This window comes from Condylostylus longicornis, unplaced genomic scaffold, assembly GCF_029603195.1.
Source record: "Condylostylus longicornis isolate FDR11 unplaced genomic scaffold, ASM2960319v2 ptg000001l, whole genome shotgun sequence".
NCBI lineage: Eukaryota > Metazoa > Arthropoda > Insecta > Diptera > Dolichopodidae > Condylostylus > Condylostylus longicornis.
In genome coordinates, this window is record NW_026577970.1 from 5,545,071 (window position 1) to 5,689,249 (window position 144,179).

The 144,179-nt window shown below is 24.6% G+C and overlaps 10 protein-coding genes across 22 annotated transcripts in view; 6 read left to right on the plus strand and 4 right to left on the minus strand.

Moving 5' to 3' along the window:
- Positions 1-4,533: 4,533 nt before the first annotated feature.
- LOC129609172 (basic-leucine zipper transcription factor A-like) lies at positions 4,534-86,403 on the minus strand. 4 transcript variants are annotated; one of them, XM_055521183.1, is made up of 6 exons: positions 86,199-86,403; positions 10,122-10,241; positions 6,643-7,470; positions 6,021-6,563; positions 5,235-5,807; positions 4,534-4,921 (listed from the first exon to the last, which is right to left on the minus strand). In XM_055521183.1, the coding sequence occupies exons 2-6, from the start codon at positions 10,230-10,232 to the stop codon at positions 4,766-4,768; spliced, it is 2,211 nt and encodes a 736-aa protein (XP_055377158.1). In that variant the 5' UTR covers positions 10,233-10,241; positions 86,199-86,403; the 3' UTR covers positions 4,534-4,765. The 4 variants fall into 4 exon arrangements, with proteins under 4 accessions (XP_055377158.1, XP_055377225.1, XP_055377101.1 ...); XM_055521250.1 differs by lacking the exon at positions 86,199-86,403 and adding an exon at positions 22,526-22,647; XM_055521126.1 differs by lacking the exon at positions 86,199-86,403 and adding an exon at positions 10,925-11,027.
- Positions 86,404-89,070: 2,667 nt separating this feature from the next.
- On the minus strand, positions 89,071-90,525 carry LOC129609664 (uncharacterized histidine-rich protein DDB_G0274557). The gene is made up of 2 exons (XM_055521783.1): positions 90,330-90,525; positions 89,071-89,957 (listed from the first exon to the last, which is right to left on the minus strand). The coding sequence occupies exons 1-2, from the start codon at positions 90,350-90,352 to the stop codon at positions 89,516-89,518; spliced, it is 465 nt and encodes a 154-aa protein (XP_055377758.1). The 5' UTR covers positions 90,353-90,525; the 3' UTR covers positions 89,071-89,515.
- Positions 90,526-91,468: 943 nt separating this feature from the next.
- On the minus strand, positions 91,469-96,655 carry LOC129609448 (mitochondrial 2-oxodicarboxylate carrier). Of its 4 annotated transcripts, none has more exons than XM_055521397.1 (5): positions 96,562-96,655; positions 92,720-92,896; positions 92,468-92,647; positions 92,307-92,408; positions 91,469-92,250 (listed from the first exon to the last, which is right to left on the minus strand). In XM_055521397.1, exons 1-5 carry the CDS (start codon positions 96,562-96,564, stop codon positions 91,783-91,785), a joined length of 930 nt encoding a protein of 309 aa, XP_055377372.1. In that variant the 5' UTR covers positions 96,565-96,655; the 3' UTR covers positions 91,469-91,782. The 4 variants fall into 4 exon arrangements, with proteins under 4 accessions (XP_055377372.1, XP_055377458.1, XP_055377543.1 ...); XM_055521483.1 differs by lacking the exon at positions 96,562-96,655 and adding an exon at positions 96,135-96,511; XM_055521568.1 differs by lacking the exon at positions 96,562-96,655 and adding an exon at positions 94,155-94,248.
- A 1,593-nt stretch (positions 96,656-98,248) lies between these two features.
- Positions 98,249-112,220, plus strand: LOC129609869 (probable ATP-dependent RNA helicase DHX35). The gene is made up of 6 exons (XM_055522070.1): positions 98,249-98,458; positions 99,569-99,786; positions 108,559-108,735; positions 109,446-110,046; positions 110,120-110,449; positions 111,402-112,220. Exons 1-6 carry the CDS (start codon positions 98,419-98,421, stop codon positions 112,091-112,093), a joined length of 2,058 nt encoding a protein of 685 aa, XP_055378045.1. The 5' UTR covers positions 98,249-98,418; the 3' UTR covers positions 112,094-112,220.
- LOC129609909 (ceramide phosphoethanolamine synthase) lies at positions 99,645-108,693 on the plus strand. Of its 6 annotated transcripts, none has more exons than XR_008697066.1 (3): positions 99,645-99,786; positions 104,873-106,760; positions 108,559-108,693. XR_008697066.1 is itself a non-coding variant. In XM_055522317.1 (3 exons), the coding sequence occupies exon 3, from the start codon at positions 105,220-105,222 to the stop codon at positions 106,705-106,707; it is 1,488 nt and encodes a 495-aa protein (XP_055378292.1). In that variant the 5' UTR covers positions 99,667-99,786; positions 100,905-100,942; positions 104,873-105,219; the 3' UTR covers positions 106,708-108,552. The 6 variants fall into 6 exon arrangements, 5 of the variants coding, with proteins under 5 accessions (XP_055378185.1, XP_055378292.1, XP_055378368.1 ...); XM_055522317.1 differs by lacking the exon at positions 108,559-108,693 and adding an exon at positions 100,905-100,942 and having other exon boundaries at positions 99,667-99,786; positions 104,873-108,552; XM_055522210.1 differs by lacking the exon at positions 108,559-108,693 and having other exon boundaries at positions 104,873-108,552.
- Positions 112,221-113,717: 1,497 nt separating the features above from the next.
- On the plus strand, positions 113,718-115,063 carry LOC129615474 (twinfilin-like). The gene has a single exon (XM_055530753.1). It carries the CDS (start codon positions 113,890-113,892, stop codon positions 114,904-114,906), a length of 1,017 nt encoding a protein of 338 aa, XP_055386728.1. The 5' UTR covers positions 113,718-113,889; the 3' UTR covers positions 114,907-115,063.
- Positions 115,064-118,263: 3,200 nt separating this feature from the next.
- On the plus strand, positions 118,264-124,454 carry LOC129606814 (uncharacterized protein CG3556). Of its 2 annotated transcripts, none has more exons than XM_055517506.1 (6): positions 118,264-118,375; positions 121,386-122,686; positions 123,194-123,389; positions 123,453-123,530; positions 123,595-123,677; positions 123,750-124,454. In XM_055517506.1, exons 2-6 carry the CDS (start codon positions 121,396-121,398, stop codon positions 123,809-123,811), a joined length of 1,710 nt encoding a protein of 569 aa, XP_055373481.1. In that variant the 5' UTR covers positions 118,264-118,375; positions 121,386-121,395; the 3' UTR covers positions 123,812-124,454. The 2 variants fall into 2 exon arrangements, with proteins under 2 accessions (XP_055373481.1, XP_055373396.1); XM_055517421.1 differs by lacking the exon at positions 118,264-118,375 and adding an exon at positions 118,630-119,217.
- A 3,046-nt stretch (positions 124,455-127,500) lies between these two features.
- Positions 127,501-135,185, plus strand: LOC129619068 (gustatory receptor for sugar taste 43a). The gene is made up of 13 exons (XM_055534151.1): positions 127,501-127,654; positions 128,249-128,303; positions 129,114-129,231; positions 129,949-130,048; positions 130,106-130,165; positions 131,080-131,226; positions 131,337-131,506; positions 131,995-132,092; positions 132,460-132,649; positions 133,904-133,972; positions 134,280-134,369; positions 134,594-134,739; positions 134,792-135,185. The coding sequence occupies exons 1-12, from the start codon at positions 127,501-127,503 to the stop codon at positions 134,654-134,656; spliced, it is 1,314 nt and encodes a 437-aa protein (XP_055390126.1). The 3' UTR covers positions 134,657-134,739; positions 134,792-135,185.
- A 92-nt stretch (positions 135,186-135,277) lies between these two features.
- Positions 135,278-140,613, minus strand: LOC129619371 (nuclear RNA export factor 1). The gene is made up of 8 exons (XM_055534617.1): positions 140,477-140,613; positions 139,582-140,408; positions 139,401-139,510; positions 138,263-138,299; positions 137,313-137,542; positions 137,082-137,250; positions 136,615-137,021; positions 135,278-136,546 (listed from the first exon to the last, which is right to left on the minus strand). The coding sequence occupies exons 1-8, from the start codon at positions 140,538-140,540 to the stop codon at positions 136,447-136,449; spliced, it is 1,944 nt and encodes a 647-aa protein (XP_055390592.1). The 5' UTR covers positions 140,541-140,613; the 3' UTR covers positions 135,278-136,446.
- A 2,887-nt stretch (positions 140,614-143,500) lies between these two features.
- LOC129615052 (zinc finger protein 813) overlaps positions 143,501-144,179 on the plus strand; it is a 3,674-nt gene continuing 2,995 nt past the window's right edge. The window contains exons 1-2 of the mRNA XM_055530142.1: positions 143,501-143,759; positions 143,808-144,179. The exon at positions 143,808-144,179 is cut by the window's right edge and continues 201 nt beyond it. Coding sequence (XP_055386117.1) covers positions 143,637-143,759; positions 143,808-144,179 — 495 coding nt within the window. The 5' untranslated portion in view covers positions 143,501-143,636. The remainder of the gene's footprint in view (positions 143,760-143,807) is intronic.

The following is a 144,179-nucleotide window of genomic DNA, read 5'->3' on the forward strand; positions in this document are numbered from 1 at the left end:
TTTATAAATTACAATGGGTTCATAAGTATGTGTGATACAAAAATAACTTAAATTTTCTTATTTTATTAAAAAACTTTTTTTTTTTTTAATTTTTCGTCATTTTTTATATAATATAAAGTATTTTGTATAATGTCGTAAAATTAAATGTTTATTTTAGTGTTTTTGTTTTTTCAATTATTTCATTTTATTAAATAGATTTTCATTATTAAATAATGGAGTAATTAATTTAATTAAACTTTATTTTCAAAGAGAATCAATCTAAAATGGAAGCATCAATAGATTTATGTGTAAACATGTACACCCACATATTTTCTAAGATGCATTAAATGGAAGTGATAGGATATTGAAGCTCATTATGAGCATCATAGGACTAAATGACAGTGATTGTAAATTGTAAAAAATTTGATGTTATTTTTGTGAACTCAAATCAATTGATATAAAATTGATTCGTGTCTATAATGAAGTACACTAAGTCCTCAAGATACGACATCTTCTAATACGACATTTCGAGTTACGACATGATATAAATTTGAACCATTTTTATTCGGCTTGCGACATTGTTCCTGATACGACATTAAAAATTTAAAAATTTTTTATGATAGATTTTACTATTTTTTGAATAAAAATCTATATAGAATTTAGTTATATGACAAGATTAAAGCACATATTTCAATAATGAACTTTTTCTAGTTAAAAATGCTAGTCAGTATTTAAAAATACGAATTGAAGTAATATACTAATATACAAGAATTGAAGTTAACTTAATCAGATTTTAGTTTATTTATTTTTGTCAAAAAATCGAATTTTTTGGTTCCGTTATTATATTTTATTGCTTGTTTTTTTTTAATTCTTTTATCTTTTTTTAAAAACAAGGTCAATTATATTATAAAATAGTTTGTCGAGTTCACTTTTTGTTTTCATATATGTTTTTTTCATCCTCAAACGACAGTTCGAATTACGACATAAATTTCTGGAACCGGAAAAATGTCGTATTTCGAGGACTTAGTGTATTTGAAACTTTAACGATATCACTTAGTGATATCAATATCACTCAGTGATTTAATACTCAGAATAAGTAAGATCTATTATTTTATTTTTTTTAGACCCAATTTGAGTATTTATAACCTCAAATTTTAATATTGATTTTACTTTGAAGATTTTAATGAGAATACATTTTAATTACATATGATGCGTCTTAGAAAATAAACAGGGTGAGAGAGAAAGATAGAGAGAGTGATATATTACTTTTATTTTTTACTGATAAAAGTTCTTAAAAAAATGTAATTAAATTAATTATGTTAAATATTCTAATTAAACAATTTGTTTCTATTATATAATTTATGTAAAAAAAAATAATAATAAATAAAAGCTCATTATATAATTTTCTTAATTACCTAAATAACATTTTTTGTTTAATTTTTTTCTTTGTTTTCATCATTTTTATAATTATAATTTTAATAGCATCAAAACGCTACATTTTCTTATTTATTTAATATATTAATTTTGGAATTTGAACAAAAAAAAAAAAATTAATATGTGATGTTTATTTTTCACTTAAATTTGAAATATTATGTACATTTGTAAAGTAAAAAGATTCTTGTTTCAATTAAGTTTTCTAAATTTAACATTTATTCTTTTATTAATTTAAAATTACATATATATATGTATATAACAGTCTCTATCAAATATTACAATCATAGATTCCTATGAATTACAAACTTGGTTATACGCATGTAAAATTGTAAGCTATAAATTTCATTCGTCACGATTATAAATCTACAATCTTCAAAAATTTTAAATTAAAATTGTGAACTGCTTAATTTTTACATTTTTAACTAGAAAAACTGCAGAAAAAAATGGTAAAATGAATTTTAAAAATTCAAACAAATATATATTTTAAAATAACATGAATATACGAAAAATAGAATTACTTCAATTTATTTATTTCTTTAAAACAAAAAAAAACGGGTTTCCTAAAAAAAAAAATCATGTTCACACTCACTAGTATGTTAGAATTAGGGAATCCAAATCCGGATTACCGAGTTCCGAAATTTTTAAATAAAAATTTATTTTTCTTTTTGATATTTTTTGTTTGGCAATAATCCCAGAATTACACTGGAATTCCGAATTTAATTTTATTTAATTCTGAAAATTGCGAAATTCATTTTTTTAGTAACGATTGGACTCTCTAGTTAGAATATTTTCATTCAAAAACTTTTGACATTTATTTGAAAACGAATATATTTGTAATAAAATACTTTTTATTACAAATTTCGAAACCTAATTTTTTAACAATAATATTATAATTGAGAATAATAAATTCGAAATTTCTAATGAATTTTGTGTTACGATAATAAGATTGAGAATAAGGATGAAAATTTGCAAAACTCGGATTTACAAAATTTTGGATTTTTTGGTGTTACGAGTAAGCATTTATGACAAGGACGATATTTTAAGCTAAGTTTTTTTTTACTTTAAAAGAAGAGTTTTTTGAAAAATATATATATATATTTTAAGATATATATTTACACATGTATATATATATATATTTTTTCAATATTATCACATTTTAGAAGACAGAAATATTATTTTCAAAATATGTATTCTATTCTATTATACATTGTATGTATATTATTTTTAGAAGCCTTTATTAAAATAAAACAGTTTTTCTTAAATTTATTGGTCAATTTTTTTTTTAAAGTATAAGTATAATTAAATAGAGAAATTAATAATTGTTTGATAGTTTGTTAACAACAATTTAATTTATTATTAACACTTTGATTGATTTAATAAGACCATATTATTTGTATAGTTTAAAAAAAGTGACCTAAGTCCATGGTTTATTTTAAAAAGTGGCCTAACCAAAAATTCAATTAACTGGTTATTTGCTTTATAAAATATTTATTTTTCTATCCCGTAACATCAACTTTAATTCTAATTATTGAAATTATCATTGCTTTGGAAATAAGAGTTCGGAAATTGCAAATGCACCTAGATCACTCTTAAAATAAACCATCCATTTTATTAATAAATTTAATAACAATTTGATTTTAATTTTCCAAAATATATAATAGGAAAAATTATATTAAATAATAAAGTAAAATTTTCTTAAATACATGCATTTTTAGAACAAATACTTCTTTTTTCTTTTAAATATCTATTTTAATTAACTTGTAATTTCTTTTTAATATTTTGACATATTTTATAAGAATAATGTTTTGACAAAAAAGACAAAATTAAATAACTACATATATGGAAATTACAATTCAAAAATTCGATAACTTTTCTATTTATGTCCAACATATGTATAATTTTTTTAATGTAAATAATATAGTGAAATGAAGACATTTATAATACAAACATTTTGTATATAATTAAATTCAACAAAGTACAGGAAAATAAACTTTTTCAATTAAGTTTTTTATATAGTTAATTTCGATATGTTTCGTGTTATTTTATTTATTATTTTATAATGTTCAAGGATTTAAAGTTTATAAAAAATAGTATTTAATATTTGGTTGTCAAATTTTATTTTTTTCTTTAAATAAATTGGTGGAAAAACATCGAATAGAAACTTAATTTAGGTAGAATTTTCGATAACTAAAAAATGCATAATTAAAAGAAAAGTTCTAACTTAAATCTTAAAAATCTCTTTTTGAATGTTTTCATTATCCCGTAATTTTCTACATTGATCATTCATTTTTTCCTAACTTAAAATATTTTTATAGCATTTATGACAAAATTTTTAAAGTCCTTTTAAGAAGAGCAATTCTCATGTACGTTTTCAATCGTGCTCTTTTTTATGAAAAATTTTTCTAATTATGCTACTTTTGCAGAATAAATTAGAACTGAATTGTCGAAAATCCCCAAAAGTGATATTTGTGGATTTCGATAATTCAGATATGAACTTATAAGTCTTAAAAATCTTTATAAAAATTTATTAATAAATTTTTATAAAGATTATTAGATAGAAATTATTAGATTTTTATAGAAATTATTAGATTTTTAATGTCTTACATTTTTGTATATAATTTTTTTTTAACTTAAAATATTTTTGTAGCATTTAAAAAAAATCTTTCAAAATCCTTAAAAATTTTAAGTACAATGCAATTTTTGAATGTACTTCTTTTTTATTAAAGATTAATCACATGCTACATTTAAAGATTTTGTAGTTTTAATTCTTAGAACTTGTTTTAAATTAAGATCTAAATTAGAACAGAATTTTCAAAAATAAGAATAATAAAACTATATCATAAGTTGACAATTTTGAATTCGAATTGTAAGCTCTGACTTAATTTGAATATAATACAAAAAAAATAAATAAAAATGTTAAAAATTATATGTTTAACAAAGATATAAAATGCTATTGATTTTATTAAGCTAAAACCTAGCAACTTAAAAAAAATTAGTAATTCTGAGTAATACGAAAAGCAAATTTAATAAATGATTTAAAACTTATTATTTAATAAGTAAATTAAATATTATTGAATTTATAATCTCAAAATAATTAAAAGACTTGAACACTTAGAAAAACAGGTAGATTTTCGTAATTACATATTGTGTTTGGATCAAAATTTAAAATTAAATAATTTTTTACAATGTACATACATAAATTTCTTATTTTTAATTTTTTCTTTTATTTGGTCTTCATAAGAAAGATTTTTCTCTAAAATGCTAATAAAAATACATTTTTTTTTTACTTTCTCTTCCAATCTTCAAAATTCATTTATTTGATATTAACTAAAAGAATTTTCTTTTATTGTTCTTATGATGTTGACATTATTGTCGTTGAATTTTGAGATTCTGTTGTTGTTGTGGGCATAACAATAGTACTTTCTGTAGTACCATCCGGTTTACTAGTTGTTATTATTTGAGGAATTTGTATTTGTACAGGCAATGTTGTATTATTACTTGTTGGAACCTAAAAAAAAAACAAAAATTTAATTATTATTTAAATAATTTTAAATAGAAAATAAAATAGATTTTATATTAAGTTTATTTTTAAGATTTTTATTATAACGTACGAAATTCGAGGATTGATTTGAAGATAAAGTACCAATTTAGAAATTTTTAGATGGTGTTTACACTCATATTCAAAAAAATTTCGCGGAAATGACCGTCATTGCAAATGGATTTTTTTTTGACATAAAGCAAATATTTAATTTTATTAGTGTAACAATACGAGTGTAAAAACCAACAGTGAACCCTTATGCATAGAAGAGAAGAAAACTTACGTATACTGTTGATAATGCTATAGCCGGTTGGGTTGTTTGAGTATTTCCACAATTTTGATTTATACTAATATTAATTGCATTATTATTATCTGTATTTAAATTATTATTATCACTATTATTATTATTATTATTACTACTTTTATTATTATTATTTAAATTATTTATATTTGATGTAATTTGTATTGGATCTAATTGCATTTGTTGAGGATTTATTGAATCACCAATTTGTATTGATGTTTGCATTAAAATATTATTATTGTCATTTCCAGCTAAAGGTGAATGAATTTCATTATTATTATTATTAATGTTATTATTATTACTATTAATATTATTATTGTTAATACTATTATTGTTATTATTATTATTGTTATTTGCACATCCAATCGATGATGATCCGTCTAATAGATTTACATTATTGTTAATATTATTTTTATTTTTTTTATTTTTTGGTGTAGTCGGTGTAATACCCTCTCTAGCATTCATTTCTTCTTTTAATCGTTTTGCTATATGAGAATTTGTGTGTTTACGTAAATGATCCTTTCGATAAAAACCTTTTCCACATTCACCACAAATCTAAAATTACAATAAAAGAAAATTAAAATTGAAAAAAAAAATTTATTTTTTAAATTTTACTAAAACAATTAAAAATTAAAGTTTCTCTCTTAAGTTTTTTGTATATGATTTAATTTAAATTTTATGAATTTATGTAATTACAAATAATACGGGAACGAAGTGAGAAACTCGGAGTTGTTTCTACAAAGATTTACTAAAAACAAAGAAACTCACCTCATTTTTTTCACCACTATGAATCACAAAATGTAAATTTAAATGTTCTTTTCGTTTAAAACCTTTCATACAAACACTACATATATAAGGTCGTTCCGGATTATGACCAGATTTATGCCTCTCTAAATGTTCTTTACGTTTAAGACCAGCACCACATATATCGCAAATATATCGCCTCTCAATTTTATGTTCAGTTAAATGTTGTTCTAAATTTTCTTTTTCCGGATATGCCATTTGACATTCTGGACAACAAAATAAAACTGTACCATCGGTTGTTGTTGCTATTAAAACTTGTCCAGGTTTTGGTGGTTTTGGTTTAACAACTTTTGGTTTTTTAACACGTCTTTTTCGTTTTTGTTTAATTGGTGTACCATTTGTTGTTGTTACATTACCACTACCGCTACCCTCATCAATTGAACTATTATTTTGTTCAGTTGGTGATAAAAGTGATGAAACATTTTGTATTGGTGATGGTGGTTCTAAACCTGAATTTAAAAGCTGCTCTGTATCAAATTTTTCTATTGTAAAATCAGGTGTTTCATACTGTATTGAATAAATTAAATTTAAAAAATTTAAAATGTTTTTTTTTTTTTAATAAAATTAAAATTCAGAAAAATTTTACCTTAATTGAATTTGGATTAAATTTAAGAAATGGAGTTAATGTCATTGGTAAACTAGGCGCTTGGGAATGTGTTGTAATAAATTCGGAAAGATCTGGTTGTGTTGTATTTGTTAAAGCTACAGTTGTATTATCCCAATCTGTTGGTTCTTGTTTAACAATTATTTCATCGTCATTTAAATCTCTACCTAAATCACCATTTAAATTAATAGCAGTCTCTTGATTTTGTTGTTGTTGATTTGAATTTTGTTGATTACCATTTGTTAATTGATGTTGTTGATTATTTAATAATTGAGCATTTGCTTGAGCTTGTGCTTGTGCTAAGATTTGTAAATCTTGTGGCTGAAGTGCCGCAACAACCGTCATACCTTCTGGAAAACCATGATTTGGCAAAAATTTACCATCTTGTGGACTATATGCAACTGTTAAAACAGTTGTACCACCAGGTTGAAAACTTTGTATTGGTATTTGCATTTGTCCCATATGTATTTTTGTTGTTGGTGCCGGTTGTGGTATTGGATTTGGATTAATTACTTGTATATGAACAGTTTGTGCTGCATCACCAGGTTTTGCACCTGGCATTGTTATTGGTAATGTTATTAAAGCTTGCTGTTGTACTTGAGATTGCGATTCTGATTGCTGTTGATGATGCTGCTGTTGATGTAATGGAGATTCATTCATTGACTGTTGCTGTTGTTGTTGGTGTGTTTGATGATTTTGGTGTGGTGATAAATGATGATTTGATGATGGTGAAAATGGACTACTATTATTAGTATCAATTGGTCTTAAATAACTAACACCACCATCACCACCAGAAACAACACCAACAATCTGGAATATAAAAAAAAAATTTTTTTAATATTTTCGTTATTGTTATAATAAAATTTTATTTATTAAAAAAATTATTAAAGAAAATATATTTAACCGGAATAATGCTTAGAATTTTAATTAGTTTTTATTTTTTTATTAAATGTAAGAAATGTCTGAATATTCAAGTAAAATCTGAAATGTTTTCAAGGATGTTGTGAAAAGGCTATAATCATAGATCTTCTTTTAGTGTTAAGTTTTTTTAACCTTAAAATATTCTATTCACATTTTGATTAACAATTTATTTATAACAATAATGCCAGCTGTATGTATAAAAAAAACTCTTAAAATTGAAGTTAAAATAAAAAATGAATTCGAGTGATTGTAATTTTTTTTTTGTAATTTAAGAACAATTCAAATATTGAGAAGAGCGCAATTCATTTATAAGAGAATCGTGTTATACAAAGTGGTTGACGAACAGTGCAATTTATTTAATGGGCAAAATATGACAAAAGATTCAAAGTGTAGATAAGTTTTTCATTGTTTTCTTGTTTTTGTTTTTCATGTCAAATTTGTTGTGTTTGCGGTTTTTTTAATGTTTCTACTAAATACGGCGGTTTACTAGTTTAGCCTACACTTTTCTATATGTATGTATTTTGATGAATTGTTATTGTCTCTATAAAATTTATGGAAAATAAAAACATAAACAAATAATTAAGGATTTTTTTTCATTTTTATTGTTAATTTTATTTTGCCTCTCTTTTTTTTTTTTTTTGCGTTTTTGAAGGTGAAAGGTTTGGCTCTTAATTTTTTGTATATTTATAATTAATTTATACTTTATAGCAATTTGTAAATTTATTACTAAAAATATTTTATTATTATTTTAAGTATTTTGAATTCAAATATTGCAATCGTGATCAAGACATAATGAAGAAATATTGTACACAAAGACAAATGCCTTATAGTGAGAACATTCTTCCTTCAGAAAAGAAAAATTTTGTACATTCTTCATCCTCGTTAAAGATTTCTCATTTTCTAAGTTTCCAGACCTAAAGCAGTTATTAAATTCGGTCAAAATACAAAATTTATCAAGAAAAACTTTTTTCCTCTATAAAAAATTATTAGCAAATTCCGGACAGTCAATTTTATCCTTTAAATCCACCGTCATCTTAATTACAGAATCATTTTTTCCTGCATGACAACTCGGATATGTTTGAAATTAAGAATTTATAAATATCGATAAACATTTCGTTTGGTTAGAACAAAATAACTCTGCCTCGAAAGACAGATTTCCCTTATTAACTTAAAGGAAATTTCTTCACACAAGTGTCTTCATCACAGATTTCCCAGGATAAATTAAATTATACAAAAAAATTATTACTCCAAAATTTTTCTAAATTTATGCAAAAATTATGATTATAAGAGAATTGTTTGTAAAATCGATCGTTTTCATTCTCTAGACTCAAAGTTTGGCTCTCACAAGCTCTGGATTTAAATTGTTAAAGAGAAGTGCTCCGTTTTACAAATTTATGGGTTTGATTCATTAAATTTTTTAATGTTGCCATTTTATTTTAGAGTTAAGTTACTTCCTTGTCTATAAATTTTATATGTTTTGTTTAAGATATGTCAAACAAGTTACATATTATGTCAAAACTGTTGACATTTTCTAAAATGAAGAAAAAGCAACATTCATGTAATTTCTTTTTAAATTTTCGCATTATATTCGTATGTTGTGATTGTGCGGTCGTTATATGATAAGTTTATGTGTGTCTGTATTTAAATACGCAATTGTATTATATGAAATGTTATAAGATCCTGAAATTAATTTTGATTTTGACACATTTAAACGTTTGTGTAATTCTTGTTATTTGTTTCAATAAATAATAAAATATTTAATGTAGACTGGATTCAGAAATCTAGGTTATTAAATTGCAAAGATATTCAAAAATGGTAAAAGTATATGGAATTACTTAATTCAGATGTAGTTCGTAAAATTAAATTTATTAATTTTGTATCCTTTTTAAATTGAATTACAATATTTTAATTATTATTAATTGAGTTATTTGGAAAGTATAAATAATTTATTGGATTTTAAATTAAAACTCTAATAGTAGACATAGAGTAAAAACTTTGTATATGTTATTTAAATATTATGTAACTTTTGTAACACAGTATTTTGTATTATAGTGACGCAAGAAATCGATTTTCCACGTATGATTGTACTAACTATATAGTACAATCTTATGTACTAACTATATAGTACACGATAACTTTTGGTACACGCCTGAAACATCTTTTTAATGTAGTGAAATTATTGAAGAGAGAATCGCCATTTTTTGAAAAATTCTGTATTTAAATTCGTACACTGGCAAAATTTCACAATTCAAAATTTTAAGTTTATTTAAAAGTGAAAGTATTCAAGACCTTAGAAATTTTTGAAACACTTTTTGAAACGAAAATTATGTTATTAGTTACGCATTTTAGGATTAATCAAGGAAATTTAAAGTACTTTTCATTTATAAATCGAAATTGTCGCATCGCTTTGCAGCTTTAAATTTGAAATATTACATATGTAGTATTAAAAAATTTTTATACTTTTTAAATTCAATTGAAATAATTAATAAAAATAAAAAAAAATATAATTAAAAGTACTTATGTTATAAAACAAAACTTACTTGTCCATTTGCACCTGTTAAATTATGAGCAAACTTTGATGTAGCAAATTGATTAACAGCATTTGCTGTTAAACCAGCAAATTGTGTTGCAGCAAAAGGAGAAAAATTCATTTTTTGGAACTAAAATTGAAAAAAAAAATAAAAATAAAATTTAAAATAAAACATAAAAAAAATCAAAACCAAAATTTTTTAAAAATTAAAAAAAGTAAAATTAAATAAAAAAAAAAAAATATGTTGAGGTGAATGCACAAAAAATTAATGAAAATCATGACATCAGCTTTCATGATTAATTCTTAGCTTGAGAGAGAAATCTTATCTCTCTAAGAGATAATACGATATACAGACGCGATAGTAAATTATGCTCTTATTCGATTTTACATAATATTTATTGTCAAATTATTATGCATAAATAATGTAGGTGTAGTTTTTACTTGTTGGGACAGTTTGAACACAAACACATTATTATTCTCACGTGCCACATTCACAACGCATTTGTCACCTTCACATTTCAACGATTGTCACCTTCTAGTAGAAAAGTTTTTTATATGTGAATAGTGATCATAATTATAAAATCAATTTTTCACTCTAATATACTTAAACATACAAAAATGTTTTCATTTTCACCCCCATTTTGGAAATAATCCAAGGATTATTGATTAAATTTTCATTTTGTAGAATTATTTTTATTGATTGCAAATTTATTGGAGAGTAAGTTTTATTGTGTTTTTCCCTAATTTTATTGGAGCATTTATTGGACAATAAAAAAGTTTTAGCTTTAAAGTTTTAAATCAAAATTTACTTACATCTAGAATATTGTCATTATCATCCATCATTTATAAACTTTTATACTTATTAAATAAAATTTTTTTGTATTTATCACAAATTAATTGTAGTGCTTAAATTCAAATAGTTGTATGAATAATTTAACAACACATTTAAATATTTATTTTATATTCACAACAAATAATTAAATTCATCATATTTATTAAAGAAAATTAATTAAATTAATTCTGTAAAATTAAATAAAAAATTATATTTTAGTTCATTGTTCGGTTTTCGGACAACAATGTTGAATTATTAATAGTTTGGTTGTAAAAATTATAGTTGTGTAGTTTTTAATTTCTTAGTAGTTTGTTATGTTAAATACTTTATAAATTAAAACCTATTCTTGAAAAACGTATGTATACAAAGGGTTAATAATACCTTTACTATACTCAAATAACTCAAAATGAGAGAATCTGTATTCGAAATTACTCTAATTTACCAAAACTCAAAAATATTTTTCTAACGATAATTAGCATTCAAATCAATTTAAAATAACAGAGGAAATCCTAAACTGAAAGTTTGTTATCGAAAAAATCGAATAATAAGAGAAATAGGGTTTCTTTATGTCAAACTTTATTTACAGCCTGATCGTGTATCTCACTTTTTTACTCACTTTTTCAATTCTCTTTCATATCAGAATTCTCAGTATTTTCTCATGGACGCTTTATTTTTATAATAAAATTGCTCATTTTTTCAATCAGATTTTTGAGTTTTTTCTAAAATTATCGACTGAACGTCTCACTTTCAAAAACAAAGTGAATAAATTTTGTATGCATTTTAGAAAAAAACGAGATACGCAATACCAATTAATTCTTCTCACTCGAAAATTACATTATACAAATATATGATAGTTACTCACTTTTTTCTCACTTAGTTACTCCGAGTAAAATAGTGAGATAAACGATCAGGCCCTTAGATATGAAAATTTTATCCGCAGTTCAATTATAAATATTTTCATCTGAAATCGATTTTTTATTAAAACTTTATTGGTAGGAGTAGGATGCAAAATTTTTTAGTCACATTGAAATTAAATTAAACCAGAAGAATTTGACAAATATTGAAGTACAAGATTAGCATAATTATAGGCGAACAATAAATTAATAAAATATTTATTTTTGACAGTTTCTTATTTAAAACTCAAAACTTTGACAAATTTGTTGTCTAAATTTATTTATTTTAGAGGTGAAAAATTATTTTCCATGTCATTTTTCCTTAAATTGAAAATGTCAAATTTAATATGACTCTCTTATAAAAAATATCAATTCATTTTATTGTATTTATGCGCAATACTCATAATTAAAAAAAAAATAACAATTTTAAGTTTAACTTTTTTTTCTTCTTTAGATTTTTCTAAATAAAATTAAATATAGGTTATACAACATACCATTTGAATACAATACTTATGACAGTTTGGTTGAAATTTTTAAAAAAAGTTTAACTTTAAGATTGCAATGAGAGATAATGACAGATTAAATATGAGAGATTTTTTCTTGTTTTTTTGTTTTGTGAAATGAAACAGAACAAAAGAATCAAGGACTTGAGAAATAGGCACTTTATTATATTAAGATCTATTGTTTGTTTTTTTTTGTTGTAATTTTCGAATTAAAAAATATAAAATGACCTCGATTAATTAAAGACAAACTATATGCAACTACACAAATGCTACACAAATTTATTTCTAACAAAAAAAATTCTTTTGTTATTGTTCAAATAATTATAGGCCTCAAGTTAAGACTTATTCGATTTGAGATTTTATAAATTTTTAAAAGATATAGATAATTTAATTAACATTCGATTCGAATAGATATGAAGGGGAAACCTTTAAGACAGGTGAAATGAGTGCTCAATAGGAGCAAAAATAAAGCTCTTTACTTTGATAAGTAATTAAAGGTTATACTTAAGCATAACTATTTGATTCAGACTTAAAAACAATATGCTAATAATGGTACTTTTTGAACAAATACCGTTAATTCACAAATTTTTTAATTCAGTATTTTCAAAAATTGTTGTATGACAAATAAATTTTAGCAAAAAACAATGTCATATATGGCGACTTACAGTCAATTCGTATAATATTTCAAATTTTCGACAAATGATTTTGTACGAGTATTTATCTCCTATACAAAATATTTAAGCTCAATTATAACATTTAAGAAGCATATTTGTCTATGACAATTAATTTGTGATTTTAAATCCAATTTGTACCTATTATTATGAACGGTCATGCTGTACCATTTGCAAACGAGGCAAAGTATCTTGGAATGACCTTAGATGCCAAACTACGAGCATGTGAAAAAAACCATGTGAAAAAGAAAAAAATTGAACTAAATATCACAATCAAAAGCTAAATTGGCTGATGGGCCGATATTCAGAAGTCAGTCTTCACAATAAATTGTTAATATACAAGCAGATCGTGAAGCCGACTTCTATGTATGAAATATAGCTGTGGTGTTGTACAAAGCCATCTAATAGGAAAATTATTTAAACCTTTCAAAACAGGGTGCTACGCAATATTGTGGGGGCACCTTGGTATGTCAGAAACACCACAATTCACAGAGATCTGAATATGAGCACATTGGATGAGGAAATCGTGAAATCCACCATCAAACATATTAACAGAATAGTACATCACCAAAATGCTGAAATGCGAGGGGTATAAAACAACGAAATCCTTCGTCGTCTGAAAAGATGAAAACCCATGGACCCAGTGTTAAAAGTTAGGTACTAAAAGTTAAAATCGAATCGGGGTTACAGTCAGTGAACAGTCCTCCCTCTCACACCTAATATTGCTATAAGAAAATTGTTTGTTAGGTTAAATTTAACTTAGTTGCAATAAAAAAGATTGGTTTTTATAAAAGAAAAAAAAATGCAATTTGTTTGATCCACCCTAATGCTTTCATTCACTTTCTTAGTGGTAATAGTAAAAATTTTCATTTCAAATCAATTTATTTCAATGTTTTCGTAAGAATTAAGAGTCTCTAAGTTAGCTTTGAAGAGTTTTCAGAAGAGTGATTTTTAGAAAAGTGAGAACTGCTCTTGCTCTGGAATTTGTCACTTATTACATATAGTAAAAGTTTATTCATTTTTTAATTCCATTCTTTATTTTTTTTAGAAAATCAAGTCCGAAAATCGATTGCCTATATAAGAAAATTACATATACGTCTAGAATAAAGTTTTAAATTACAAAATTTTGAACCATCAGTTTTGTTCAAAAATTGACTTAGGGTAGTTCAGACCTTAAAGTGACAAAATGTAGCTTTGCATACCTCTCAAAAAAAAAATTTAAATTATTTTCTTATTACATAAAAATAATTGTTTGTATATAAAAAAAATCATAAAACATAAAAACTTTTTCTATGCTAACAGAATCAAAGTAACCTTGTCCTTGAAATATTAAAAATAGAGAAAATCTAAAGCTTAAAAATGTAAAATACTTAGGCACACAGCTTAAATATAAAAAAATTAATTTACTTAGCACTCGCTACACCCAAATCTTGAAATATACAAATTTGCTACCTAATGTAATTAATTTGTTTATTTGTGATTATTACAATATTTTATAAAATTTTTTTTAGAACAGCGGAAATTATTAACAAATATTAAAAATATTTCCTGAAAATTGAATTACAGCTAGAATTTGTTTTTTAAATATTAAAAAATATTTCAAATTTTTACCGATTTTTAACACATAGACTGTCATTTTTTATAGCCATGATAATGACGTTTAAGATTAGGTTTCGATAATTAAAAATGTATGCTTTAGCTTACAAAAATTTCTTTATTGAATTACTAATATTTTTAATTAGTAATAAAATTAATTTGAAAAAATACTTGATCCTTTAAGCGGTACTTAAGTATTAAAGCATAAACGGCACAGTAATGACTGAACTTCGTACTTTTGTTCTTAAAACAAGACCGTATTAATATTCTCACGGAAAAAAGAAAAATTTGTAGTGAATTAGAATGTGGAACACCACAAAACTCTTTTCAAAAGTCAAATAATTCAAATCAGAACGTTCACTTTCATATTGTCTGCAATTGGAATCCTTTAGAATTCAAATTTAGTTTCAATTCTCCTCATTAAAAAATTTGCTCTTGATTCCGGATTTTAAAAAGTTTACTTTAAAATATTTTTATTCTGAGTGTGTTTTTGTCTTTTTACTTATTTGATAAACTAAATTTTAAATTTAAAAATTGTAATTGGGGAACCCAAATTTTAATTGTACATACTAATATGATTAAGTTTCTTATATAAATAAAAACTACTTAAACAACTCATATGCTATTTAGCACTAATTAAAAAAATTATATAAAAGTATATTTAATTACAGGTATAATTAAATATGTAAATAATTGGAACACAGGTCGAAAAAATTAAAAAAAAATCAAAATTATTCTGATTCCGTTTCCATTAATAGAATTTTTATTAAGAAGAATTTCTTATTAAGAATGTCTAGTATTTATTCGTGGAAATTAATTATACAAAATTTTGTGAAAGGTTTTTGATGTAAATAAAAATTTTTAGTTTATAAATTTGTTATAATGTAGTTTACGGATTTGTTGACGTCAAATTCATTACCGGTTTAAAAAATTACAAGTGTCCCTACTGTGTTGAAAATATTGAATTTGTGATTTGATGAAAAAAAATTTGTTTAAATATTCCGGGCAGAAAGATTCGATTGTAATAATATTTTGCAATGCTATGGAGGGGGCTCGCTACAGAGTACACGGTGGAAATGTTAAGGCGGTTCTTGTGCACATTTTCTTAACTTTTCTTGATCGTTTTTGCGTTTTGACAGCAAATTGAATTAAAACAATCAGAGCTGTTTCCTCTGTTAGAATAATTTTTCATGAAAAAAATAATAAATTTGTTTTGTATTCATTACGCCTTATTAGTTGAGATATTACGTCTGTTAAAAGAAGATCTAAAGTTAATTTAACTTTATTCAGGAATTGAAATTGTATTGTTGAATAAATCAAATTGACGTAAGATTTGTATGTTAATATAGATAACGTGACATTCTCCATAAATTTCATAATTCAATTTCAAATTTATCAAATTCATTTAATATTGAAAGTAAAGACATAAAATCGCTTCAAACAGACCCGACTGCCAGAAATTTAGCTTAAAACCATTTGTTTACGTCTTTCTAAAGATAAATGCAGTTTCGAATAAGAATTCAACATGCAGAATTCAGTGCGAACATAATATTTTCAATTATTTGACAATAATGAGTAGGCTTCATTATTACAAGTCTTATTTAAAAGTAAAAAATTAAAAAAAGGGGCCATTGTTCTTTTGTATTTCATAAAAAGAATGCTTTATATGTAAATACATTTTGCATATAATTATGCTAAAAGCAATTTTTTATTATTCTATTTGGCAATTTCATTGTTATGTAATGAAATTATTATGTAATGGTTCATTTTTCATTAATACAATAAAATAAATTTCAAAATTTTTATTCTCTTAATTTAAAATATCTTTAAGTTTCAATATTTTTTAAGTTGTACGTGCACACAAACCCGTTGTACTTTGTTAGACTTTATAATAAAATGCACTATTCATATTATATTTACACACATATTCCTATACATACACACATAGATTGTTATTACCTTTTAAATTTTAATCATCTTTCATTAATAAAATTTTAATTTTAAATACAATGTATAACAAGAATTGAGTAAAAATTATGAAAAAATACTATGATTACGTTAATTTACAAAATGCAACAAAAAACTTACAGAAACAACAGTTAAGTGCAGACAATGCCATTTTAATTGCAACAATTTTTTACCCATGCTATTTTACACAAACATACACAAATACTTACGAGTATTTTACTATTTATACATATACATATATATTGTTAGATTATTTGGGTATAAAATAATCATAGAAGTTATGAGAATGGTAAATTTAACCTAAATAAAATTCTATTAATAAAAACAATAAGTTAAAGAATAATGAATTACAAAAGACTAATGATAAGTAATTGTTTGCCTGACTGCCTGACTGACTGCCTGACTGACTGACTGACTTACTGAGTATAAGTATATGTAATTAAATATTAATAAAGAAAAAAAATCGTATCCGATATTACATAAAAAATGACCTAATTGCTAATTATTAGCTAATAGAATTTTAATTGTTATCGTTGACTTGATCTTTAAAAAAAAATAAAAAATTTTGATCTTAACAAATTATATAAATTTTCTATCAGACTTCTATTGAAATTATCAAAATTATTTGACATAAATTAAAGAACAATCTATAGAATTTGAAAATTTATTAAAAATCGGTCAGGTGATTTACTTTTTAACAAGATTTGTGCAATTATTATACATAACAACACAATTCGTGATCTGAAATACGAGCCCTATAAGTGTAACATTAGCTCGGCAAACAAAAAAATAATCAAGTAACAATAACAATGATAAGTAACTGTAGTAAAACAAAGCAAACCGACTGTAGCAAATAATAAAAAATTTCATGAGGCGAACGAATATGCTAAATTTTATATTGTGGCAGAACTATTATAACCTATCCTAAACCTAGCAGTTATTATTAATGAAACTAATATTATATAAGAATTTAAATTTGAAAATAACAAAAATTAATCGGAAATTTGACGGAGAACTGAAATTATTGACATTTAAATATACTGCAAAACAATTCTTGAAAGAAGCTTCTTAGCTGAACTTTTTTTTAAACAAATTGGAGAACAGCATTTAAATTTTGTAAGTATATTCGCTTTGATTTCATATTTTTTTTGTAAGTTGTACTTAAATTGCAGATTATTGTAGAAAGATTGGGGCAAGAGTCTTCTCATATCTTACATAAGCTGTACCGGTCTGAAGTATAGGTACCCGGAGATATTTGTCAAAAAGGTGCAGTTTCGACAAAGCTCCGCCCAAATCATCAACGTTTTCTGGCAGTCACAGAGAATATCTACACAAAAGTTTTAAATGATATTTCATAAGAAGCAAGAAATAGCAAAAGCCCGATTTCAAAATATCTCTTCAATTTCTTTTATTCAATTACTATAAATGTTGCCATACCCAATGTTTTTCTCAAAAATTCCTGTTGGTACTTTAAGCGCAATAATTTTCAGGAAGGAATCGTTTTCATTTCAATTGCTTTTATGAAACAAAACTTGCATTTTCTTGTTATAACTTTCTTTTCGACTGCGGTTACTAATCTAAATTACTAACTAAATAACATACTAACTGATTTCTCTAAGAAACTGATAAAAATCTATTATTATTCTTTTTAAAATTGCGAAAAACATAAATTGAACGCTATTAATTACTTTCATAAAATTTAATTTATAATCTAATAATGTGATTTTTTATTTTAATTTTAATTATCACTTAGTAAATGATGACGCAGTTGTGATCAAAATTTTTGATTAGTTCATTAATTAAAAAAAATTTAAAATCATAAACTTAGATTATTTATTATATATAGTTAGTTAGTATTTTATTTTAAATATTATTATGGGCTCGATATAAAAAATGTTCGCTATTAAATTAATTTGTTTATTCAGCATTTATAGTGCTAATTGCAAATGCTTGCTTTCTATAAAGCTATAAAGCTATAATATAACGAATTGTATGTATGTAAATTTGATGATTTGAGATTGTATCATTTGGTATAATGCGTATTTAAATTTTAAAATTTGTTTGCTACTTAATTAAGTTACATTTAAACATGGTTTAATTAATGTTAAAACAGTTTAATTGTTGCTAACACAAGAAGTTTTAAATAATTAGTCGCCAACGCAGTTGCTTATACCATTTATGGAATTATCTACTTCTAGGGGCTGTTAACATATTGTGTATTATGTCATTTTTCTCCTCAAAAACATACTGTATCTTCGTGCTGCCCAACACTATTCGAAAAAAATAATTAGTGTAATTAGAATGGTGAGATCGTAAACCATGGGCTTAAAAATTGAACTTGAATGGAATGTTATGTTTGAGTTGAAAATTTGTTAAATATTTTTATTATTGGCAATTTCTTCAAAATTTACAATTCATAAATTAAAACTAAAAACAAATGGAAGTAATGCATAGTTGCTCTTTAAAATTACTTTCCGCCTTAATGTATGTAAAAAACAGAAAAATTTATTATGGGAGACCCTTGGCTGCGGTTATTTTCATTTTTTCTACTATTTTTGCACATATTAAACGATTGTCTGCAAAATTGCAGTAGTACGTTGCTAATATGCAATTCAGCAAATAAAACCCATAAGCTGAATTACGTTTTATTACATTTTTATATCAAATTTCGAGTCAAGCTATATATACACATATATGTGCATATAAAGTGCACATGCAGTAATTATACAAATTAAAAATGTGGTAAGATTTGTAAATAAACTTTAACCTCTTAATGAAATACAGATACTCAAAACACAATATTTTACTCTACCACATAGAATAACAATGATGATCATATTGCAAATATTACGATCATATAACCGAATGGAACACCCAGTTGTATACATTTTGTATACAACCAATATGTATTTCATATGCATACATACATATGTAATATGTACGTGCAAATAAATACGTTTATATATATTATGTAGAAAACTTAAATTTCAAGTTTTTTTTTGTTTTTGTATATTTGTAATTGACTGACTTAAGAGATTTACCAACAAGGAACAAGAAAAAATAGAAATAGCAATACCTAAAGAGTAAAGAGGAGAAGATAAAAAAAATCATAATAAAAAGTTTGAAAACCTGAAAATGAACCTTCGTTTACTAAAATAACTGCACATATATTCATACAAATATCTACATATTATGTGCACATTTATATATGCCAGTTAGCTGTATAGATCATTTGGAATATCGTAATCGTCATTATGAAAAATAAGTGAAAGTTTTTTGTATTTTAGGTTATTGTATTACAAACCGTGCATGCCTTTGCGAGTGTGTGTGTGTGTCTATATTCAAAATTGATTTAAATCTCTTATACTTATTTATTTATATGTATATGTTAGCGAATATTAACTTAAATAAATAAGTATATAGGCTTAAATACCGTTATAATATAAATTTCGACTTTATTATTATAATTTCTACCTTTTTTTTAGGCAAATACGCATGCTAATTTCGGCATTTCTACAAATTTGTGTGTGTGTGAATTAAATTAGTGATGAAATGTGATTTGTTTTTGCTTTATCTTTTGTTATATTGGTGGTAATGCTATCAAATTATTTCGACTCACGTAGATATAAATGAAAACGGTTATGAATCATTGTTTAAAATTTTTTTTGGTAAATTTCCAGATTTTTTTGAATTTGAAGTCATTTTGAAAAATAATTGATATCAAAATGAAAATTCAATTCGAGTAAAATTTAAAAATAAAAAATTATATTTAAATTACAAAATATAAGGTTATACTTGAAATTTATTTCAAAAATTTTAAGAAAAATATAAGGACCTTCAAAGAAATTCTAATAATTTGGAAAAAATAGGGAAGTCACCAAATAATTATTTGCGGCTTTACCAGTATTTCGGAAAACCTAAGAATTTGGAGAATTCTCTTGTTCTCTAACGATACAACTCCTTATTCTCTTAATATATTTTAATATGCTATATTGTACCATATTATATAATATTGAAATACTTAAGTTAGTCTTAAGAAAGTTATCAAAGAATAAAATAAACACATTGCTTTTTATTCAATTTGACTGCTACTAGTCAAGCGTGCCTTTAAAACGTATAAGAAGTAAACTATTATCAGCATCTACAATGTGAATTAACGCTTCAACTTGTTCTTCTCAAAGGTTTTTGTAAGAAGCTAAACTAGAATGATTTTAAGATTTTTTCTTATTATATTGCATATTTATGGGGGCATGCGAGAATTAAATGAATCAAATTTATTATTTTGAATTGAACAAAAAAAAAATTTTTCAAGCAAATATTTTTTCTAATTATTTCTTTTGTGATAATGTCGAAATTTTAAACATTTTCAGATATATTAAATAAATTGAAATTAATTGATTATCAATCATAAGTAAATACTAAAATGTCGAATTGAACAACATCCGGAATACTTTTCCATTACAAATAATCCGACGTTTCAAATTTCTTTAAACATATTGATAATAATAAATAAAATATTAAAGCAAAAATAAAAATTTCTCAAAAATCCTTAAGCTCAACATGTAAATTGAATTTATAAATAGGTACAAGCATATAAATTAAGTACATACGACAGTGCATGCAGGCATGTACCTAAAAATAACATAGGTTATAGTCATTTCAAACCCAAACGCACTTAATATGTCTACTAACTATACCTAAGATTATTATATTGATAACTCACGTATGTTGTACATTTAATGTGTCTATATAGCGTCTATAGGTGAATTGATATTTGTTTACAGATTTAAAATACTCATTTAAGTAAAAATATCAACCATAAATTTATTATCTTCCATATTTATCGTATATTTTAGTGGTTAAATTTTTCGCAAAGCATTTTTTTTTGTAAATTTGGATAACGCATACACACAAACACATTCATTAAAATAAATGATATGCAAATGTGAATCTGTGGTAAATACGAAAAACTGCTTAAGTCGAGTTAGCATAAAATTTGTACTGTGAAATGTAATTTTGTTGTGTATTAAATATTGTATTTGTATTTTAACAAAATTTGGTTAAATTTGGCGAAATTATAAAATAGTAAAATTGAAAAGGGATTAAATGAATTCAAAAAATTTGACAACGGATTTAGTTAGAGAAGTGAATTGCAATAAAATCAATTTAAAAAAGTCCTACTATTTCGGTATTCCATATCTACCAACGAGTAATTTTTTTGCCAAGTTGTAGAAACGTTTTTTCAATGCAGTCGATTCCCTTAAACTTGAAAATATACATAAACGTAAATTTAATTGTAGTAGAAATTTTTGACAGCCATTAGCTGACTTAAGCCGATTTGATTTATAAAAATGACTTTGAATAGACTTCTATAATTGAGCACATTAGATTAGGTTTTAAAATCTCTAATTAAATTTAAAGAAATTTTAATAAAACCTCACAATAAATTTAATATTTCTAAACTCAACAAATAATAAAATTTTTAAATTAATATGTAATTATAATATTACTACTTGTTATCTTTAAGAAAGCTCTGCTTTAATGGAGTATTTATAATTTTTTTTTCAAAAATAACTTTAAAATAAAAAAATAATTTTTAAATTCTAACTTAAGTTGTTTTTTCTTATTCCCACAGAAATATTTATTATGCATATTTGTATTCATATTATCTACATATGCATGTATGTATGCATATACTTTTAAAACTTGTGAATATTTTGATGTGTGCGTGTGTGTGTTTAAATTTTCTTTTTCTTTCTTTCTTTCCATTTTTTCATGAAATTTTTACCATTTCCGATTTCCCTTTAAATACGAGATTTGACTTGAAAAAGTTGAATGAATCGAAATTGTTTGAAAAGAAAGAAAAGGAAAAATAAAAAATAAAATAAAAACAAAATAACGTTATAATAATAACTGTAATAAATAAGTAATAAGAGACGTCGTGCAAATACCTGTGAGTGAGGCTGTTGTTGTTGTTTTCATTTTTATTTTAATACTTTTGTTGTTGTTGTGTTTTCTACCTTTAGCTTTATTTTTTTTTTTGAAATATTTTCCTTTTATCTTAAACATATTAAATATCTTGGTCAAGAGAAAGTAAAAGTTGTTTTTTTTATTTTTAATAAAAAAATGAGAAGAAAAATAATAAATTTTATTTGAAAATTCAATGATAGTAAAAAAAAATAAATGTTAATAAAAGAAAACCATTTAGTTGCATAGTTATAGGTAAAGATACACTGTATTCATATACATGTGTGTGAATGTGTGCTTTTGTGTGTATATATGTGTAATGTCTGTATGTAATTTATGTGAGGTACATTGTTCTAGGACAATGAACCATTATGATATTATTAGATACTTTTTTATAATGTAAAAATAAAATTGTAAAATTGTAACTATGATTAATAATAATTGTAAAAATGGAAAACATGTTATTAAAAAATAAAAAACAACAATTCATTGTTTGAGAGAGAAAATTGGAAAATTTTCAATTTTTTTATTTTCTTCTTGCCTTTTCATATGTACAATGGTTTTGCACATTATGTACGAGCCTATGCATAATTCCAATGATGTTATCAAAAGTTCAATGTTTCTTTAGTATTTATTTATTTTTTTTCAAAAATGACTTTAAAATTGAAATCAAATTTAATTATATTATTAAAAATAAAAAAAAGAAATTTATTATTTACTTAAATTGTTGTTAAATATTCGTGAAAAATGGTATAGACAATAAAATTGATTTTCTTTAAAGCAATAAAGTTGTACTTAAATAAATTGAAAAAAAAATGCTAACAATTGGTATTGAATTTTTTGTCTTATAAAGAGGCAAATTTGATAAAATAATTTTTGTATATTTGAAATTGAAATTTTAAGACTTTAATTGTAACATAAATGCGAAAAACATGACATAGAGAGAAAGACAAAACAAATCGCATTTTTATCAATTTTATGAGTTAGAACTTAAAAATTAGGATTTTTCGAAATTTGTGGCACAATCCTTTTTCGAAATAAAGAGAAACAATACATAAACTCAAAGCCAATTAACACCTTTGAATTTTTTTTTATTTGTATGTTCTTAATCTTCTAGCAGAAAGGTTAGAATGGAAGATACAAGAAAAAACTTTGCAAACAAGTAAAAAAGCAAGGAAATTTTCTTAAAATTAATATACGCGAAAGTTTTCAAATGAAATACACAAATTTCGAACTGCCATATTAAAAGCGACACACTAACTATATAGCATTGATCATGAAAAGATTATAAGATTCAAGAAACATTTTAAAAATCATCAATTACACTCTATCAAAATAGTCGCAACACTAACCGTTCTGGAGGTATCAAGAAAACAAAATTGTCGTTATTGGAGTGAACTAAATCGAAAAATCGTTTACAAGTCTTTTCCGTATTCTGAGAAATGTGGACGTTTTGATGAAGCCTTTGACATGGCGAAACAATTGGACCGTGTAAAAATATTGAAACAAATTTGTGAAAAACAAGTGTCAAAAACTTTTTCCTAAATATTATAAATTTTACTTTTTCTTCACAAATCAATTAATATAAACATTTATTCTGAGGACACAGCTGAAATATATATGTATATACAAGTTTTGTTCAATTACAAAACAAAAAAATTTTCAATTGAATTAATTTCTTGAAAACAAAAATAATTTATTAAAAGAACAATATGCTACGGTGTCATGCAAAATAAAGTTTAATAAAACATTTAGTCAATTTGTTTTTTACAGTCGAACCCGGATAAGACGTATATGCATTAGGAAGAAAGTAAATTCTATTTAAGTAAAATTGCTTTCGGAATTTCTTGAATTGAAAAACAATTGTCATATGATAGATAGTTCTGCAAGTGAAATCTATAACTATGCAACTATATAACAAATAATTTCAATCCTTGGGAATTTCTTATTTCCGGATTCAACTGTTTATATTTTATATTTTTTTAAACTAAAAGTTACTTGTCAACTTGACTTTAACTTTAAAAATTCTAGAATAAAGAGTTGAATTCTTGAAAAAAAATTCAAACAATGTCTACAAAATCCCATATTTTAAATAATTACGTAATAATTTAATGTATGTGTACGTTCATTTAAATATGTCATTTCAATCATTCTATGAGATTCCAATATGCGATAACCTAATGTGCATATTGATTAGAAAATGTTGAATGTTTGGCTGACTATCTTATAATTTTGTTTCTTTATTGAATGCATAATACACATATGAATATAAATTAGATACAAATGTCTAACAAAATAATTTAAAAATTTAAAATAATAGTTATTATGTTTTTTATTTAAATAATAAACAAGATTTATTACAAAATTTGTACATGCAATTCATAAATCCGCGCACCAATTTATGAGTATATTTACAATTTTAAACGGCTTATTATGGAATTTCGAAATTCTCTCAGATTATTGTGATAAAATGTTGTAACAATTCATAATAATATCATTTGATTCACAATACTATTTTAACTATAAAATAATAATTAATGCAAAGAATACTTTAAGACTGGAAAGCAAGAACGAGTTCGACAATTTTCTATGGCAGGACTTTCAATGTTAATTTATGTAGAAATTTTCAAAAGGTTAACAGTTTCGAAAAATTAAATAGTCGAAAATTGAAATTTTTACTTAATTTTCAAATTAATTCCAATTTTGTTGGAAATACCCCAAAAATTATAATCAAAAACCTAAAAAATTTTTTATACAAAGGGCTAAATTTTCTGTATGTGCTTATTATCACGATAACAAAATTTTTAAATTGAATTTTCTGTTTTTAAAAAATTTAATATAATATTGTGGCGTTTACAATATGTATTGTCTAAATTTTAGTTCTACTTGAGTTTATAACATAAAAAATCTAACAAGTGCCATTTTTAAAAGCATACATTTTCGATTATTGTAACCTTATTTATGTAGTGATGTAAATCAGATTTTTTTTCCAATAAACAATTTTTTTAAAAAGTTATCATACATTTTCTAGTACAATATTCACACATACAAGAAGAATAAACTTTTACAGTATTTTGCCCTTTATTTTCTAAAAAAGAAAAAAATTGCTTAATATCCTTTTCCAGAATTTTGTTGCGCTAATATAGAATAAAGGGATTTAAAATTTTAATAAGCAAGTATATAAAGAATTTTTTTCTATTTTTAATTAAAAATACAAAATGATTTTGTACCGCTCATTTAATTAATTTTTGTTAAAAAATGACAAATAGGAGAAAAACAGGTCTTTGTCTGTCTACTGCGGTAATAATTTTCCTTTTCAAACAAAATTTAAGTTTTTAAAGCATAATATTTATTTTTTAAGTGCCCTTGAATTTATTATTTTATAATGGTACAAACAACTAAAAAAACACAATATTCGGACATCGGAAACTAACAATAAGTACCAACTGAGTAACTTAAATATTCAATTTTCTATGAATCAATTGATTCTTTATTATATTTTGTTAAAGAAAATTTCTGTTTTAACAAGCAACGCGTAATGTAATCTATAATAATTATCAAAGGTTTCGAAAAGTATTAATTTTATATTTGAGATTCCTCGCATTTAATTGTTTCAGCAAAACCATTTTTCGAAATTGCGATACGGAACTAAAAATAGTAAAAATAGTTTGTTACAAGTTTAAGCTCCTTAAGTTTTGTTAAATGATCTTTCCAATAATAATAAAAAAGCTGGTATGGAATTATTAAAAATAAAGCTAAATTTTTCAGGTTTTTTTTCTAGAATGTCGGTGCACAGTTTAACAACGTTTATCAAAGATTTTTTTAACTTTAAATGCAAATGTAATCGATTTTTATCTATGTAGAACAAAAATTATGAAAATTGCATATTTTTAGGTGCATCTTACAATAGATAGATTTAATATTAAAAAAAAAATTTAAATTAATTGTAATTGAATATATTTATTTATTTTTGAGTTGAGTAGTTTATTTTACGTTCACAATTTTTACGATACAGTGCCTTGCAAGAAAAAAACTACACCTTTCTTAAAGAAGTTAAAAAATTTTTACAACCATTAAAAAATTACAATTATGTTATTGCTATTGTTGTATAAATAACAAAAAACAATGTATAATAAAAATTGTTATATATGTATCATGATTTTATGAAAATATTCCAGTATACCAAAACATTTAGTATTTTACTAGTTTTTATATCTAGACTGAATTTGTATCATTAATTCTGTGAATGCTATAATTAGCAATGTCTTCTTCAAGAATATTACACTTATAAATTTAAAGAAATCGAATAAAATTTCTACAACAACTTGATTATTTAAAATTTGAATAACTTTCTAAAATTTTATTACAAAAAAAATTTACTATTTGTGAAAATTTAAACAAATTTCATAAAATTTTTTTTTTATCAACCAAACTATTAATATTACTTTGCTTTTTTTTTAATAAACTTAATGTATGCCTAAGAATTTTTAATTTTATTAAACTTTTCTCTTTAATAATTTATATTATAATTTATTTCAAATTTATTTAGTGAGAAAAAATCATAAAAATCAAGTTATTATTTATTCATTTCATGTTATTTTTTATTATTATATATTTTTCATATTTAATCTTTTAGTTTCTAAATTATTTAAATAAATTTTATGTGTATGTAAATATGAAATTTATGATTTTTATATTATATGATTAAATCACGTAAAAAAATAAAATTGAAAGGCCAAAATATTAAATCAATTAATTTTAAAAACATTTTTAAATTCATAAAAAAACTAAATTTACATTATGCAAAGTAGGGTTGAACAAAATTTTAATTAATCATCGATTATCGATTTTTTTAATTATTGCATAATAATTTGTTTACTCGTATTATGTTTGCTTGTATATATATATACATACATATTTGCAAATTACGGTTAAGTGGAACAATTTCATAAGAACATGTTAAGTTGTAACCTTCAATTAAATAACATTAACATTTTTAATTCATGCTCTTTTTATATTTTTTGACAATTTAATATCAAGTGCGTTTTGACAATTTCAACAAAATGATTCTGATTGTTTTGAGTGCTGCTATAATAGTAATAGAAAATTGCACTTAAGAAAGAATATAAATCACTTTCAATTGTGCATTTTTAAAATATCACTGTCAATCGACGCACTGTTGTAAAATATTTTTCAATTATTAGATTTAAGAAGTATTTGATTTTTACGTCTGCTTTCATTCATTTTTCATTTTTTGTTTTTATTTTTAATATTCAAATATTATTCTCACAAATTTTTTTTATGTTTACTTGTATGTGCAAGTGTTTGTATATAATTGCAAAATATATAAAGTAGTAAAACGCTTCTAGTCAAGCTAGACTTCTATTCAAAAATCAAAATAATTTATGCTTAATTTTTTAACATTCTTCACTCGTCTTTTTTTTTACTTTAGTTACTTTTTAATATTCGATTGAACACTTTTTTTAATTTATTTTTTTTTTAAATATTTTTAATAAAACGGAAATTTTTTTTACCACTCTTCTTTCTTCTTCTTTTTTTTTTTTCTATTAAAAACTTTTCAAAAAAAAAATTTCATTCAAAATTCCATTGCAAAAGATATTTTACATTCGAAAACAGAAGACCGTAAAAATATGAAATAACAAACAAGAAATTGGAAAAAACAAAACAAACAAAATAAAAACCGAAAATAAAAAAAAAAAGAAATCGAAAATGTTAACGTAATTTTTTTTTCTTATTTACAAAAAAAATTAAAACGCGCACTATAAAATAGTTTTAACTGTTAAGTGGTGGAATAATGTGCATACACTGATCAAATAAAATTTTTCAAAAATGTACCATGCCTGTTTTGCCTGTCTCTTTTACTCAAAAACTCAACACAAAAATAATTTTTTCTGTTTTTGTTTTTTTGAAAAACAAGAAAAAATTTTCGAATAATTAAAAATAAGAAAAAAATGAGAAATATTAAAAATGAGAGAGAAAATTCAAAAAAAAAAAAAAAACAACGTTAAAGAGAGAAAATAAAATATAAGATTAATGAAAAACTTAAGTTTACATGCATGCATTCTGCTTGCATGTAAGTGATCGAATTGAAATAATTAATGTGTGTACAAAAGTACCTAACCTATATGGAAAATGAGTATGAAATATACTGTAAATACTGTCATTCAAAATGTAATGCAACTATTATGAACATGATATACAGTCGGGTAAGGTAATGTTGAACAAAATAAAAGAGAACTGAAAAAGATCGTTATCTTTGTGTCACCAAATTAGAATAAAATATTTGGTTATTGAAATTTACAAGAAACATAAAAATAATCGATAATAGAAAATAGTAATTAACAAATGAATTTTAGTTTCAGCTCAATTATTTGTTAATTTATTATTGTAACATTTATCAATATTGAATTAAAATTTAATTACTACTGCAAAATAGTAAAGTTCTCGTAAGAGGTGTACAACATGCTATTTACAAAATACTTTATTATAAATTCCAAAATAATTCAATAATATTTAAAAAAATACATAACTAAAGAAGAAGGATAAAATTAAAGTATTTGGGGTACAAAATTTTCAACACATGAAAAGAAGAAAAGTTATTCAAAACGTGTAATTCTAATTAGATTTGACATTTTTTAGAATTTTTCTGCACCCTAATATTATACGACCAGTTCTTTAAACCAGAATATAATTATGTTTGGAAACAATTATATTAAATTTACTATCACATTCTCAGAGAACATTCAATTTACTATCACATTCTCAAGATCAACTCAAAATTTAAGTTCTAAACCAGAAACAAGTATTTATTCGCTAACAAACAATATTATTTGCAAATGTGCCTAAAATATATGAAAAGTAAAATAATTAAATTCAAAACATGTACTTGTAGTAAAGTTCTTTAATTTTTTAATTTAGGAAAAGTAATGTTTTTGAAATATTTTAAATGAATATGAATAAGCATTGAGAGGAAATAAATCTTAGAGAGTTTTAGCAACAACATTACATTTGCAATTATTTTTAGAAAATACGTTGATAATATGAACTCTATACGAATTTAATTCATTTCAAATTTATAAGGCCAAACCTAGAATAGAAACTGAATCTCAATTCTAAAAAAGATTTGCGTATAAAAAACATTCATTCAAAAAAATATACTCCAACATAGAGTTGCCAACACTACAAATTGGGATGTAGATAAAATTACTTAAAAAATGAAGGATTTTCAATGGCAATGCAATTTTTTAAGAAATTTCTTTCAACGAATTTCAAGACTATCTTTCTACAAATTTCAAAACTAGAACATATATGTAGAATAAATGATTTTTATGATATTTTCTAATTGTATAGTTAAAAGAACTAAATTAGGAATAAGTGACAGTACTCATCAATTAGGTGTAAGTAACAATAACTGAGAAAAGATTTTGTCTTATTTACTTTTATACAAAATATTTTAACGTAAAAAAAAGGGTCGAATTTTTACATAAATACGAAATATCGAAATTTATGATATTATGAAAAAATTTTTCTCAAACAAGATAAAAACTTCAGGATTTTTTCTTGACAGGCAGTTTATCTGGCAACGCTACTTGCTTATTTTTGTATTTTATTTCTCACAGATATATTTACTCAATTTAAAATAAATAAAACTTTAAATCTAATTTTTGTATGTATAGCAGATTTTAAAATTATTTTGGAATTGAGAGCAATAATTTGTTGATCGTATGTTCACTAATATATTTTTCATATTTTATAATTCAAGACAAGGTATGTATGTATGTCTTTTAGTTCTCTCAATAAAATATACTTAAATTTATGAGAAATACGACGAAGAGATTAGTAAAATTGAATAACTAATTAATTAAGTTGAGAGTTTTCTTATCTACTACTCGTACTACTTAAATTAGAATAGCTATTCAATTCAAATTTAAAATGAGAAATTATTTTTCACTTTTATTTAGAGCTATCTGATTGTCTGATCTATTGGTTTGGTCACTGGTCAGTTGTTTTGTTTGTATCGTAAAAAACTTATTCTCATTTTATTATAGCGTAAATTTCTATTGTTATTTTGTCGACAAATTTCTCTTGTGTCTTACATCACGTACATATATATTTGTATTTACATACATATGTACATGATATTTTTTTCAATGATATTTCATAAGTAAATCGTGCTCTTTACAGGTAAAAAATATAAAAAGCAAAATAAGACGTGAGAAAGAGAGTATATAGTGATTTCGGTAAAACTGTTTTAAATAACCGTTATTATTATTCATTTCGCATAATACGCGCCTAAATCGATTAATTCTTTAATGTTAAAATATAATTTGTGTGTTTATTGCTTTATTGCTTGTTGTTGTTTATTTTTTTAGCATTGTTATTTTATTTCTGAATTTTTACGAATAAAATAAGTGAATATTTTAGTTAATCATAGTCATTTATTTATAATATACTTACATACTTTAGTATATAATTTAAATTTCAAATGAATACAAAAACATATCTTAGTATACATATATAAATAATATTACAAAATTCTGGAAAATAATACCAATTATTGCTATAATTTTTATATTTCGAAATTTTTCAAGCTAATTGTATTAAATGTAGCTGACTGATTATTGAAAATGAAAAATATAACCAAAGGTGTATGAAATGTGTAAAATATCCATCTTAATTCGCTTATTCGTGGACATACATACATAAGTATTTAAATCAACCATTAGTAAAAAGAACTGTAATCAAACAAATTAATTTTTTGAAAGTAGCACATTTCGTTTTAATATTGCCTTAGTTTGTTAACCTTTATTTTGCAATTTTAGATCTATGTAATTAAAAACATTTTCTGATTCTCTTATTACCATAATTGATTATTCTCTTTTAATTCTCTTATTATTGAATAAATTTATATCTAAAATGAAGTTATAAATGTCATCTTAGAGTAATAATTGTTTTTGAAAAATTAGTACGAAAATTGACATTTTGTAATAATTTTTGTAGAGGTAATAATTTCTGAGGGAAGAAAGTTATAAATTTTTTTTTTCCACAAAAATAAATTTTTTATATCTATACTCTTAAAATTTGAGACAAATCCCAGTAGAAAAAAAATTGCTCTAAATATTAGTGAAAAATTAATTTGGTATAACGGTTAATTTGAAGGGCTAATTTGCCAGCCTGAAATTCGCTTATATTTTTTTGGTGTAGAAGAAATTAATTTCCGAAATCTTCCTGTATTTATACGGAATCAACAAATTGTGTTTGATTTCGGCTCTAGAGCACTGAGAAGCTCTAGAGAAATATTCAATTTGTATACAAAATCTAATTTTTTCATCGCAAACGGAATAAGTTTTGTAAATAGGCGGACAAAAAAAAATTAAACTGGTAGAAATATTTTTCCAAAACCAAATTTGTTTGGATTTCTTCCAATTTAATAATGATGCAATAATATGTAACTTGAGTATTCTAAGCAAAATTTCTCTTTCATAAATAACTATAATTTTATTCAATAAATTTTTTATGTTTAATAATTAAAGTTTGATTATTACAGTTTTATTCGATATTTTTATTAGATACACATGCCAAATACATACATATTTATAAAATGTAAATATCTATACCTGATTTAATTTCACATCTCCATACATATAGGTAAGTAAAGTAAATAGGAAGAGAAAACTTTTAAATAGCAGTTAAATTTGTGTGAATAGAAGAAAATCACTTAAAATATTTATTTAAAACTAATATTAATTTTATATATGGACAGAAAAGCTTTACATAAAATACTTTAAAATGTTAATTATTAATATAAATAAGATTTAATGTTGATTTCAACTTAAGTAAAAACTTATGATATAATTAATAAAAAAAATATAAAAAAAAATAATAGAATTTATTTAAATTTAATCACGTACAGCACAGCTAAGCACAAAGGCTTTAACAAATAACAGGATGCAAGAATTTCAATAATTTGTTTTTAGTATTCATAATAAAAGTAACTAACATTTACAGTATAAGTATGTGAGTAAGCACACTTTTGAAAAAAAAAAATCTGCAAAAAAAATGTGGTCAGCAAATAACCGACCGCAATGTGTATTGTCTAGTTAAGTGAAAGTATTACAGAATATTATAAAAATGCTTGTTAAATACTTCTTTCCAATTTTTAGGCTATTATAGTAAGCTTATAGTTAATATACCTAGAAAAAGGTAAATTTGGCTCATAGTAGCGTTTCGATTTATGCTACCCGAATATCCTGAAATGCTCGTCAGTTAGTTTCAGTAACAACCAGAACTCAAATATCAAATTTCAAGAAATTCCATCAACTCGTTCCGTAGATATGGCAAAAAATGTAAAATCGGCCCTCAGATCGGTTTCCGAGCCTTGATATTTCTAAAAAATTTATATGTTCTTTGTTTTAACACGAATTATTTAAATATTAAATTTCAATGAAATCGGTTGATTATTTCTCTTTATACACGCAAAAATGTATATTTGACCCGTAGTAAACGTCCAGTTGCTGACACCTGATTTTTTCCAAAAGTTAGGGGGTTTCACGGACGGTTGAGCGAACCTTATATATGAAATTTCAAGTAAATATGTCGAATATTTTCTTCATAATGACCAAAAAAGTAAAACAGGAACGCTAAAAAGTTCAGTTCCCGAGGCCTGATATATCTCAAAACTTGATCAATCCGTCGAAATAATAGTCGAAATCAACTTACATTTTTTGCTAAAAATAGTTTATTTACACTTCCCTACCATGGATTCCCACCGAAAACTTGATATGCAAAATTTGTTGCCATCACATAACCTACCTATTGTTTGCACATACGGTCGGTAAAAATAGTTAATATTAATATAGTTTTTTTCAATTAACGTAATTTTAGTTTTAAGTTTTCTCGCCAGTCGCCTAGCCTATATTTAAAAATAATTGGAATTGTCATATTTGTTGATTCTAAGAAAACACATAGACGTATAGCCTTGTAGGCAATAAAATTTTATAAACAAAAATTGTTCAAATTATTTTCTTGGAAATTTTCAAGCTTTACATATAGAGGGAGTTAAATAATTCAATATCATTTTTCAAATTAAAAAAGTTTTCTATACACAATGATTCTTTTTATACGCGCTTTTCACGAAGCAGTTGTTTTATGCTTCTAATAATCTCTCTCCAATAAGTTTACTATAAACCTCCCTCCAGAATATTTACAATAAATTATATGCCATCTATTGAATACAACAAATTTTAACCAGCAACCCTTAAATGCATTCTGTCAATTGAAACTTAAACTTGAATCATTATTATTAAGATGTTAAATATTAGGAATTTTTTCTCTCAGTTTTTTTTAGAGGAAAGTGAATTAGGAATGATTTTGGAATTTTCTTTTTTTTTTGTTGTTTTCAATTTCAAATGTAAATGTGTTATAATTGTTTCTCGTATTATTTTTTTTTTGCCTATTTATTTGTAGACCAACCTACATATTTAGAAAGGTTGTGAAGTCTAAATTTTAAATTATCGGTTATATTGAAAGAGGAATACATAGCAGTAAAGGTGTACAGTCTTCAAATGTGTTGAGTTCAAATGTCATTTCTTTCAATTTCTCCCTGGGTTAGTGATTTATCTCATTATATTATGTTGAAGACTGTCGGAGAAAACGGACACACCTACCGTACTTTATTTTTGATTTTACTTTAATGAAACATCTTGTACATAATTATATAATTCTATTTACTAACTACATAATCAATTCTTTAACTTATTTAATTATGTGTGTATTTAGTTTTACTTTCTAAAAACTTTTGAATAATTTCTCATGTATTTTGTTTTTCTTTCTGTTTCTCCGAACATAAAAATTATTCTAATTGTAAGCACATATGTACTTTTGTGTACACAAATTCATTTTTTGTAAACGTGCATATATACACATGGATGTACATTCATGTGGTAGAATTATCTTCGTATGTAAATACATTTACATATGTATAAAAAATTTACATAATGTTTAGATTTATGAAGACAATTTAAATATACAGAACGTGCTTTTTTTCTAATATTAATTTTCTTCAATGATCATATTGAAATTCTGATTTATCCTTATACATACATACTTATATTAAAAAGTCATAAAGTTGTATGTGGGCATGTCAAACGCGCAGGTATGCATTCAAAATGCTTTTAAAATAACAAATTTTATATGAGAGAAAATCATAATTCCAGTTGTTAATGTTTTTAGCACTTTTCCGAAAAAATTAAAAAAAAAGGCTTATTAATTTCGCTCTGTCCATTTATTCGTGTGTATGTTTAGAAAACTTCTACACCTACACCTTTGAAGATAAAAAGCTGAAATTTTATATACGAATTGGTCTTTATTGACAATTTATTTCCATAGAAGAAAATTTTTACCTATCTCCTAATAGTTATTAAGACTCTAATAGTTTACACTCTAATAGTTATGGTAAAAACAGGTTTAAAACTTTGAGGGGTCCCAGTAATTTCCCAATTTCTATAAAATATAACTCATTTGCTTAACTCATTTGCTTAAATGTACGCAATAGTTTTATATAAATTTTGTAATTCAATTAAACTAATTTAAATAATGTAGTAGATTGCTCTTATAAGGCCTATTTACACGTTTTGAAGGGAAAAGTGCTTCCTTACAAACCATTCGTTTGACTTAAATTTATTTGTTGTCTTCTTTTAATTGAAACATTTTGCTAATAAAATAATTTCGAAAAGCTTTATATTAAATTTGTTCTTCTGTTTGTAACCCTGAAATATGTACGTGAACTAATAAAATGTATATTAACTATAGTGAAATCGAAATTGTGTTACTGAACTAATTGGTACATGTTACAAATGATAGGCTATATGTTTTACCTATTTAATAATACGTAGCACTAATTATTTTATTACACAACAATTTCACACAAAATTTTACAACTCAATAATCATATGATTCCTGGAGTAGTCAAGTAAATCGTTGACATTCTTAATTCTTTTGTTATTATTATTCGAAAATAATTGAGAGGCGGTGTCTAAGAAATTAAAACAAAGTGATATCAAAACAAAAAAAAAATCTTGTATGCTAATCACCGTCCGTCAGATTACATGATTTAATGATCATATATTTTTTTAACATGTATGTGTATTATGAGATTATGACGTTTTTTTTCACCTTAATATAATACATAATTATAGAACAAGAAAATTTAGAACAAGAGATAAATATAAGTGAAGAGAGGAGAAGCAGAAAAGAAAAATGTACTCAAACTTTCTAAAAATACATATATATGTAAATGTTAAAATTTAATATTTCCAGAGAAATTTGTTTTTTAGAATAACTTCTATAATACTCGTACTCGTATAATTTGCGTATTTTATTTAAAACAAACTCATTGCTTTTACATTATTCAGCGTATGCATTTATGAAATTATTAGATGATTTTTGTCACATACTCTAATATTTACGTTGAATACTGTAATGTACTCAATATAAACATTGTCAGTTTAATTTATATTTTGACATTCTAAATTAATAAAGAATTTAACAAATATGTCTAGTTAAGCATGTCTAAATATCGTTTGACGTCTATTACTGTACTACAAATTTACGTCACTACAATAAATCATGCATGCTTTATAATAAATGTTAACTTTTTTTGTTAATATTGTTGTTATGCTTACTTAAGACAAGATTAGATATCGTAATGGCTATTATTGCATTAATTCAATCTACATATGTATGTAAACTTTCATTTTAGGAAATGACATAGTAAAGGTAGTCTCGTAGATTGGCATACCATTTGTATATATGTACATACATACATTTGAATTATACTTAATAAATTTACATTAACTTCAATTTTCTTTAAAAGAGAAATTTATATTAAAGCTTAAAGTATTATTGACCAACAACAATAGGTATACCAACATACATGCATATTTATATTAATAATTATAATAATAAATTCATTGATTAATAGATTTTAAAAATAGAATAAAAATAATAAAATAAAAAAAAAAGTATCAATCAAAATTATTTACACTTGAATAATTTACATGAAAAGCAAATCAAAATGGTGCGATTTCTACAAAGAACTATAGAAAAGGTGAGAATAATATAAAAAATGGCACCTATACACATATATACATATACGGAAATTATAGTGTTTAAATTAAATGATTTAATTATGGGGAAAAGGATAATTTTTTGTTTAATTGCTATGGTCAATTAAGCATAAATTTATAAATTTAAAATTTAATATGGTATATATAGAGTCATGCGGAGTAGATTTTATTTTTTTTTTAAATGTGAATTCGAATAAAATTCTAAAATTCCAATCCTTTCTTTAAGAACTTCTTTGAGAATTATTCAGATATCCGGCAAGAGGAAAAATCGCCTCATCTGATTTGTTCCTCTTGGTTTCTATACGCTAGTGGTGCAGATTTGTTTGATTAAATGATGCAGATCGTTTTGAAAAAAGGAAAAATAATAGTTTAAGTGCCAAAGTAAAGTCAAAAAATTTAATTTGGCAAATTATTAATTATTTATTTAACGTGGACTTGTATTCCAATATTCCATTTCCAATTTCCATACGGCTCTGTATATGTATCAAACAGGTGACAGACATTGTCAACTTTACGTCATATAATCTAATATTGAAATAAACACTGTCTAAGTATTTGCAATTTTATATTCTTTTAAATTGCAATAAAACAAGTAATTTTTTTAATTGCCCCAATCACATAAATTTATATATATATATAATTTTTTTTCCTTTTAATAATGAAAGTAACATTTTTATAAATTTTAATTAATAATAATTATTTAGAATAATATTTCAATAAATTATTCAAGTTTACTTGAAATCTAAATATGTAATTTTATGAACATACTTTCATAAAAACTCAATTTTAATCTATGAAAAAATTAGAGCATTTTAGATGCTTTAAAAGAATGTTGATTATATTGAGTAACAAAGTATTAAAAATAAAAAAATAAAAGTAATTTCATTTTAATTTGACAGTAAATTCTCTTTTAGCTTCGATGTCTTTCTCCTTTAGTTTCGAAGGATTAGAATTTAAATTCGGTTAGTGAATTTTGAACTTTACTAAAATATCGCAAATCGATTCGTGTTTGAAGATCAATCTATGTATCCCGAAAAAAATGTATCCGTTTTACAATTTAAGGTTAACTCTGCAAATTAGAAATTCAAAATTTCAGTTTTATTTATTATTACGAATCCTATAGTTTTATAATTGCTTTAGTTGTAAAATATATTAAAACAGCAAATCCATCAGTATACAATATATTTCTGAAAAAAATCCTGAAGACAATATTCGAAAATTTGACAATATAAATAGATTAACTTCGAACTTTATTCGGATATTCGAGATAATATTAATATCGATCGTCTATCGTCTAATTCTAATTCAAATCAATTTACATATAGCATTTAAATGTATATAATTGAAATTTACTGTAAATTCAAACTGTTATATTAAATATGTATATACCTGAATACGAATGTATACGAATTATAAATTTATTAAATAATCATTTTACTTTGCAAAAAATTACAAAACTGTATATGCTAATGCATACATACATATTTTATAATACATATATCTATATATGTATATATGAATAGAATTATTAAAAAGCTTACAACAAGAAGATTTATGCACATATTTGCACACATTAATAAATCCTCATATTATACATACTTAATTGCATGTATATGTGCATATATGCAAGTAATTATATGGGTTATTGCATATGACGATAGTTTACAATTTAAGCTCAAATTTTAAAACATAGCAGTAAAGAACCACACAAAAACAAACTAAAAGTGTATGTCGTCAATTATAAGTGAAAGTATTCATTTATTTTTACTCTTTTTAGGGTTTTTCAATCAGCAAAGTCGTCGGTGTCACTATAGACAAGTTAAGTTCATGAGCATAAATTTTGACCTCATCGAAAACATTTTGTAAACATTTAAGAAAATCAAATATTTAGCAAAAATACAATATTCTTCGAACATACGAGTATAAAAATTCGAATTTATTGCAGTGAAAGCAGAATTTTTAATATTTATTTTATTTTTGATTACTTAAAACTTGACATTTTTTTTATTTTTATTGCCTGTTTTTGATTTTTTTTTTAAATTTGAGAAATAATAAATTTGTATGTGCATGTACGGCAAGATAAATAAAAAAAAATATGTAATTTCACGTAAACTCAAAATATCTTTTAAGCTTATCTCCCCTGAAATATTTTTAACTTTATTCGTAATCTATTTTGATTGCGCCTAAAGCTATACTTTAAATTTTTAAAGTATGAATAAAAAAAAAATTAAAATTGGGTAGAATAAACATAAAAAAAAATATGTTTCGTTTACACTAACTTTTTAGAAAAGTCCGATTTTAATTAAGTTTTAGTTCCAAAAAAATGTATAATATAATACATTCCTGTATTATGTGTTGTCATGCAAATCGTTTGTAACAAATTTTTAATATTGTGTTGCGATACCGATTATCTCTACCACCTTTTGTATCTTTAATATTATGTCATAGTTACATATGCAGAATAATTTGATTTTATTTCAGAATCATGCAGAATCATACAACGTTTTCCAACTGATTTCAACTGGGAACCAAATATTTGGATATTGGGACAATATTCAAACTTTTCTAAAATATAAATTTCAAAAAAAAAAAAGGAATTTTTCAATATTTTTTTTTGTTTGAAGTTAATGAGATAAGAATCTATAAAAAAAAATCAATCGTCAATACCAAAACGACATTTAAAGTAACCGAATTTTAAAATAAAATCTCAAAATGTAAAAAATGTCAAATCGATTTTGATTAATCTTTAATGATTTGCTTTGTTTTTTTATTTTAAAATAGAGTAATACAGTTATATATTGCCACATACTCGTATGTATATTAATAATCTCATGCCGAAAATTTTTGTATGTATTTATATGTGTGTGTTTTAAGTCTAAGTATAATTATATTCCGTTATCAGATTTAAAAATATATTTGATCAATTTACAAAAAATAATCGCTTATTAGTATATTTTTCGTATATTAACTCATTCTTTCTTACTGTACTAAAATGATAGCAAAGATTTTTAAGTTGTATCGAACAATTTGTTTCGATTGCTGTATCGAAACCCTGCATACCAAATTTACATTATGAGGTTCCATTAAGATATTTTTTTATTGTTAAATTCTACTTTTAATTATTGTATTTGTGTTTTTGGCCTTCAAGGAATAAATTAATGAAAATTGAAAAACAAAAAATTGAAGAAGAAAGAAAAGGAAAGAAATAAAGTAATTGAATAGAAGGAGATAAAAAATAATTAGTAAGTTAAGTATATCAAAAAAAAATCTTATAAATCATTAAACCAAAAAAATTATAAATTGCATGATTAATGGTTTACAGAAAATATATCTTTAAATTAAGTAGGGTAACAGCAAATTCATATGTATATGCACAAATATGCTAACTAATAGGCATATTGACAATTGTGTTTAATTTGACAGATTGACAACACTTAATACTCTCCCATAATTGAAATTTATTAATTGTTCTGCATGTTATAATTTGTTTTATTTTCTTTTCATTTGAAAATCGATGTGTAAAATTTTATTGCGAGAGCTGCCAGTAATTTATTTCAAAGCCAATTTTATCTTGTCGTCTTTCCATTTTTATCTCATCATTTCTCCACCCAATGATGATATGGCACCCAATTACGAATTTTAAGTTTTCGGTGGGAAAGTACTTTTCCATGATAGGGAAATGTAAATAAACTGTTTTTTGAGAGATTTATGTCATTATTATAGTAAAGTCATGAATTGGTCAACTTTTGAAATACATTAGACCTCAAGAACTGGACCTTTGTCCGGGTCAATTTTACATTTTTGTGCATATAAAGAGAAATAATCAACAAATTTCCTTGTAATTTAATATATTTGAATTAGGGCTGTTAAAACAATGAATCTATACATTTTTTTGGAACGATAAGGGCTCGGCAATACAACTGGAGGCCGATTTTACATTTTTTACCATATCTACGATTGAGATATGATATTTCAGTTCTAGTTGCCACCGCAAGTAGCTGTCGAGCTTTTCAAGGAACTCGGATGGCACAAAGCGAAATTAAAATTTACATTTTTCTAGGTATTTCAACTTAATACATATTAGCTTCCTTAAAATTAGAAAGAAGTGTTTGAAAGGCATTTTCATATACATTGAACTAGACAATACACATTGCGATCGGTTATGTGCTGATCACATCAGATTTTTTTAATACGAAATTGTTTGCTACATTTTAATCCAAAGTTCACTTCTTTCATCTCCTATATTTCTTGGTTCTCTCTTTTACCTAGGTTATGGTATTTGCAACCTATACCTAGTAGAATACATGATTATAGGGTGGCAAAAATACGAAGGGAAAAATAATAAGTATGTATATGAATTTCAATTTTCGAAAAATATTGTGCAAACTATTAATCATAATTTAAATTAGATATTTAGAAAATGATAAAGGTATTAGTCGTGCGGAATTTCCAGTGAATATTTTTTGTTTGAATTTTTTAAAATATTTTTTATTTGCACTAAATTTTAACAAATTTACACTTGAATTTGTTTTCCTTTTTTTTTAAAAATTATTAAAAAATACATTTCAAATCTATTTGCATTAAATTAACGTTGTTTATATGTGTGTAAGGGTGTTAAAGATTCAACTGGTTTTTCCGAAAATTTTGTTTAAAGGCAGTAAAATTTTGTGTGTTGTGTGTGTAACAAATTTTAATTGTGACAAAATATTAAATGAACTTGTTTTATTTAGAATTTTACTTGGAGGGATTTTAATTCAATATTTTTTTATACAGCAATAAAGTTTTTTTGCCAACTTATTTAACTTATCTTTTATTTTAAATTTTAATTCATAAAAAATTCCTGTTGATTTGGCCAAGAAATTTAAACGATTTAATTGAAAAATGTTCAAAAATGTAGAAATAAATTGTTAATTATTCTGTCTTTGTAAACGTTTTTTAAATACCCAGTGTAAACCTACTACAAATGCAATATAAATTGGTAACTCTTTATTTTTTGTACAAAAGCACTGATATTTTTTTACTTGTCAGTTAGAAAGAAGGCATTGTGGTGTCGTTAGTCAATGACTAAAACTTTGTTGGCTTTTTATTAGTAAAATTCAAAATAAAAACTGAAATTTATAAAAAAAAAGAAAATTAACAAAATTAAAGAAACAAAAAACTATAAAAATTACAAAAACAAAAAAAAAACTTTCACCACTTTCTACAAAAAAAAAAAAAAAAATCAAGAATAACAAAAAAGAGGTAAAAAATCGTTGATTGTTGCTGTTTCGTTTTTTTTCATTATTTTTCAGATTTCTTTTTAATACCCAAATGATGTTTTGAATTTAAAGTACACATTTTAGCTGTTTTACATACACATATAGTCATATACTAGCAGACTACAATTTAAAACATATAGAAACGCTGCACATACTTACATACCCAATAAAAGTATGCAATCTTGAAAATACACTTAAATTTTTTTAATAAAAAAAAAGCAAAAAAACTTGAAGTACAACTTTTGTTCCTCAAATATTTTTGTTAAAAAAAAAAGAAGTTATTTTTGTACACAAAATAACTACTTGTTAATTTATTTTTCAAAGGTTTTAAAATAAAAATTTAACCATATCATTGCGCATGCGTTAACAAAGTAATAATGAACATAAAAATGGTCATAATGACAACAGTAGAAATTGGCGGACAGAAAAGATACCGAGTAGGTAATAATAAATGAATGATGAGTGATGATAATGAAAAATACTAAGGAAGAGTAATGATGATGATAATAATCATATTGTTGATAGGTGATTATTATGATAATAATTATTTATTATAACTATATGGTAATATTTGTAACTTTAATTAGGAATATTATTTAATTTTAGGGCCTGATCGTTTATCTGGCTATTTTACTTGGCAAGTGAGAAGAAAGTGAGTAATTATCATATATTTGTAGTTTTCAAGTGAGAGGAATTATTCGATATTGCGTATTTTGTTTTTTTTCTAAAATGCATACAAAATTTATTCATTTTGTTTTTCAAAGTGAGACATTTATTCGATAATTTGAGAAAAAATGCATAAATCTAATTAAAAACAAGAGTAATCTTATCGGAAAAATGAAATGTCCATTAGAAAAACGAAGAATTCTGATTTGAAAGTGAATAAATAAAAAGTGAGTAAAAAAAGCGAGGCACACGATCAGTCTTTTACGTTTTTTTTTAGATTTAATGGTCTTAAGTAAAAAATAATCAACATCTTTTAATTATATACAACGTTATGTTTATATTGTCTTTATATTCCTTCCAGTGTTGAATATTTTACTACTATTGTACTTTTTTACTACCATTCTTCTCGTCATACTACATAGTACTATTTACTAATCAAACTAATAACTATTTTTTTGTGTTCAAAATACGAACTTATATTTTATTCTTGGCATAAATATTTTTTAAAATTATTATGATGAATGTGAACACTGGTCAAAGAAGTAGTTAATTTTAAGTGAAGAAGTATTATTTAAAATTCTTATGCACAAATTGTTAATATAAACAATATATTATAAACAATTCAATTAACTTTAAAATTTATTAGAAGGTCGTATTGGCAATTATATTTAATCAATGGTTTTAAAACAATTTTTATCCTTTAATTTTTATTAACAAAATGGCGGAGAAATTGTTTTAGTGAAAGAGAAAGCAGGAACCGTTATTACTAAAATGATTAAGATGTGATTTGTTAATTTTTCTATAATTTCAAATTTTTACGAATCAAATTGATATTAATTTGGTGTTTAAGGTTTTTGGTCAGTAGAGGATTTTCTTCTATATTTTGAATCTTATTTATGAGATCATTATCCTAATATCAAAATAAGAGTTAAAATGGAATTGACATTTGAGTTTATATAATGATAGTAATATGTACAAGTTAATATTTCTTTAAAAAATCTATATATAGATTTACATAAATAGTGGAAACTCATAGCTTGATCGCTTGAATACTTAAACTTAAAGCAGAATTGTATATTTTTATCACAACTATTTACATATGAAAGCTTCTATGCATACTATGAACCATTTTGACAATTTAAAGTAACACTTTAATACGGGTGGGTAAATATGTAATGTGACTCGTGTTGAAAAAAATTGATTTCTTTAAAAAAAAAATTGAAATTTTAAAATTACAAAATCATAATGAATGCAATTATTATTAATAAATACATACTTGCATACCTACATATTCTATATTTTTTAAATGCAATCTAATCTGTTTATATTTCTAATCTGTTTTGTCATAAGTTCACCCAAAGTTTACAAGTAAAAAAAAATAACAAACCATTGCGTGTAAATTAAGACTAAATAGCCTTCAGTCTTCATAATTTTTTTGTTTATTTCATATTTCTTCTGTTTAAAAAGACCTTGGGAAAATTTATTTGACTCACACACAATATAAAAACAACAAATAAATATTAATTACGTAGATGTTAATCATCTTTTATTCGTACTTGTTGCATTTTTTTGAAATTCTATTATTAGGTTGTAATGTTAAAATTATTATTTATATGTTATATTTTTAAAATTACAGAATTTGAACACATAATTTAAGAATTAATCAAAATTGTTTGCGTGAACAAACAAATTCAGTACAGTATTTAGGGTTTATTGTGAATTTTAAAACGATCTTTTAAAGTGGCAAGAATTTAGAAATAATATTTTTTTAATATAAAATTCCATTAAAAAGAAATTATTATAAGTTTTTGAAATTTTGTTGAATTTCTTTACGAGCGACATTTACAATTTTACATTTACAAAGGCATTAAAGAGTGCATATTTTCAATTTTATTAAAATTTGTTTTTCACCAACAATTCGATATTGACTTTTTTTTCTAAAAAACAACATGTTTGTTAGTAATTATGAACAAACAAATTTTACTATACTGCCAATTTTCTCAATGCAAACATAACTAATTTTCAAAATGAATGTTGAAAATGTAAACATAAATAACATAAATACCGAAATTTCATTATCACGAAAACAGAGAGCTTCCAACACTTTTACTCCAACTAACACTAGATGGTATACCTTTACAGAAACATAAACACTCTTGTTGTAAATCTCATTCGTAGCACTGAAATTCGGAGAAATTACGAATTTCATATTGTGAATTCGGAAATAGTAGAAATGTATTACAAAATTCGTACTAGAATAATAATGAAAATAAATGTCAAAATACTACTAATGAAATTTTCAAACGTAGAAAACAGTGGTCGGTTAATTTTTTTAGATTTTTATTTATTTGTTGAATTTTTTGCATGTAAAAGAAGGAAATGCAAGTGTTTAGTAGAATTTATTTTATTTATATTAAAATTTTCTTGAAGGAAAACGAGTTCATTTAAACTTTGTAATATATAAACTTTTTTTCATAATTAAACTTTTTTTTTTTGTATTTTCTATTATTTTTCTAAAATGTCATTTATTTTTTGAAATGTGTATTATTTTTTTAAATATCTACTATGAAATTTCAAAAATTTAAATGTTGTCACTTAACAGCTGTAAAATAACAATTTTAACACTCCGAAAAATAATGTTGACATTGCCGATTTTTAATCTCAGCGAGTAAAATTTATAATTACTCAAAAGTCTACGTGCGTAACTTAGCTTGAAATTCGTAGAAAATTACGAGTGAAATTCACGATACGGATGATCGTTTTTATAAAAAATAACCCAATAATTGCAATTTTTAATAATTTTTTCGATTCTTATAAAATATTTCTATTAAATTATTTGTTTAATTTTAATTTTGAATTAAATCATAAATTGATTATTTCTAAATAAAATCAATATTGTTGACAATAAATTATTTAAATAAAGAACAAGCATAAGAAATAAATCTAGATTAGTCCTTATTAAGATCACATCTTTCAGAGTCCATACATATTTCCACTTTATTGTGTTTATTTCTGAAGATTCTATTTAAAAAACAAAAAAAAATTCCAATAAAAACTTAACAGTTTATTATAATTTTGTAATCTTTCCAAGTATGTTCAAAAATGTTAAAAAAAAAGCAAAACTGGTTTTCTTTTAAATAATAGAGCGACTTATTTAAAATAAGAAAAAGAAAACAAAACTAAATTATTTAAGCAAAAATAAAAACAAGTCAATCGCAATTTATCATATGATCGAGAGTTTGGTTCGAGCTTTCTCGAAATAATTCTACGGTATTAACACATATGAGCAAAAAACATAAATAAAACCCCCCTTTAACGACATCATATAAAATGAACGTTATTCAATCGTAGTTTTTCTATACTTAACAATCCATATTTAAAGTCCACAATAAAGCTAAGAAAAGTAAACAACATTCAAACTATTCCAATGCTTCTATATTGCAATAATTTATATGAACACTATATGAAAAAACTAAACCTGTATATTTTTATACATATAAGTATAATATATACATATTATATATCTATACCTATACCTATATATATATATATTTGTGTGTGTGTGTACATATATCAATGCATATACAAAATGTATAGTGGAATATGTATGTGACTAATTTTATTTATGTCATAATATAATATTATACGAAGTTATACTGATAGATTCTTGAAATTTATCTTGGAACAAACTTGAAATTAAGCAATAGACTATAACACTTTTTATAGTTTAGGAACCGGAAGTTAACGTTCAACTGCGCATATTTCAAAAATTTATGTAAAATTTTCGTTAACAAATATCCCCACTATTTATTGCGGCAAAACCTCTCTTTTAACAAATAAATGCTAGTTACACTTGCAAGAGCTATTCTATTTTTGCAAGAGAAGTAAATAGATATTTTTATGCGCCTAATTTGAAATCTGAGCATTACTCAATATATTAAATGCGTGCAACTTACCGACGTCATGTAATAAATTCCGGGTCATAAATTCCAATATACGTTAACCAATATATGTATGCAACTGATTACTTTGTTTTATTTTTGCACTTCTTTCAAGTTTGATGCATAAGTGAATCTTAAATTGAAAAATATGTATTTTAAATTGTGATCAAAAATTGCTTAATTGCAGATAATTGTCATTTGCATATCAAGCAAATGACGTGATTGACATTATCTTCAAATCTTTGACGTACTGGAAAATGGCCTGCGTATATAGATGTTTTGAAATTTTTTAAAAAAGAATAAAGACAACAAGCGTCGTTTCAGATGAAATGTTCTACATAAAAAATATTTTTTGCTCCGGGTATGCAGGCATTATGCAATAATTTTTTTAGGAAAAGAAATTAGGGGGATTTTTGTTTTGGCTAAATGTCCACAAAAAGTTTTAAGTTTGATAACTTTAAACGTCCTGTATTGTTATCGATATTCTCAGAAATATTTAAGGAACCTGGCCATCTGTTACCGGGATTGTATTTATTACAAATACTGAATTTGCTTCTTGGAAATACTTGGAGTAGAGGGCTTAAACCGATTTTCTTGCTTTACTGTATTAATCACAGCCTCTCCAATTAATCAAATCTGGAACAATTACTTAAAATGTAAAATGTTTGAAAATTTGTACTTTTTTTCAAAATGTTCGAAAATTTTTTGAGTTTCCTACAATGAAATTTAAGTATTAGCACGATTTAAGTTTTTCTTTTGAATTTTTTGAATTTCTTTTCGCTTTATGCAATCTTTATAACAGTTCAATGAAACGTGTTTTATAAAATTGGGTCCATCTATGCATGTACATATATATGTACATACTCATACACACATGCACAAGTAAATAAATAACTAATTCGAAATATTTTTTTTTATTTATTAATTTTAAAAGTAAAAAAAAAACCATATATAAGACACGTGAAAATTTTAATGCATGACTTGTAAGTAAAGCTTAAAATCGCTGCCTTCTTAGCTTTCTCTTGTATTTTTATTTTTGATTTTTAAAATAGTCTATACAATTTGGCAAAAAATTTCAGTTCAATCGTTTTATTGAAAATTACGCCTTGAATATGAACACTTTTTAATTTTTTTTTCTACAAAAATTACATATATATACAAATACAAATATATATGTATTGTATTTGTATATTCTGTTAAAAATGCCATGAATTCTAAAGATGAGAAAGTGAGCAGAAAATAGAAACAAAGTTGAGTCCAACCAATGATTGGTAAAAATCACTTTCAAAACAGTCAAAATCACGTTCAAAAACAGCCTACATTATTTAAATTACTTTTATTCATATATCAAAATATATCGATTTATTGCATATATTTAGGATGAGCAAAAGAAAATATTTGGAAAAAAGCGTTAACATAATGATTGAATTGGACGGTTAAGTTAATGAGTTAACAAAAATAATTACACTTTTTGAAGGTATAGTATTTACTGTTACCTTTCGTTTTTATAAAAATTTGGAAAAGCTTGCAGTTTCGGAAATATTAGGCACCGAAAGTTCAAATTTTACAAATTTCAAGAGGCAATAACTTGGATGGAGTGGAAGTAGAAAAAAATTTATTAAATATTTGTGCCTAAAAGCTGCTAAAATTTCAGACTCCTACTAGATGCGGTCTGGAAGCAATACGATATCAAAAATGTGAAAAAACATGTCATAGGTAACGGTTAACTTTAACACCAATTGTGTCTTTTATGATTATCAATTGTGCTGTGCTGCGGTAGAAAAAACATCGCTATCTTACTGTTTTTGTAGATTATTTGTGGTTTCGTTTAATAGACAAAAAATTGTATTTTTAGGTTTTTGAAGAGGCATAGCTTTCAGTGGAGAGAGATAGATAAAAATTTTCTTCTACGGATACAATTTTCTGGTAAATATCTGGAATAGAAACTAAAATTTTATCCGAAAATTTCAGAGTGTAAAAGTTTTGGTAAACAGAAAGACGAACAAACGGACGGACGAAACGAAACTAATAAGATTTTTTTTTTTGCAAAAATGCTAAAAAGCAAGCAATTTTTTTGCAACAAATTGGGAACTCTACAAAACAGTAATAAAAAAAAAAAAGAAAAAAAAAATTTTTTTCAATTTCCATTTCTTTCTCGTTCTAAATATTTCGGTTTTTATTGAAAAAAAAAGCAATAAAAAAAATTTTAAGCCGGCATGGTTCGAAAAAAGAAATTCTTTTATTCTACTTTTTTGTTTTTTTTTTTTAGTGAAAATTTATACAAAAAAACTTTTACAAACGATACAGTTACTAACTATGTATGTATGTACCAAGTCTTAATTCTTAAAACAAATGGCAGGAAAATTTTCTTATTTTGCCTTTTAACGTGTTTCAACTGAATGGATCCACGCATAACACTTTTTGATCAGTTTTATTTAAAATGTTAAAAAAGAAAATTAATTTTGGTGTATAATGCAATTTTACCATTTTAACATGCATTTAGTATTAATAAATTCAACATTTTCAAAATTAAAATCAAAATTACACCATTCAAGTTAATATAAAGGCTTCGTGCTGGAAAAACAAATTTTATAATTAATTTTCGTTAAAACATGTCGATTTTCACTACTATACAGAATTTAATTTGATTAATAAGTGAAGTTTTTAATAAAATGATGTGGCAATTTGACATTAATTTGCGATCTGGATTTGAGAAACATGATTGACATTTACATTTCAGGTAGAAAGTAGTTTCTGAATATGTTTTTGAATATTCACAAGATTATTAATATACAATGCTCGAATTAAGTAAATCAAAATAAACGAAAATCAAAAATGATTAGCAGCTAAGAAATTGGGATAAAAAATAAATTTTTGTACCTCCAATATTTCTCCAAATAAGCTTATAATGGATTATATATTAGATAATATAAATAAAATTGGATTATAAATTTAAATGATGTAAATGGAACAGGTTCTTGTCGAATATTGAAGAGCTGTGCCTAAGTTACGATATTTACTATCATAATTTTTAACGATAACTTTACTAAAAAATTTTAGGGGTAATTACTGATCATTTGCCTTTTTTGACTAAACTTACATATGTTACTAATACGAATCAGGTTTGAATTTATTTTCAATTCTTTAAATATTCTCAAACATTTAAGACAGATAAAATTTGCAAAAATCTTTTAATTATTTATTTATAGTTTTAGAAACTTCGTTCAAAATAAATAAATCATCTGTATTTTATAGACTCTTACTTTTCGAAAAAAAATAAAAGAAAAAACCAGATTTTAAATAAAAAACGGTGTTAAAAATAATTATGTGTTTTCTTAACCTTGTTTAGTTTTATTAATATTAAACCGGTTTCACTCTTTCTACTCTAATTTAGAACTAAATAATCTTTTCTCTGTTATATAACGTGAAATAAATTGCTATGTCGCTCTAAAAGGAATCTTTAATCCCATAAATATCAAATAAAATAACTTGTAAAAGCACCATTAACGTCACTTTTTCGATATTATGTAAAACTTCAACCTAAATATAATAAAATAATAATTATTAAATAAAATTAAATAAAATTAATTCAAATACAAAGAAGAATTTCACTCTAAAATTTCAAATAAGAAAAAAAAAATTAAAAGGTTAACACTATCTTTATCACTTTAAAAAAAATTTGAAAAAATTTTTAAAAATTGTCAATTTTATTAGAAACATTTTTCAACACTTGGGGTGAAAAATATCAAATTAATATGGCATAAAATTTAATTGTTACCTTAATAATATGCCATTAATTATGTTTTTCATTAAAAAAATTAATTTTTTTTTTGCAATATCAAAAGGAAAAAATAAATTTAAAAAAATTTATTAATTTATTAAAAATGAAATATACAACAAAAATTTTTTTACAATTTTAATCTGTTTTTATTTATTTATGAAAAAAATTAACAATTGACAACAAACACAAATTTTATCACTTCTGTCGACAATTTGACAGGAAACAAAATAAATAAAAACGACCAACAGAATTAATAAAATACTTTTTAATCGAATAAATAAAAAAAAAAATTTAAAAAATAAGAAAAAAAAGCAGAAATGTACATATAATGCCAAATTCTGGCATGAAAAATTCCTTCAAATGTTAAACTTCTAAATAAGACAATTAATCTTATACCAACCGTAAGAACTGACCATAAAATGTTGTGCGTGTTTTATATATGGTTATACGTAGAATACTAAGGTATTTGAAATAATTATTCACATAATGCACCAAATATTTTTTAATTTCAAGAATACGCATCAAATCGATGTGACTAAATGAGCAAAAATACAAATCTAGAATTATTTGGTTTCATTTTCACCACACATTACAAAATTTTTAAAAGATATGATTAATCTTAAAGAACAAATCTTATAAAGAATGAGAAAGTTTGATTGAGAATATAAAGAGTTTTCGAATAAGTTTATGACAAATTCATGAAAATCGAATGAAGTTTTGAGAAAAACGACATTATTTGACACAGCAAATTGACAATTAAATAATTCGCAATGAAAACCAATAACAAACAATTATAAGCCAAAAACGATATTTTACAGGAAACGATATACTTGTATTTTCGTGGTATACTGTAACCATGATGTGTCAGAATAAAAAAGCGTGGCGCAAATTGCCAAAGTAATAAACGAAATGAACGAATCAAATTGAATCGAAACGTAATGATTTAAATTATAATTGCACTTTTTGCCAATTGGTCAAAATTTCATGTCTAATTTATAAACTATGCATTTATTTTTTTTGCTCCAAAAAATTTTCATTTTATTCTTTAATTTTATTTTATTTCTTTTTTTTTTATTATTATTTTAATTAGAAGCACGCGTCAAATGGATTTTCTTATATTTTTTTTTTAAATTGGAAGCAACAAATTATTTTGTGACAATTATATATATTTTTTTTTGAGATTACATTATATGCAAAAGCATATAATGTAAATAAAAATTAAGATGTGATAAAATTAGATTTAAAAAATTAATTTTACAAGAAAAAAGGAAAAAAAATAAAAGATTTGAACTTGATTTAGAGAAATACATTTTTTTTTATTAGCAAGAAAGTTCATTTGTAATTTGATATAAAAATGTATTAGCAAATACATAAACACATGTACATGCACAATCCTATTGAATTTTCTATACTTTATTTATAGAAGAAACGTGTGTATTAGATCTATTTTTATTTTACAATTGCTCTAATTTTGGAAAAAATTAGGAATTGCAAACATTTGTTATAATCAATTCAAATATTTTTAACTAAATCGAATAATATGTAATATTGTATATGTAAATGTATAGATATGTATGTATGTACATATATGAATTTCATGTACACATGAATTCATGTATGCTTTCTTTTTCGTTCAATATTTTCTAGAGATTGAAAAATACCTCGAAATTTATTAAAAAAAATTGTTGATAGAAAATTTGTTCAATTTATTGCTATAATAAGTTTTTGGAAAAATGTCCGACTAAAGAAAAAGAGAAGCAAAAATTTTGACATTACCCAGTCATCATGAATGAATCGAATTAAATATTGAATTGTCATTTTTCGACAGCTCCAGTTGTCTTTTGCGTTATTCTTATAAAGCATCAAAAGTGTGAAAAATGAAATTTATTTTAGACAATATCATTAACAGAAGAGCTGTGCATCTCTTATCTTGATTTCTCAATAAGAATTTATTTAATTTTTAATTTATAAAATCAAATAATTTTTTCATAATAATTACACACTATTGCAAGCACAATACTCGTAAACATATTCGTGAGTATAAATTTTATTTTGAAATTATGAAAAAACTTACAAAACTCACGAATTAAATTTTTATTATAAACTCGTGAGAAATATTATTCATTTATTATTGAGAAATTTAAATCAAATAATATTGAAAATAATTTAATACAATTTATAATTCACGCACTACTTAATTATAAAATCACGCATTGTATACATACATACATACATGTAGAATTTGTTAAGCTTCTCTACATAACAGTTTAATACTTATGTGCATATACAGACTATTATTTATAGTTTTTAAATAAATTATTAGATTTTAAGTTTGTTTTAACTTATAAGACGACTATATTGTGTCTATTAACTAGAATTGAGTTGCTTACGTGTATTGAGTTGGCATTTTGTATTGAAAGTAACGCATTTGTAAAGGACTAAAAATGACGTTCATATTTTTATCGTTTACATATTTTCCCATTGTATTTTATGTTTCATGAAGAATAATTCCAGTGCAAAATCATGAAAATATTTTAATTGAATTAATTTAAAACATAATTTTAAAGTTAAAAACCAACAATATCAGTAGCAGTGTTTATTACATTGTATATCCTAATTACTTTTACGACTACATTAGTAAAAAAGTGATCGAAAGGTAATGATATATTTGATTTATGTTTGTTTTCTTTTCATCGCTGAAGACATCGCTGCTTACTGTGTACGAGGTAAAGCTTATTTTATATTAGTGTAGAGGAACTAGATTACTTTCTTACTGGGAAACAATTACATCGTTTTAGTAATTGTTTTGACAGATTTCTATTTCTATATTTATATACTATTTTCAAATAATTTTGAAATAATTCTGGTAAATTTATTTTATAAATTATTGTCAATTTTTAGTAAGTTATTTTTTTTGTTCATTTCAATCTAAATGAATTCTTTTTTAAATTTTTCATTTTTTTAATGTGTGTTTCACCTTCGTCAACACTTAAACTATTTAAAAATTTTATATTCGAAGACAAAAGTTATACACATAATTATTATACCGTATATTTTATACGAGTAATTATACAAAAAATCTATAATATAATTCTGTGTAAGTATATAAAAAACGGGTATATATATGTGTAACATAACCTATAACAAATCAATATTATGTTTTCAACTTGGAATTAAAAAACTTGTAACCTACTAAAATGGTTTACTTTTCTCTTTTTTTTTTTTGTTTGAGACATGAGAAAGAGACAGATAAATAAAAAACAAAAAAAAAATTTTAAAATTAAATATTTTATGTTTTATCTCTTTCTATTAAATCCGAGTTTTAGCATAATTTTGTATAATTTGGTACATTAGTCAATTTATGTTCGAGACAAATAAAAAAAAATCTAACAATTTAAAAAAAGTTAAGTGAAACTTTATTGTAGCAACATTTCATTATTTTAAAATCCGAATCGAAATCAGAAAAAAAAAAGAAGACATCAAAATATCAAAAAAGTTTTTAAAAAGAAGACAAAAATATCAAAAGAACAAAGTTTTCCTTATTATTATTCTCGCGTGCGCAGTAAATTTAGACTTTAAAGAAAAAAATTAAAATAAAGATTTCAAAAAAAAAATTTTTTTATGAGAGCTTTTTATGGAATTCAAAACTAAAAGAAGATAGAAAAATAAAATAAGAAATACATAGTAATAAACTAAGAATTTAGTTGTCACTGTCATTTTTAAGATTTCAGGGTCTACAATATTTTGCGCCTACCACCATAAATAACAAGAACTTTTAAGAATTTCGAAACTAAAAAGTAATTTTTGTTTAAAGGAACGGAATATATATACATACGTATAAGAAAACTACGTACATACATACAAACATACAACATAATTGCATACATAAATGCATACGTATTATGATGTAATCTAGTAAATAGCCATGATTTCGTTACATTAACTGCGTGTGTGTTGCTATATTAAGTAAAATACATGTATGGTAGAATCAAAGCGTTTCTAAAACTGCTTCATATTGACATTTAAGTTTTATGTTCTTAAATGAAAGAATGATGTTTTGTTGTTCACATATAATGTTTTTCACAAAAGCATTAAGAAATATTTTAGATGTCATACAGTTTTTTTTTTAAATTCCCATCTCCACCGTTCTAAAAGTTGCAAACGCTCAGTATGGTTGAGTAGTACAACAATAAAACAGTCGTTAAAATTACCCGTTACTTAAACCCGTTGCAAAATTTGACGCCTTATGTCTCCGAAATTGGAAACTGATTTTTTCTAAAGTTGTACTAAAACAAAAAACTGACGGTAAATGTTATGCAATCAAAAAGTATAATTGATTATCTTAACTCACAAAATTTAGCGTTGAATTCCACCATTATGTTAACGTTTCTGTCACTTTTTCTGTTTCGCCCATCCTAATTATATGCAATATGAATGAAAGTGAATTAAATAGTGAAGAAAATTTTTTAAAACAAGATTTTCACTTGTTCAAAGCAAAAGTGTGCTACTTTAACTTTTGCTTTAATCGAATTTTATTTTAAATTTATTGTTAAAAATGGATAATAAAAGTCAACACACGTTACTAATTTGTACTTTATAATAAGCTTATGTTATGTTTCAATATGATATAAAAAAATTGATTTCGGTTGTACTGGTTTTTTCAAAAAAAAAAAAAAAACAAAGTTTCTTATTTCAGTTGAATTCTTCTGTATGTTCGTCAACCCAACAATAAAAACGTTCTTTATTTTTCTTTTCTCATTTTATGTCGTTTTGAATTTTAAATTGTATAGCAGTTCAACATTAAAATATTATTGAAAGGTTGAAAACACGGCAAGGTTGTAAATATTGCAAAAATAAATAAGAAAAAAAAAAAAACAAAACTGATACAAACAGTAAATTTTTTATTATGTTTTATTCAAAAATTTTGTAATTCGTTTTTCTTTTCTAAAAAATTCTCGATCGTATATAAAAACGATCGGAAACAAAGCGTTTCGTTGAATTTTAACATTTGTCTTTTTAAATGTAAGAATCTAATTTGGGATTTTTGGAAATAATAAAAGAAAATTGATTTCAAGGGTATGTTGGTCATGTTTGCAATTTGAAGTTATAATTACAATTGTTGTCCGTTCTTGTTACTATACTGAAGTCCGTTTTGGTTTGTAATTACTGCGAAAGGCCCCCCACAGAATTTGCAGAAGTAAAATTACAAGTTTGCTTTGACTTTCCCTTCAAATACAATTTTTTATTGGCAGAAACATTTTTTCCTAGTATTATCGCAACAGTATAGTTCTAAGTGCATTACACTAGAATCGGTAATAACTGCAAATATGAATTCAATTAATTTCAAATACAATACAAAAGAGCGTTTTTAATACAATCGGGAGAGTTACACTTTTTAGATTTTTATCTTATGAATTTTTGAATTAAAAAAGCTTTTATAAGAAAAAACACAACAACTATAGTTTAAAATTTTTAAATAGTCACAATAAAAAATAAAAATAAATAACAACAAAATTCGACACATAGATTTTAAAAATGCGCCATTATTCAAAGTATAAGTATGTATGTAAGACGCGATTTATTTTTTCAGAAAATGTTGCGCATGTTGTGGTAAAGGTTGTTTTCTTATACTTGAAGTAGGTTTCAGAGAAAAAAAAATTGTATGTTTTTTTTTTGTTTATGTTAAAATCTTTAACCTAGTTTTTTTTCTAATTTTTACAATAACAAGCAAATTTTAGAAAATTTATTTAATTTTTTTTTTAAATACTAGTTATTACATTAGTTGTGTATTGAAAAATAAATAAACAAAATAAGAGTTACAACATTTTTAGTTGATTTTTAGTAAAAAAATTTTTTTTTAGAAACATAATGAAACTTTATAGTTTAAATTGAGATCATGAGAGCAATTGAGTCATGAAATTACTTAAGTAACTTACACGAATTATTTTATAAGAGTGGGAATTTTATATGCAAGAGCCATGAAAAAGAGCAAATAAGATCCAAAATAGAACTGTTATGATGAGAAATTGAGGAAAACTATTGCGAAAATTAAGGAGTTAATAAAAAAAAGTAAGAGTTTTTCTGCATTCTAAAATAAAGGAGTCGATTAAATTTAAAAGGATAGTAAATATTTTTTATTTTTATCAAATTTAGGCTAAACTCCATTGATTTACGCCAATATATGTATCTCAAAGTAAGTAGTAAATTGTCTAATACTTGCTACTATTCCGAAAAAATTGTCTAAAATGTTTGGCGAAACTAAAATGTTTATCAATTATGTAGATGAAAGATAATGTTTCCTAGTGCCAAGCAGTACAATGAGCGATACCTTAGTTTGGAAAAGATTTGCAAGAAGGAATTATATCTTGTAGCATTTAACTAACGCAAACCAAGACGAACAGATGAGTAATCCACAAATCACAGACTACCTTGCATAACCAACGAACTGCATAAGAAATCTAGATGATGTTTTAGTTTAAAGAAACTATTCACTTTGATTTTTCTTTTATCAATAAATATACAATTAAACTTATTTATAATGTTAATACAATAAAATAAAAAACAAATACTGAAAAAAGCACCACAATAGCTAAAAAATAAAAACTTTTTGATACTTTGATTTTGTTTTCTTTATTTCTATTATACGAAACGATATTTCGAAACAATATTAACTTTGTTATTTAGAGAACAATTGCAATTCATTTTAATAGTAAAGTTTTTAAATAATATAAGAAAAATATCCGAAAGAATTAATCAACTTGTAATTTCAAGGATAAATCGCTTTAAGAATTCTAATTTAATAAATACTGCGGTTTAAAACTTCAAATTACTAATCGAATATTAATTTACTTAACAAGAAAACAAAATAAATTATTAGAACTATGTTTAATTAATAAAAATATAATAAAAAAATTTTCAAGAAAATTAATTTCAAGTACCATAATGATGCAATGATTTAATTAATTTATACATAAGTGAATAAATTCCAATTATAATTATAAATTTCGATTAATCGATTACTATATTATTTGAAAATTCTTTATTTCGATTAATCGATTACTTTATTATATGTCTAAAATCTAGAATATTATACCTTAGACGTGACATAAAACCTGTGACTTCAATAATGCGCTTACGACGTAAATTTTACAAAGTATAAAATTCCAAAAAGTTTAGTAAAAGCTCTTGACATTGTACACTTTTCTTATGCGTTTGATACGTAGTGGAGACGTAAAATAAAAGTAAATCGGGTATCGAAAAAATCGAGCAAGCTTTTCTTATACCTTGTCATATAAATATTGACATAAATAACCAATTAAATAAATTAGCATTTATTTTCAGCAATAAAGTGCTAGTTATTAAGTTTTTTTCCTAAAATGCAGCATAAAAATGCAATGTTTTTAATGACCTAGTAACGTTTGTTAAAAATTAACATTTGAACAGAGCTTTAAATTGAACTTTACAAACAAATGTCAAAGTATGTAATAATATTGTAAAAATTGTATTCCAAAATGTACAAAAAGCTTTAGTAGTTTTTTTCTTACAATGTAAAGGTATTGAAAGCTCTGATACGGTACTACAACCGTATTAATACCGTACTTAAATCTTTCTTACAGCATTATTGAAGTCACGGAACCTGTCATGTGCTGAAATAAAATCTTTCATGTTTATAATTTAATATTTTACACTACATTTTGCTATAAAAAATGTCAATTTGGTTTAGGTAATAAAAGTCAATTTTGTTTGACAAAATATGTTAATGCTTCATAGCAAAATATGTTAATGCCTTACCAAAGAATATCAGTTTATTTGTTTTTGAAGGGGTTGTATATTCTTTGTATACAATTTTGCATATGTGATATACTCGTATCTTGTATTATTGTTTAAATTCAAAAGTTATTAAATGTAGTTTCTTTGAAAATCTAGTATCTACTCTTAAATTTTTTTTTTGATTTTATATACTACAATAAATAGTTTACGCAATTACTGCACGTCATCGCTCATTCACTTTTTTTCACACACAAAATCATTTATAATTAATTTTTAATAAATGGCTTTTTTTTGTATCAATAAATTTAGAATTTTACTTTTACATACTATTGCAATTTTTAATAATGAATTTTCTAAATTGATCCCAAAAGATAAAATCAAAAAATTTTTTGCATTTCAATTTTTCTATTTATTGATTTTAAATTTTATACTAATTAACTTGTAATCGTAAATTACAATTATTTGATACATAAAGCGTAATGTATATGCCACCAGCGTGTAACAAAATAAATGTGGTGGTCATACAACCAAAGTGTAAACACATTGTATATAACTACGCCATATACAATTTATTTACACTTTAGTATTGAAAGGAGCGATTTTTTATAGAAATTTAGAAAAGATCACAAAATTTCAGTAAAGTAGGATTTCTGATTAAGGTTAAATAGCTAATGCCTGTAATAAATTTTTCATGAATTCACGGACTATAATTTCATGCGAATCGCGAATAATATTTATTATAACGTTAACTCAAGTTAAACTAATTTGAGCCAGATTAAAAATGTTATTCTTTCTTGGAATTTGGCAACAGCGACAGAGTTTGATGGAGTATCGGCGAAGTTTTTCTGAGCGATTGGGTCGAATTTTGGAAAATTTATCAATGTTTCATTTGAAACTTCTCATTTTCCTGAGTTACTAATGAATGCTATAATAACACCAATTTTAAGAGTGATTGGTGATACTCGGTTGTTTAGATCATATTTTGAAAATCGCAAACAGACGATTAAGTTCGGAAATAATTAAAGCTCAATTATAGGACTGTAAAGAAAGGAGTTCCACAGGAGTCCATTCTTGGACCCGTGCTAAATTTTCAGCCCTGACTGAGCATGAATTGTGAAAATCAGTAGAAGAAGATCTCATACTGTTGGGTGAATGGCTCCGAAAGCACCGTTTATTATTGAATGTAAAAAAAGCCAAAATCATGATATTTCAAGATAAGAAAACTAGTGATAATTTATTTCGTTTCAAAGATTATTGAAAATTAAAGATTTTCAACTATTTGGGTGTTGATGGCGGATATTAAACAGACATGGAAAGATTACGTAAGATATGTTATTAGAAAAATTTTTCCATATATACTGATTTCAAGAAAGCTTCGAAATATATTTCACTTGTAGTATAACACATCAGCAAACCATAAAGTTTTGCTGATATGTTATACTCAATATATTGCTCGTACATATTGTCCAATATAACATATCGCAATCCAGTGTGGAGGAGATCGGCAGGAATTGTGATGGCAAGTTGTATATCTGCCATAAAAAGGCTATCAAGGTGATAAAAAGATATCCCATCACATTTTCTATTGCCACTCTGTGGCACAATGAACGATACCTAAGTTTGGAAAGGATTTGCAAGATTTTTTTAAATAAACAATTTTGAGACTCCTAAGCTTAGGTCTAAATTAATTATTTTTGAATAAAGTGAACAAAACAAACTTGAAAAAAATGAAGATGGAAAAAAACGTGCTGTTCGTCATTATATTGACGGATTTTTACGAATTTTAGGAGAGCGAAGAAAAATTTCTTCTAGGAAATTTTAGTTTTCTAGAATTTTAAGTTTCAGGATTAAAAGCTTCTCTAAACAGACATACAGTCGAACAGACGCATTCAAACTAATTGGCACATTTTTTTCAAACAGTTAGGAAATGTTCTAAAAAAATAAAATAGTTTTTAAGAAGAAAAACAAAAAGAAAACACAGATCTCATTTTCCACTCATAAAATTTCGTTTACATGTAAAATTTTCTTTTAAAAATAAACTAAAATCAAAGATAATAGCAACTGTTATAAAAATTGCATAGACGTAAATTGGGTCATCTAATAGGTGAGTCAGTTGTTATGATTTTTTTTTTTGTAAAAGTACCTATACTTAAATAAAAAATGTGGGCAAGTATATACATGTAAATATGTGCATGTAAAGTCTATATATGTATTATATGTTATTAAAATACAATTTCCTGAATTCATAAAATTTTTACAGTTTCGAATATTAAAAATTATAAGTGTTAAGATTTTAATTTTCATAAAGATACAAAAATCTTGATTTTAATTTGCAAAAAACAAAATACAAAAGAAAAAATAAACAAACAAACAAAAAAGGGATGTAAAACATTTTTATTAAGAGCAAACAGTCAAGGTTAAAAATCGTTTTTCAAATTAATATCAAAAATTTTTTAATAAATGGTGAATGAGTTAAAAATTTTACACTTAAAATTGTTCTATATCCATCGGGAAGCAAGTACGTTGAAATGTAAAAATTTGACAAACACAACTTAAAATTTGACTTAACACAATACCTAACTATCGTCAAATTTTGATTGCAAACTTCCTTACTTAAAATTTCGTTATTATAAGTTTCATCAATCAAGTTTTTGAGAATTACATTGCCAATCAGTAGAAAATTGGTTTGATCGGGTATCCCTGAAAAAATATGATCGAAAATCGGTTGAAAGAAACGTGTGAAGAGAAAACGTTATCTAAAGCACCTAAAAGAGTTGTTGGAAAATAAAATCAAAAATTTGATACGGCTGTTCAACTGGACACGGATAATCTATAGTGTACTAAATTAGGTGTACTAAATTAATTTATCGTATTGAAATGGTATTTGGCATTTCTTTGAGCTCAGTTCAATGCGACTACACAGGTCAAAAAAGCAACCGAATACAAAAAAACGTCAATATCAGTTTTCCTTCTGTTGTACTTCTATAATAAAATTTGAACGAAAATTTACATTTTGCACAGTAATATGTCATATGGCGCAGTGATTATTTCAAATTGCCATGTCACCCGACTTTTTTACACTGACTTTCCCCTCAAAACCAACTTTTCTTTGCTCACAGCAATGATATAAAAAGATTTTGTGCATAAAATCCGCTCAAAAATCGATAATACTTGTACATACATTTTCATTAAGCACTGTAAAATTCTGTTAGGTATACATTTTCTAAAATAATTATTATCAGATCATTTATTATTAAACAATCATAATATATACACACAAATTTATATTATATTTTTTGTTGGAAAAAATTCGATTAGATTAATTGCCAACAATTATTTTGTATTTAAAATTATGTATAGTTTTTGGTCCAAGATTGTATGATGCGAAAGATTTTAATTATTAGAAAATTCATGATATTCTTTCAATATACATATATCTACATATACACACATTTACACATCATAATTAAAAATTTATTAAAAAAAAAGAAAAAAAAAATTGAAATATACAATTACTGTTATCTTTTTTTTCTCTCACGTTAATTAGAGTATATGAAAATGTTTATTTTAATGACATGACAAAAGATTCATTGGCATACCAGATGGCAGTGCATGCATTATTTGTAAAAAATTTTTCAAAAATAATTTTTTTTTTTGTTTTTCGCCTGAATAATAAATAATAGAAATTATGACAAATAAAAATACCATGTAGGTATTGAGGAGGACACAATTTTAATTTTTTTTTTCATTTTTCAAGAAAAATTAATTTTTCTATGCATGTACAAGTATGTATTCATTTTAGAAACATGTGTATACAGGATAAAAATTTAATTGGCAAGTGACACCTGTTAGGAAGATAAGTGGTTTAAATAATAAAAAAAAGTGAAATAAATAAAAAATAAAAATAGAATTTTAGATTTTAGGAATTAAAATTTTTTTAAATGTTAGTTTTATTGAGGTGGGAACCCTGCCTATCTCAAACATAAAGTGCTAATATGTGATATCAAATAAAATGATCGAAAGAATTGATAGAAAAAATTTTTTGGCAAGTTTGGCATATTGTAATGAATATTGCTCCTAAAAAAGATCCATTTTCAATGTGAGTTTGACATTGAGTAAGTTCAAATGTTTGGCAATTAATTAAGTTTAACAATGCTATGAGTATTTCAAAAAAATTGAAATACTGTGTTTTAAACTTAAATTATTGATTAAGAGTACGCTGAAACCGAATGCTTAGAACTAAACAACAAAATTATCAAAATTATTGCAGTGCTGCTTTTACTTTTTAGTACTCAAATGCATAAGCATGTATTTGTTACTGTTAAATTTTATTAAGGAAACTAGATTTTTGTACTTTTTTTGCTGAATAACAAAATTTTAATAAATTTTATTTTTCTATTACATTTCTCACCCGATTAATTTTCTTAATATTTTATTGAATAAAGAATTTTATATTTACTTAAACGAAATTCGAATCCAACGAATCGGTTTTTAAAGTAGCACATTTCCCTTGAAAAAGGGAAAATAATAAAAAAAAATTATCTTCTACCTGAATTATTTTCATTAATACACTAGACGCAATGAAATATTGCATATTTTTAGGATTGATACAAAATTTAAGAGTAATTAACATAATGATGGAATTCAACAGCTAACTAGCTGAGTTAAAATAAACATATGTTGATGTCAAGACATTTACCGTTAGTGTTTTGTTTTTATAGAATTTTGGAAATATTTGGGATTCAGAAAAATAAAGACTTAAAAGTGAAGTTTTGATTCAAAAACTCGAAACAGTTTGAGAGAAGATAATTAGAATGGAGAATGGGGTAGATGAATTTCAGAGATATACATTTTTTACAAATCACCGCTTATTCAACATATACAACGTACACAAGCGAACGGAGGAACATGAAACTAATAAGATAGTTCTTTTGCTATTTTAATGGAAATGTACAAAAAATTATGTTTATAAAAAAGCTTTATAAACTAAACAAGAAAAAAATAATATAGAAAATTTAATTTAATTGTTATTAAAAAGTATTTAATTGCAACTAACTTTCAACCAGGTGTAAAATAATTTTCCATTTATTAAATTTTCTAAAATTATAAATTTATATTTGCGTTAAAAATTTTTTTTTTTATTAAAAGTAATTGAAAGATTCATTAAAGTAATTGAACTTTAGAAAAACAAAAACGTTAACATCAAAGATAAATTTTACATTTTTATTACTTATAGCGTTTTATTTTACAAAAAGAAAAAAAAATCTAAATTCTCACATGTTCTTATAAGTAATTGAAATTATATAAACATGCGAAAATTCATCAACCACAATCATATTCACAAATTATAATTAAATTGTAACGAGATTATTTTGAATAAAGTGAAAGAAAATCAAATTTTACTTTTGATTAATCAATTCACTGATTGATTCAAGTGAAGAATCGAAATGTAAATGTAAACATCGAATATTTTTTATCGTAATTGAATCGACATTGAAAATTTTATGTAATTGAATTAATATTAGATTAGTAAATTGTTACAATAATGTGATTTAATGTAAATGTATTAATCAATTTTAATATTAATGTCAAGCAAACATGAATTTATTGATTTTTTCAGATTAAAAACTAAGCTTTAAAAGAGAAATTTCTTCATTTATTTATACGAGATTTAATGAATTTCTAATAATGTCACTTAGAAAATTTACGAAATTTTCAATTTAAATCAGGATTTGTCAAATTTTTCCAAACATATTTTACTAATATCAACTTTTTAATTAAAATTTACATTTTCTAAATTTAAATCATAGCTTATATATCATATAATAATCTAATTTGTTTAAATCATCGGAATTAAGTATAAATACACAATTCAGCTTATAAATGCGATTTGCTGAATTGTGAATTAATATAGTATTAATGCATTTTAGAAGCCAACTAATCTCATCAGGAAGTCTCTAATCTCATATATCTTTTGATTGTATTTCGAATAAATCTAAATATAATTTAAAACATGTCATGAATTCTCTATCTATAAAAAAAACCAAAAAATTTCTAGAGTAATCATCATCATGATTGTAAATTCTATAAAATGACAACAATGTAATTGTTAAAAATGGATACATTTACAAGCGCAATCTCATTCAAATGCAACAAAATGATTAATGTCTACAATTTAGCCACATCAGAAGTAGTTTTATATTTTCACAGTCTATAAATATAAAAAAATTCATTATTTTTATAACTGTATAAATTTTTAAGAGCAATTTCCTTATAATAAACAATAATAAAATAATCAAAGTGAGTTAAAAATTTGAAATAAATCTTACTTTATTAAAACAAAAAAACCACATTCATAAAATTAAAATTATTCACTTCAAAGTTTAAGAATAAACATATGAACACTCATAAGCGATTGTCATGACAGGAGTGAGAGCACAATATATTCATTGTTGTAGTAATTACATTATGATAACATTATTAATAAGTATATAGATAGTAATCAACCCCTACTATATCAGAGAACTCCCTTCCATTTTACCCACCATAATTACTATAATTTTGGTTAATGTTAAAATTAAAGCTCAGTTTTTTTTTTAATAATAGTGTTATGATGACTTCGCATTTATTGAGATTGGTAATACTTAGACAAATTTATTGTTTAAATTTAACCTCATTTAACCTAATCGAAAATTACATCATCACTATAATATTGTTCTTCCTAAATACATACGTATGACGTCAATGACACAACATAGCAATATGTAATGACGTCAAGTCATTCATAAAATATATAGCAATATTAAATGTGTGCATGGTATAATTTTCGTTCACTAGAACACAATTAATCATTACAAGAAAAAAGAAAACGAGAAATTATTTATTAATTAGGTAATTTCCGACCTTCAAAAATACAAAAAAATATTTAACTACTAATGTTCTACAATAAAAATCAATGTCCTTTGTTAAAACACAATAAATTTACAAAAATATAAAAAATAATACACAAGATTTTAATCAATTTTGGCATTCAACAGTAAAAATAAAAAGAAAAATTCAAGACAATTCATGATTTTTTTTATCATAATTAATAATTATAAGTCAAAATATTGAATTTAGTGTTACAATAACAGTAATATGGGAACAGTTATAATAAAAGCAATGCAACAACAAAATAAATATTAAATCAGCTGTCCTCTTTCAAAATAAATTTCTAAAATATTTATTTACATTTGTAAGAGCGTAACGTCTATCAGCTGATAAAAAAATTTGACAATAAGAAAACAACACAAAAAGACAAACAAAACAAAGAAAACTCCCTTCCTTCTACGGAAGTTATCGTCGGTGATTTTATCGTTCATTTATTTGTTTATTTTTAATTTTTTTGTGTTTCACAACAATAAAAAAAAACACCGGCTAACTAGAAAGGAGGAGAAGTAACAGCAACAAGTCTTTATAAATGTACCTATAAATAATAATAAAAAAATATAATAGGAGTGAATTAAAAAGAATAATAAATGTTGTGTAACATAGACAGAGTGTGTAAAATAGAACCCCCTACCAAAAAATAAAATCTTCTCAACTAAAAAATCACAATTTTTTTTTTGTTATTTTTGCCCAGAAAAGAAGTAGTAGAAATAGAGTAGGTCTACTATCAATAATAAACACGATTTACCACTACTACTAATTCTATGGTGACTTCTTTTGTTATTTTTCGTTTTTCTTTTCTTTTCTTTGGAATGGGGAATGGGGGTAAGAAAATGATTTTTATATGCACAAGTAAAGTGAATAAAAGTGGTGTAAAATTTATTTTTTTTCTTTATTATTATTTTATTTTTTAAATGTTATGGAAATGGAATTAAAAATTTAAAATGTGATAAGATTTGACACTGATTCGGTTCTTGTTTTTTGTGTTTGTATAAAAAAAAACAAGCAAGTTTTAGAGAAAAATGTGTTTTCTTATACTTAATTGAAAAAAATTTTTTAGAGGGGCTCTTTTTTTTTATTCATTTATTCATTCATTAATTTCTCCATTCACTGAATTTCAACAACAACAACAATGTTACGAAAAACATTTAGAAAAAGAGGGATTTCCGTAATAAAATGAATAAAATTTTTAAAAATATTTTTTCAATTCATTAGAGAACTTTTATTCATCATGAATCATTCATAATTCTTGATTGAATTTAACATTACAATAATAATTTCGTCGTTCAAACAAAAGTTAAAAAAAAAACAGGTTCAAATTAGTATTAATGTGTAGGTCTTTAATTTGTTAAAAGTGTTAATATTGTGTCTTATGAAACATTGACAATTATTGTTAGTTGACATTAAACTCTTATAATTATTGACAATATAATGAAGAGGAATAATTAAAAAAAAACAACTAATTTTATTTCCCGTATAACAAAAATTAAAATTTAATTTTTATTTATACTTTTACTGACCAGAATATTAAAATTTATATGTGATTCATATATGATATTGCCAGTATATCTAAAATTGCATTTAAATTATTGTGTTTAAAAAAGAAACCGGATTCAATAAGAGAAACAAAAATAATTTTCATTCAAGTAATTAAGTACATACATACATATGTACATGCATATTTGTGATAAATTGTTTGTTATTTTTAGTTGAAAATTAATAAAACAAAAAAAATTGGTAAATATGAATAAAATAAAAATTAAAATGAAATATGTATAAAAATTTACATAAATCATAAAAAAAAATTTATTTGCAATCATAAAATTAATCAATTTGTGAAATTTTGACATTAAAAATATTTGACAGTTTTGTCAACAATATTTTTTTAATAGTATTTGTTTAAAGAGAAAAAAAAGGAAAATTTATGCAAATAAAACAAGCAAAACAATTAAATATTGCATATTAATTAAAAAATTATTGAATTTAAAAAGTAAAACGTCAATTAACTTAGACAAAAAGAAATAATATGTTCATACATACATATCTAATATTAAGTTATTTGATATTTAGTTCCGTTATACGTTTGAACGACAACAAAATGTCACTTTCTAAAATTTAGTGTTTTTTTATGATATTTTATTTAACTTTTAATATGCATACGTACAAATTTATGTTATTTGTGTGTATTTTATTTAATTTCGTTTTTTTATAATTGAAAATTATGAATATAGTGATTTCAACTTGACATTGACATATTATAATGACACATGTAGTTTTAATAAAATTAACAACAATGTATGTGTGTGATAAAATGTACTAAACAAAAATTAAAAAATTTAAAACTACTTCACGGAATGCAAGAAAACAAAGTTGACGGTGTCAACTTTATAATGTCTCGTAAAAAAGTTTTTAGGAATGCAAACAGCTGCAAAACACACTTTAGAATTGCTACCTTTTTTAAACAGTGATTTTACTACTTTATTTAAATTACCTATAAGTAATTAAATGTGACGAATTTACCGAATCATACTGTCTTTATTAAACAAATTTAATTCGCCTAAGTATTTGATTACTATGCAGTTTTAAAGATTTACGAGTTGTCATATAATTATTTTTGACGATTATATGTCAAATCTTATAAGAACCCATAAAAATACAAATCAAAACTGTTTATTAGTATTACAAACTGATTTGAAATTCATAATACATGTACTAGGAAAATAAATGGTTCGTACGGGTGTAAAAATAATAAAATTTTATAGGAATTTCATAATTTTTAGCTATACATTATAAATAATTTAAAAAAAAAAAAACCACAATAAAAAATAAATAATTCATGTATCCATATGTAAACCTGTTTTTACACATAACGGAATCCGGTATCTTACATATATACATACATTATTTCACATCTAGTATAAAGAAACTAATATTTTAACATCTTAATAATTAATTTTAAAAAATAAATAGTGAAACATTTGAATTACATTCGCTTGAACATATACATACATAAACATATATTCACACATATGTATGTGTAAGACTGAGACATTGTGTAAAATAATTTTCTAGCTTAACTATTAAATTTATTAAAAAAAATTCCATATACTTCAAATTGCACCGGTAATTATTAAATTGCAAAAATATTAATTTTTTTTTTATTTAAATTATGTAACTCGGAACTCGCACTTCAAAGCTTTTATTTATTAACAATATAAAAAAATTAAAATGAAATAAGAAATTATTTGTCCAGCGTTATATAGAATACAAATTTGTGCATGCCACTTAAATTTCGCTCAAAGTTTAAGTTTAAGTAATATTTTTATTACCTCTTGAATTATAAGTTTTGATTCTAGAATCCTAAAATAGGACTAAAATTGCTGTAAAAATTTTTTGAATGATTTCAGAATTCTTAATACCTCACACCATATTGAATTTATTTAATTGAAGTTATAGATAAAAAAAGTAAATGGTAACGTTAATTAGGTGGTAACGCGAAATGGTAACGCGAAGTGTTTGTTGTGTAGTTTTTTAATCTTTAATTTGAGCAGTTGTATAAAACTCGGAAAATGGAGCCACTGATTTAAGAAATGAATAGAGCAATTTCACGATCAAATTTTTTTTTGCGTCAATGATGGATTATTTAAAATTTTAAAATTTTTTTGGGGTTCAATATTTGATATTGTTTGATTAATAAAAACTTTTGGTACTAAAAATGTTATTTACATCACAAAAAGAGAAAGTTTCTTTACAGTTCGTATTATACATAAAATACACTACTCTTCGAACTGATGGTAAGAAGTATTTAAAGCGTTTTATTAAAATTATCTTTGCGACTTTAATAGCAATGTGCTAAATTTTTAATGTAATCTAAATTTGGTATTAATTTTGTAAAAATATAGTTTTGTTATAAAAATATCTTACCGCGTATTCTGTTATGACAACTAGAATTGCTTTTAAACTTACCTGAAAAATAAAAAAAAAATATATGAGACAATTTATCAAAGATGTCGATTTTATTCTTTAGAACTAACAAAAATAAAAAAAACTCCATGTATCAACCCTATGTACCAATAAATAAAAATGAACGAAAAAAAATGTATGAAAAAGAGAAATATCTTATCGCTGACAAGTCAAAAAAAAAAAGTTCAAAGATCGTCACTGATGTAGTTTATTTGCGATCTTTGCATTGATTTTGCATTATCCATAATTATTCCACACACCAAAGATGGGGAAAGATTTTTGAAAAAATTTAAATTTAAAATAAAAAAGATAAATCAAAATACCAGTATTTCCAAGAAAAATAAAATCTTAGATAAGATTTTGACATAAGAAAAACATCAGGGTCGGGCAACAACTCTTTTTTCAAAATGTCATGAATTCATAAATTCAATATCTTATCTCTCTTACGAACTGTTATTCTCTATTTGAATTCACAAAACTTGTTGGAACTCTTTTTGAAACAAAATTTAAAATTAATATAAATTTCATTTTGGTGTACAAATTTATAACTAATAAGTAATCATTTTTGAGAGTTTTTAGGTGCGGTAAACTTAATTAAACATAAATTTGTATGTAACAAATTACCTACCTATACTTTCACATAACTTTAAGTTTAGGCTCTTATTGTGTTTCAATTGCTCTTTCAATTCACTTCAAAAGTTTCAATTACGAGTATCATTGAATATTTGATATTTGTATTGTATCTCATTAAATTATTTTAATATTTGTTATTAAAAAATTTTATCATAAATTTAAATAATTTTATAGATAATTAAATAAAAAGAATCAATTTACATTTTTTATTTTTTCCCGTATTTCATAGATGGGGTAGAAAAATAATCAAAGCTTATGGATGTTGCTAATAGCAATAGTAAATTCTAAATTTATTTTTTATTATTATTCTAAAAATAAAACTTTTTCCTAAAAAAAACTGAATTATAACCGGATTATAGATTAAATTTTATTAAAAAAAAAATCTAAATTGGCAATAAACTTATAGGGGTTACCAATAATAAAAATGTTTAAGGAGAATTTTAGAATTTTTATGTTATCCATCCGAATCCAACACAATATGTTCGCACGGAATATTAAATTTGACATTCCGATTGATGTCAAATTGAAAATTTTCTGTCATTTGTTCAAGTCACGTACATATGTATACTAATAACATTTAAACTGAATTCAAACTTAAATAACGCATCAGAAAATATTCGATGTTACTGTAGCACATACGGTATGAGCCGTTTTGAAAGGTTCCATTCCTTTAAAGAAAGGGAAATTAACAGAGGCAACACAATCTGCGACAATCCATCATTAAAATTAGTAAACATAGATGTTTTTTTTGTTTTTTTTTTGATATTTTTAAGTTTCAACATAGATGGGCGTCGTATTTTTGAGCAATTGCAGGAAAATTGCAAAGAAGTTTTTTAGTTAACTTAATAACATTAGTATTTCTTTGATATTATTATTTTTTTTTTTCATATTATTCACATTGCAATTTGAAAAACAGATTCTTCAGAAATTTATTAAGAAGATTTTTATTTTAAATTAAATATGTAAATATATATTTATTTTAATAAAGTTTTATTTATTTATTCAAATTATTCAAAAATATATATGTGAGTCTGAGTGCATATTATTTTTGTGTGACATGTGACGTCTATAAGTAAATAGAGGTTATCAATTTTTTTACTATACAAAAATCGCCGGCAAATTGCTTATAAGTATCAGTAAATTATATAAGTGTGTATTTGCATTCAAAATTTAATTTTCTTTTAGCATTTTTTTTCTTTCTTAAAGGTTATCTAAGTTGAACTTTTCATTTTCTGTTGCTGTCTTTTTTATATTTTTTTTTGTTTTTAAAGATGTCACATTACAAATGTTAAATAAATAAGGGATATTATAATTTTTAAAATAAATATATTTACGAGTATGTATCTGTATAGATTTTTGAATACAGCGAATAAACTTGTCAGTGAATACAAACTCATCATTATTTATTTGTGTTTATTTAAGAATTTAAAATGGAAAATTTTATGAGAATAAGTAAAAATATAAAATACATAATTAAAATTATCAAGTTATAATCTTTTTAGAAAATAAATTTAAAATGATTGAAAATTAAATTATAAGTAGAGAATAGTAAAATATTCTCTACTTATAATTTACAATTTTAAGGTTAAATAAGAAATAGGATTTAAGCATTTAAGAGAGAATTGAGTACTATAAGTCAAAAATTTCTAATTAATCACATTTCATTAACGTCATAATAAGTTTTCACCGCATGAGTTTATTGTAAGGGTATTGTATAACTCCAGTAATATTTAAGGATGATTCGTTAATCTTAATAATTCTTAAGCGTTAATCGGAACGGTCTTTTTATGGTGCATCAATTGCACATGAGTAAAACTAAATTATAAATTGAAATTTCAAGTTTTTGACATTCTGTTATTAAACAGGGAAAATTATCTACATCCAGTTTTTCCTAAAAGCGAATTTATGATATCAAAAACTGGAACCATAATTCCATACTGTACTCTTGTAAAATTTTGCACTTATCTAATGCAAACTTATCTAATGTTTAATTAGGTTACAAAATTGAATGATCAAGGTAAATTCAGCCATATTCGAAATTTTCATGTGATAAAGAAATTATTTGAAAAAAAAGTACATATTAATTTTAAATTTCTCTCAAAACGTAATAAATTAAAAATAAAAAGAAAATTTTATTTTACTTTATCAAAAATCAATAAATTTTTATTATTAAAAACTGGCAAGCAATTTTATTCGAAAACAAAATTAGTTTTTTTTATTTCCAAATATTATTTAATTTAATTATAATATTATAACGTGATATACATAATATCATGTATATTAATTGGTACATAAATAAATGTACCTTAAAAAAAGTTTATGAAAAAAATTATTAAAATTATTCAAGAATTTTAACAGTCTAACGGAATTCTTAGATTGCGAAACGGCGTCAATTTTATAATTTTTAACATTTTGTATTCTCTATTTCGTATAGAAAATAGTGCACTACTACGTTAATAATTTTATGGCAAATTTAATCAGACATTAATTGGAACATTGGAAAATTATTAGATTGCCAGCAATTATTGCTTAGGTACTAATTTTATAATGTTGCCGACGTACTTTCAAAAATAAAGTCCAATTGGGCGGTGGAAATATGAAATCAATACTAAATATGTATGTATAAGGAAACAAAATATTTTTAATATATAAATTAAAAAAAAAAGGGATTTGAGGAAAAAGGACAGAAATAGACTCGGAATTTTAACATTTGCATACCGCAAAAATTTACTGCTACGCAACATTGAACTAAGTTTTCTCCATTTAAATTATGGGTGTGTTCGATTAGGCGGAAAAAAACTTAAAAACCAGTGCAGATAAACTCCAATTGTGTATGTCAAAAGTAAATAAAAGTGTTTTGACAAGCAAAACAATTTTGACAAGCAAAACAATTTTGACATAATTATAAATTGTGACAACAATGAATTTACAAGTTTAATATCGAATTAATGAAACCAGCCTTTTATAGAATTTTTTCAAAAAAATATTTAAATTTTATAGACTAAAGACTTCATAGTCTTTTCAATGAAACCGATTAAATTTTTTAACTTATACTTATTTATATTAAATTATTAAATGCAATAAATTTTATAATGTTGGAATATTTATATAAAAAATTGTAAAATCCTTCTACATTCACACTTAATCATCTATCTAAATTAACAAATGATGTCGATATAAGCGTAATTTTATATTTTTCTTTATTTATTTTTAATATTTTTTTTTCATAAAAATAATATTTTGATTCGGGAAAATTGATTATCAATCTAAAAATATCAAAATATTTATAATTTATATTTTTATAAAATATTGTAGATACAAGCATGTGAGAATACGCTCAGGTACTCATTCATATTTACGTAACACATGTTACAGAGGTCGACAGATAAATATCGAAAAAAAATATAGAATTTGTTTTTTTCTTTTAATTAATGGACGATTAATAAAATTTTTAATTAGAAAAAAATTTTTGCTTCCTCTTCCTCAAATTATTAAATGATTCAAAAAATTTATCGGAAATTATAGAAAATTTTTAGGATAATCAGAAGTTGCTAGGGAAGTTGCTTAAATTATTTGAATTTAATTTAATTCAAATAATTTAAGCAACTTCTCTAGCAACTTAAATTATTTAAATTTATTTAAGATTCAAAAAAATCGTTGTTCAAACATTGGCTGTCCCAATAAAAAATAATAACATTATTCAAGATCTTTCGTTTTAATCTACTAATAAAGCTTCGATTGTTGCTTAATAAAGGCATATTGGGGAAAAGTTTTCAAACAACTGACACACAACGGAAATTGATAGCAACTTCAACATTAATGATCTTATGTATTTTGATTTAATATACACAATCAATTTAGTTTTTTAAGAATTTTATACTTAGTTAACTTAACTTTTGAATAAAATATGCCAAAATAATGCATTGTCTATTTTTGCAGTTGTTTTCACAGTTTTTTTTTTAGGGTTACCATGCTGCAATAGATTATAGATGCATTACATTTATACTATTAAACCTTAGTAAGTACGATAAGCGCATTCAAATATTAAGAATTTAATTGTAACAAATTGTTTTACAAATAAAGTATAGCCCGATTTTCTGAACTGAAAAATTAGAAGACACCTTAAATTTTTGTGTTTTTGATTCAATCAGAATTCAATTAAAGGAGAAATGAAGATTCAATTAAAGAAGAAATTCATATGTAATTTTGACTTTCTATATAACTGAAATGGATTCATTATTTTCCTTATAATATTAATTTAAAATAATTAAAAATATTAATTTAAAATTTTCTCAAATAGAAATAAACTACACAAAATATTACTATGTAAGTATAATTATAGTTATAACACAATATTTTGTAGAAGCCAAGTAGAATAGCTTAATAAAAAAAATCTACGATTACAAAATGTTTTTCGGCACAGAATTCATAAGAAATATTGTAATAATTCAATTATTTTTGGTTCTTAATGACACTCACGTCATTAAGAACTGTATGGGAATATGAACAATTAAATTGCAATATTTATGTATATATACATATATAGAAATGAACAATCTATATATATATACAACATTGAATGTACACCAAAGGTGCTAATAATAAGACAAAATAATGAAAAATTAACTAAAGAATATGAATTGAGTGAGTGCTTGGTTGAGTGCAACATAATTTAGCATTTTATTTCTTGTTACGGATACTTCATCTTATTTCAATAAAAAATCATAATGTGTACATGTACGAGTACTTATACGCATTTATGTGTACCTACATTAACATATACGTATATGTATAATATCATATTTTGTAATTCTTGGAGCAGCTCATGCACGCTTTCATAAAACAAAATTAAAATTTAAATAAGAATAAATTAAAATTTTGTAAGATTTGATTGCCTTTATATTAATTAAAATATTGCCTTATGTGGAAGTTTTTTAATTTTGTATAAGTTTTGAATAATGCAATAAAGGAAATTAAATAAAAATTTGACGAGTTTTTTTTATAAAACTGAAAGAAATTTATAAAATTATGTGCCAAATGTAAGTATGAGAAGTGGAGTAAAATAAAAAATATTAAATTTATTAGGTGAAGCTCTTTAGGAGCTTGGTAGGTTCAACATAATTTTATTATAAAATAAAAAAAAATTTAATTGAAAATTTTTGAAATGAAGAAGACAAGTTAAGTAAATAAAAATAAATTTATCAACACCGAAGGCATAATAAATATGAATTTGAAGAATACTAACTTTCAGATTAGCATTAAACGTAGTGTTAATAATTGATGCAAACGTCATTGTAAAGACTCATATGCAATACTTAGTCAATATTAAATTTCTCTATACTACTTTATACTATTACAAAATGTTTTTATTTATAAATTCTTAATAACTGCTTTTAAAACCTGACAAATTTATTAAATAGTAGAATCTTATGGTAAGTCTTGTACTAAGAAAATAAAAATTTTAATCAATACTATTTTTGTATAATGAAAATTTGATTATTAATCCAAAAAACGGTGTAAATTTTGACATTTCAATTACATTAGGTTAAATAGTTAAAATTTAGTAAAGTGTCAAAAACACTGAAACAATTTTTAGTACGTAAATCAAAATATTTTATTCTTACGTAATGTGTTTTTTTTTTTTAACAAAACCACGTAAAAAATATTTTTAATTTTATTTTTTTCTTAAATTTTTATTACTTATACATTATCTGAATGTTGCTATTTATTTTTTTACGGTAAAAAAGGCATGACAAAATATTTGATTAAATGAAATATTGATGAAAATTTAAAAGAAAAATAAAATTATTATTTTTTTACATAAAATTTTAATTTTAACCAAAACATCTCTTCCCACACTCACTGTTCTTGGGTTTTTTTTTAAATATTTTAATTTTATTTTTATTTTAATGAAAAATGAAAATAAATGTGCAACACGAGTTTGAAAAAAAATTATTTGATGCGATAATTTTACCTAATATTCTTACATGTATAAATTTATAAAAAAAAAAAAAATATTTTTTTCATCTTTAAAAATTTATTGACTAGAATTAAAATTAATGACAATTTTTCCCTATGAAAATTTCATAATCAAAAATAAATAAAAATTTTATACACGGTAATCGAAAAATAAATTAACAACTTTATTCATATTTTTCTAAACTAGATCGTAAATTTTTCATAACCTCAAAATTTGAAAGAATATAAAAATTATTCACATCTGATCAACAAATTTTTTCAGTTTTTTTACATTACAGCCCGTGTTTTGTTGACATAAAAAATTTAATAAGGATCTGCTTTTCGATTATACTGGACTAGAAGTCAGCCTAAAAGTTCGAAAGTTCGTCTTCTCCTTTTAATGTAGAAATATACATTATATTATAGCCATTCAAAATATTAAAGTTATCTATAAGCATTAAGAACGCTAAGGAATTCAATGCTTTGCTTACTAAACTTTTTTTAATTGACTGATTACTTTAATTTCAATTATTTTAGTTCTAAAGCTTCTCACAATTTCTTCTCAAAAATCTTTCTATTTGTTAATTTTCCTCACACCCTTTTAATAAATTTCATAATTTTAATAAACACTTTAATTTTTCAAATCAAACAAAAATCTATTTTAATCGAATTTTTTATTTTTTTTTCTGATGAAAGAAAAAAAATGATTATTTGTGATAATAAATTGGATATTTCCGATTTTCAAAGATTCTTTAAGAGTAGATGATGATGGTACATATTTTTAGGAAAACGGGAGATTGTTGGTTTTTTTTTTTGTTGTACAACTTAGTTGCCAAAAGAAAGAATAAATAAATAAAAATTATTGAAAACATGAGAAAATGTATTTTTATTTTTATTTTTTATTTTATTGAAATTATTTAACGGTAAATCAGCAAATGTCAAATGCCATAGCGAGAAATTTAGAATAAGGACACAAACGAGGTTATTAAAATGTATAATTAAATATACATATATTAAAATTGATTAAAAATATATGTATGCATATACAGAATAAAACAAATGCCAAATATAAAGTGACAATCAATGACAATTTATATGCAAAATTTGAAAATAAATTAATAATAAATTTATTAGAAAAAATAACAACAGAATTAAGCGTAGAATGAATCTTCTCATTTCATAATTTAAAGACCAGAAAAAAATTTAATCCAGAAGTCGTACTCAATAGCTAGTAATTAGAATTTTCTATGAAAAATGCAAAGAATCTTAGAATGTAATCCTAAATGAAATGTAATGCATTTTTCTCAGTGTAATCACAATGGATAGTTACACAATTTAAGTTACATCAAACAATTGCTTTTCAAATTGGTTTTTAAAGGAATTTTGATTGCCGAAACTTTCGAATTTATTCCAAGATAGCTGCTACGTTTGGGAAGAAATGAGTTTAATTTGAATTCAATATTGTTATTTTGTATAAGAAAGTAGCTTTGTTATATTTTATGTGCGTACAGTATTAAAAATAAATCGAAACTCATTTCTATCTGACAACTCTTTATTTTTAAAAAGAACTGTAACATCGGCCCGTACTATATGCATTTGTAAAAGAATTTCTACATTTTTTGAAAATTTTTTTCTTTCAAATTCTTTTAAACAAAAAATATTTCATTAATAAAAACTGCATCAATTTACGTCACACTGTTCTTTATAATTAATTATATTAAATTAAATATTCTAACCACATTCCTATCATTGTATTAGAGATTTAAATTCTTTTCAAGTTATTTTATGCTTCTACTAACAAATAATGTTGCCAAGATATTATGAATTTTTGTATTTATATTATTGTATAAGAAATATAAATTTTGTGTGTGTATGTACAGCAATTAGACGTAAATAACAAAATAGGTACTTATGTCATTATTATGACAAAAGTACTACGCTTTGGTATCTTATAAAGTTTTATATGGCAATTCCGTATTCGTACTTTGGCGTTATTATTTTATTCAATCTTTTATCTAGAAATGCAAATTTCCGGTCGAAATTTTATCGAAATGTTTGTGTTAATTCAATTGGAAAAAGAAGAAAAATGATTAAGATTTGCAAACAAAAACGGGAAAGTCAACATTTCCAGGATCGAATTTACTTTTCCTAATAATTAAAATTAGACCAATCAGCTTCCTGACAGAATATTTATCAATTAATAATCTAGAAATTTGCTAAAATATAAAGTTGTTCTTTATTAAAGACTTAAATTACCGAACAGATTTTTAGAAAAAAATTTGATAAATTTGTATAAATTTGTATTTGTATAAAATTTAATTCATTTGATAAATTTGATTTGATTTGATAAGTTTTAAATTTGATAACTCAAAAATCGATTGCACACGCAAAGAAAATTCGAAAATAAATTTTCGTTAAAATAAACAAGGGTTTACAAGCACTCCGTCGAAAATAGTTAGTTTGTGTTTCACATGAACGTAAATTGACTATTTTTTTCTATCGTAATATCATTCTTATCCATATATCACTTGTCCAATTTTCTCCTTTACATATGTATATGGTAACTCTTATCTAAATTTTCTCTTATTCACAATTTTATTGTCAACTTTTGTTCTTTATTTTCAACTTTTTTAAAAGTCTATTTCACTCATTTTTTTTCTACAATTATAATCACATTATAAAGTAAGAGGTAAGGCTTTTTTTCGTAAAGTCGAGAAACATTAAAAAATAATAAAAATAAAAAATTAAAATTAAAAAAAAGAAAAATAGTCACTTGTTTTTCTTTTAGAAACGTGAAACATTTTTTAAATTGAGCTACACATAAATGAAATTGAAAAAAAAAAATTTTTTAACAAAATAAACGCTTTAAAATTCAATTGGCATGCAATTCAATTTGAATTAATTAAGAAAGAAATAAACAATTTACATAAAAAGTTTATAGTTAAAAAGATCATGGAATTAAAAAAATTGAAATGTTAAAATTGTTTTTTTGTAAATATGAAATTGTGAAGGGTCACTCTTTAATCAGTTAAATGGGATAGAAATTTATTTTGTTTGGGAACAATTAATATTAAGAAAAGTAAGTATTTAACATAAGAAGGAATAATAAAAACTCAAATTAATTATTGGAAAAAGTTATACGGGCTTTTAATTTTTAGGAATCCCCAGAACGTTCTTGCAAAAAAAATCTTTTTTCGAAGACTCTCTTTAAAAGCAGACAATTCAAGTTTTTAAATTAAATGTTTTGGTAAAAAATTTGAGTACTCAGATTTTTTAAACTTAAGGCAAATATATAAAAAAATTAAAAATTTTCCCGTATACATATAATTGCAATTTATTTAATTCTACTTAATTATTTTTAAGACAACTAAGAAACATTTAAGGAAGAAACATTTTTAAACAGCATTACTTTATAATAATCTAACTCATTAATTCAGACATAATGTAACAATTAAAGTAGATGTAATATTGGAAACACGATTAAAAATGAAAATTTAAAGCTACCACGCGCTAGAATATTGTATATCAATACGAAATCAGGTTAATTTACAATATTTTCTTTATTATATCATGAATATTAACCTTATTCTAAGTTCTTATAAATATTGGATGATTCTTATACTGTATGTATAAAGTATAAAAACAATTTTGCACAAGTACTCCACTTTATACTTCATTCGATTCGATTACTTTAATTCGATTCGATTCAGTTATGTTAGAGTTTTGAGTATATAATGTTGAAATGCAATGAAATTTCTTAAACATGACTCAATCCTTCTTTTGACACACATATTACCTGTAGAGTGTCAAATATTGAAAATTTGTCAATAATCGAAGAATTTGCCTTATTCTGAGAATTAAATCAACACAAAGTACATTATAGAAAGTTATTGTAAAATTTTAGGTTTCGTTACTTATTGCAAATAATGAATTTCGATAAAATATTAAAATTATAATTAAAATATTAGGTGTCCCAAAATTCGCGCAAAAAGTAATTTTGATTAAAAATAACCTGTGTTATATCAGATTGAATATAGTTATTTAAAATCATTGTTTTTTTGAAATTTTCCATGATTGTTGTGCATAAATGTGGCTGAATTTCGTTAACACAGCGCTCTATTTCCTCATTCAAGGCGTGGGTGGTCGCGGGCTTCTTGACATAAACCTTAGACTTAAAAAAAACCCCAAAGAAAAAATCTAACGGCGTAGGTGGTCATGAGCTTCCCGACATAAACTTTAGACTTCACAAAACCCTAAAAAAAATTCAACGGCGTGCAATCGCATGATCTGGGCAGCCATTTCTGTTCAATCCAATTCACCAAAACGAAAACACACGACCAAGAAATAACTCATGCGATAATTGAATTGTTTCACGAGCTGTATGGAATGTGGAACCGTCTTTTTGAAACCATATGCCGTCCACATCCATATCTTGCAGTTTTGGCACAAAATACTGGATTATCATGTTGCGATAGCGAACACCATTAACCGTTATTGTGTAACCAGCTGCATTTTCGAAGAAGAATGGTCTGATAATGCCTCCAACCTAAAATTCGCACCAAAGCGGTGACATGTCGCGAATGCATTTGTTTGCTAACAATAACTTATGGGTTTTCTGAACTCCAAATGCGACAATTTTGTCGGTTAACAAAACCATCAAGATGAAAATGAGTCTCATTTTGTTCGGAAAACTTTCATTATTTACAAAATATTGCTCAACAATTAAAATGCGTTGTTCTTTTGTGTAGCGCTCCGTTTTTAATAACCCGGAACTGTCACGCTGTATTTTTTTAAAAACAAATTCAAAATTCAAATCTTGCGTGAATTTTTGACACCCTATATTTATGCAATTCATGAAAACCACTAAGCAAGCATCCAATTAAATTCTCTAATTAATTAATGTTTTTATTCTTAAAACCTACATTTTGAGTCACAATTACGAAAATTTTCATATGTTGTGCAAAAAGATGTTTATATAATTTTTCAATAAAAAAAAATTTATAATAAAAATTAAAAATTAGAAATGGTTTTAATGAAATACAAAAAATAAAATAGGGTAGGAAATGTTTATGACACGTACGAAAATTAAAATAGAATTTTTCAATTATTGTTTACTGCTTTTTCTTTAAAACCATACGCATCTAATAACATACAACATAAGTACATACATACATAGGTAACATATTGTGTATTAAAGTTCTTAAGTTATACAATCTCAATGTCAATGACCAATGGTCGAAGTATAAACTATGTACACACTAGAGCAGCAAATTTAAACACCTACAAAAAGCATAGAAATTCAACATTCAAACTAACTAGAATAAATATTCGACTAAGGTAAATCGTTAATATTTAGAAATTATTCTAATCAGGTGCTATAATTAACAGGTACTCGTTAATATAAATTTGTATAAAATTTCTTTACCTTGTCTATTTTTAATGACGAATAATTTAAGTATAAAATTTTGTTTTTCGTTTTTGCTAAAATGTACACTCATTTATTTTTAAATTACCGTACAATCATACCATAATACAGACACGTGCACATATTTAACTTTGTACTTTAAATTAAGACATTCAAAGTAATTGTAAAGTATGAGCATTAATCACATTTTTTATATATTAATTAAGTAACGTATGAGATTTAAATGACAAACAAAAAAATATTATAATTTGAGCCATTGTATGTTACGTGAAATTTGTGTCACTGCTGTTGACATAACTGACATAAACTCATATAAACCTACCGCTAAGTAAAACAAAAGAAACATATTTTTCGAAGTTCGCTTAAAAAATTAGATATACTTGGCTTTTCTTATATTCGAAAATTAATTTATAATCGAAAATTTGAATTAACCACAACCTACACACACGGCTTATTAAATTTTTAATCAATCAATAATTTAGAACAGAAACAGTGCACATTTGGACTTAAACGATCACTTCAATCATACCATAAACTATTCTTAAAGAGTGTGAGGGAAGAAAAAAGAAATCAGAAAAATCTGAGAGTAATAATGGTGATTTACTTCATATGCTATCATATCATATGTCACGTCCTTTACTCATTTTTGTTGTTTTATTCTGTATTTGTACTGTTGTACATTCATAACACAATAAGTATGTGTATATGTATAAATATGAAGAGATGATCTGAATAGCGCCATCTGGCACTTTTAATTAATAAATTATATTTAACACAATTTATGTGAAGAATTTTTTTTTTAAGTAAAATATAAATGAAAAATTCTCTTAACAGAAAATTTATTACAAGATCTTAAGTATTTGTTTTAAATATTTTCATATATACTATTAGATTTACTACAGTTTTTAATATTTTCAATAAATTTTGATGGATGAAATATCTTTTAAATTTTTTCGAATTTCCTAATTTTCCCCCTCTTACTAAAAGATTATTCACCTTGCTTTTATAAACTACATACTTATATAAAATGTTTCAAATATTTTTAGCAAATACTTTAGGTACCGAACGAATTCTTCAATTTCAATTAAGATTATGATTGGAATTGTCTTCAAGTGGGATTAGATTAATTTTGTACAAAAAGTTTACCAATAAATTCAAAAATAAAATTCAAAGGCTAACCGTATTAAAGTCAATTTAAATATGGCACTTGTTCGCATGATTAGATTTAACGAATTGAATTTTAATACGGTTAGCCTTTGAATTTTGTTTTTGAAAAACTTTTTAAGATTTGATGCGATGAGGCAAAACAGGCTAAGTAAGAATTATTAATTGTTTTGGGAAATTTTCATGAAAAAAGTTGACTAACCAGAAACAGTTGAATGTTATAGTTCAGGTGAATGCAACATTTATTAATTTTTCTAAACTTAACCAGATTGATGAAATTAACGTATAGGATTTTTTTAAACTAATTGGGTAAATTTTTTTAAGTTGTTTTACTTCAATTTGTCGGTTCAAGTCAGTTTCACAAAAAAAATTTTTTTTAATTAATTTAAAGATTACCTTAAAAAAAGTTTTTATCCAGAAACAAAGTTTTCAAATAATTTTATAATTTCAATGGTGACTTTACGATAGATTTGAATTTTAAATTGCCTTTTATTTGTTAAAATTGGATTTTGATTTCAATTTTTTTTTCTTGAAATTCACAATTTTAATATACCCAGAGAAATTTCGTTTTCCCGTAAGCTGCACATTTATTTATTTTGTTGAATTTCAATTTTCAGCAATATAAAGGACAATTTTTTCTCTAGCTGACATTTTTGGCCCAGAAAATTTCGGAGTAATTGATTTTTCCCATTACTAAATTTCTTTAATTTTGAATAATTGAATGTACAAAATGTATTTAGACATTGAACCGATCTATTTAAAAAGAAAAATTCTGATAAATTTCAACATTTAAAAAGAAGCGCTCCAGCTTTTTTTTTCAATATTTAACAAATATTTGTTCAATTTCAATATAATAAATAAGTAAAATAAATGATTTTTTTAAAATTTCTGAAATTTTGACAAAAAAAATAATAAAATTGTGATTTAGTTTTTTAACAAAATATTTTAAATAATTAAAGATTTTTAATGTTATTTTGATATTACGCATTATCTCATAGATGTTTAATACTGAATTTCGGAAAACCTGAATTACTGCAATTAAAATAAGAATATTAAATTCGACTCAGCGAAAATCTAATGAAATTTCAAAATTCATCGTACTCGTATAAGTTGAAATTATAAAAAATTTCGGTGGTTTTTCTTCTTTTTAAAACCTTATAACTTGTTAAAATTGGTCAATCCTTTTATTTTTTCTTTAAATAAAAATTTAAAAAATAAAAATCAAACCAGTTTTTAATTATTTACCCTAATAATAGTACTTAAAATAAAACAGGGTGGTTCTGTATAGAGTACTACATATACCATCGTTTAAATTTGGACTATCAAAGATCAGAAAAACTTCGTTTAAGCTGCTAAACTCTGTTTTTCGTATTTAATTCAGCACCTTGAGAACTTTCACTTCTGTTCTTCCACTTTTTATGGAACTGATGTTTTAAGCTAGAAATACCTAAATAAGTATAAAAATTTCATGATATTCTCTAAAAACCCTTGTTTGTCGGAAATCGTTGATTCTTAACCCCTACTGCAAAACAAAAGTTTATCCCATTTTGTAATATTGAAGTCTAAGCTAAACAATGATGCGATATAATATTGTACTCTTTTCTAAATTACTCTATACAAGTACACATTAAAAAAGTAGCTTAAATTTGAGGTAAACTAAGGAAGGCATAAGTAAGTAAGGGTGTGCGTTTTTATTTTGAATTTTGAATATGCACATTTATTTAATCGCCTGAATGAATTACAGGAACAAAAATTAGTTTTTTTTTAACAATTTTATTTTAAAAATGAATGTTATGAAGAAAATTTAACTTCACTTACACCAATTTTATCTTACAGTAAATAGTAATAAAAGCTATCTAAAACATGACCTTCAAAAAATGTGTAGGTATAGATGATTTGTAAGTGATTTTGCATTCATATTTATAACACTTCTTTTCCAATAATTTTTTGTTTAAATATTTAGCAATTAGTAGTTTTGAAATACACGAAAAGTTCAATAAATTCAGGTAGTTATTAAGTTACTTTCAAAATAAACTAATCCTCTTGTGAATTTGGAAATTTACTTTTGATTTTACATACATACACAGTGTATTTTTTATATATGTATACACAGTGTATTTTTTTCTTAAACGTTGAAATAACAACAATAATTGAATTTCCATTTCAAATGGGTAATTAGGGTGGTAACTAACAATAAAACTTCATAGCAAATCATCTGTCGACTTAATTATTTGAAAATTAAAATAGTAACCAGTATGTTAGTAGGTAAGTAATTAAAAATATATTTAGATGTGAACAATCGTCTAATTGAAATTTAATGGAACGAATATAATATTCAAATAAATCTTGGTAAATACTAGTAGGTTTTGTAGCAATTTTGTTTTAATTTGTAATTTGTTATTAATTTGTTCGAGAATATTTTATACAATTCTGGTTTAACTAATGTAATCGCAATTATGCCACGGTTTAACACTGTTTTTGTGTATAATTAAAAAAAAAATTTAAAAAGTGAGCAAAATATTGAATGAGCAAAATTTATATACTTATGTAATTGAATCAGAAAAATTTTTATTATTTGATTTTTAGTTTAAACTTAATCAGATTCCTAATTAAGTGGGTACTAGCTCTTTAATGTTTATTTATCCAATATGAATAGAATTTGCGAATGTGAAATAAATTGGGACGGTTCCGTTTTTACTTTTAGGTTTATGAAATTAATATTAGATCATAGGAAATTAATGCTTTATTCTTACATACAAAGATCCCATTATCATATTATAATTTCTGAAAAGATAGAAATAACTAATTAATATAAAAATATTCATAAATACAATCAGGTACTCGCGTACCAATTTATACGATTTTGAATTCCAAATGTTACTAAATCATATTTGGTACCTACCTAGGTAAATATGTATTCAAAGTCTGACATTGAATTTAAACAACAGAAAGTATCGTTGCTTACATCGTGTACTCGTAGATCAAATGGCCAAAATTTAAATTTGAATGGGTAAGTATGTTTATATGTATAGTATGTTTATAGGTAAATATGTATATGTATAATTACAGTAGGTAGATTTAAGGATCTATACCTGAAATTTTCATTTTAAATAACCCAGAAATAAATAAATAATCAAATTTTTTGACAAAATTATCTACCATTTACCAAACTAGTTATCATGGTGGGTAATTATAGTATATTTAATAGTTTTTACCTGGGTAACAAAAATTCCTTAAATAACACAATTATTGCTTATGTATGTTGGTACATGAAAAAGTAAACTTTTTAACAATGAGTTCGATTAACAATGAAATTTTGGCAATTATACATACCTTTCTTGGCCTACTTACTTTTCTATTTAGTTTATTATTTTTGATTTATATGTAGATAATAGATTGTAATCCAACAATTAAAGATTCAAAATTATTACCACTTTAAACCGTCTAAGGATTCAAGAGCTTTAGAAACAAAACGTCAAAATTCTTGTTTACTAGAGTACAATACCCCTATTTTTTTATTACTTGCTTGATTGTTTTTTCTTTCTTTATCATTATTTTTATTATTGTCTACCTCGTCTACTAGTCTGTCTGAATCTATAATATTTGAACCAGCCAGTTCCCCCTCTTTTATTTAGAGAAAAAAAAATCATATTAAAAAGCACACAAAAATCATTCATAAAACAAAACTTTTGACATTTTACTTTTGTTCCCATTTCAATAATAATAAAGAATAGAAAATAAATACAAGTAAATGTTTTTATTATTAAGATTTTTGGAAAAATTTCAGATTAATTTAAAATCAAAAATTTGTATTTTATTTGATCTATTTTTTATCCACATTAGCTCGGACAACCTAGAAACTATTCCATAACTTTCAAATTTATTTTAATATTCAATGGTTTATAATTAGAGTAAATAGCTAAAGTAGATTATTAAAGTAGTTATACAATATGAATTAATTAAAAACAGGAAACCGTGTCTAAATACCTAAGTGAAATAAAAGAACAATATTAAAAAAACTTACCCAATTTTATGTAATTTTTTAAATTGTAGAGGAATTTCAAAATCCCATTCAAAAAAAATTTCTTATTCAAACTGTGATCATTTTATACGAATTGCATTTTTATTTAAATGCTTTGTTTTTTTGTTTTTCTTCCACATTCATATGATTTTAACGATGCACAATATTTTTGAAATCACAAAAAAAAAAAAAGAAAAAACAAGAAAACTTTCGAACACCTTTTAATAAAAAAAGTGGATTAGATTTTTTTTTGTTTTGTATGTTATTGATATAATTTTCTACTTTTTCTATTTAAACTACAATATTTTAACAAAATTTAAATTATTAAAACAATATTTCTATTAATATATTAATAAATTTATTAAATACATTAATTTAAATTCGTAAAAATTAAAAATTTCCCGCAAAATATACGCAATGCACGTACAAATAAATTGAAACCATTGCAAAAAAAACAACACAAAACTTGAAAATACATGAAAAAAAAAGTAAATTCAATTTGGCATTTGAAATTTTGACATTTTGTGTTTTGTCAAAATAATAGACGCCGACATATTATAAAACGACGCTCGGGATTTTTTTTTGCATATAGGGTTGTATTTTTTTATTAGAATGGTGAATATCTTTTTTAAATTTAAAATTTTTGAAAATTTGAAAGCTGTAACAGACCGGAAATATTACAATAAAATTGTAATTCAAAACATTTACCTTATTTGATTACCTACTGATTGAATCATTAATTAAGTGAACAGCTACTTTATTATTTTCTTAAATCAATAATTTTTTACATAAATCCGTATAATTAATATTTACATAATATGTAAGTGAAAACCATTTTTGAAATTCAATATTGATATAAAGAAAATTGAAGATATAGAGAATGTATGTGTGTTTATATATTATCTGTACATACATATGTGTGATAATATATACACATCTCTTTATGATAATTTCTTGGACTTTTCTTTTAGTTTTAATCCCGACTTTAACTAGTATTGAAAATGTAAATTAAGTTAAGTCTTATGTATGCATATATGTATACTTACTAAAAATATACATGTGTGCATTTGTACTGCAGCAGGATAGCAATAATAGCAATTTTGAATTTAAATTCAATATTAAACTGCTTTCTTTTTTATAAGACTAATAGACCTTCATCATAAATCATACCTTTTTTATAAATTTCAAAAATATCAATAATAGTACATAATATATAATTTTATTATGAATATATTTTTAATAATTATAATATGTAATTCTATTAAATTCTTGAACAACTAAAAAGTAGTAATGCACTGATTCTTTTGAATGGAATATGTACACTGTTACTAGTATTTTATTTGCTCATTTCATGAAATCATTATTATTAAAGTTAAAAAAAATATTATTAAGCATGCATAATCTTCAAGAATAAAAACTATTTATTAAAGATTTTATTAAACTATTTCGAAAATATGTACTCGAGATTCACAAGAAAATAGGTTGCGAAATCTCTAAATCAAATATTTAGCCAAAACACACAATTATCTTTTTATTGGTAAAAATTATCACCAATATTTTGTTGTTAGACGGATCGCTTCAGGCGATATGATATTATTAAAAAATATTGTAGGTTTTAATTATAAAATTTCAAGCTTTGAAATTGATTATTAAAAATTATAATTTCTCTGAATAATATTCGGAATATGGTGTTCGTGTATATCATCAAAATACAACAATGTATCCACAATATTCGCTTGCTCCTACATAAACTTAAATTTTCACTACGATTTTGTATACTTGACGAATTTAAGGAACGTATTAAAAAATTTCTTTTAAAGAAATCAATTCAATCTTAACTTGAATGAAATTTTAATTAAAAAAACATTTTCAAATTGCATTAATAATAAATTTCAAATAAAACATATTTAATAGAATTTCAATTCAAAGATTATTGATTTTATTTTCAGATATTGTAAGTAATTATTTTATTCAATTAAATTTGGTTGTTTCTTTTTTTTTAGCAAAAATATATGTATTACAAATTATGTGTAAAAAAACTAATGTTAATATTTGCTTTGCTTCTTTTATAATTTTCCATTTTGTTCCAAAAAGAAAAGAAGTTAATTATTTATTTATTTTTATTACATCTTATTTAAACCTAATATAAAATTTATTATCAAAATCAAAATTATTTAATATTTTCATATGAATACAATAATCATAAATATACATTATAATAATAAGTTTAATTAAAAATATTGTATAGTTAAAGAAGGACGTATTATATTATATTTGTTTAATAAATTTACTTTCCATAAAAATACAAAGGCAAGCTTAATAATTATGGACATATTATATTATTGTTTATATAAAGATACTAAAATACAAAGTAGGATTAAATAAAAGTTAAAAAGAATATAGAAACTGTATTGAAAGGTATATTTATTAAGTAAATTTAATAAAATCCTAATTAAAAGCTTGCATTTTAATAATTATACATGTTGTGAATTTTTTATCAAATTCACTACTTTTTAACTCCTTTGGTTAATATTTTGTTCATTATGCTTGTTCTTGAATAAAATTTTGTTGATTTAAATTTAAAATAAAATGCGATACCTGAAAATAATTGTATTAGTCAGTAAGATTACATACAATTTGAAAACATGATAAAAATAAATTATAATTTTTATATTTATGAAATAAAAATGCATAACAAAAAATAATCTTTCACGCCTTCTGTGTTTATTCAAATTAGCGATTAATGGAATTAGTAATTAGTTTAGTTTAACTATTTCATTTTACATTCATATATTATGATAATAATTTGATAGTATTGAAAGTTAATTATTTATATATTATCTAAAAAATAATATATTTTAGGTAGATAGTTGTGTTTTGAATGTTTTTAGAAATTATACTGTTTTTAGAATAATTTGTAATTTTTATTTATCTATCATTTAATTTTTAGTATTTAATTTTTTGCTATTCAATTGTAATAGTTTTTAACACAAAATTTTAAAGTTTGACAGCCTCTAATTAATATTTTTCCAACTTTTCCAATTTGAAATTTCAAAATATTTAATTTATTATGTCTTTTTAAAATTGAAATAATATTAATACAAATATTTAATATTTTAATTTCTTTTTTTTCTCCCTAAAAAAATGTTGCAATTTTTAAACAAACTGATAATTTAAATTTAGCAATTTTTAAATTTTAACAAGTGAATATTCGAAATACTATAAGTAATTATAAAGGTAGGTACATAATATTCTCGTAGAGCATAATATGTTTTAAATATATTTTTTGTAATATAAGTTTTGTTGTTTTCAAATTGTTCTTAAATTTTCTCATTAATATTTCTTTTGCTACGTTCCAAATGTAATTCAAAAAGTAATTTATTTTTATTATAATAATATGGATTTTCATCTTGATTCAATTCCGGATTATAGGTACTATTATCTTCAATTTCAATATGACTAGATGCTATATGAACTAAATGACCATTTTCATGATGATGATGATGATGGTGATGATGAGAATGCGATGGTTGATGATGGTGTTGCTGATTGTTTCCATTATGTACCGAATGACCATTAATATGAGTATTTCCATTCATGTAAACAGCTGGTTGATTTAAAGGCATTATCAATCCATTATGATGACCATTATGTTGTTGATTAGAATCTATATTATAAGTGTTGTTAATATGAAGCATATTAATTCTTTTCGATAATGGCATATGATCTTCATTATTTCCATCTTCTTCTCTAGAACGTTTCCTAAAAGGAAATAAAATAAAATGAATCACATTTAGTTATTAATCGTAAAACTCTAAAAGCCCTTAAACTAAATCTGTTAAAGAATTTTACATGATTAATACCTATTTAATAAAGAACATTTCAAATTCCCCCCTTCCATTTTACAAAATTTTGGTCAACTTACAATATACGCAATTGACAAAATTGTGAATAATTTTTTCAATATCCAATTACATAATAAAACATATTTTTTTGTAAACTTATTTTTTAAATTCACTCTTTTTGAAAATTCGTTTCTTGAATTTCAGTCTATGAATAACCGAAATATTTTATTAATACCGACTATTAATATTACAAAAAAAAAACTAATTTATGGACAAAAAAATTTCTTACCTATCATTAATCGATGCTGTCATTTTGAAATTGATGATTATAATTTAGTTATAAAATTTCCATTAATTTTTAAGTTCTACTTTTTCTTTGTACACACTGTAATTTAAACAGTGAGTATTTATATAGAGATTTACTTGATTTGAATTTTATTTCACTGCAATAGCAATAGTTTATGAATGATAAAAGATTGACTTCACAGCTGATTTGTGTTATATATATGAATAAATATGTACATATTACAAAGTAATTACTAAAATTTATAAATGTCATTTTTTATTAAAAGACGCTTAAATATTTTTGTAGCGTCTTTTTAAATAATCTGACCTCTATCGTTGAAAAATATAATTATTATACAACATAAAACAAAATCCGCAACCAGAATGAGGAAGAGCAAATGTAAATGTAAAAAACAAGTGAAAATAATGAAATTTCGCATATGCATCATTCGACTTTTAAAATTATGAAATTTTATGTTATTCAGTTTGCATTTTAACAAAATATGTGGTTTGTACAGCTAAAACGTGAAATTTTACCGTTAAATTTATTCTGAGAATTAATTTTTCTAGTTTTTTTTTTTTAATTTTTAAAATAATTTTTTAATTGCTATTCAGTTACAAACGCTATAACAGTCAACGAATTAGAAATACTAAATAAAGAAGCATCTTTGTTTCTATCTCGCAAAAAAATCGTATTTTGAAAAACCACACAGTGAAATCAAAACTTCAGGTAAGTCTCTTTCTTTGTTCCAAGCATTGTCAAAGTTAAACTGACATTTAATACCAAATCTTTTTTTTCTTCGAAAAAGTAAACAACACTGGCACAAAAATTTGATTTCCAACCGGTAACTTTTATTTGTCTGCTTAAAAATAGAAGTTTCATTTGACATAAAAGATTTTTATATATACATGACATATATTTAAATAACAAAAATTACCAAAAACAGAGTAAGCGTATGAATGCATGGAGCGTAGAAAAGATTATGGGTAAGATTATGGTATTTGTGTAAGTAAACGTATATAATCCACGAATATGTATGTGGAGAAGTAAAAAACACGTTAGTATTACAATCATTACAAAAGTTTATTAATTCAAATAATTTCTAATTAACCAAGAGAGTATACACACTACAGGAGTACGCTTTAAACTTCTAAAATTTTGACTAATTAACTTTAGTCTTAACATTCAACTTAAAAAACTTGGCAATTAAAAGTTAACAACTACAAAATAACAACTTCATTATACGGGAAGGAATTGGAATTAAATAAAATTAATTATTATTGCGAAAATAAATTCAATTTAACAATAAAAAACTTAAATTTCAAAAAATTACATAAAAAATTTAAAATTTAGTATCGGACCTGCATAAAAGATCATTGATTATAGAATGTTAGACACAATAACTTTCTTTAATTATATTTAAAAAAAAAAAGAAATGTTAATAAATTAAAAGATGTTAAAAGTTATCTTGCAAATATTCAAATACATGTTCAAAAACCAACATCATAATAGCTCCTCCGGGACCCAGTCTCATTACTTTAGGTACTAAACCTTTGTATAATGCTGCTAAACCTTCTTCTTTATAGACAATTAAAATGCTGTTAATTGTGCCCTTGTACTTTATCTTATTAGGATCAGGTTGTGGACCTTGAATTCTGGATTTCGCTACATCAAAAGGTATGTTAAACAATGATGCCAAAGTTCCAGATACAAAACCTATACAAAACTTCTTTAAAAACTCTAGTGTAGGGTCCGGATTAACTGAATACATATCTTTAACACTGTTATAGAAACCGAAATAAACCATGTTAAATGCACCATTTCTAGACATTGTGGCTGTTAAGCCTTTATTCAAGCCTTTTGAACCAAATCCATTTTCATTTATAATTCGTTTTGTAACCGTAAACGTGTTAGCGGCTTTTCTCTATTTAAAAAATATATCGTATGAAATTTTATTCATGAAGAAATTTTTTCCTTTACCGCATGTGCCTTGTCTGCTTGTTGAGTTACCTTTACAACTTCAAATGGGTTAACTGCAACAGCTTCTGTAACTCCTGCACCCAAACCAGCTAACGAGAATGTCTAAAATCAATAGGAATATATTAATATTTTTTAAGCTCTTGGTGATTTAAAAAAACTACAAGAGGTGTAGGTTTTTCATGACCAAACATAAGTAAGGGTTTCAACTGCTCAAAACACACAAATTTGAGAGCCCGTTTTGGTGTCTCAGCCATTATAGGTGGAATGATACCTTTCCAAAATGAAAAAACTCCTTCATTTTTGTACATTTTTTTGAAACAGTCAAAAACTCCTGTGTATAACTGTAAAATAAATAAATAAAAAATTCGAAAATGTGTTTAAACAGTAAAATCTTCTAATTTAATTTTAAGAACCTCTGTTTTAGATTTCGTTACTATTTTATTTTGTAATTGGAGGCGAGTTTTGACCACATCTAATGGTTGCATGATCGAAACTTCAACAAATCCAGCTGATCCTCCTGCTAAAATTTGGAAGCATGCTCGTTTTAAGCCAGTCGTTTCTTTTGCATTATCTGACGGCATAATTATTTTCTAAAATTGAAAATAAATGACAAGTATGTATTTAGAAAATTCAAATAATAGTGCACACTTTCTACAAATATACTTTTAATTAGAAAACCAAAGATTTTTTAGGGGCAAACTGAAACTTTAACTGTAAGGTTAAACTCAAGGTTACGAAATGTTTTTGGGGATTTAATTATAAAATATAAAAAAAAAGTTTTTAAAACTGAAGAGTAGTGGCTACAATTTTTACAACTTTTATAATATAAAATGAAGAATATCAGATTTATACAATTTGTATTATAGCAGTTTTGTATGTTCATACAATTTGTATAATACTTTTACATTATTATTGTAACAAGTTTTTCGACACATACATACATACTTACATATATATTGTCATATGATAATAAAATTCAAACCTGTAGGAATTATATTAGTTCAAAAACATATTGATTAAAGGTTATTTTCCCCAAACAAGATCCAAACAATATATACATAATTTTGAAACAATTTAATAATTTTTAACACAGTTGTAACAAAATTTTTATTCTATGCACATAGTACCCCTAGATATTGAGTCTCTATATATTATGGTACACCAAAGTACACAAAATGGAACACATAATCAAAGGCAAACTGCGGCAATTATTTTAAACAACTAATTTAAAATGAATAAATTTGCGCATTTTTCTAAAACTAAATGGAAACTAAAATTTGACATTATTGCGTTGAGATAACTTCTATACTGCAATAAATTTAAATAAAACTATATATTCGAAATAGTTATCAATCTTCTTACATTAGTAGAAAATCCATTTTAGATCGAAAACCAAACAATTTTATGGTGGTGTTTATAAGGCTGATCGAATTTACATATTATATTATACATATTGAATAAAACCGGTGAAAATAAATATGAATCCAAATATTTACATATGTATGCCCATACGGAAACCCGAAAACAACAAAAGAAATTTAAAATAAAAATTTCATTATTTTTGATTGTATATACTATAATGATTTACATACATACTTTTGGTTTGTTATTCATATACTTATAATTATTATCATTTAACTTGATAATTATACTTAAATACACTTACACATACTTGTGTATATTGTATATGTCGTATATATAAATGAAATGATTGTTTATTATTTCATTTCTTAAAAATAAAGTCGTTGGCTTTTACAAAATTAAATTATTATATTTTGTACTTATAATGAAAATTATTATTAATTTTTCATATTGTAATATTATTAAAATTTTAATTCATACAAGTACCTTGAACTGTTTTTGCCCACAGATAACAATATGACGAAAGCTGAAATCAAACTAAAAGTACTTTTTGAAAAATTTAATACTTTTTCTTATTTTTATTGTACCTAGCTATCTAGAAATATAATATTGTTGATTTTTTAAAGACAATATTGTATTATATCAGAAAAATACTTGTTTACACTTTCTTATATCTTTTAATATAAATAAAAAAAAAAATCAGCCAACGGGTACTTCACTACAAAATATTATTAATGTTTCGCACTCTCAATTTTTGGTTAACAATTATTATATATGTGTTGGTATTATGTAAAAAGAATAATAATTAACATAGATGAGTTTTAATAAAATTTATATTTCATAATAGATATTATTATTTTATATAGGGTGAGTAACAATAAATTCACTGGAACACAAAGTTCAATCAGTAAATTTTAAATCAATCTAAAGACATTTCGAAAATGCAAATTCGATAATAAAATTAGGAAAAAATTTAATTATACAGATTTAGGAAAACAGGAAAACTGTGAAGATACAGAAAAAGGAAAATTAAAATTTTATACACAAATAGATTTTTTGCAAAAAACCAATTAGCATTAAAGAAAATTTCCATTTGCTTTTGTTCTTTGAAAACTTTGAGCATTTTCTTGAATTCCTCAAACGTTGTGATTAATAATTATTAACCTCTATCGAACTTTCAATTTCTCGTTTCATCTATTATTTGGTAAACTCTCTATTTTGGAAAGACTTCCTAACACTTTATCCAGTTTTCGATTCTTAGCAACAATACACTTAATAATAAAAATGAATCACCTTGTATTTATATATGACCTTGTAAAATCATATTCTGATAGAACTATGCTTTTGAGGGATTTGGAAAAATTAGTAAGTTAAAATTTTTGTTTCCGTTTTGAATTGAAATATTTTTTGAATTCATATTTCTCTTACCTTAATTTATCAAATAGAGCTTTCAATATATTAACTGTTAGGAGAGGTGAACTACATCGTCGTTATATACAAAACGTAAGATTTCGATATTCTATCTACTTTTTTGAAAATATGTTACTTAATCTCAAAAAAACTTTGTAAAGTAGTGTAAATATGAGTATAAAATTAAAATTTTAGTAAAAAATTATTTTCCAAAAATAATTCAAAATTAATTACCCAAATTATCTTTTACTTTTTTTTTGTTTATCCTTTATGACATTTATGTATGTATATAAATTAATTTATTATATATATATATTTTAAAAATATAGTTGGATTAATATTATATAGGCATATTATGTATGTATTGTCGATTCAATATTAATTAAACGATTAAAATTTGACCAATTTCGAAATAAGTATGTGTTTCGCGGGCCGTTAATATTTAACTATGAAAAAATCTAAGAATTTGTTGCGAATTCCACAATACTGAGAATTTTGGAATTTTTAAAAAAATAATAATTAAAAATCAAATATTTATTTTTATTTTTAAAACAGATTTCGAAAGTAGCTTAAGGATGGGACCTATACGTTAAGTTTATCTTAAATGTAAACATAAACTTATGTAGATTATATCAACAGTTTTATATTTTAAAGCTTTCATTATTGAGCTTTCAGTGAACTTACAATTTATAATTTCTGGCTATTTCTCATCACTTGCCAATTAAATTTTTTATTAATTGTTATCAATATCAATATAAATTTGCTTTGAATATAATATTTGAATGTGTAAGTAGTTCTTGTGTGTAGAATACCATATGAGAAAAATAAAAATTAAATTTGTATTTATACGTAGTTACTTGTCAAATGCGAGAAGTTGCAATTCACATTATGAAATTTTCTCTAAAGAATTAAGGAGAATACTTAATTGAAAACAAAAACAACTTAGAAATAACGAAACTTTCAAATAACGAAATTTTCAAATTTTTTCCGATCAATCGTCTATTTTTTATATCGTATTTTATACTCATTTACAAAATACATCAATTAAATACTTACCCATTCAAATATTCAAAAAAGTTTTATTTTTAATGATAAAAAAGCAGTCTAATTTTTTTTACATAAACAATGTCAATTCTTTTTATAATTGATTTTCCTCTCTTTAATTCTTTTTTATTGAACTTCTCTTTGGTTTTTTATTTTTTTTTCTTTTTGTTGTTTTATGTGTAAGTTAACAAGATTAGTGGTATCGAACAAAAAAAAATAACTGTTTTTGGGAATAAATTAATCCAAATTTTATTGTACTTAGGCGGTTTTCGACCTACCCCACTAGTAATTATCCCTACCACTAAAAACGCACTTGCATTTTCCGAAAATATTAAATTACTGCACTATTTTATACGCTTTATTTAATATTTACTTTCATAACTCATGAGCCTAACAATCCATGACAGTTAAAAAATTTTAAGAGCAAAAGAAGTCTTACCATATCACATCAGTTTTTTGTTTTTACTGGATTCCGGCGTAAAAATATTTTATTTTAATATTTTTTACTTATATTTTTATTATGGGTAACTGTTATACATGTTTATAGTATAGTAGTTACTATGGAAATATGTCTGCATAAAATGTTACTTCCAAAAATGTTATTACATATTTTTATGCTATTCATCTTCTTCGATCTTCTTTTTACTTTTGAATACAACTTCAATTCTAGACTTTTGTTCAAAAAGTAATTCTTTTGTTTTATGCAAATGTGTCTGAAATTATATTCAAATAAACATACACCATATGTATATTTAAATCGTATTTCAATATGAAGTGAAAAGCTCAAAATTGAATAAATCAATGAATGACAAAAAAGTAATAGCAAGGAAATCGTATTACGCACTAATATACGTATAACCTCAAAAAGTTTGGATTCAATAAAGAACACTAATTTTATAACTACATAACTACAAATTTAGTTTATCGGAAAAAGAAACGAAACGGAATGAAAAAATTAACGTAAACAAAACAAACAAAAAATAAAATACGATAAGTAACTTAACTAAAGGGTGGCGTTTCCATAAACCATAAAATCCAAGATTGAGCCTGCTATAAAATTTGGTTTTATAAAAAAAATTATTAACAAAAAAACAGCTTATCTCTATTCCAAACTTCTACAAAAAAATAATTGCTCCATTTTACTTTTAAAATATCTGACAGCAAAGCTAAAGAGAATAGAGTAATATGTATTACGTACTACACAACAAAATCTAAGACTTACAGCCTAGTCGTACATCTCGCTTTTTTATTCGCTTTTTATTTACTTTCAAATCAGAATTCTCCGTTTTTCTAATGGATATTTCTATTTTCCAATAAGATTACTCATTTTTTCTGCATTTTTTTCTTAAATTAACGACTGAACGTGTCACTTTCAAAAACAAAATGAATAAATTTTGTATTCAATTAAAAAAACGAGATACGTAATACCGAATAATTACATTATATGAATATATAATAGTGACTCACTTTCTTCTCACTTGCCAAGTAAAATAGCGAAATAGCTGATCAGGTCCTTAATATAAGCCTAAAAGGTCGTATAATCTAAACATTGTTTGACATCAGACTTTATCTGACGGTAAATCATAGAAATTTCTCATCCTTACTGTTTAAATTTAATATTTTTTTAATCTAAGCTCTGTGTGTTACTAATTTTCCTTTTTTTTCTATTTTCATTATATTTGTACTTTCATTATTTGTATTTTTTAAAAACAAAAGCTAACGCATCGAATAACAAAAAAAAATCAAACAATGACAAACGTCAAATAATAATCAAATACAAACAAAATTAAATAATTTCTGATCAAATAATGCAATACCTACAGATTAATTTTTTTAAAACGCTATTTATAAGATTTATTTGACATACTCAAATAAGTTAATTAGTTTATTTCGAAAGAATTTTCTTATTTTTTAGGCGTAACATGTAAAATGTATGAAATATGTAGTGTCAAAAGCTTGACATAAAAGTCTAAAAATATTCTGATGTGTAAACGCTCTTGATAATTTATCGTAGGTTTAGCCTTGAGAATATATCAAAAAATTGAGCAACTTAAGCAAATTAATCGATTTTATAACAAAATCAAAACAAATGGCATATCCCTACTATTTTCATTTTACTAATTAATCTTCATTAAAGTTTTGTTTTTATTACAACCTTTTAATTAAAAAATAAATACCTACCTATTGGAATGTCGATGAAAAAGGTTTTCAAAATTCATCTTTACTAGGCAATAATTGCTTATACAATATAAAAATACAATCTTTTGTTTGGATTTTTTTAAAGAAAAAAATTGTTATGGTTTCACTTCAAAAGCCAAAATTTTTAAAACCGGTTGGTAAGTTGAGCTCATACTTTTTTATTTCAAAATGAATATGAATTTTTATTTACAAGGTGAACATAAACTTGTTCACGAAAATTTAGTTTCCAGTAATCTTTGTAAAATAAAAATAAACTGTTGTGGTCAAAATGCATTAGATAGTGTGGCATTGAATCTAGTTGACATATTATTTTTATGTACGTACATATAAAGAAACTTGCAAAGAAATAAACTGTGTTTGTTCATATCTAGAACATCACCATGTCCATAATGTTTATAAAATACTAATTAATTTTTTGTTTGCTTTGGATGTCTTTTTTTTTCATTGAAATTTCTTTATTTCTCAAAAATACATAAAACTAAATAATAATTCAATTGGAATATATGTAAGCATAAAGGGGAAATATTTTCAATTTGATATATTTGTCTTTCATACATCTATAAGTAAGTTTTACGTTTTATTCCAGGTTTTGTTACAATCACGAAACAGTGAAATGTTATTTTAAATCATTGAATTTTACTACATATTTCGTGATTAGCAACTTGTTTTTGGAGGAAGTGAAGTAAATATACAATATATTAATAAAAAAAATTTGGATTGTTATATACCTAACCAATTCGCAAGTATTGCACATTTCAGCATTGTTTTTTTTTATTGCGAGAGTAAATAAGAGATATAAAGAGACTACAAAATTATATGTACACCTATATTTCAGAAAACCGCTAAATTTTGTATTTTAGATATATTTGAATTGAAAAGTAATTCTATGAATTAACTCATCACATATGTGTATTTATAGAATCATTTAATTTTGGAAAGTTTATTTCTTCTCATACCAATGTCATGCATGCAGCGTCTAATGAAATCCGAAGTTTTATGTTTTTGAGCAAATTAAGTGACCTTGACATACATACAACGTTATTAGACTATAATAATATAAATTTAATTTTGTATACAAATAATTCATTGCCTGTTTTCCTTTTCCCGCAAAAACCTAATATATCCCTAAAAACATATTTTATAACTCAATTGCAATTCAATATTCTGTAAAGTAAAAAAATCATTAATACACCTTCTATCAAAAATAAAGAATATTAATTTATTAATAAATTAAATTATTTTTATAGATGACAGTTTCTTTGTATCAGATAGAGATCTTCAACCAACTGATGACAAAATTACTACATTTGTGTATAATGCGAATTATTCACTAGCCTTAGATGCGCAACGCGAGCAACTTCCTATTAGGAAATATCGTGATCATATATTATATTGCTTAGAAAATTATCAGGTGCTAATTTTAGTTGGTGAAACTGGTTGCGGTAAAAGTACGCAAGTGCCACAGGTAGGAAAATTTTTATTTTATTTAGTCATACATTTTTTTTTATAATACTAGTAGTAATTGTTGTAAGTTACAATATGTAGAAAAATTATCATATGTGTAAGTTTTTATTTTATAAAAAAACCCAAAGTGATGTACTATGCATTTGTAATTTTTTATCGACCGCATTGCATACGATAAGAGGGAAATAGTTTGTTTACTGTATGTACATTGCGTTTTACGTTTCCTCTTAAAAAGTTAACAATAAAGTATTTCCAGTATTTATTTTGTAGTTTTGATATCAAAATAAAGAAAAATAATAAAATAAGTACAAAATTTAATTTGTAGAAAAAATTCTTAAAAAAGTAAAATAATAAAATGGAGCAAGGAAAATAATACTGCAGTTTTTTAAAAATAAAAAAAAAGACGGCACTTTTGTTTTTTAACTTTTGCTTAACAAACTTTTAATAAAAACATATTTGCGAGTTGCGTGACTACATCCATCGCTAGGGGTAGATTTTACACCTTAATAAATTTTCTTGGCTGTTTTGTTACTATGTATTATGTTTGCGAGAAAATACTTAACGGATATCAAATTTTCTGTTTTCAAATGGATAAAGTAAATTGGGCTAGTGTATAGTTCTGAAGCAAGATTTAATTGCTGATTTAATTGCTATAAAAAGTTATATGATAGAGTGTATTCAGTGTTTTTTGAAATAAAAAGTTTTCGGATACAATATCGATGAACAAAATAACTTTTGCTGGATGATTTTTTTGAAAATCGTTATGTAAGACTCCTTATATAAAAAAATTGAATTCAGAATCTAATTTAATTAAGGAACGGAATTTGCAAAAATGTTAATCGGTTTTAACAAAACTTTTGCAGTAATAAATTTCATAGTCGCCCATGATTTGTTCTTTTCTTATCTCAAATGCTTTGCTTTTCAATTACATATAAAATATTTTTAGCATTCGTTAGAACTACTCTTGCATTATATATCAAAAAATTTTTATTTTTAATGTTATAAGTGTTATCATATATGTAATTAGATATTTATATCTTTAACCCATAAATTTATATTATACTAGTAAGACAATTTAAAACTATAAAAAAAAATCATTCATATTTTTATATTTTATAGCCTAATTGTGAATTATTCACTGGGTTAAACAAAACTGGGTGAGTTTCTTAACGTCGTTTAATTTTTTTTTTTAGTGAAAAGAATTTTTTACGATAACTGCATACATGCATTCATTACAAAAATATACAAAATTCATGCATTAACCTTTTCTTGTAGGTGAATTTAAAAATGTTTACTTATATTTTGAGGAAAAATTGAGAAAATCCAATTGGCAAAATGAAATTTCTAATTTGAAAGTAATTTTAATTAAAGTGACTGAAAAAGTTTGCTAATTTAAATTTCCAATTCAATAAAATTTGTTAACAAAACTGCAGTTTTGTTTTTTTCTTTCTGTAAATACTGCAGATTTCGACAAATTTTTATATAATTTTCCAAATCATTAAACATATTTTAGTTATTATCCAATGAAAGCCAATGATCAAATGCAGGTGCATTTCGAAATTTTACAAAACTAAATAAAAATTTAGTTAATAATTCGAGCGTTAACGATTAAAATTTCATTAAAGGGTCAAATTTTTTTCGATATTTATAAAATTAGGTGAACATTAAAACTGCAGCAATTAAGAAACGTTAAAATATTAAATGTTGCAATACCAAGTTTACATTAAAAAGGGAAAAATAACGTCAACTAGTGTGTATGCACTATTATGAATATTACAGTTAGGTATCTAAAGTTTTTTATCAGTTTCTGTTTATATAATGATAATAGTAAAAGCGTTTAATTAAGTATTTGCTCGTGCTTACTTTCAAAGTAATTTTTTTAAAATCAGTGCAAAAATATTTTTGTAAAAGGAGGTAACCTTAAAATTGCTAAACTTAAATCTTAAAAAAACAAAAATCATCTCGCTATAATTTACATAATTATTGTGTTTTTCGTTGTATTCTGTAATTACATTAAGAGTAATAATTCTTGATATTCTCTCTTAATTGTGGAACTCGTTGCATTATTAGTATTATTGAATAATACATGCAATGCATAAACATAATAGCAATAATATACGGATCCACCTAGAAAGAATTTTTTAAATAGTGTTATTAATTTCAAATAATATAAAGTGAATGCAAAATAATATTTTATTAATAAATTATTGTATTTTAATGTGCGTATCTTAAAATAATAATTTATTTTTCGAAAAATTATAAAGAAGTCTACGTACAGGAAACAAAAAATAATATGTATTTCTAGAAGTGTTTAAGTTATCTAGTAATATGCCGCCGTTTTATTAGATAAAAATACCCCCGTGTGTTCTGGCACTGACTAAACTGGTTTTTACATTAGTTTGTCAACTATTTAACTACATTGACCGTGAAAAAGCAATTACTTCCACATTCTTATATCTTAGAAAACAATATTTCAAGATCACTTAATCGCTCTTAAAACTAAAAATATGTAGTCCATCGATTCGAGTTAAGTATATGACTGCTTGATTTGTGTTTTAAAGAAATTATAACACAACTATTCAAGCTGTATGTTTGTTGGCCGAAGTTTTGTTAATAAATGAAATTATTTTATAAGCCTTTTATTATAAGCCTTTCATTTCAGCCTGGGAATTAGTTAGTTAGTTAGAAAAAATTGTCTAATTTCTAGATACAATGGCTACTAAATTTGTGTTTGTGAAATTCTATGGTTCTTTTCTGGATATCAAATTTTAGTACGGATTAGGAAAGGATAAATCTTAAATTTTTTTGTTTTCTTTAACATTAAAATCATTATTAATTCCGAAATTTTTAACCTCTTATTGAAAGATTGATTTAGTAAATGTGCTGCTGATTTCTTAACGGTTAAAAAATTTTAGTTTATCGCTACTTCTTACGAATTAAACAAATTATCGTTCTGTGTTTCCAGACTAATCTTCTTCTTCACCTTTCTTTTTTAATATTCCACTATATTTCGTTCTCATTTTCCACAAACTAAATTTGTATTTTTTCAATTACACGTTTAATTTCTGTTTTCCTTTTCTGAATTTTTAAAGGTGAAATCTAAAATTTTTAAAGATAAAGCTAAGAATCTACTAGCACTAGCAATATTTTTTATTGTTTTTTTTTTTTTTCATTAATTAAATTTTGAACTGTCCACTTGATAATAGAATACAGGGTTGTCAAAATTGGAAAAAACGAAATTTCAATATAATTTTTGAAACATTGTTTCTTTTTCTTTTTTTTTTATAATTTTACATTTGAAAACTTAAAAATCTTGATGCCTTGTATTATTTAATACCATTGTTTACTTTAATAACAAAATTTTTTGTTTAAATTTATTTGAATTTTAAAAAATCGAAAAAATTTTGGATACACCATTTGACAAATATTTCAGTGCTAACAATATCACAGACACAAAATCAAATAAATTCTGAGCATAACACATCGTCAAATTTTTTTTGTTTATATTTCAGAAGATGATGATACAATGTGTCTCAAGCATTGTAAATAGAATTTCGAAGATACCCACAATAATAAGCGGACAAAAATCATATTAATTTTACTTTATACACTCCTCCCTTTAAAACTAAATTTCAAGTACCCATACATACAAACATACATACAAAAAAGAATCTAGTTTTTAAAAAATGATAAGGAAATGAAGCATTGTTCGTAAAAAAAAAGAAAGAAGATCATTGGTGTGAAAATAACCATTGAATCTAACATTGAATTTTAAAATATTTTGTATGGCAACTTGCAAGTTGTTTATATTTTAATTTATAACAGTTATACATTGATATTATGTATAACTGTTATTAATTTTATGCAATTTATAATTAGTTCACACCTAAGTTTAATATTTATTTTATGTAAATGAATTTCGAATACTTTGAACAGAATCAAATATTTTTTTTTAAGAATGTAAAAAAAAAAAAGAAAAGGACAAATCCGAAATTGTTTGAAAGTACTCCTATCCTAATTATAAATATATTTTATTTGAATACTTTTAACTGGTACGATAGTAAAGTTTACATAACGAAATTTTAAGTTAGAAAAAGCATTATTGTATAACGTACTTTGTTTCGTAATACTAAGTGTCCTCTGTAATATTTAATTCAAATTAATTTTGACAATATTATACTTTCATTCATAAATATTACGTACATATTATTATTATATTATACTCTATACGAGCTAATACTAACTTAGGGAATACTTATGAATAAAATTCGGAAGATATTAGCCTGATTATGTTTTTTTCCTTTCTCAGTCACCTGTTTTACTCAGTTTCAACTTAAAATTCTCATTTTTTCAATTGGATTTCGTTAATTCTTCTCAAAATATCAGGGAAATATTTGTAAACATCGACTGGACTTGTCATTTTTTTTTATGTATTTTTAAATAATTTTGCAATTAATTTTTAATTAATTTACACATTTATACATTTATACATAGTGTTATATTCTCAAGCATTGGAAAATAAAAATTTTTTTATTTTCGTAAAAATAAGATTTTTGTTAATAGGGTCTCCAAACAACTGGAGAAATTAGAATCTGTAATATGTTATAATATTTAATTTTTCATTTAATAAATCATAGTCCTTATTTCAGTTTTTTGTCTATAATATTAGAAGAATTAGACATTGCAGTTAGTAAATATGAAGAAATGTACTATGTTTGAACAAGATTGTGATGTTAAAATTTATAGTTAAAACCCAAAAGGAGAAAATTATGAAAGTAATATTTTAGTGACAAGCTGTCAGTAAACGGAGTTCAAAAATTTCAAATGATATTAAAATTCTAATTTTAACACCAACTGGTTTGAAATCTGTCCTCGGAAAGTGTATTTTTAAAATTTTTTTTATTAATTTCATAAAAAATTTTTCGGCTTATAGAGAGTATCCACAGGTACTATTTTATAATTTTTATAAATGAACCATTACAAATAGAGATAGGAAACAAAATTTCAATTTCGGATTTTTCCAGAGTTCTATTAATCGCATATTAAGTGTATTAATTTTAAATTTTTTTTGTTATTTTTTCTTTCAGATGCTGCAAACATTTCTTATTTTTGATTGATAACAAATTTTCAGTTATTAATTTAATTTCTTTATTTATTTAAAAAAAAAAAAGTAAAATGATAAGAGGAGATTAATACAACCTATCAGACTCATATAGCGAAAATTTATTAAATAGAAAATTAAAACAAGCCTTTTTGGTTCTTTTTAGAAATTTTCTTATTAATGCAAAATTAAAATAACAAAATCATTGAAATATTCCATAAAAATTGGATTTTGAATTGAAAAAAAAAAATTACCTAAATGTTGAATATAAAATTTTTTGATTAAGCGCTTTTGAATCAAAATTTTAAGTTTGAGTTTTAAAAAAATTATAAAATGGTTGGTCCAAGCTCTCAAATCAGTAAATTGCTCTTATTTTTATTATTATTGCTAATAATATTTTATTTGGCAATGGATGTTCAATTATATATAAGAATACATTTTTATCCAATCGAGAGAAGTCATAATATTAATAAAATTACATCATTACCATGGCCATCAATACAAAACGATCCAAATAATAAAATGCATAATGCCGATTCTTATGATGACTACAATAGTGAAAAGAACATTGGAAATGTTTTTAGTAGTAAAAGTAATAAAATATTATCAAATAATGGAAATATTCGCGATGGCAATCATTATATTTATCAATTAGTAACATCAAGTCAAAATATATTACAAGCTCAACAACGATCAATTCCTATAATTGAGAAAAGTATCCTTGAAAGTAATGAGCATGATACAAGTAACAGCACCAATGATTTATTATCGGGGCAATTGCAAAATGAAACTTTTGATATTATTTCAAAATTTAATAAAAAAACTACATTTCAAAATGTTTTAGCAACGCAACAATATATAAATGAAAATGAAGTACAAAAATATAAATATAGTACCTGGATACCGTGTCATATAAATCCGTTATGTTTTATTACAGTTAAGGCCCTTCTTCTTGATCATACGAATCACTATTTATTTGCTCCAATGGCAACGATATTTGATGATATTATTGGATTCTCGAGAACGCAATATATTACTGCAAATTTTATATCTTATTTTCATGTATTTGTTGCATTAATAGCTGCACGATTTATAGCATCTGATTATTTAGGTTATAGACGTATTGGTGTTCTTCTTTTTGAATTTCGTACATTCTTAGATGATCTAGATGGTCATGTTGCACGTGTGAAAAAAAATATACAAGGAGAGCGTTCTGAAGTTGGTACTGCTGGTTATTATATAGATGGTTTGTGTGATTCTTTGGGTTGCGTTGCTCTTATGATTGGTATATATATATTTTTAAAAAATAATCCTCCACGACGTGGTTATGCTCAAATGCAAGCCGTTTTGCCAGTAACAAATGATGAAACAAATTGTAATACTATTAAATTACAATCAGAAATTGGAGTTACATATCGTGTTAAAACTATTAGACAAAAAATTGTTAAAAAAGTATGCATATTTTCTGGGCAATTACTATTTAGTTCAATGGCATGGAATCGTTATATAGCATCGTATCAGAATATGTTAGAATGCGATGATGTTACACCTATACAATTAAGTAGACAAAATTTTGTATTTAAATCGAATATATTTTTTTTAATAGCGTGGCTATGGCGTTTATTTAATGTACATTCAATATTACATTGTTTATTATTGAGTATATTTTGTGATAAGCTATGGGATTTTTTAAAAATGATACAATACAGTGGAATTTTAATACTATTTTTATCGATGTGTGCTACTGAAATGCATGTGTTAGAAGCACAAAATTTTATTTTTAATTCGATGATAATCGCAAATAACAACACATCACTGTGATTTTCTATATTTTTTGTGTAATAAATAACATATAAAATTGAAGAATTTTTACGGTTAGTAAGAAATTTATATAAATGAATTCTATTATTAAGTTTGAAACTGAATATTTTAATATTAAATACATAATGTATATTTATTTATTCTCTAACATTTTGTGTTTATTTAAATTTGTATAAAATGTTTGTTTTTTTTAAATATATTTGTCAATATTTAACTCAAAACTTTTTTACCTTATTTTAAACTATAAAAATATTATGCATTTATAATATTAATTTTAACAATATGATTTTTAAGCATGTTGCTAAATCCCCTATCATCAAAGTTTAAGCTTAACATTGAAGAAATAATTTTTTTTGAAATTCTGTTTATTGAACCTAATTGAAGTTAGGCATTTTTGATTGATATATGGTATGACCGCGTCATATATTTTCTAATGTTATATTTTGATTAGAATATGAAAATCCAAAAAATTTATTTTTATTAGTTGAGCAGATGTTTTAGCAGAGATTCACTTTCTGACATTCGCTTTTCCAAACAGGAACCCAAAAAGTAAATTTTAAAATATTCCGTTAATTAATTCCTTAGGTATTGCCGAAAATGCAAGTTTCTGACATCTCCAAAATGAACTCAAATAAAACCTTTCGCCAAAATGGGTTTACAATATAAAAAATTCATTCTTGTTTATAAAAGTATTCTATCTAATGCTTCTCTATTTATCTAAAACTTCTTTAATAATCGACATGGGAAATTTAGTGTCACCACTTTATTGTATGCATGGCGGTATGTAAAACAGGATTTTAAGTCTCATTTAAATTTAATTGTTTCAAAATTTCTACTAAATTACAAAACTTGAAAGAATGATGATAAAAATTAAATCAAATTATTTATATATATTGTTTTATATTACCTTGAGTTTGTAGTTACGCTTTCTGTAATCGTTTCAGAGAGACTAGAGATTTTAATGAGATTTAATGTACTAACTCACACAAAATTAGAATCTGAACTCACCCATTCTGTAATACCTTCATAAGCTCCTCCAATTTCAAGTTGTCAATAATGGTCATGTAAAATACATTGTTATTTAAGCATTGTTTTATTCAAGCACATTTTGGGAGACCAAACTGAAACTAGTAGATAAGCGGAGTAAACTATTTAATACTAAAATACATATAAATAATATCATTATTCATGTTTTATAAAAATAATTCGAGCTTATATAAATTAACAACGTTATATCTCTTGCGAATTCATCTTCAATTATTTGGTAGTATTGGGAAAAAATAACCCTGTGTAAAAAATTATTTTCTTTTTTATTGATGGGTTCTTGATTGTTTTGTATCACCATTTTGCATAATTTTCAACACTAATATTGACAAGTTTCCCAATATTGAGTTGATTATGTATCTAACGAAATTTAAATATGATTTTATTAGTAATAAGAATACAACGTTTGTCATAAAGTGTAGTTTTAAGATCATTTTTATTAAGTCAAATTTATTTGAAATAATTATTTAATATTTCACCGAATTAAAACGACTAAAAGGTAAGTTCATATTTTCTTAATTGTAAAGAATTATTTTTTTTTTGTTAAATTCAATCAGTTTTTTTAAATTATTTTTTATCATCATAAGGAGAAGGAGTAATTCAGTACCTATTCCATTAACATCCGGTAAAAATGCAAAAGATGTTCTGCCAATATTTAAAAAATACGCGAGATTTAATTTTAGATTTTATGTTTCTTTAGTTTTTATAACTTTAGTTATATTGTTTATGCTTATGTATCTATATACATATATAATATTTTGATTTTTAATATTAAAATTACATCTATATTTCTTATTTTACTTTCAGTATTTATATGAACATGGCTGGCACTTAAAGGGTCTAATAGGTATTACACAGCCCCGACAGATCTCAGCTATAACCTTAGCTAATCGTGTAGCAGAGGAGAGAGGTGAAGTAATTGGAGAAACAGTTGGAGTTATTGTGCGTTTTATTGAAAGATTTAGTGAAAATACAAAAATTAAGGTACACTTGTAACATATTCTATGTAAATGTACATACATACAGTAAAGAACGAATAAGTGCATTAACATAATTACGAGTGCGTTTAACAAAGCCGAGGCAACATTCACAGCTCAATCGGCTTTTGGATCTGGAATTGAATATGAACTTTGACTATAAAAATATTTATGAAATTTTAAGAATAACTTTGTTTCTATTTGAGATAGTCGCATGAATAAATCTTGACTTATAAATAAGAATAACTTGGAAAGCTCGTATCCAGAGTAAGCTTGTTAAATCCTGAATGAAAATGGTAAAGTTATTAGAAATTTTTAAGAGACTCTATTGCCATTCATATACCCAACCAAGTAACAATATTTGCATGTAATGTTAGAGTGAACGTAAATTTTCTCTCAGTAGTCTCAAATTACGTGCATAGTATTTCTTATTTTCTTCATTATAATCATTATAAACATATGTACATATATAACGTTTTCTAGTATTTTGTTGCCTATGTATATACATACATAGGTTTGTTTTATAGAAAAAAAAAAGCTGGAAATGTACAATGGAAACTACCTATAACAATAAATACATTTTCACAAACTTTTATATTCAACAAAAATTCTTAATTGTTCTTGACTGTATAATATTATGTAACACAAACATTTTGTTAATAACCCATATACATACAAACATAATATATACTTACATTATTTTTTTAACATCTTCAGTTCATGACCGAAGGAATTCTTCTTCGGGAAATGCTCGCAGATCCGTTGCTATCAAGCTATGCAGTTTTAATAATTGATGAAGCACATGAACGAAATAACTTAACCGATATTACGCTAGGATTATTGAAAAAGATTTTAAGAAAAAGAAAAGATTTGAAAATTGTAATATCATCGGCTACTATAGATGCAGAATTTTTCAAAAAGTTTTTTGATTCAACATTGAAAATTTCAAAAGAAATAACAAAAATTTTATCAGTCGAAGGACGAGTTTACCCTGTGAATATTTTCTATCTAAAAAAACCGACTCCTGATTATGTAAAGGAAACTATGGATACCGTATTAAAAATTCACGATAAAGAGCCGCTTGGGGACGTATTAGCATTTTTGACGGGACAAGAAGAAGTATTACGATGCGTGGATTTATTGAAAAGTTATCAAGAAAGTCGTAAGCTAAGCGATTTACATATACTACCTCTATATGGTACTCTACCAAACAATGATCAATTAAAAGTTTTCTGGCATAGTGGTAAAAACGTCCGAAAGGTTATAATCGCTACAAATATTGCAGAAACTTCTGTAACAATTCCGAGAATTGTTTACGGTATACATACTTTACTTTGATTTTCATACACGCAATATATTAAGAGTTTCTTTTTCTTGTTTTTCAAAAACAGTTATTGATTGTGGATTTGTGAAAATTAAATACTATAATGCCGAAAGCCAAACAGATAGTTTAGTAATAGTACCAGTCAGTAAGGCTGCAGCACAACAAAGATCAGGCAGAGCAGGTCGTGTTCGACATGGTAAAGTATATCGTCTTTACACGGAAGAAGGTTTTAATAATTTACCTGATCAAACGACACCGGAAATTCAGCGAACTGATTTGAGCTCAGGATTATTGTTCTTGAAAGCACTTGGTGTTGACAATATTTTAAGATTTGATTTCCCTTCGCCACCTTCATCTAAAAATATATTAGCAGCTTTAGAAACTCTTTACGCATTAGGTAAGTTATACTTCACAATTAAAATGCAGAATTTTTAAATAAATCACTATCTAATTTGATCTCCGATTTTCAAAATTTTCTCGCTTATGATTTTTTTCCTCCTTTGTTCACTGCCTTTGGGGGCTTCTCCATCACTCTGCTGTTTGCTATATTTTTTATTTGTGTCTATGTCTTGTCGCTTTCGGTAATTTCTTTATTTATATGTATTTGTCGTTCTACGAGCCTCTTTATGTAATTTCGGACTCCCTACTTTACGCTTTCCTTGTAGGTCCCATTGTAGGCCTGACCTGATATTGCAGTCCTTGTTCTACTTAGCATTTGTCCCAATCACCGCCATTTTCTTCTTCTTGTCTGTGTCATTACGGACTCTTCGACTGCCAGTTCCATCATTTCCACATTGGTGGCCAAAAAATCTCGTATATTTTTCTGAGGCAATTATTATTTACTCCCACAAAACAGAATTAGTTCAACGTAAGCCCCGAAGAGACTTGACTTAGCTTTCCTACTCAGGCCGGACGACCTCTAGGCAGTCCACTTTTTTCCAAATCCGTCTTTACCTAGCCTGATCCTATTAAAGATGTCTTTCTCTACCTCCCTATGTAGAAATTATATTACCGAAGTAATTGAATTTTGTTAAATCCTGTGTAGTAGTATATAACTAATTTTGAATTGGCTTTTGCTTTGCTATTTATTCTAAGGGATTCAGTTTTATGTGTGTTCATTCGGAGACCACCACCTCTTGCTTTATCGTATAGGAGGCCGTTGGTATCTTTTCACATGTATAGTGCCTATGTTATGCTGATTATTTTATTCGGCATTCTCTTCTTTCTTAGTACCTCCCTTCGTTTATTATTAATATACAGAAATTTATATTTTAAATTTATTTAAATTCTGATACTATATGATTATTGATTCTGGTTATAAAACAAGTATATATTTAACGTTGTTACAGGTATTATAGATAAGCAAGGAAATTTAACAAAAAATATTGGGTATTTATTGGCTGAAATGCCCTTTAGTCCTATGATTGGAAAAATGCTTTATATTGCTAGTCAAATGGGTTGTTCTGATGAAATTCTGTCTATAGTGGCAATGCTTCAAGTAAAATCGGTTTTCTCGACGCCAGTTACAGGACAAGGTCAAATAAAAGCCCGAGTTCAAAAACGTAACTTTGAAGTTTCTGAAGGAGATTTGATAACATCGCTAAATGTGTACACAGCATTTGTTGAATATGGCCAAACCAAAGAGTTTTGTGGACAAAATTATCTTATATATAAAAATTTGAAAAGGGCATATGAATTACGATCACAATTACGAGGATTAATTGAAAAAAAATTAGGATTACCAATAATTTCATGCAATGGAAATGTTGAAACCATTTGCAGATGTATAACAGCTGGGTTCTTCCAAAATGCCGCATATTTACATCATTCTGGCAAATATAAAACTATTAAAGGCAATGTAGAAATTCACATCCATCCCACGTCAACTTTATACACCTTGAAACAACCACAATTTGTAGTATTTTGCGATCTAATGCATACTACGAAATTATTTATGAAAGATTTGACTGTCGTCCAAGAACAATGGTTGACAGAACTAGCTTCACATTATTATCAAAAAGGCGCAAGCAAAGACAATTAAATTAATTGTACATTGTGATTTTGCTTGTTAAACAATTGCATTTAAAAATATAATAATATAGAATTTTATATCTAGAATTTCGAAAGATTTAAATTTTTTTCAAATAAAAGAAAACTACTGTACCAGATTTATGTATATTTTTACTAATTCTTCTGAATATATGTACATATAAGTATGCATTTATAAGTTTTGTACAATAAGTTTTTCTTTTAATTCAAACCTTGATATAAGGTGACAGAACATGAAGGCAAAACATAGCATTACGTATTTATATACAAAATAAGTGTGTAAGATTAGTTTTATTTTTATCTAATAACGGATATGAATCATGTTTTTGATGGTTAACACAAAGCTAACATAAAGAAAAAAATACGCATGAGAAAAAGTTATTTTTCGCCACAAAAATTTTCGCATTATACTGAACAATTTTTAATACCGAAAAGAATTCAAAACGAAACTGAAATAAATTTTGAAATTTCGTCTTATAAGAAATAACGTAATTTATTTCAGTAGTCAAAATGTTCAAGGGAAGTAGTTATTGAGCCAGCATCTTTAGAACTGCGTGTAAATATAGGATGTCAAAAAACCGATACATTTTTTTTGAGAACTTGAGAACATTTTGCTACATTTTTTTTTCGGAAAACGAATTTAAGCTGAAGAGGTTTACATACGTGATTCAATTTTTTTGGTGAATAAATTAATGAATTTTTGTTCGAGCATTTTAAAAAAAATATTCCGCATTTTGTTTTTGTTTTACTTCCTCGTTTCCACAAAACGAATCTAGTCGAAGAAAAACTGTGAAAAAGCTATTATGATGTTTTCAATCAAAATTTAACTTGGTTAATTCAAAAGTTATTCATAAGCTTAATATTTATTAAAAGTTTATTCAAAGCTTATTATTTATTAAAGTTTAACTGAGTTAGTTTTTAATTTTTTTTCTTAAAGGGAATTATATATTATTGTTAAGAATTTAACAATGTATAGTCGAAGTCAAACAAGGTTTTTTCCCATTTTTCTTTTAAAATGTAAATTCCCCAATTAGTGAAATATCAAATAAAAATTTAAAAATATCTTAGTACTAAAACCTTTAAAATAGCCTAAACACTATAAAACCACTAATTAAATAATTTAAGGGAAAATTCAATTGAGATTATAAATAAATGAATAAATGAATAGCAATGTATAGTCAAAATATGAACTCATATAAAAGGTCAATCAAAATATAAAGTACATATGCATACTCGGGCGACTGTATATTACAATAAAATTGCGAAATTCGATTATTAGGGTATATTAATAGAAGTTAAAGATCTTTTTGTGTAAAACTCTGTCATATTATGATAAAGAAAAAGGAGCTTCTGTTTGAGATTAATTTGTATTGAAATTTAAATTTATATAAACCTACACACGTTTGGTCTTCTATGTAGATATGTTTGGTTTTCTTCGCTGTTTAATAATTAAGAAAAAATAATTAAATAAAATTATATACCTATATTATAAAAAAATCAAAAGAAGACTTTAATTTATTAATTGTAATCTCTGATAATTATTAATTTGCTATGTGAAACAAAATAAAACAAGATTCCCAACACTGAACTAAAACTTTTCATAGAGACTTGACATAAGAAAAATATCTGTCAATAGAGATAAAAGAAAATATAAAATAAAATGTGTGTATGTATATGTATTTAGTTATCAAAATGTAAAAATTTCAACACGTTGAACAGTGTAAAATAGCAGATTTTAACTCTGTTGCAGAAATAAATAAAAGTATTAAAAAAATAATTTAGAAAATAATGTCTCATCAGACAGGTATACGGCCTAATAAAGATTTACAGAAAGTTTTGTTTGAATCTAAAAGTGGAAAATATCGTGCAATAAAAGTATCCATTAATAATGAAGAGCTTTGTTGTACAGGAAGATTTGTTACAGGAAAAAATAGTTGGGAAAAAGATTATGATGAAGTATTAAATAAATTTATTGAAAAAGACGTTCCGTGCTATGTTCTGTATAGATTTGATGAAAAGATATCACATGATCATGCTTGGTTGCTTTTTACTTGGATTCCTGACACAGCCAGTGTTAGGAACAAAATGTTGTACGCTTCTACAAAGGCGACAATGAAAATTCATTTTGGAACTGCAAATATTAGTGAAGAAATTCATGCTACTACAATTTCTGAATTAGATTATAAGCACTTTTTAAAAAGCAAAATTGAAAAGAGTCCTTCATATCAAACTGAAGAATTGAATGAATTCCAAAAATTGGAAATTACCAGGGAAGTTTCAAGCAGTAATTCAAATAAAACTTTCGGTGGATTAGACTTTCCTGTAACAGAAGCTGCTACAAAAAGTATTCGAAATTTTTGTGAGAACAGGTGCAATTACATTCAATTCACAATGAATATTGAACTTGAAATTATAGATCTATTTGTGTCAAAAAATATTGATGTTAATATGTTATCGAAAGAAATATTAACTAATAAGCCTGGATACCACCTTTTTAATTTTAGGCATTTCTATGAAGAAGAAATGAAAAGTGTAAATATATTTATTTATTCTATGCCTCTTCATGTGAAGTCAATTAAAGAAAAAATGCTTTATTCAAGTTGCAAAAATGCATTCATTGATAGATTGATGCAACATGGGGTTTACATTCACAAGAAAATGGAAATTGATGATCCCACCGAAGTAAGTGAACAATTTATTCTTGATGAAGTTTATCCAAAAGCAATGGCACAACGTCAACAATTTGCAAAACCAAAAGGACCTCCAAGTCGAGGGGTAAAAAGACTTACGAAAGTAAAGGATTAAAATTTATTTTAGATGCAATATTATCAGTTACTTTAAAATTCCATAAATTTTACTGAATATATCAATTAACCCACAATAAAAATGAATTACATATAAAATTATTTTAGATTGTTAAATGTTTAAGGAAAATAAAAATTGCAGTGTGTATGTACCATGTTAATAAGTTTTTTGACATTTACAATCGTTTTTTATGATGATTGAGAAACTAAATTTTTGAGGCTTGTCCTTTACATGACAAAAAAAATACAGCATTGTAAGTAGAAAGAGAATTAACGTTCGTCCAAGACTAAACATAACAATTGTTCTATGAATCTTACAGAATTTAGATAATGTCTTTTTTTTAAATCAGCAGTTTTCAGTAAAATCCTAGTGGATTAATTTCAATATTTTGCAATTTTTATAGTGGTAAAGAGAATTTTCGATTTTAATATAGCAATATTAAAGAATTTATTAATATAACAATATTAAAGGAACTTCACATTTTGCGTTCTTTTTAAATGAAATATAATTATATAAAATAATTCACTTCTAGCAAATATTATTAAATATTCCAATCCATTGTTTAATTAAATGTGCAAATTTATAACAGGAAAGCACTTATATACAGAAAAGTACTTATATAACTTTTTCATTCCCATTCTCTATTGATCTTCGATAAAATTATAAAACGAGAATATCTGTTATACACCAAAAACAAAAAGTAACCAGAAGTGAAAGAAATCTTAAATACCTACACATTTTTTCTCTTTCTTAAGATCAGGTTTTTTGTATGACGCATCATATCATATTCATTTACATATAATACGGTTAAAATAGAAAGAAATTTTTATATCAAAAAATAATTAGAAAGTTAAAAAGAAATTTTCATACTAATTCATACATATTTTAAATGTTAACACACTTTCAGTTAGCCGATCTTCTTACTTACTCCTTAACCTTCAATATTGGATTTCAGTATTTGCATTTAAAAATTCCTAAATTTTCAGTAAATAAAATAAAAACATTTATATTGCATTATTATTGTTTTTGTCACACAAAACTACAAGAGTAACTCGTTAAATTAATGTTTCGGCTATTGCACATAAAATTTTGAAAAATGGTTAATTTAAATAAGGTAATTATGCAAAGGTCGAAGAATAATTTTGTCTCAAATATCTTCCATATAAAAGATAACCAAAGAAATAATATAATCTTTCAACATATCGTCTTGATAAAATTTACAATAACGTTACTTAAAAAGGCGCATAGTATGGAAAAACAATAGTTATTTTGTATCCAAGAGCACTCAAATAAATTAAATATCTAGAAATAAAAACGTTTTAAAATATTTTTCAGATAACGGGCAATCTACAATCTACAACGGGTAATATACCCCCATACTTACATACATTATGCATGGTTTTTATATTATGGGAAAATATAATATACATATGGTCATTGTTATTTGGCACCAAGAAATTCGATTGGTGAGTCAGAGTGGAATGATAAAAGTCTGATAAAAATGATAAAAAACAAATTGAATTTTTTCAAAGTGTTTAAATCGAATTTTCGCGACGTGCGGTTTTTAATTTACATATAAAATGAATGATTATTATGAATGAATAAAAATTTTGAAATGTGATCGGGAACTGGTTGCAAGATTTCTATTTAAAAACTAAAATTTTGTTATGTAGGAAACAATGCATTTAGTAAATACTTGAGAAATATTTACATATGTAAAGGCTTAATAGAACACAAGAATTTTTTATTTTCGACATTTCTTTTATTCGTACAATGAAAAATTCAAAATAAAACATACTACCTAAGAAAATTATGTTAAGCAATTTCTTTTTTACTGTTAATTGCTTATTTTTTCTTTTATTGGTAAAGTTGTTTTTATTTTATTTAATAATTCTGTGTAAAACGTAAGCTTCAACATAAGAAGATAATTTTGAACAAAGAATTCATAACATATGTGGGAGTAACATTTAAACAACGCATGACACAATTTTTTAAGGAGAATTAACAGGATATTTTTATTTGGCATTTAAGAAATACACATTTTTTTTATTGAAAACAATGTGTACCAGCAAATTTTTTTCGTATATTTCATGGCCGGAGAAGCAAATACGCGTACTAGGTAACGTATGTACGGTACTTTTGTAAAGCATTAAGGTACCGTTATGGGAAAATCATAGTAAACGTTCTAAGAAGAGCTTCACAATTTCTCATAGAAAGTGAAAAGCTAAAGAATCGTCTTCTGTCAAATATACGAAAAGATGAGGTAATGAAGGACTTTCCTTCATTACCTCATCTTCTTATTCCTAATGTCGAATAAGAAAAAAAAAAGTGAAGAGCAGAAGTCCTCATTGCATATAGTTAAGAAAATTCTCTTCAGCTTAAATTGAATTGACTGAATGATTTAAATTGAATATGACAACCTACGGGAGAAAACTTTTTGACACTCATCTCATCCAAGATCGCTAAGTATATGAGATCACTAAGTAATTCAAATCAAAGAAATATCCATTAGAAATACACACATAAGTATAATTAATTTGACCCCCCATAGAATGTGCAATCTAGTAAAGAAAAACGTTAATTTTATTCAGAGTTCGTTACGTGGAGATAAAAATTAATAGTAAAAAGAGTATTAATCTAGAAGTAGGCGTCTCACTAACTAATAAAATATATATTTAAATAAATAGAATTTTCTTTCCGCATACAACGCAGATATGATGTGTATGATAAAGTCCTTAATAAACTTTTTAATTACAGAAAATATTAACATATGTATGGATATGTACGTATAATGTGGGAAATTCATAAGGAATGCGGGACTGAGAGGTGTGAACGTTGACCATAATGATTATTCGATTAACTTTCGGTATTGAAGTCACCGTCAAGTTTATGTATTTGGTCAATTGCAAATTATGTATATAATGTACATACATAGAATTTTATTTTTTAATTATTTAAAACTATTTTAATTTAATTTGCTTAAAAAATTGAAATTTCCGTGAGAAAGTTCCATAAATTAGTTTTTTTTTTATAAACTTCTTAAATTGACAAAAAATGTCAAATTTTAATAAAAGTATTTCAAAAACCAAAAATATCCCTAAATTTAGAGAGCCCCATTCATATTTTAACTGTATAACAAAAATTAAATGTATTTCAGAAATTTAGAACACAATGACAATATTGATGTATGCAGATATCAAGGCAAAACGAAAATGTCTTTTAATAAAAATTTCCTTTTTTTAATTTTCTGTTTCTGACAGAAGATTTTTTTCTTCTTTTCAAAAAATCCTTTAAGTTTAAAGGACTCTAAAGAAAAGCAATTTCATTCAGTCTTTATAGAAAATTATTTAAGTTAAAAAGTCATTTGATTGGAAAACTCGGTTCAAATTTTTTTTTTCTATATAATTTAAGAGACGTGTCAACAACAACAACAACAACAGAAATACTTATATTATTAGCTTTTATTATGGTTATTCATCCATATTTTTGAATAGATTTTGCAATAAATTATTGAAATATTTTTTAATTTTTTTTTTTTCTTTCTTAATTTTGAAAAAAAAATTAATAAAGGATATTTTTTGACGTTGTGTGTACCTTTAATACCAACCAGTCTCAACTCATATAAAATATAACGTAATAAAAATTCTGATTGTATATAGTTTTTTCTTCTTCTAATACATTTGAAATCTTCGGAAGTTGATAGAAAAAAATAAAAAAAAAAAAAAAAAAGAAATGCTGTGAATTTTATAGTTAATGCTTTGCTCACTTTAGAATAATTTTTTATATAGAACTTTTGAGTTTTTATTTAAAATATTGTTTTTACCTTCTTTTTTTCTGTTTCTTTGTTGTATAAAAGCATTGTAATGTTGTAAAAAAAAAAAGAAGTTTTACGTAATTAAAAAAAAAAAATATTAAATTTGTATTTATAACTTAAATTTGAGTGTTGTGCTTTTTATATATAAAAAAAAAAAAAAAATAATCAATTCATCGGTCTACTTGGATTTGTATATGGATGACGGGATCGTATATACATATATGTATATGTATATAAGAAGAAACTATTTGTAACAATAAAAAAAATTATGAAAATATTTATACGGTTATAAGTGCGAGTGAATTTTTCCTTTTTGTTGTTTCATTTTTTTTATTTTTTTGCCATATTGTAATATTGAAGTTTATAGAAAAGTGTTAAAGAATTTTTTTTTTCATTTTGTCACTAAATAAAAGAATTTAAGACTATTAATAATATAGAAAAGAATTTCAATATTTTCACTAATTTAAAACATCATTAATAGTATTTGAATTAAATAGGTAAAATATTTAATAAAAAAAATTCAAATTTAATCAAATTTTCTCTTTATATACAAGATTTTCTGAGTGTAATTTATATATATATATGTACGTATATTCCCATAGTTTTGCTTAAAAATTTGATTTTCCTAATATGTATGATTAATAAAAGTGAATTTTACATGATTATCTTAAAAATAAATTCAATTTTTCATATAGTAAATTTATTATATTTTTATATCTAAGGTAACTTTTTACAATTTTATTAGTTTCTCTATATAAGATTATGCAATCATTTGCTTAACTAGTTTTGTATAGAATAAACTATTACAATTCTTTTCACAATAATTATTATTTCCTATAGAATAAATTTTATTTTTGCATTGTGTTAATTAATAGTTGAAAAAAAAAATTATGACCGAGCATTACAAAATCCTTGTAAGTCCTTTGCATTGTTTTACATTGAAATGCTTTTAAATATTGTTTGTCTTTGATCGCAAATATAACCTACATTTATGTATGTATGTATGTATATAAATTTAAGACGCAAAGTTAAATAATTTGGTGTGACTAATGAATTTTATTAAAATTTTGTAAATTGTATATTGAAATTCATTTAGAGAAAATAAATTCTATATAATAATTTCAATAAATTATTGAAATAATTTTTTTGAATTTCAAATTATTTCATATTGAAAATTTCTCTTAATTCTTGCTACTCGTATATGTGTGCATGTATGTATGTATGTACGAATGAATTAACACCATGTTCTGTTGGATTCTCTTATGAAATTATCACATAAAATGATACTTTCTTATCCTGTTATAGTCGTAGACGTGTCTGTGACGTGATGGCAATAATATCAAAAGCATTATACGTACATTATACAAATATTCTGTTAGATTTTTGATATGCGAAGTGATTAGTAGTTTTTTATCATCTCAAAACTTGTATTCGATTCGATATTTAATTTATCGACATTTTTCATTTAAAAATGCATAATAAAAGGAGAATATCTGCTTTTTTCATTTAACCAATAAAAGTCTAAAATTTTGCTTTTGTAAAATAAATATCTCCAATTTTAAAACTTCATTTTTCACAAAATGTAAATTTTAATTATAGAATTTTTTTTTTGTTTTTGTAAATTTGTAAGTGCCGCCGGTTCGAAAGTATTTCCATCGTTCGAATTCGTGTAAAGTTTTAAAAATACATTTGAAGTTTTTTTAGAAATTCCTCAATATATAATATGTACATACATATATGTAACGTATATTTTATCTTTTAAGTACTAAAACTAGAAAAAAAAAGCCAAATTTCAATATTTAAAAGTTTTTCAATATACCAAAATGAGTTTAATTTTATCGAAAGGATTTCGTTTTTAAAATTTAAGTTGCTTAAAGCTGGTAGAGTTTTAGAAGCTTAAAAATATGAGGATGTTAAAAAATATAATTTAAAAAGGTGTGCCCCATAGATTGAATTTGATATTCAAATAATTTCCCTACCAAGTCCAATATGGCGAGTTTTATGCATTATGATGAGATAGTTTAGATATTGAGCGTCATTTATTAATTTTTGTATCATACTTATTTAGAGTCGGTTGTTACTACTTACGTCAGTTGTTAATGTCGTATTGTTTTTCATGCTACTTTCAACTGTGTTGAGGCATTATTAATCAAAAGTTTTTGCTTTTTGGACATGTCTTAAATTTCATGTGAGGTTCCATCTTTGTGAACCTATTATTAACGCGTTACACTTGTCGCTGATGTTTAAAGTATTTCCTTTGAAGCGCCAACCGATTGAGTTCTTTAATATCTTTCCATAAATTATTCACCTGTAACGTCTATATCATTCTTTGGTAAATTCAGTAATTTATTCGTATTACACTAATTCCGCAGTTTTTCGGCCGCTTTCCTTCATATCCGTTAATTGCCAACATTTGTTCAAGTTATTTTATATTCTACTATTTCATCTTCAATCATGTATATTAAGCTTACAAGCAATCTGGATATCTCCAATATGGACTCCTCTGTATTGTGATTCCATTATGTTTATTTAAATGATTAGGTTTCCATTTCTTCTTAGTATTTTACTTCAAATTTTTTTAAATTATCGAATTTATAATTTCTAAAAAAATATTTTTCTGAAATTTGCGTTTTATAAAGAAAAAGTAATAAAATCGTTTTTTTAGGTATCTTAAAATGGCACAGAATGAGAAAATAGCAATTTTTATATTCACAATCTTAGTAGTTTACACTTCAGCTGATAATGATGCACATATTCCTGCTAATCAGTTACGAAGCTCGTCTGAAGGTACTCCGACAACTACTTCAGCTGTTACAACTCAAACTTCTATTACACTTGCACAAACTGAAAATCTCCTTGGAACTTTATCTCAAATGACAACAATGCTTTCTCAAGGAACACTTTCTTCTTTGCCACCGCATTCATATTCAGCCTCACCTACATCCTCTGTGCCTTCTTCATTACACACACTTATTGGCACATCGTCAACGCCAAGTGTTATAACTTCAAGTACACAAGAAAGCAATGTTGACATTATACAAGAAACAATCAATGAGAATTCAATGATTGGTACATCAAGTCCTGATAAACGAGAAGCCGAAGGTATTCAGCGTGCTCTTGATTGGTTGCGAGAAAAACGAGCTGCAGATTACGGCTGGGGAAATGATACTCATATGGTGATATTAGCAAAAGAATTATCTGGTGGAAGAGACCCTGTTGAAAGCGATGATCATTTACAGCAAATTCAAGAATTAGAAGATTTGTTATCTGTCAAAGAAATGGAAGTTGAAATTTTGTCAATGTTGGATCGTCATCACAATGCTTTACCAAAGCCTGTAAGTCCAGATAAACTGGCTAGATACACTTTGGCTTTAGCATCACTTTGCAAAGATCCAAAACGTTTTCATGGTCATGATTTGGTTGCTTTATTGCAACACCATGAACCGGTGTCAGATAATGAATTTGCATTAACAACTTTAGCAGCATGCAGCTCAGCAGCACATGTAAGGAAACGACAAATAAGACGACTACTTGATATTGCAAGTGGCGTAACAGACCAAACAGTAGATACTATAGCAATGGTTATTCTTGCTTTACGATGCATAGTAACTGACCATAGACATAGACATTTGCAACATTTTGTGCGACGACCAGCTAGAGGTTTAGCTAGTTTACAAGATTTAAAAGGGAGCTTTGGCTCACTTAGAAGTACTGCTTTGGCAATGCAAGCTTTACAAGACCTTGAGCCAGACCCTTGGAACAGGTCAGCAGCATCAAGGTGGATCCTGGATCGTCAAAGAACTGATGGAGGCTGGACCGAGGAGCCTTTAAAAGATGGTCAAGATCCCACTATTGGTATAGGATTAACAGCTGATATAATATTAGCCTTAGGTTGGAAAGGACTTGGAGCTGTGAGAGCTTTACAATGTGATCATGTAATTAGAGAGAGTAGTGACACCCCTTCAGGTAATTGTTCAGTGCTTATTGTTAATTAATCTTGTAATTTCAACTAAAAAATTTAAAGAGCCTCTAAACATTTTGCACTTCTTATTCTTTTGACGTACATTTCATTTGGAAATTGCCAACAATTTTAATTAAAGATTTTTACGCAAAGCAGTATTCTTAAAAAGATATACAACTATTCCAGTGCTAAGCCGTGTGTTTTTTTTATTTATGCTTTTAGTCGCGATTGTCTATTCAGTTTATAAGGCACGCGCACTTGGAAACAATAAAATTCATTACCATAAATTTAGCTCAAATGAAAATATATTTGCAATAATAGAGAGGTTTGTTGTCATACAAATATGACTAAACCTTTTGCAATTCATCAAACATTAGTGTTCATCTATTAGAAATTTAAATAGAAATGTAATATGTGAATCTACTACACAAAATTTAAGATACTTAATTAAAAAATTTCAAACTTCAACTCAATAACAACATTTTTATTAAAAAATTAAAATTTTTTTATAGAAAATGGTGAACCAAAACTAGCAGTTCCTTATGGTTTAACTTCATCCGCTGAGGAATCGGAGTCAAGAAATGTTACTTACACTTATACTTTATGGGTAGGATCAAATGTTACTGCATCCTATTCGCTTACTTTAACTTCTCCAAAAAATACAACATTTTTCCGTGCGATGACACAAGCAGCTGAATGTGATCCAAGGTAAAATAATTGTTAAATTAAAATTTCTTATTATTTAAAATCATTTAATATGTATTTTCACAGATTTGCTTTTGAGGCAAGAGAATGGCCGAATGGTCATTATGTTCATACGTTGGCTGGAAAGAAGGAAGAGCCAAGAGGGTACATTTTATTTCACATAACAAAATAATTTTAACTATTTTTTTTATTTTGTCAATAATTTAAGGTATAATTATTGGTTGCTTTATCGGTTACCTGAACAACCAGATCCACAGAGTCCCCCAGGAAATCAATTAATAGCACCAGTTGGTAAGCCTAACATTAAAAAATATATGACTGTTCTTGATATTACAATCAATATTTTTGAAAATATTTTTTTAGGAGTTGATGAACTAATGGTTGAAGACGGAGAACATTATTTATATTGGTACAAAAAGTTATAAAATAACATTTGCTATGTTGTTGAAAAATAAGTCGTCATAATATTGCAAAAATGAAAAAACAAATCATCATTTTGCATCCCGATAAAGGCACATAATATTTCACTACTCCAGCTATTATAATCAAAACAAAATGTTCATTATACGTTCCGTTTTCTAAAAAAAAAAATAATTGAATATTAAGCTTAACATAAATGCCGTGAAATAAGATAATACAAAATATACTTACTTCTTTATAGATATATAATATGCAATAATATACGTTATTTAGAAGATACATATTACTAAATGTGTATTAGTTTACAAGCTTTAAAAAAAACAGACGACTTTAATATTTCTGTAGAGACAAGTTGGGATAACATTTACAATAATAGTTAAATAAGCTACACTTTGAACAACTTTAAAAAAAAAATTTAAGTGTCAGCGGGAGGGAGCATATTACTATAATATAAGTATTATTTATAGGAGCTGTTTGGTGGAATTCAGATAAGAAAATGGTCTGTATCATCCACTCAAACACAATTTATTTGAAAATGAATGATTTGAAAAGCTTAATTTAAATGATTTTTAATGTATTTATTGTATGTGCAATTTATTATAAAAAATGAATACATACAAATATTTTCTTTTGCTTACTCAAAATTTAATTTATGACTATAATAATTAAGTGTTTAATCTTTTATAATTTACAGAAATCTTAATTTTCTTTTTATGTACATATGTATATAATTAGCACTATTAATGAAAAACTTTTCGGAAATTATTTTACTTTATAAAAATGGAAGTAAAAAAGGTAAATTAAGTAAACAGCTTAAGGTCACGGTGTAATTTTTGGTGACAAGAAAATTATGTTAATATTTGTACGAAAGTTTTAGACGAGTTACGAATATGATAAGTGAGAAAAACTATGAAGACGGCAATTCTATATCTGAATTCACAGAATCCCATGTGCAATATTATGTATGTGTATTTAATGTGCAATATTTTAAAATTATATATAAGATGTAAAATATCAATATTTTAAGCTTTTAATAAGCGCTTTTAAAAAAATTTTTATTTTACGATCCTATACTTCTCTTGAAGTAGAAAAGATGAAAAATAGGACGAAATCTAGATTAAGGCAAAATTTCCATAAAATACTTGTATTTTAGAAATTGTTGAGCTCATTTTTCATTTTCAAAAGTCAAATCATATCAAATAATTATACTTTTAATTGAATGGCCCCATAAATGTATAAGAACCTCCAAATTAGCAGGTTGCACAGTGAATATTAATAATTGCTGGCCGATTTACATTTCATGCGATTTTAATTTTTTATTTTCTAATAAAATGTGAAATCAGATATGCCTAACAACACATTTTTTAATACAACATTCTAAATTCTAAATATTGAATATAACGTGGTAATAAAATTTTAATAATTGACAAAATCAAATTGATTTTAGATCACCATTCTGACAAGCGTCCTGCCCTGTATTACGATATATGTATATTCATTTTTAAAAAAGGTGGTAAGTTATTTAAATCTATTAACTTATAAAAAAAAAAATTATCAATCAAAAAAATCATGCCACAATCAAACCACATGAAAGTATAAATTCAAAGGCAAATGTATACACAAGCGTACACATCATAATTTAGTAATTTATCAATTCGTTTAGCATTGAATTAAGTAAGTATACAGAAAGTAAAATTAGAAGAGAGGATAATTAACACTCATATATCTAATATAATAATAGATTCCCAGTATTTATTGCTCCTACAAAACAAATATGGTAATTGTTTAAAGAATTTAATAGAAAAATTCTTTAAACATTCAATATTCAATACAATGTCCGTATATATTTATAAATGAATAAATATATAAAATGAACTTGGTAAGTATTCTTGACCAAATGTTTCATTTTAGGTTAAATACGTATAACGCTTTCAACAACTCCCAAATGATTAGTGGTTGTTCGCTAATGTCAAAGAAGTCTAATGTTGTTGAAAATATTACAAACCAAGATTATAATACTTGTACGAGTATAGTGTGATATTTTCTTAAATGAAAGTGCCTTTTGTGTGGTTGGGTATATAACAGTGTTGAGCTGTTATACATTTGGAATATATAACAAATTCCTACACAGAAATTTAAAAAATTACTGTTTAAATTGGAATATATTTCAGAATATAAGGTTCATGGTTCGGTTCTGCATCCTAGCAAAATAAAAAAAATTTTAAAAATATTTATGGATTGTAAGGGTATATTTCAGATATTTTTCAAAAAAGTAAAAATTGTTTGATCTAAACGCAGTTTTGCTTTAAATTTTAATATTTTAATTTTTAGAAACCAACGATTATCAGCAAATTAATTTAAAACTTATTTTAAATGAATAACATCATACACACGTACATATTATTATGTAGCTAATTATACATATATCATTATATACAGCTACAAATTGGAAGAAACACTCGAATATAGACTTTAAATGCTTAGCTCGAAAACTGTTATTGGAAAATTCGAAATTGTTATGAGAAAACAGGATTTCATTTGAAAATGAAGAAATTAAAAAATAACTTTTTATTGTTATTTTTTTATACATTTCAAATAAAATTAAAAAGGAAATTTGCTTATAATTTTTATGCTGTTCATTCGTCCGTTTTGAAAATTTCTACACTCTTTAAATAGTACACATTTTTGACAATTTACAGAAATCACAAATATTTGTTAATTTCTTCAACCACGAAAATGACAAAATGGAGATTGAAATTTACCGTTATCTTGCTAGCTTTTTTTCAAATTTATAATATCGTTGTTCTTTCAAACTATAATTTGTAGTAAAATTTAGAGAAATGGCTAAGAAATGGATAAGAAATTGACTTACCTCTCAAAATTAGAATGTTCTTAGTTTCTATTTTTCCGAAGTTTTAAGCTAAAAAAAACTAAAATGCTGCCGAATTCGACGATAATGCTAAATAATGCAATTATGTTGGTCCTACTTATACAAATGTATAATAACTTATTGGAAGCAGTAGAAGATTGTTGCTATTTAAAAAAAAAAAATTAAAAATTTTCACCTACGCGAGAGAAATGTGCTATTTCACAAGCCCTTGATTTTGACTCGAATTCAGATTTTATCATTGGTTTTTGTTTTCTTTATTTAGTTTTTTAAATACTAATTTGTTCTCATAATTTTCATACTTTAATGTCATATAAAAATTTTAAAATAATTCCAAGTGTTTATATAGTTATACGAAATTACATAGTACATACTTAAAAGGCAAAGTGAAGTGACAAAAGGAAGGGCGGAATTTCTTTTAATAACGGAGTGAATAACACGTTTACTATAAATAAATTAATAATTATGTCTAGTAACATTACGTTGTTTATTTGCAAGGATATTTATTTTCATACATATTTACTTATAATAATAATTGCGGTCCTTAAACATTATACAAAAATTTTAATGTTGTTTTTAAAGTTGTTAATTTTTAATATACAAGTACTTATATATAAATTTCAAAATACATGCAATTTAAGTTGCATTTTCTTATAAGTATTATAATAATCAGTTAAAAAAAACTTTTAATCGGAATGGTTGGCCATTTTCCGTTTCCAGTTTTTTAACTACAAACAATTAAATTGAGATATCAAAAAATATATTCGGTTCATGTTCAATGTATAATAAGTAGAGTACTCAATAAATATGGAAATATCTAAACACACAATTGGAATTTTTTATACAGCAAGAATTTTTGGTCTAGCTCCATATACACTAAAAAAGAAAGGAACGGTGCAGCTGGAAGTGATGCGTAGTAAAATTTTCACTGTATACAGTTTAATTTTAATTTCGACAATGGGTAGGTGTATAAATTTTATTAAATCCATGTATACATGGATAAATGTATAGTAAAAGTAATTTTATATTTTTGGCAAAGAAACTGAATTGTATGCAACATATTAACTTACGCTTAGTGTATTTGTTCATTGTAAACATGATACACCTGAAAAATTTTGATTTGAACATCAATTTTACTTCTTTAATAAAAAAATTGAAATAATTCATATTTTGTCATAAAGCTACATTAGAATTTTAATGATCTCGTTTGAGAAATGTTGCTTACTCAAAATTTTATTGATCGATCTAGTAGATCGTTAATTATTTATTAAGAAAATTATGTAGCCGATTTAAGGCTAGCTTATTGGCGCTTCAAATTGCATCAAATATACACATTTATTTTAAATAATTAATATTATTTAATAGAATATTATATAGAAAAATATTTTATTAAATAAACTAGAATTAAAAATAAGGAAGGTTGTTAAAATTTTTTTTTAAATAACAACGAGAAGTTGCAATATCTTGCAACTAGTTCTTGAACGTTGCTATATGATTTAGTTAAAATCAATTTTTACTTATAAACACCTTTAATTTTTTCTTGTGTAAATTTCAGTGTGTCTTACATATAGAGGATTATTATTTGATGCTAGTTCAAATATGCCTGTTCGGTAAGTCAAGAAATTTTCATATAACAATTTAAACTAAAGAAGTATGTAGTCAACTTATAATCAAAATCAATACACAAATCAATTAAAACATTACACGAATTCGGAGTACATGTTCTATATTACATTTAAATAAATCTTATAAACTTTCCTTTTTTTCATAAATTCCTCATTCTCATAATTGAAACAAAATATTTCGGCAAAGATTTTGTTTCTAACTTACGTATACTTAAAAGAAGTCATTTTCTTACATTTTCTTAAAATGCTTATGATATCAGTTGTAGAATTATTCACCATTCCAAATTTTTTCTTGAAGATTGATTCTCATATATGATTTGCCAAATCATTATAGCATTCGCATAATATTCGCATGTTTATTTTAGAAAATTTCATTGTATAAGTACGAGTAATTCTTCAAACTGATTTCCTTCTTCATCTTTAATATTTTATTAAATTATATAATCTCGAAAATGGTTTGCCTTTATTGATATATCATTTCCGTTTCAAAATTTTGCTTTTTTTTTTAAATATACTTACGCTACAGAAGTGTATCTACATACATTTATGCACAATTAGATCAATTACTTTCTCCTTTACAATTTAGAAACTTATGTACACATGCACTATTGAAAATCTCTAAATTTATTAACTGATTAAAACAACTATGGCTTTTCTTTCTACTTTCTTTCTCTTTTCCTTATAATTATATTGTATGTACGTATAACATATCTACATAAAAACTAATTGAAAAAAAAATTTTAAAAAAATACGCGAAACATTTATGTTAATTGGCATAAAAAGAGCCTCTTTTAGAATGAAATCGAATACATCAAAAGTGGTGACAGCTTTAGATGTGTCCGTCGTAGTTCTATCAACTCTCTCTGGTGTTGCTTGTGGTATAAATGGTGTTACATCAACACAAGATTTAAACAAAATTATTCATGAGGTAAGATAATTTTTTCTTTAATATTTTACAATAATATAAAATAAATTTAAAATAAGTTTTGCAAAAATTGCAGGTCGAATTAAAATATAAAGTGTAATTGTAATGAGGTTTTTGACTATAATAGCTAAATTTCTAATATATTCCAACTCCAGAACACCAAGAGATAACGTTCTATACTTTACATAATACTCTTATGTACATACATATACGCACACGAAATCTTTTATAAGAAAATAAGAACCTGTACAGTACAGCTGTACTTCCCAAACTTTCGGTTCGAAAGCTACTTTTAAGCGAGTTTTTACTGTAAAATATGTATAGGCACTCTTTTTTTATGATTTATATACATACGAGTATATATGTACATATGTATATATCTTGTTATCCATGAAATAATATAATTTTTCAGGATTGTCAATATTATTTAAAAAAAAAATAATTCATTTTTTCGTCTACTTTTTAATTCTTATAATTCAAAAACCAAAATTAAAACTAAATAAGTATGTAAGTATGTAAATGTGTTGCTGATAAATGCAAAAGAATCTGCTGATGTAAGCGCAGTTCCTTCATGTTGTTTTGTAATTAAACTCATTCAATAAATGGGCCTAATTCATTATGTACATAATGACGCTTAAACTTTTTTGTTGTCTTATTTGGTATTACATAACAATTTATTTTTTTTTTACATTGATTATACTAAAGGCTGATGAAATTTTAACTGGACACGATGCACATTTCAAAGAGCAAAAAAGGGCGTATATTATGTTAGGAGTATCAATGTTTACTATTTCATTAATGCTAGGTAAGAATATTTTTTTGGGTTAAAAGAAGTTGGACTAACTTTACACCAAAATTTAAGGATTAGACGTCTGGACTTGGAATTCGAAAGCTCGACAAATGAATTTATCTGCTGATGCAGGTAAGAAAATTTGGTTTTACGCATATACTTTCTTAGGTAAATAAATTAGGCCTAATAAAATATTTCCCAAATTTCTTTTTCATAAATTTTGCAATTACATACTATGCTTATTACGAAACCAAATCATTCGAATTATATTTTTAATTTGTTATTTTTTTATTATTTTTTGTATTTTTTTTTATAATTTTTTTTATATTTTTATTTTTATTTTGGATCTTAATGCATCGAATTTTTTTTTGCATATATTTAAGGCGTGATCATCTCGTTATTTTACTCGCCAAACGAGAAAAAGGAGAATGACTATCATAATATTTGTATAATTTAATTTTCGAGTGAGAGGAATTTTTTCGTATCACGTGTCTCCTTTTTTTCGAAAATGAGACGTTCAATCGATAATTTAAGAAAAATATGCAAAAATCCATTTGAAAAAACAAATAATCTTATTGAAAAAGTGAAAAATTCATTAAAGAAAGAAGAGAATTGTGCTTTAAGTGTGTGTGAATGAAAAGTGAGGAGTAAAAACGAGAAACGCGATTATATTGTAAATGTTTAAAGAGAAATCGATAAGGATTACAAACCTTATGTTTGTATGATCCCGACTCGATTTTACTTACTTAATTCCTGATTTCTCACATTTTACTGTTTACTCTCTCATCTTTGAGATCTAAGCTTTCTTTTGCAAATTTAGTGTGTTTCAAACATATTTTCTAAAATTCATTTACATTTTCCGGGACAACAACCGATTTGGGTCGAAAACGGCGTTCGAAATTATTGATGCTAATATGACCATACTTATTCAATAAAATTTATTTTTCCACCTTTAATATTACATTTCCAGTTCCTTTGAATTCATTATTTGTAAATTAAAAATTAAATAAAATTTATTAATTAATTTTAAATCTAATTATTTTTAGATGCGAATATAATTTGGTATGTGCCATTTTATTCCTTATATTTCATATTAGTTGCGCTTCATTTACATTTTGCGAATTCTGGATTTGTTCTTGCAAATAGATATAAACGTTTGAATTCATTATTAAAAACAGAGTTTTTAAATACAGGTAAGAATTTTTTTCAATATTTTTTAAATAAATATACGTCATATATTTTAATAATATATTATTTTTAGTTAAAATCAATTTACATAATGATTTGAAACAAGAAAAATTAGATGATAAATCAGAAAAACTAGAGAAATTAAAAGAATGCTTTAAGGAACGAAAATTAAATATATACGATGACATATATAACAATAAGCCACTATCTAAAGGTATACCAAAGAAACATTCCCTTACGATTCCATCAAGTACTACATATAAAATTCGAACAGTGACAAAAGCTGTATTTACAAGTTCGGCAAAACAATTATCAGATAAAGGTTAGCAATAAATTAGTTACAAAACCTATTGACATATTAAATTGAAAATGTACTTGAAAATGTAATGTGTATAAGACGAGTATATGATAATATCAAAATGTAATCGTAATATGTAACAGAGTATAATGTAATCATAAGAAAGTAACACAAAACAGTGAAGCAATAATTCCACTAAAGTATAATTGAAGTATGTAGGTTTATATGAATTAGCGAAATTTAGCGAAAAGTCTGCCGATGTTTTATTTTTAAACTACTCATTATAATATTATGTATGAATATTTAAATTATATTAAAATATTCTTGAACTATGTACATTTTTGGCAGGTTTGCTTTTTAAAAATTAATAGACAACCCTACATATAGAGTCTACAAGAATAAGCGAACAATTTAAAAAACAAAAGAAATGTTTTAATTTTTTATTAAATTTTCGTTTTTTATATTAATAAATTAATTTTATACATTTTTCATTTTAGAAAAAACTTTGATACAGATTGATCGCATAGCTTATATTCATGAATCGTTGTCTAAAGGAGTACACAGTATTTCATCGTAAGTAATTAGAAGTAAAATACTTTGTAAGGTCTTATTCCGAAGATCGAAAAAATTCTTGATTAACTTTACTTATTTAAGCTAGTAGAAATATAATTTTAAATTTAAAACTACAAGAAAGGGTCTGAAAATTTCTAAATGAAATTGTTTTTGAGTTGAAAATAATGGGAATATTCAAAATATACATATGTAATTCTTTTCACAAAATCTTGAAAATGAAAAGATTTTAGAGTAATTCACACTTCTTTTTAAAATAAATTGGTGACTCTATTCTTATAACATCTTATCGGATTGTGATTATTAAAAATAGGAAAAACTTTTTGTATAACATTTACTTTTAATATTTTGTTTGTTTTCTTTTTTTCAGAGCTTTTGGTGTTACAGTAGTATTTATGCTAGTTTCCTGTTTATTACATCTAGTAGCTACTGCCTACTTTCTTTTTCTTGAATTGATCGAAAGACATCCAAAATTTTCATATTTGCAGTTTTTATGGATAGCTTTTCATTGCATTCGTCTATTATTAATAGTAGAACCCTGCCATGTTACAACAGCGGAGGTAAGTAACACATTAAAAATTTTTTTTTTGTAATTGGATAATCTGGTTGGGCAGTCTTATTTTTATTTTTATGGTGTTCAGAAGTATGTAGATTTTAATTTAATTTTAATTTGTTTTTTTTTTTTTATTTTTATTTTGAGTTTATCATTTGTTTTTATATTTTTTTTATATGTTATTCTTTATTGTATGTATTTTTCTTCCCGTCTTAGGTGTTTCTTCCTTTTATTTTCAATAATTTTTATCATTTTAATTATTGTATGCTCCTTCTTTGTTAACCCTTTTCTGTTTAAAAATTTTGTTCCTCACTGGTTGTGATTTGCTTTTTCTTTTTGTTTTACGTTATGTTTTTTAACTTGTTTTGTTTTTTGTCATGTCATTTAAGTGTGTGGGTGTAAGTTGTCGGCATATTAGGACGGATACCAATTTAATTTGTTCGGATATTTGTGGTAGGCCTTCCCATTCAAAGTATTCAGAAAACGGCAGGTGTTTGTTGGTTCTGTCAGTGTGGTTTTGAGCAGGGTAAGTCTGTGGTTACTAAGATGGTGGGGTTTGCCTCGGATAGTATTAATATTATGGAGGGAGGTGGCCAGATCGATGTTAATTTTACAGATGTTATTCTGATTGTTTGGGTATTTCGCCGGGTAGTCATTTGGGTCCCATGTTTTTATATTCTTGACTAACGATGCTTTAGGCTCTGTTTTGGGTTCCACGTTTTACAGTTTTGCCGATAACTCCAAGATTGTGTCGGAGGTTGATTGTTTGGGGTCACAGAAAGATTTGGACAATTTTTTGTAAGTCTTGGATCTTGAGTTTTTCGCAGAGGAGGGAGTCTTCTCTTATTTGGCTTTTAGTGGTTTTTGTGATCTTGGGTGCCTGGATCAAAAGTTTGATTTTAGGGCTAATTTGAATATGATCCTTATTTTTGTGTCTGGAGGTCGGTATATTATTAGTCTTCAAGTTTTTATTTGTGTTCGTTATTTTATTTTACTTGTCTTTTTTTCTCCTCCTTATTTAACCTAAATTATCCTTTCTTTTTTCCTCCCTTTCCTTTAAATGATGACGCTGCTGCTTGCTAACTGATAGTCGCTTAGTAGCGACTAAATGATGTTTTTACTTACGTCCTTTGGCGATGTGCTCCATAAAAAATTTCAGAAAGTTTGAAATATTTTGAATTAATAGAAAAATAAGAGTATTTTGATTATTCGAAATGAACACACAAAATTATCTAACATTTTTATTTTTTTTTATTTTCAGGCAAAAAAGACCATCCAGATTGTGTGCGAAATTGACAGAAACTGCCATAATCCTTTAATAGCAAGCAGTGTAAGTTAATTATAAATATGGTATTACGTTTTAAATTTTATATGTTTAACATTGAATACGTCCAATAACCCAACTCAACTCAGCATATTAAAATCTGTATTTGTTGCAAGTTTGGCTATTAAATTATTTCTCATTTGACTTAAATTTCATTGATAATAAAGTCAGAAACGGGGTCGGGTAAGGTTTCAAAGTCAATGTATGTTATATCTTCTATGAAATGAAAAATGCCTATAATATTAAAATTCTACGTCCGAAATACAATAAAAAAATCAATTGATAAAATCAAAATTTTTTTTATTCTTTGCAGTTGAAGAAATTTTGGCAACAATTATTAGCGGATAAACCATACTTTTCAGCTTGCGGAATGTGCAATATTGACCGACAATTATTAACATCGGTTAGGTTTTAATTTAAGTTTATTAACACCATGACTTCAAAATTGCAGTAATGCGGTATTAATACATAATTTAGTTTATGAGCTATAATTGATTAATCCGAAAAGCTGAATTATATAATAACTCATAAGTTTAATTATCACTAATGAATTGTGTATTATTATCATGTTGGAATTTTGAAGATAAGGATAATGATTATTTATAATAAATCATTTTATATTTACAGTTTAGCAGTGCAATATGCACATACTTAGTCATTCTGATACAATTTCAAGGCGCAAATGGATAAAACGCTAACATAAAACTTGTACTAAATTTTAAAAATTTAAAATTACTATAGTTTTCTAATTTTAGGTCTGACTATCTTTATGCGTAAGCCATGATTTACGAATCTACTTCTAATAAATTTTTTTATGTCTTTCAGAAAAAATATGAAAAAAGTTGAAAAGGTTGCCAGAGATTAGATCTTCAAAACAAAATCAAAAGATAATTTAAAAGAAATTTAACTTAAAAAGAATATTAGAAAATATAACCCCTGTTGTCTAGGGATGCTTGCATCACATCTAGGTACCTTTTATCAACGATGTTACAAACATATTACAAGGGAACTGGTCAACACTGGTTCCAAGGGAACTGGTCAATACTAATTTAAAATATATTGTTATCAAATATTAATTTTATTAAAGAATTTTATCCAAATTTACATTAGAAATTAATGTATTAAAAAATAAATTTTTACATATATTTTAGCAGACCCACACATTGAAAAATATTAATAAAATCTTTAAATTTTGATAAAATTTAAATTAAAACTAAAATTATTACAAAAGATCTATTTTGAAGCTGTCAAAACAATGTTTCATAAAAACTATGAAAAATTTCGTGAGCTCATGAATCAACATTGTGACTATTTATCATGCTTTATATTTATTTAATGTTAAAAAATATTCATAAAATCTAAAAATCTTAAATTCGTTATATTTTACACATTAGAATCAAACAGCTATATTAAACAAATTTTCAATATTTTTAAATGTGCAGTTCAAAGCTGGAAAAACCTTCAAAACTTAAAATTATTGTTAATAATTTTAAATTTATGATTCCTTCCAATAAAATTCATCGAAGAACTTAAATATATAAACAATATACATCAACACAAAATTTACTTTCCCTAAACAACTCAAATATCTTTAATTTCATTATTCAGTTTTTATCAATAGTAAAATTTTTATTTTCATTAAAATTTATATTTACCTAAATAAACACTAAATAATAATATTAATTTGTAGAATCTTCATGTTTTCAACTAAATTAGATAAAAATTATTAAATGTTCTTACTATTACAGAATCATTTTTACATTGCATTATAATATTACTTAAAAAAAAAAACATTAATATGCTGTTTTTTATATTCTTAATTGTAAAACCTATTATCAATATAATCCAATATTTACATATATAGATGTCGCATCCTTCATCTAACGTATTGTAACAGCAAAAAATTTTTTGCTTTTTGTTTTATTTGCACATACTCTGCACTTGCATTTTACAATTTTGGTTCATTTTTCATATGAGCATGTTTAAATAAATTTACAATTAAAAAGTTGTTCTTTAAAAATTTAAGAAAATATTTTTCTTAATTTCAACAACTTATAAGTCAGATATGATACAGCTAAGAGATTTTGCAAGTTCTGATTACGTTTCTATCCCCGTTACGTTTCGTTTTATAGTAAGAGTTACAGTACATTATATGTGAGATGCGACACATATGTTAGTACAAGACTTTATAAACTTAATTAATCACATGTAACAAATTAATTAAAAATAATGTTTTATAGAAAACATTTTTAAACTTTTTCTTCAAAATCATTTTTAAAAGTTATTTTATTACAATTCTCTTATTTGGAAAATACGAACATATCTAAATAATATACTCTTTATAAGATAATTAAAATTAAATTAAATCACTTATATTAATAACCACAGTATTTTGTGATTCAAAATTAGAAATTTATGAAACACTAAGAGGATAAAGCAGTTGATTGAATTTTGTCAGGCAGTTTTTTTTTTCAATGAAACTATTTAACGAAGGCCTGTGGAGGTATCTTACTTTCCTTCTGCAGTTTATCGAAAACAAACGCCGCATAATTGAAATCCCAATTAGTGTCTTCTAAGCACCTACAATAGAAATAAAGAAAAAAAAAATTAACGAAAATTATTTTGAATTATGATGATAATTTTTATACTTTTTGCTCCACTCCAAGTTCATTCCACTACGTTCAGACATTTCTCGTACCATATCAATTTTAGCCGCATCATTAACTACTGGTGCAATTGACGAAATCTGTGTAGGTACTGGTTGATGCATACCTTGCTCAAGTCTACTTTGCAGAGAATTATCAGTTCTGGAATTTGTTGAAGTTGTTTCTGAAACATTAACTATTTCAGGTTCTTTAAATGCTTTTTGATGTTGTAAGTGTGTTGCAACCGTTATCAACATCATTTCATTTCGAATACAATATCCACCACTCATTCCTGGTATTACCACAAAAAGTCTTTGAAAATAACGTAAATCTCCAGCTTGAGAAGTAGATGATGATGTTGCTAGAATTTCTTTAAATAGTCCAGCAACAGTAAATACGATCAAAGTGGGCTAAAATAAAATAATGTTTTTCTTTTATCAATCACACAAAAATATAAAATTTAAACTAACAGTAAAAATTGATAAGTCAACTGAAAATGACATCAAATCGTGTTGAGTTTTTGGTAGTTCAGTTAAAAAAGACACCACCTGAAGTTTCCCCGTTTTAATCAAACGGAATTTTCCATCCTTATCATTTGTCCTTAATAAATTATGATTGTAGTTACGATAGGCTGAAAGCCTTTAAAAAAAATATTGTATTAAAATTATTTTAATTATTTACTAAAGAAAATTATTTAATACCTCCCACTTTGACTGGCTAAAGGTACTGATAGAGATAACATTGCCTGTTCATGATAAGCATCCAAAAGAGGTTGCCGGTTTTCTGAGTCGTAAATTAGAAAATATTGTTTCAAAAATTCTCTAACAATATCAACTCCAGCAGCGTTGCAAAAATATGATGCTTCTGGCTTTGGCAAGTTTTTATTTTCCTCAACATCAAATCCTATATGAGGCTCCAACATCTTTCCATCCTGTTATGTTTTATAAATTTAATAATTTTATTTATTCATAAAAAATATTAAAAGTCTTAAGCAATTATTATTGTGCAATTAAAAACATTGCAAAATGGGAAAGGTCTTTTTTGAATTAACTTTATAATGTTATAACATTAAGACAAATATATTTCAGATCTGAATCAGATAATTCAGATCAGAAAATGTGAAATACTATGTCAGTGTGCCAACCAAATATAATTTTTAAAGATTAAGATAGCCAGCAATGGATTAAGAAGTATAAGATAGAGCAAAAGTTAGATTTTATTGGAGATTACAGATATTAAAAAGGGGCATTTTCTAAATTCCATTACGTGTATAAAATCACAATCTTTTGCTTTTGACAAACTTTCGTTTTCCCTATAAGTGTGTATTATTGTAATATCGAGCAGTTTATAAATGCGGACATGTAAATAAATATCACGATTTCAGAATTGAACTAAATGATTATTAATAAAAATTAGCTCATAAATAATAGTACACATAATACTTATAAACAAAATTACGAATATACGTCGTATTGATGCAATTTTTTAAGAGCGAGCTGTTTTAAGATAAACAATTCCAAAAGAGGTATTAAATATTCCCTTGTGCTCGACTCTATAGAGTTAATGTGTATTTGTCATTATTTTTAAAATCATGTTTTTTGAATATTTTTCTTAAAAATAATAAAATGCAAAAAAAAAAAAACATACTCACCAGTTTAAGTAGTTTTGGGAATTTTCGTCGTATATCGCTGTGGATCAATAATTATCTTTCATAAAATTCATTTTTTTTTAAACATTTGCTTAGCTTATATATACTTTGATAATTTCAGTTAGCAATTTTACGTCAATATAGTAAATTTAGAAATTCAATTAAACAAATTTAAAATTGGTTCGAAAATGAAATTTTTTTCATAAAATTGATACCAGATACAATGCATGTATTTAAGAAGCTTAAAATAATTTCCAAAAATAAAACGTAAAACTAAAGACAACTTCGTTATTACAAATAACTTCCGTAACGTAAATTTAGAAGCCTTTGCAGTTTTACCTATTTATACATATAGTTGCATATTTATACATATAGCTACAAACAACTTGATCTTGTATGCATTCCAGCTGATGATTTTGCTAATAATGATGTAACATACTTATTTGGCTGTCTTATTGGCGTATTAATTAGCAATCCTTGTAAGTATTTATTGCAGAGTACGTTCTGTTTTTTTTTTTAAATGTCATTTGGCAATTACCTTTGCATTTTAAAATTCAATGTTAAATTATGCAAAATTTGCCGACATTTGTTTCATTTTAACGTTTTCTGCTTTTTCTTTTATTCGTTGTTTTCTGTTTTTTCTTTTGAATCCCTTTGCGTGGTTTTATTAAATTTCAAGAAATTGTTTCGCTATATGTAAACATTTAAGGACTTATGCTGCAATAATGCTTCTAAACTAATTTTTTTTTTAATTTTTCATACACGTTTATTATAAAATCAAATTGAGAGTTGTCTTTAGTTTAGTTTTTTTTTCAATATTCAAACTTTCAACAACAATTTTATGAAAAAATTTCTAATGGCTTTATTTCAATTATTTTTTTTATTATTTGAGCTTTTTTTATTTATTTTTTTTATTTTTTGTTGTTTTTTCTTTGTTTTTAAGTTTTTTAACTCGATTTTAGTTATAAGCTAAACAAATGTTTCGAACATATGAAGTTGCAAAACGAAAATTTTGATTTGTAGATCAATCTTCCCTTATGCTACAATTTCCATTTGTACTCAAATAGAAAACATTAAAAAATAAAAATGTATTTATGTATGTATTACACAAAATTTATACTTTTTTAATAAATATTTTTACCCTATAAAAACTGTTTCATCTTTATAACGATTTTTCAAAGGATTTTTTGACAGCACAAGTTCTATAACAGGTAAATCTCGAAAGACCATTAATGCTCCTAATGAAGTAATCTGCAAATTTTTTTTTCTAAGTATACTACAACTGTTTTAAAAAAAAAAAATTATATTGAAAGAATATTTACTCTGTTATCCTCTAAGTACAGAATTTTTAAATTCGGAACCTTTTCTGCAATGTTCCTAAAGCCTTCAAAAGCTGTTATACGATTACCATTTAAATTCAGAGCTTCGAGATTCGGAATATTTGTTTCAATTATGTTTAAAACTGCGGACATAACCTGCGGTCTAAACAAAGCACAGAACATGTCTTTAAAACCTGGGTCAGCATGAAATTGTGATAAATCCAATGCTTTCGTCTCCGAATTATATCTTTTTGCCATAACTAGCTTCATTCGATCCTTAAAAGGCTCATCCACAATCACTGGCGGAACACCACTTCTAACTCTAATATTTAGTCGAAATCCATCACTCATTTGTACTTTTCCTGATTTATTTTGAAATAGTGTTGCAATTTTAGCATCGTCAACATAGAAAATGGCCATTGTTTTTTCTTCACGCCAATAATGTGGTATAAATACTTCAGGTGAAATTGTTTCAAGTAGTATCCTAATCAAATCCTCTTTCCGATATTTTTGGCCATAAGGTATAGTAACCTGATACCAACCAAAAGAACTAGGCATGATTGACCTGCTGAATTTTGATATTCCCGGAAGTTGATTTAGTTTTCCTTTAGGGATTGGAGATCCTCTACGTCTATTATGACGATTATCCCCTGAACGAAACTTATTGCGCCCAACACCACCAATTTCAACTTCATCCATAGTATCATCTTCTTCGCCAAGATGAGCCTTTATTGCGATTTCATTTATATGTCTCTTGTTTGCGTGATTAAAATTTGAAGGTTTGAAACTAACACGCCTTTGTGTTCTTTTTCTATCACGATCATCATGCTCTACAATATAAAATTTTGCAATCAAAATATATTAATCTCTCATGTGTAGTTTATATAAAATAATATACCATCATAATTAACTCTTCCTTCTCTATTAAAATTGCTTTTTTTAATAAATCCACCTCTCGGCATTTTAAATATATTTTATCTTTATTTTTTAATACAAATTTGTTGCACAAACTTATTAAATTAAAATTGAGGAATAGGGTTGGGACTAAAATATCAAAATTTCTTAATGTCGATATACATATATATATTTACGCAACCATGTAGACACGCTTAAAAATAAATTCGTGAAATATAATAATTAAGCAATTACAAAATTGAAAATGGTATGTCAGCGAAAATCTTCCTCCGTTTTTACTAAAGATAGAATGTGATGAATATTTCTGCATTAAACTCATTGTGTAGTGTACGTTCATATCACACTTTTGACAACAATGTATGCGTTTAGTCTCTTAACTTAAGCGATTTAAAAATTTTGAAGTAAAAAAAAGTATGCTTGATTATGCAGTGGTTTAACTTTGACATTTGGGTGTCACATATGTATGTTTCACCAAAAAATTTCAAAAGGAAGAATTTTTATCATAATTTTTTAAAAAGGAATATTATATAAAAAAATTGATAAAAAAAATAATTGTAATGTCTCTGGAGGCAATGGAAGACGGTAACTAATACCGGCACCATAGCAGGCGAAACTATTCAAGTTTTATATGACAATGCTAGGATCTACTAGAGAAGATATAATAAGAAATGAAATTTTTTTTGAATTGATTATACAAAACTATTAATTGGATGATTTTTGTATCCATTTTGGAATTACCAGAATTAACATTCCACAAATACAGTTTATTTCCATTATATATATACTAGTATTATTATACAACATAAGTACTTTTTATTACATACCGTCAACATTCTCCATTCAGTTTGTCTTTTCAAAAATTCAAAAACAGAGAAATATAAAATTGACAGCCGTCATTCATAATAAAAAAAAATTATATGTACATATATAATAAAAAAAATTTCATCCATTTTTGAAAATTTTCAAGTTTATACATTAAATTTTGCGAAAACGACATTTAATCGATATTTTTGATGATACATCGAATAAACAATTTAAAACAAAAATAGCAAATTCGATATTTTGTATCAAGAATTTTATTTGTAAACGCCAATTTTATTCAAAGATGGCCTTCTTTTTTTCACATTTGACTTTCTGACTCTTACAGAGAGTTGTTAAATAATAGTGGATCAGGGATGCTAAAAGTTTTTGACAATTAATGTTATCTTAATTTCCTCATTTTAATATTTTTTCTATTAAGGCACAGAAAGACATTCAATTTTTAGTACTTCAACTGTTTGATTGCTTAATTGTATTTCATATATTCAAGTGCGCACATATGCGACTGCATGGTTGTGTGCAATTAAGCAATCGAACACTGTAATTTTTTATAAACTATTGTAATTTTTATTTAATGCACTCAATTTGAATTTACGCAATAGTTTAGTAGCTTAGATATGCACGCGACGATTTAACAATCAAGCAGTAATTGCAAAATTTAAAATTGCATGTCTGACTGAGCCCTAAGTCAAATCAAATATTCGCCAAAAAATTAGTGTTCCATATATCTTTGTCACTTTTTATATTCGAGCAAAAATGTTTTACGTATATATTTCTTATACAAATTAAATAATATTGAATATTCTCGCCAACTCTAATGAAACTATGTGTATCTGTATGTATGAGGTTTCGTTGAAACTTAATAGAAACGAAAGTTCTGAATATCAATCAGCTGATTTTTATTTTGAGTTAACTAATTCTTGTTATAATTTGTGGCAAAGTTAGTGCTTTATTCATCAGATAATTTTTGTCTCATATATCTATGTAAAGAATTATCACACTATCGTAGATTTAAATGTAGATTTCCGCGTACATATAATATGTAAATGGTTTCTAAAAGATTTAAAACTTTAACATATGTATGAGGCGCTCAGTACATTAGTGGTCTACATGCAAAAAAGACATTTCGACTAAACTGCAATTAAAATATTAAAATATTTAATTTTTAAGGAAATTTTTAAAAGCAAAAACCAACTTATTGGAAAATAGAAAGAAAAGAGGAGTAAACTCAGTATTTTTAAATTATAGAACAATTCTTTAGGCTATTACAGCTCTATTGGACATTTTTGCAAAAATATTGGATAGGCCACTAATACTCTCAGCGCCTCATATGTAATGCAAATGTAAAATATGTAAAAAGTGTAAATATGTAAACTAAACTAATACAAATTTACAATCGAAAAATTTAAAAAATTTCGAATTTACAAATTGGATCTAATTTGATCATGTAGTCAAAACTGCAATGCTAAACACTCAACTAATTAACAAGCAATATTGTTTATAAGTATTACCTTATCATAATATAAACTAATTTTGCATTGACTGAATTGGAGCATGACAAAATTGCATAAGACAAAATAGCACGAGACCAAAATTGCTTACGAACGGAATAATATTCGACAAATTTACATTTTTTTTCATAAGCACATAAATATGTATTCTGAAAAAAATTTGTTTCATTATTATTTCGTTTATATAGAAAACTAACGAAGGTATTACCCATTCTATGAATTTTATGCATCGTTGTACGTCCATATAACTTTTTTATAGTATACTTACTATGTGTAAATAAATTTTATTTTAATCACGTCAATATATAAATCGACATAAGAAATATTTAAGATTGTTACAAAGATCATCACAGAAAAATCTTTAATTTGAAATTTTTATAAAAATATAAATTCTATTTTCAATTTTACTCATGTAAAATATTTTCTATTTGTAAAATTTTCTTATGTAATTTTGTCCTCATTAATTATTTGTCTTTTATGTAATTTTTCTATATACAATTTGAAAAAAAAAGCAAAAAATTGCTTTAAATTCCCTCATTTTTATTAAATTTTGTCCTATTCTATTTTTGTAGTTGCCAACGGTTTAACCTATTTTGGTTATAGCTCTATAAACTCGGTTAATATCACAGAGGGATTGGCAACTGTCATATTAAGACAATTGTCTAAAGAAATAAATATTTACTTGCTATTAATAAAATATTAAAAAACTGAAATTTCTACATCTTAAGCAAATTAGTTGCCTAAAATTTTAAAAAATTCTTTACAGTTATTTTTAAGGAAAATAATTTCCAATTTGTTGTTGGCTATTTTATTATGTCAAATAAAACCTATGAACTAGATAAAATATGCCGCGTATGTTTAGTGGAGAAAAAAGATATGCGTCCACTTTTTGGTGAACTTGTTGCAGATATGCTTATGGAAATTGCTAGAGTTGAAGTGAGTTGATACTACAAGATTTAAATATACTAATATTAATTTTTTTAGATTGAAAATACGGATGGTTGGCCAGATAAAATTTGTATTCAGTGTGTTCACCAGGTTTCTCGATGTCATGCATTCAAAATGCGTGTTGAAAAGTCTGATGAAGAGCTTCGAAACTACATAAAGAGTTTGACTGTTATTATGGAAGATGTTGAAGAAGAGCACTTAACAGACATAAACAGACAAACAAATATATCAAATGCTACATCTTTAAAACAACAACATGTAATTCAACAATCAATTGAGCAAACTCTTACCACCCAGAGTACACAACGCGAAATTCAGCAAATAACAAGTACTACCTCGCCTTCGGTTTTACCGATTACATTATCTGCACAGTCATCACCAAGTTCAAGATCAATTGATATTCCAAAC

Coding starts and splice junctions, on each gene's coding strand:
- LOC129609172 (XM_055521126.1), bottom strand. CDS start 10,954: ATGATGGATGATAATGACAATATTCTAGAT. Junction 10,242..10,924: donor ATAATGACAATATTCTAGAT/GTAAGTAAATTT, acceptor TTTCAATTTTAG/TTCCAAAAAATGAATTTTTC. Junction 4,922..5,234: donor TAGCATTATCAACAGTATAC/GTAAGTTTTCTT, acceptor TTTTTTTTTTAG/GTTCCAACAAGTAATAATAC.
- LOC129609664 (XM_055521783.1), bottom strand. CDS start 90,352: ATGACAGCATCGATTAATGATAG. Junction 89,958..90,329: donor ACAGCATCGATTAATGATAG/GTAAGAAATTTT, acceptor ATTTCCTTTTAG/GAAACGTTCTAGAGAAGAAG.
- LOC129609448 (XM_055521397.1), bottom strand. Junction 92,409..92,467: donor ATGAAAAACCTACACCTCTT/GTAGTTTTTTTA, acceptor TATTGATTTTAG/ACATTCTCGTTAGCTGGTTT. Junction 92,251..92,306: donor AAGCAGACAAGGCACATGCG/GTAAAGGAAAAA, acceptor TTTTTTAAATAG/AGAAAAGCCGCTAACACGTT.
- LOC129609869 (XM_055522070.1), top strand. CDS start 98,419: ATGGTTTCACTTCAAAAGCCAAAATTTTTAAAACCGGTTG. Junction 108,736..109,445: donor GTGAAAATACAAAAATTAAG/GTACACTTGTAA, acceptor TAACATCTTCAG/TTCATGACCGAAGGAATTCT. Junction 110,450..111,401: donor AGAAACTCTTTACGCATTAG/GTAAGTTATACT, acceptor ACGTTGTTACAG/GTATTATAGATAAGCAAGGA.
- LOC129609909 (XM_055522210.1), top strand. CDS start 105,220: ATGGTTGGTCCAAGCTCTCAAATCAGTAAATTGCTCTTATTTTTATTA.
- LOC129615474 (XM_055530753.1), top strand. CDS start 113,890: ATGTCTCATCAGACAGGTATACGGCCTAATAAAGATTTACAGAAAGTT.
- LOC129606814 (XM_055517506.1), top strand. CDS start 121,396: ATGGCACAGAATGAGAAAATAGCAATTTTTATATTCACAATCTTAGTA. Junction 123,390..123,452: donor GCAGCTGAATGTGATCCAAG/GTAAAATAATTG, acceptor GTATTTTCACAG/ATTTGCTTTTGAGGCAAGAG. Junction 123,531..123,594: donor AAGAAGGAAGAGCCAAGAGG/GTACATTTTATT, acceptor CAATAATTTAAG/GTATAATTATTGGTTGCTTT.
- LOC129619068 (XM_055534151.1), top strand. CDS start 127,501: ATGGAAATATCTAAACACACAATTGGAATTTTTTATACAGCAAGAATT. Junction 131,507..131,994: donor TTCGAACAGTGACAAAAGCT/GTATTTACAAGT, acceptor TTAATAAATTAA/TTTTATACATTTTTCATTTT. Junction 132,650..133,903: donor GCCATGTTACAACAGCGGAG/GTAAGTAACACA, acceptor TTTTATTTTCAG/GCAAAAAAGACCATCCAGAT.
- LOC129619371 (XM_055534617.1), bottom strand. CDS start 140,540: ATGCCGAGAGGTGGATTTATTAAAAAAAGCAATTTTAATAGAGAAGGA. Junction 137,251..137,312: donor TTAGCCAGTCAAAGTGGGAG/GTATTAAATAAT, acceptor TTTTTTTTAAAG/GCTTTCAGCCTATCGTAACT. Junction 137,022..137,081: donor TTGACTTATCAATTTTTACT/GTTAGTTTAAAT, acceptor ATTTTATTTTAG/CCCACTTTGATCGTATTTAC.